This window comes from Hippoglossus hippoglossus, chromosome 18 (genome assembly GCF_009819705.1).
Source record: "Hippoglossus hippoglossus isolate fHipHip1 chromosome 18, fHipHip1.pri, whole genome shotgun sequence".
Classification (NCBI taxonomy): Eukaryota; Metazoa; Chordata; class Actinopteri; order Pleuronectiformes; family Pleuronectidae; genus Hippoglossus; species Hippoglossus hippoglossus.
Genome location: NC_047168.1, coordinates 12,707,047 through 12,829,303, shown reverse-complemented (window position 1 = coordinate 12,829,303; position 122,257 = coordinate 12,707,047). Strand labels below are relative to the sequence as shown.

Here is a 122,257-nt window from a genome sequence, read left to right as displayed (position 1 = left end):
TATTTCTTGCAATATTCAAGACGGTGATGATAAAATTCCTGGATCTGCCAATTTGTCCGGATCCAAAATTTAATGAGTTCTCATTTTTCCCGTGTCACATCCTCCCGGCACGTTTCGTGGAAATCCGTCCTGTGGATTTCGCTCAATCCTGTTGAGGATTAAACAAACGATCAGGGGTGAAAACATAACCTCTTTGACGGAGGTAATTAAACTTACATTGGTTTATTTCCACAACACCTTCAGCTGCAGTTCTGCTCATGCATTAAACAAACAGCAGTTATATCTTTAATTGTCACATTGCAAGTTAAATTCCTTATTTAAACAGTTTATCACCAAAGGTCATTTTGTTTCAGGGTTTAAAGTTGAATTAGCATATTGTAATTATAAGTCTCAGTTTACCTCTGGCCGGAGCTGTGTCATCATATTCATGAGCTGAAAAACAACCGGAAAACACTTTGCTCCTGTTAATGAACGTTAGAGGGAGGGTATTAGTTTAAACTGAGCGATAAGAAAAGTGATTAGAAAGAGAATAAAGTTTAAACTGTGTTGTTAGAGAGGATCAAACCCTGCAGATAAAATCCTAAATGATTTTTGGACTCGGTCTGTTTGTCCCCGTGCTCGTCTTTTCCTCTTTAAATCCCTCGATCAGCAGATCCTCTCTCTCTCTCTCCATCTCTGAGCTACGTCACTGCCTCGCCCAAGCCAAAATCCCACAATCCCCCTGTTCCCTCCCTCCGAACCTCGCCAGCTGTCGATCTCCATCCTGGTTTCAGCCCCTCGCTCTCTTCCCCTATGAACGCACACACCTCAACAAGCCAGAAATGGCGTCTCTCTGAGGACGGACAGGAAATAATAAGAGTTATCTGTTTTGTTTTGGACTGAGTTTAGAGTCACAATGATTCCTCACAAAAAGACAGTTTCATCTTGTCGATGCTTCGAACGTGTGTTTGACTGTGTCCACCTGAATCATTTTCTAGGCATGATTTTCAGATTAAATTTAATAACAAACCATAACGTGCTTTAGTTCAATAACAGCAGCTCAATGTGTTAAAACCTCTGGATTTGAGTTGGAAGATTTTACAATTTTTTACAGCGTCACATTGAGGAAATGGGTCAAACACAAAGCTATCCCACAATGCATTGCATGGATACGTCATTGTGCTCTCTTGTCAACAGACTTGAGGATTGTTATTGTTATTTTTGGCGTACGGGGTTTCGACAGTAAAAGTGCAGGTCGCCGGAGCGATGAGTCAGGAATTAGTCAAAGGTACAAAACTGACCAATTAAAAAATGGAAAGAAAGAAGTTGTCAACATCCAATCAAAACGGTTAATACCAATAATCACCAGTTTTAAACTTGCTCAGTATTTCAATTACAGTTTGAATTATTCCACTTTCACGTAAATGTAAATCCTCTGATGTTTTCAGAAATGGCGGAGCAGCAGTTGATATATTATAATTTTAGTCTTGTAGAGTTTCTGTTCGTGCATATCGACACGTCATAGGCAACATTCGGCTCATTACTGCCCCCTACAGTAATACACTGTTCAATATGGAGGGTATGAACATGCATCATAAGGGTTTGTTGTTGAACGTGCTGCTTTTCCTTCGCTTTAAAAATCACAAGTTTTTAATCGTAGGAAGGAGAGATGAACAGCTGAGCGTGTGCTGGGGATGGTGAGATGGAAACCCTGATAAGTTTTCATTTACCTTTTGGAAAATCAATCCACATCCTCATCATCGATGATGTCTCCTGACGAGGTTTGTGACGGGACATGATGCTGCTCGACCTTTACGAAACATGAATGTAAACTGCTTTGTACCATGACTGTAACGCTGTGTATTGTGTAATTCTGTGTAAATATCAACTGTGAGTGAGTGTAACCAAGCACAAAGTGTTGGCCTTGACCCAACAACTGATCATTCTCAAGCACAAATATATACGCCTGGGCTCTTTCTTACTGTGTGTGTGTGTGTGTGTGTGAGAGCTCTGATTAGTATTTAAATATTGTTTTGTAATCACACTAATGTCTGAGCTGGAAGTTAATTGTCTTATGCTGCAAAACAAACACGTCACAAGTCAATGCTTTGTCGACATAAACTAAATAAAGTTGGAAGACTCGTTTCCACTTATAATAATAATAATAACTTTATAGGTATAACAATTTATAGAGCACCTTTAAACTGAAACCAGAAACATATCAAAGTATCACAGTAGTTCACGTGGGGAGACTGTGACACTGCCACAGCCTTTCAGGTTCGATTTGCTCGGTTGCGTTTCTATTTCTGAATTTAATTGGTTTATTTTCAAAGAATTAGTTGTGATTGAGAGCGCACTGGGCTCCATGGCGACGCAGCTTGAAGACATTTCTGTCGTTGATATGCAGACGGCTCAAGTTCAGATTGTTATGTAGCTGCAGCACGGTTTCTACGCTGACACCAGACTTTATTCTTTAGACTTTTATTATATATTTTCCATGTGCAAATAAGACATCAGCTAAATGACAGAGATTAAACTATGAGACCCACTGTTGATCCTTCCTCTTTTATCGAGGTCTTGGTAATGTGGGTCACTTCAGGCAATGATGCAGCAGAAACTGCTGTATTATGGTAAAAATTTAAAATTATCAATTGATTCCTTTAAGACATAAAAGATGTTTATTAACCGAGACTTAACGCAACTCAATAATGTGACTCAAACAGCATTTGGTCTTAAAATATTCGTACAGCAGTTAAACAAGCAGGAAAACCTGTGAGTGAGCTGATTTCATTCACTCAGCTTTGAATTATATTATCAGCTCTTATTTTGATAGGAGACAATGGTGACAGGAAAGGAAACGAGAGAAAAGAGATGACGGACGACTTGAAGCCAACGACCCTGATTCGACCTGAATCAGGGTCGAAGCTTTTCTTCAATTCGCTCTTCATTCGTTTTAAAATGAAGTTTCTCCGTGACTTTCTGAAATCTAAAAGTCAGTGAGCATGAGACGCCAACAAAACAACGGGTTGAAAAAAGAAACTGCAGATACATAAGAATAATGTTATGTTGTGGTTACAGAATATATAGCAGTCTGTGTACTTTTACTCTGTGGCATTATTAGCCGCGGGTTGTGGTTTGTGCTCAGTTCATAGTTGCTGTTGGACTGTAAATAAAGATGGACGACACGTCTCCACTTCCTCCTGAGATATCTCAGATGCGAATGCTGCTGGAGCTGCTGATCGTTAACGCTGTCAAATCAGCGTGAGGTCGGACGAGTGTGCTCTTGTTCCATCTGCGGGAATTGACTGTTGTTAGAGAGAAGAGGCGTAGTGGAAGAACGGATCAAACGCAGGGAAGAGGAAAGACATCAAACGATAAAGGCTCTTTATTGGAAAACCCTCTGGGATGAAATGAAGGGAGGAGGTGGAAGATGAAGATGGAGAGCGCCAGGGGCCGCTGGAGTGGAGACAGAGTAATAGTTTGTTTCAGTCCATATATTCCCAGGTGACTGGAGTTGATGGGATAATGGTTGGTATTAGAGAACAGAGTCAATGGCTTTGACCTTTAATCTCCAACACTGGATTCCAATTTCACTTTGCAGCGTAATGACTCAGCCCAGCAGCTGGAGAGAGTCGATCACAGGCGGCCGCTGCGCCGCTCGGCCATATCAAGGGTTTATATTAGGATCACGCTGAGCGATTTCCCATGAGGACATATTTAACTTGGGCGAGGGACGGAATGAAAGAGTCACTGTCCTGAGAGAACTGGTCATTACTCAAAGTAATGTACGATTTAAAAAATAAACCTCATCACATTGTTTATTTGGGCCAAGATTGAGTTTGGTTTGACCTGGTTTGACATGATTATCAAATCTGAGGATGCAGAGTCGCTACTTTTTGTTCTTACGGAGAAATTAAAAGCTGCAGATCATGAGAAGGAGAAAGTGTCTGTGTATCGGCTCGAGCTAACTGCAAAACCTTCTCCTCTGAAGGTTCGATTCCCTGAGGTGGGAAGTTCGTGTTCAGTGTGTTCATGAGCTTTGACGTTGGAGTTAAAAACATGGAAGCTGTAAATGTGTTCTAATAGAAATATCTTGCAATTGCTATAATACTCGACTGTCAATTGAGGAAATGTCTGAGAGAAAAAACTAATCAATCGTCTATAGGACAACCTGATTGCTAACACAATGTACAGAAGAACTTTATTAGGTGACACAACATCGTAAAATTGTGGTGTTTGGTTTGCTGCCCCCAAGTGGCCAAAGGGTTAGACCTGCACTTGTTATTGTTTATTTCCTTTAAAATGTTATCTTAGCAAATACTTGACTGATAAAATACATGACTGTCACGTACAGAAACATCTGAGCTGATGCTGGAATGAGTTGAGATACAAACTGACCCGTAACTGTTGCAGTGAAAACTCAAATTGATTCACTTAATGGTGCGTTGAAATGTAGGTCACACAGTCGCTCGACCGCTGCTCGTCTGGCTGCGGCCGCACAAGAGAAATAGATTGTTGGAACTTTAAATAAAACATGAATTCACTTTTGACTTTTCCAAAGTAGAATAAACGGAGGACAGGACGTCCATGACAACTCGGCCCTGCAGCGGCCGGCCTAGTGTTTTTTTTCCCCATAGCTGGGAGTTGTCATCCATCTGTTTCCTGCCATCGAACTCGGACGTGTAACACCCGTCTCCCACGGCTCCGCACGGAAACACACACATGTTGTGATCGTCCTCTGTGACCTCGACATCCACCATGACTGTGCAGTGTACGTGCACCCCCCCAGTCGACATGAAGGAAAACACAAAATATAAAAAACACGTAAATAAACAACAATACAACTGAGAGGGAATAAGTCCGAAAGAAAAAGATTTTTAAAAACACACATCACGTAGAAACTCTTAAACCTTAAAGCGGAGTAAGTCCCGTAAGTAGAGTCCAGCATCAGCCCCTTAAATTTAATCAGGCTGCACCAAATCTCACAAGCATCAGTCCTCATTTTCTTTTTCATGAGATAATCTCTAAGAAAGAAAAAACACGTTCTCTCTAGCAATCTTAAAGAATTAGATCAGTCAAAGAGCTTGTCTCATTGACTGCAGCCATCTTGTCCAGGTTTGGTTTCACAAGCTGAGTCTCAGTTCAGGGGCCTCATCCTTCAGAGGACCCAGTCCAAAACGAGACGGTCTGGTCTTCTTATTGCATCATCGGATTGTCCCGCCCTTACAGCCGTCGCCTAGCAATCATGGGTTTGTTGGGACGGTAAGGATCCACAATAATAACAATAATGGACATCACAGTAAGAGAAATAACAACACTGGATGTTTTCTAACGACCGTGTGTTTGAACAAAGTTTCCGACTGTAAATATTCCTGCTGTGATCGTCACTACAGCCCCCCCCCACCCCCCCTCCGATGCTGCTGCAGTTTGTCCCGTCACGTTCCTCAGGCGAGTGTTTTTCTCCTGCTGTGACTCTGACAGATTTCAGGACCAACAAACATACCCTCAGGCTCAGCTCAGTGTGAAACTTGTCAGTCAGTCCCACAGTCGGTGCTGCAGCCAGGAAAACATCAATAATTTGTCACCACACACACACACACACACACACACACACACACAGAAATATGTGGAAACATACCGATCAGAGCCGTGAGTCACATAAGTTCCTGATGCAGACAAAAATCTGGTCCCAACAACTTAAATGATTTATATCGTTGGGACATATATAATAAATAGATGCTAGAGTGAAGGACACTGTGTGGTTTTTATTGTGCTGTATTGATGCACTGTGTTCATCTGGTACATTGTGTGACCTCATCTGTCACAATTAAACATTAAAAACAGAAACACGAATTATTAAATACAACCATAGCCGCACTGCTGGATAATCAGGACAAATAAATTACAATCAACAGTGTTAATTCTGATCCGGGGAATAAACCTCATTACAACTACAATCACTCAGATTTAATAAGAGCAGCTACAAATCTCCAGAGGAGTCGAGAATAGGTTTTATTTTTGCAGATTTAGTTTTTAACAAGCTGGAAAAACAAACCGACCTTGAGATCGTATATAAAGTCTGGACTGTCGAGGTGATGTGAGATACAGGTCAGGGGTTGATTTGCTTTATAGATATATATAAATAGAAAGATATATGTTATTGTGACAATCAAAATACAAAAACACCAGTTAAACTTCAGAGAACATAAAAAGTGTTGATATAGATTGTTTATCTAGTTTTATATATAATACTTAATGCAAGACATATTAATTATATTGCAGATTGTCTTTATATACAGTTACTGGTTATATTTATATACAGTCATAGATCATCTTTATATACAGTCATAGATCATCTTTATATACAGTCACTGATCATCTTTATATACAGTCACTGATCGTCTTTATATACGGTCACTGTTTATATTTATATACGGTCAGTGGTCGTCTTTATATACAGTCACTGATCATCTTTATATACAGTCACTGATCATCTTTATATACAGTCACTGATCATCTTTATATACAGTCACTGTTTATATTTATATACGGTCAGTGGTCGTCTTTATATACAGTCACTGATCATCTTTATATACAGTCACTGATCATCTTTATATACAGTCATAGATCATCTTTATATACAGTCACTGATTGTCTTTATATACAGTCACTGATTGTCTTTTCTTCCTCTATATAACAGTAAATCACGTGATTTCCATGTGTGAAACATGTGATCACATCCTCCTCTGTTTATTCCAACAGCCTCTTTTCTAATCCGCATGCACTCTGCGGTCGCACGTCCCCTCGGTGCGGCGGCTGTGAACGTGGCCCCGGGACCGAACCTGCGACCCTCCGGCTTCTGTATTTAACAACAAGCAGCAGGTTCCTCAGCCTGTTTTCTAATTGGTCAGTAATCGGTTGGTTTCCAGCTGCTGCGCTAAGCGGCTCCACAGTCGCACCCGCAGCTCCTCATTAGAAATAGAATTGCTTGTGACGCTAAACGTGTGGAAGTCACGGGGGTAATGTGTCGTGTCCCGCGCGTGTCCTCCTCCACATGTTCTGCTCCCACATGAAAGAGACACATTTACATTTATTTTATATTTCCGACTAAAACCCGCGTCTTCATTGTCCTTGAAACACGAAACGCTGTGTTTGTTATTATTATAATTATTCATGAGTCGTTCTTGTGAAGCCTCAGCGTCTCCCCCCCCCCCCCTCCCCGCCTTCATTTATCCATTAAGACTTTTATTACGAAGCGTGTTGTTGAAATCTATCCTCTGATTGTTTTTTCATCACCTTCAATGCACATCACTCGTGCTCACTGCTGATTGGCCAGGGAAGAAGCGACTGTTTATATTTGCGTTCATTTGCGATTCATGTACGTTAAATCCCACCGGGGGCCAACTTGAGGCTCTTGTGTTCCAGTGTTTGTATTTTAAAATGCTAATAAATTGTACGTGCATGAAATGTCATTTCGGTGGATGACACACAAGTGAAGACTGAAGCGGTGTGACAATGTGTGAGGGGTTTTGAGAGTTGTTATTGTCATTTAACTTTTTTCAAAACTATATTAAAACCTGTTGGATTCCCTCCCGGCTCTGAGATACATGTTTAGTGAACATGTGAAGTTGGACTGTGTGTTTGTTAATTATTAGTAACACAAAACTAATTCAGGCCTCCTGTGGTCGGTGTTGCTGTGGTTCACTTGTGGCTCAGATCTGACAAACAGGAGACCTTGTCATGATGCTGCCCTGACCCTTGACCCCTGACCCCGAGCTCTGGAGGTCTTTGGTTTATTGACCTGGGTTTCCTGTTTTATTTTGAAGTTCTGACCTCCCTCATGTGTTTCTGTTGTCTTTACTTCCTGCCTTTGTGTGTTTCCCTCCAGTTTTGATCGTTGCCTTGATTTGTCTCACCTGTTTGTCTCTGTCGAGTCCTCGGTTCTGTCTCTGCCAGCTTCCACTTCCTTATCCTGCCAGTTTGAGTTTATCTTTCTGTTTCCTGCCGGGCCTGCCCCATATTTCATGTTTTAAAACAAATCCAGTTTTTTGTGAATTGGACCTGCCTCCTGCATTTGGGTCCAGCTGCTCTCCCCACCTCACGTGACAGCGCACCATCTTCAAGTGGTACGTCGGCCGATTCTGGGCCAAAACATTTTTTGCTATGTCTCAAACTGTCAAAGTCTGAAGAATATTTTTCCCATAATGCATCATTCAACAGCAAAGTTCAATTCATTGTACCTAGAACCAAACCTGCTGAACCAGACCAACGGTTCAGTGAATAATCCACTTGTCCTGTTTTCATCAGAATCATTTGTATTTGCGTTGATTTGAACTGATTGTTTGATCTCGTCTCGGCGGCGGAGACGGACGATTTTCTACCAATTTATCAAAGTGCTGAAAATTATGCAAATGCCGCTGGTAATGATCACACTCAACGGCTAAATTACCGGTTAGTGTCTGTAATTACTCTCAATCATTTCCCAGGAGAGGAACCAATCAAATCTCTCTCCATGAGCAGCTCGTCACTGTGCTTCCCCCCCCCCAACTCAGGTTCGGTGTGACGTGTTGCTGGACGGTTTATGGTCAGAACTTTGAATCCACCGGTGAATGTGAACACGCTGGTGTTGGTATTTAGTGATGAGTCGTCTGTATTTTGCCTTCAGATGGTTTATCTAATCAAAAACTCTGAGCAGGTTTCATGTCTAAGTTTTGGTGAATCGTTGACCCACTTGTTTTTCGTCTGAACTGCAGAGAAGCAACATTCGACAAAGCACAAAAGTCCATCATCCTCAGTTAAAGCGGCTGGAACCGTTTAGTTTTCCCCTCCAACAAAAGGAGACAGTGTCCCGGCGTTTGAGGACTCGTCTGTGTCCAGGCGCTGCCAAGTCCCGCTCTGTCCCGAGCCAGCGTCCCCTGCTGCTCGGCCCAACGCTTAATGAGAGGATTTTATTGGCCGTCGCTTTGCTTGGGACATTCTGCCTGCGGGGCCCAGACGACGTTTGGCACCGGCGTCACTTGGAAACGCTTTTAGCCTCCATCTCTGCGAGGGGACCACGTCTCCCCTCTGCAGCCTAACTTTCACTCCCGTTTGGTGATTTCAACCTTTTCACCACACTCGGAAAAAGTGTCTTTGTGCTCGAGGACATGACTTCCTCTCAGAAAACTTCGCAGGGTTTTGGATTTGACCATTTCCTCGAAGCTTCTCGTGCTTTTTAGATTTTCAGGCTTCATTTCAGTTTGTTGAGAAAATCCGCATCAGGGTTGGTGTCTGGTTTGTCAGGGATCCAGTGGAGAACAGGATGTTGGCGCCGGACCACAGTTCAGTGGGTGTTTTGGATCAGAGGGAAATGTTCAGTGTTCATTGTGAGGCGACTGTCGGCGCTTTGTTCGTCCGCTGGAGCTGCCAAGAGCTGGATTTAAAAATACACTGCAGACAGAGGTTTAAAAAACGACATCCAAAACTATACTGTGTGTATGACCCCGTTCTGACCTTATGTAATGACAATCAGTGACTGTATGTAAAGACGTTCAGTGACTGTATATGAAGACGATCAGCGACTGTATATAAAGACGATCAGCGACTCTATATAAAGACTTACTTGTTGAGAAAGGTCCCTCAAACATTTCTCTTCAGGTCTTTCTTGATCAAACCAGATGTGTCCGAACGCCTCCTGCATAAGTGGAAAGCTGGAATTTGTCACGTTTTTTAAAATGTAAAAACAGACATTTGCTCTAGTGGATTTGAAGATGTCACTGTAGAGTAGAGAGTGTTTGGCTGTAAAGAGACAGTCTGAGTCAGACCAGCTGAGGAAATCCACATTATTCAGAGGTGAACGACCTTTTCTCCTCCAGCCGAAGAAATAAGCGAGAAATGTCAGGTTCAGGCTGCAAACGTTCTGACTCTTGACAAGTTGGATTATCCCGCAGACGCTCGGAACAAACCAAACACTCACTCTGCTTTAACACACGGAGGCTTAACAAGGTTTTAGTCATCGTCCGCCCTGCTAATGCTGCTGGTGGTGGGATGAGTCTCAGCTCTACTTCACAGTGTTTCTTAGTTAATTGTCAATTCTGCTCAACATTAGATTTGTACTTGATGGATCTTCTGTCCGTATCTCTTTTATGTACGTAAAGAATAAATGAGCCTTCAAGTTTTGTTCAAAGTAACCAAATCTCTCCACACACCGACGGTGAAGTCATTTATTCTGAAGTGGCAGTTACACAGTCTTTGCTTGTTACTTCCTTTAGAGCCTCGTCGTCAGGTTTATGTCCCACCTGATGTTTTTAGTTGATGCTCGGAGGTGAGTCGCTCTCAGAGGTTTCAGTTCCTCCTCATGCAGCCACATATTGAAAACCAGCAGAGTGAAAACAGCCGACACTGATTGATTAGAGTTTAATGTTGTTAGAATTAAATAAAAATAAGAAAAGAGCAGGATGCAGCTGAGGAACCTTAAAGGATTCGTCGACGTGTCCGGGATTTGAATCGTGAGCTGGTGAGAAGTGAAGCCGACAGACGGCTGTCAGTTGATGGCTGGTACATGAGCATCAGGGTCAGTTCATGTCAAACACAAACCATTAGAGCCGTCCTCTGGGTGCGTTTTCATCGACCACGCGCTAAATAAAAAGAAGCCATGACCTCCGCACTCTGAAGGGTCATTTCAGTCTGACGTGAGCGTTTCAAAACCTAAATGGATTTTCAGGCTGCAAATCAATTTCCCGAGCTGAACGTGTCATCGGCGAGCGTTTCAGAGGGATGAGGTTAAAACAGCCGTCGGTCTCATCTGACTGCTGCTGCTGGTTATTGAGCTGCTGTCAGCGACACTGCTGAGTGAGAGCAGAGAGAGCGAGAGCGAAACAACAGTTCTGATGTAAAAAAAAAAAAACAGATCAGAGTTATTGAGTTTCGTGTGTGTGTGTGTGTGTGTGTGTGTGTGTGTGTGTGTGTGTGTGTGTGTGTGTGTGTGTGTGTGTGTGTGTGTGTGTGTGTGTGTGTGTGTGTGTGTGTGTGTGTGTGTGTGTGTGTGTGTGTGTGTGTGTGTGAAATCCATTCTCTATCATTCAGTTCATTGCAAACAATCACAGCATTGAGGAAAAGTCAGAATGTTGCTGTTTTCAAACGTGAACTGAAGCACAGACGTGTTCTGGATGTGAGAACTCAAATGTCAGTTGCTCTGGACATTTTCTGGACTGTTTCCTGCAGCCCCCTCGTAAAATGTCAGAGTGAGTCCATGTGAGAGAACAGCAGGAAAATGTCTGGAACATTCCCAGTGAGCGAGTGGACGTGTTGATGAGGTTTCTAACACGTGACGGACGTGAAATTGGAAGAACACAAATATCTCAGGATGAAGCAGAGGAGACGTACACGTAGAAGACGAAGACGTCAACTTGAAAAGACGAGGAGATTCCAGAGCTTTTGGTGATAAAACAAAAACACTGATCTTTCCACAGCAGAATTTATACGTCATGTCCGGCCTCCTGCTGCTCTACAGGCTCCGCCCCTCACCTGAATGTTCCACACATGTTCCTGTTGTTGTGAACGAGTCGGAACAATCTCCTGCTGCTGCTTCACATGAGAAACAGAAAGTGTCTGAAAACAGCCGGTAAGAGTCAAACCCAAAGAACTCGGATAACAACAGTTCCTGGAAGGATCGATGGACAAATGCACATCAAAAAGAAAACGTCTCTTTGAGTCGTCCTCTCTCTCTCTTCTCCTTTTCACTCAGTTGTTTTCCTCTCTTTGTCTCTGCGGATTTCTTCGTCCTCAGTGGACGAGTTGAAAAGTTCGAACATATTTATTTCAAAGTGAGAAAGTTCAAATAAACCCGGAGCGACGACGAATAATTAATTAATCTTCATTTCACAATGCAGCATCGTCCATGAGGCTTTGCTTTATAGTTTTTACTTTCATATCGTGTCATTATTAAAAACTGGAAAATGATTTGTATTGTTTATAAAATACGAAGATTATACAGAGAAGCAGTTAATCAGATCTCTGTGATTTTTAAGTTTGACCTCTTTCAAAGTAAAGGCCGAGGACTGAGGTCACTCGTAGAATCTGTAACGTGAGAACATTGACGTCTCAGGGCTCAGATTCGGTTTTAGAGTTAAAAATCCAGTTGAGGTTTAAAGACACAAACACAATGAAGATGAACACAACTCAGACAAAAAGACTTTATCACCAACTATCAAATGTGAGGAGATGGAGGGAGATGATAACCGAGGCAGTGCAGATTAAAATAGACACTTCAGACGCTCTCTCTCTTCCTGTTCTTCGTCTTGATCTCTGACTCTTCTTCTCCTCCTCCACCCCCTCTCTCCCTTCTATTCTTCTATTGGACGTCTATCACCCTTCTGTAAACACTAATCATCTTTCCCTCTTGCTGTCGTCGTGTTTCTTTTTTATCGTCTGACATTTATCTCTGTCACAGTCTTTCCTCCCTCTGATGTGACTCATTGTTCCGTTTCAGACGCAGATTTTTTTTTCTGCCCCTGAAATTAATACATTAATTTTCAGTCAAGCTTTGGTTCCCTCGAGCGAGAACTTTCACTGACCTCCTCCCGATGAAACACTGAGATCCGCACTTGTTAGTTTAGGTGAACGCGTTAAGGGCCGATGTAAAATAATTAAACGCAACCAGCAGGAAAACTTATGGAAATCGACCTCTTGCTCACTAACGCTGTCAAATATCGTCATCGGCTGAACACCAGGAGCGGATTCGCATCTATTCGTGTCTTTGCATTGACTTAAACTTTAACTATATGTGAAATTTTGCATTCACTTCAAATACCCTCAGCTCTATCATTATTGTCTCCTTAGTTTGTTTCATTTTTATTCTAATTTTTCCTTTTTCCTGCAGCGCAATCTGAACCAATTATAGACACGTGTGAGACCAGAGAGATAACGACTTTTTTAATCTTTTAATGGCGATAGACACGATCCAGTCGAGACGCAAGGACTCACACTTGGCGTTTAAGCGATTTTCGAGCGCTGAATCTAGAGAACGATAGAAACTCGTGATCAAACATGACTTGAGAATAAAAACAAACATGGAGGCGGACAAACTCTCGTACTGTTAAACAGTTACAATACGAGTTTGTCTTGCTCTACTCTCCACCAGGTTATTTACACGATAGGCAGCCGTGTTTGGTTCTAAACACAAGTGCGTAACATTGATCCTTAATGAGGTTAAACAGCGGTAATTCTACACCACACACACACACACACACACACACACACTCATTATCAGCGTTGCTAGTTAATCTCATTTAATATACATGCTGACCTTCTGGTCCGGTGGCAAAACTAATTACTGCACCCCCCCAGAGGCAGAAACACACCTTCAAAGACTGTTTGAAAAAACAGCAGATATGAGCTCCCCCGGCCAATTAGAACGCTCCCAGTCGACCCTTTGGCCTCCGCGGATCACAACCACTGTAAAAAAGCATGAAAGAGACGTTAGGGAACTTTTCACAGATGAAACGGTGTCACATTGGTTTTCTGAGCTTCTACTGAGACCCTGAAGATTAGAGCACAAACTCATTTACCTCTTAATCTTCTCTAAAGTCTAATTTCAAATTCATCTATAAACAAACATGTAAATATGAATCAACATGTTTCTTAAAAAATCTTCGTCCAGTTCCCTTGTTACCAAGGAGACACTTATTTAAAATCAAGATTTCTACTTTATTTTGTTATCTCCACCATTTTTTGAATATATAGTAACAGTGATTCAGAGGCTCAGTTCTGATGAAACACTTTCTTTTCTCTGACTGACGCTAATGAAGAATATTCAGAACCAATACGATCTGGCAGCCGTGAGGAAAAACAAATATGAAAGTAGAACAACAAGGACAGCACATCTGTTTGAGCAGCTCCTCGTCTGCGGCTCCTCTCCAACACATTTCAGTCCCCGTTCCAGTTTCAGAGTCGCCAAAAACAAGTTAATTTCCTTCATGAGTGGGCAGAGTTGCAGCTACTTCTTAGAAATCCAGTGTTCTGCATGTTGGGATTGATGCCACAGATTCATGTGGTTCAGATCATGAAGATTCGTACAAATGTTTTGGGCTTTTTTTCACTCGATCACGACAAAAACGTTGCTTTTTTTTGTGCTGCAGTGTGAACGGTTTGTCGTCCAGGTGGAGAACGACCAGATATTCAAACACGTGATTTACAGCTCAGTGATGAAACACACCAAAGACACACACACACACACTCACACTCTCCCTCCTTCTATCACCGTATGAATTATTAAACGCACATTTTCACTTTCCTCCTCATTTGTAATATTAGCTACAGACACACAAACTTTCCTGCAGTAGTGAGGTTCATTAATCCAGACAGTGTGTTTCCACCGGGGGTCACACCTGCGCTCTCAGGTGGTTTTCGTGTGTGGCATCCATTAACGGATAAGACTGATTGACACTACATTTGTGTTGTTTTGTCTAATTCCCATGAAAAGACCTAAATCTACCAGTTGTTTGTGTCAGGTTCGTGTCGGTGCGTCTCCTGACACTTTCTAACTTCCCTCTTCACTCTGTCGCTCGCATCTCTGAGCCTCTTAGTTCCAACTGAAGATGTAAATCGTTAAAAAACAACTCACAAATAGATTGTTTTGTTAGAAAAGCGTGGCACTAATTTCCTAACGCAGCTGGTCCTCAGTTTTTTTTACAGGAGGAAGTGGTGCGTTTCTCAGCGGTAGATTAATCCTCAGATGAAATGAAGACGGACACCTTGTCTCCATTTATATTTAAATATATTTATGTGCTAAATCTCACACTGAGCTCCTGTAGAGCGATGTTTCTGTTGCATTGTGAAAAGATAAACACAAGCTTACTCCCCAGCCGTCCCCTATAGAAAACAAATGATACCCAAACTGCATGAATAGATTCTACAAGAGGCCATGTTTTGAAATAAGGGGACCTAACCCATTATTCAGGGTAAAATAATCAGATATGAAAAGAGCAAACTTCCGACTGGACTCCCTGCTGTGCTCCTGTGTTCTTTAACCCATCACATGGAAGAATTCTCCTGCTGCTGTGAAGCTTCGTGCAAACACTTATCATTTATTCAAACACGGTTTAACAGCAGCACGAAGGTTAGTAGGACAAGTCCGGATTTCTCTGTTTCAAAAGCAAAGTGAATTCCACTTAAACATTCAGCTTTGCTTCATTATTAATCACTGAGAGTCATTTTCCATCTGCTTGTTGATTCTGTATCATTATTTGCATTTTGGCTGCTAGGATGAGGATACAGATAAAACTTTATTGAACCCACGTCGGAGAAATTAAAATACAGAGAGTCAGAATGAGGTCGAAGAGAGAATACAAAAGGTGATAGAAACAAAATAAAAACACAGAATATGTACATAATATACAACCTTCACTGTGGGGATATGTTTTTGTTTGTAGAGAAATGTACTTGGGTAAAAAGCAGTGAACCTGGATGACTGTATGAGGATGTGCACTGTATGTGAGCATGACTATAAGAGAGAGCTTTAGGTGGTGTCTATCGTCCGGTAGCGTGAAGACACTTTGTCATTTTGTGACGTCGGTTCATTTCAGTACGATCACGGTGCTTTAATGCTGAGAACAAACATCAACTGTTTTAATTTGACAGTGTGAGAGAGGTGGAGTCTGGTTTTATTTTCCTCCGGAGGTTAATTTGTATTTAATAATGTAAAGTTTAGTTCAGGGGCAGGGGGAATGTGCAGGCGTCCCACAGTGAGTTGATTAACATTCTACTTTCATCGCTGCCTTTATTTCCCTGCAGTGATTTCTTTCTCTAAAGTACTTTGAGAAGTCGGACATCAGTGTGTGTGTGTGTGTGTGTGTGTGTTGTGTTGTTTTGACTCCAGATTAGCGAGCACTTCTTGGAGCTCCTCCAGGTGCTCCAAGCTCTTGTCCCAACATTATCTCGTCTGTCGACTGAAATCATTAAGAGTTTTCTTTGTTTTCACGCCGTCTTTGACTCGAAGGCTCCACCGAAATAAACTGCTCTGATAAAACTGTCTGATCTCGTTGAGACTTCGACCTTCTGAAGTCCTTCAACACTGCAGGTGTAAAGTGCTGAAAATAACCTTTTACCATATTTAGCTCCTAAACATTGTAAACAAGTGGTGTGTATTTGTAATTTTTGGGTAAAAATGTACAAATAAGATAATGTCAAAGTTAAATGTAAGTCACGGCTTGGAGTCGCTGTACAACCAGTCTTCAAACCGTATTTCCTCAAGTCTTCATTTCCAATATATCAAACCTAGGTCAAAACCTGTGTAATGTAAATACAATACAAATATAGAAACCTGTGTCAGTAGCTCGGTAACATGTTTGTGTCTCAGCCCAACACAGATTTATTCTGTCTCTAGTATCAAAACTCCCAGCATGCAGCTGTAAATTCTTGATCTTGGTTTGCATTTACATCTGAGCAATAATTTACTGCATGGTCAAACATTTCCACCGACCACAGATCCGAGGCAGTAGGCAGAACATGAGCCGAGGGAAGCTGCAGACGGAGCTGAGGTCGTGGCCTTGTAGAAACTCAGGGATAATGTAAAGAGACAAGCTGTGTTGTTCTCCATGAGCTCAGGACCCCGCCCTCCTCGGGGAAGCTGCTCTACTTATCAAACACACAGCAGCAGAAACAAATAGTTGCTCAGATAATACCAGATCCAGGGAAATAAAACATTTTCAGTCTTCCTGCATGGAATGATCGGCCTGAAGCTTTGGTTGAAACCAAAATATCTAAACAACTTGTTGGATGGATTGCCACCAAATTTAGTCTCATACAAATCCTGAGGGTCGTCTGGCTTCCCACACAGCAAACTAGCTTTGGTCCAGATTTGGCCCATATCTGCCACATATCCCACTTCCGGGTCAATTACCTTGAGGACAGATGGCACTTGGGCGGCCCGCTCCTGTTTGCCGGATCTTGGACACAAGTAAGCCAGAGCAATACCGCATGTCAGCCAAAGGTGGCCCAATTAGTTTTGTGCTATTTGGGCCATTTTCCCCATTTACCACATGGGCCACTTTAGGCTCACATCCATTTGGTCCGGGCCACAAGAAGAACAGAAGTGTTTAGCTGCCGTGTTCAGCTCCCAGCTTGTCTGTAAACTCCGTCTATTTAAAGTCTTTCTTTCGGTTCCATGCATAGATTTACAACCGGCTGTGATACTCGCTACATTCTGTTTCATTTAGTTGATGAAGTGAAAAAGGTTTTAAAAAGCACATGAAACTTTCTGATCTCTGCCTGAATGGAAAAGAATTATCTCAGTTTTTCAGTGTTTCCAGTTTTTTCGGATCTGATCCTGATCTCTGTTGATTCCCGAAAGTAACGTTACGTCCACATCTAATGTGGTCGAGGCAATAAACCGTGACGTCCTCGTCCTCAGAGGAAAGACGTGATGTTAAAAGTTCATTTTCCATCTGCCGAGTCTTTCCCCTTCAGCTGATTCATTATTGATAATCTCTGCAAGTGTTGTGTCCAAACATCACAATATCCTCTGAAATTCAGAAATCTGCACCAGGCTGGAAACATCGGCCCGTGTGTCATAACAATGTAGAAACAGTGAGATTTTGGTCTGTGCTGAACTTTCGACCTCTGCTCTGCGCCAAGGGAATCGACTCTTCTCACTTTCAGTTTATTATAAGACGGATGATTTCATGTGAAGAGAGAAACAAACACTATTATTATTCAGGAACTAGCTTTGAGCTCGCCTGCTGACTTCCTGTGACATGTTGGTTTTATAGAAACTTATATTTACTTTATTTCTTTTTTCAGCTCTTTTGTATGTGTAAAAAATGTTTCATAACAAATACTGCAATTTGCACGTCTCTCCTGTCGTCTCTTGTATTTACTGTTTTGCTCTTTGTGAAATGCCCTTGACCTGCTGTTGTGATACAATAATTTCCCAAATTGGGATCAATACAGTACATCCATCTATTCAGGATAATTCACAAAGCTCGTATAAGTTGTATAACCTGGACTAATGACGGACAGATGACAATTTGTGTGAACTGATCCTCATATTTGAATGGATGACTGCAAGGTCATTTTAAACCTTACGAGCCGGTTGGGGCAGAAATGTAAAATAGACTTTCGGTTCACGGACTGTAAATTTAACAACCACTGATATGCTTCTGTATATTAAAGCTGTCGCCTCGGGGGTGTTTACTTAAAGCAAGGACAGGTTTGCAAAATGAGGACTTTTTTTAGAAAGTTGAGGACATTTTAGAAAGTCTCAATGTTGTTATAAAGTTCAGGAGAGTGAGGAAAGTGAGGATATCTGCAAAGGTGAGAACAACGTGGAATATGGAAACAGTGTTACCTTCACAAAGGACATTATTTATTTGTGTGTTTGCAGGATTGCGCAAAAAAATGATACAGGAATTTTTGCAAACTTGGCAGAAGGATGTGTTATGTGTGAGGACCATTTTAAAAAAAAAAAAAAAAAAAAAAAGGCCAAATTTTGAAATGGGATGTTTTTTTGGCGTGTGAGGACATTTTGGTAAGTGGGGATGCTTGTGGAAAATGAGGACATATTTAGAGAGTAAAGACATTTTGAAAGGGAGTTTGTTTGCAGGGAGACCACGGAACAGATTTCTGATATAGATTTGTTTCTGACAAGCTGCTGTACGGTAACAAATTAAGCTACACACCTGTGACTACCAGTGATGTGTAGCTGAGATCACGTGGATTCATCAGTTTATATGGATCTTTGTTAGTTTTAGATCAACGTCCAAACAAACGTGACGGAACGGGTGTGGACACAAGCATAATTATATCCACTGTTACCATTGTTTTCCTTGGGATTTTATGATCATCTGACTGGAAGCTGCTTCTATTTATGATTGTGTGTCGAACATATTCGCCTGAGCACGTCTTCATTTCCTTATTTTGCTGTGCCATTACAAAACACATCCGATGATCCTGTGTATAGAAAAATATGCAACAATGACGTTAAACAACTGAACGACGTGAATATAAATACTTTACCCTCATACGCTTTGACAACAATCAAATGGAAGATTAAGGACAACAAACACACACACACACACACACAGTTACGTGTGAAGAAGACGAGATGAAGTTGATATGACGAACGCCTTCTCTGTTATTTATCTTCTTTCTTCTTCACTCTCACATGAAAACCAGCGATGTGTGAGAAATATTCAAAAATAATTTATGGAGATCTCATCTCGCCTCATTCATCTTCTCTCCATCACAAACACACACACACTCACACACTAGCACTCAGCATTAGGCCGACTGTGGTTTGGGTGGCTGCACATTAAAAATGCATCAGGAGCCAATTATCAGAGGGAAGGTGGAAATGGAGGGAGAGGAAAACCAGTGAACAAACATATCCAGAGAGTGACTGTATGTAAAGATGATCGGTGACTGTATGTAAAGTATTTTCTTTACTTGTATAAATATTCAGAAAACACTGAAGGGACGGAACAGATCTGCTCATCACACACCTCATCCTGGTGAGAGGGGGGGCTCAGTGGTGGTGGTGATGAGTCTCTCAAGCGTGTCATTAACATGATCCATCAGAAGAGTGTGTGTGTGTGTGTGTGTGTGTGTGTGTGTGTGTGTGTGTGTGTGTGTGTGTGTGTGTGTGTGTGTGTGTGTGTGTGTGTGTGTGTGTGTGTGTGTGTGTGTGTGTGTGTGTGTGTGTGTGTGTGTGTGTGTGTGTGTGTGTGTTAAATTGCAGAGGATGGAGGAGGATGTAATCTTCCAGGGCACCAGGGGCGAGAAAGCCGTGTGTGTGTGCTAAACGTTCTCAGGGGACTGTGTGGTATTGAGGTCAAAATGTTGAGCCACACCTCGTTGTTTTCCGGCTGAATACTAATACGAGAATTTACTCCTTTTCTTTTAAAAGCAGTTGCTCTTCTCTTTGATGTTTTGTGTGAACGTTTATCAAACCAGAGCTTCTTCTTTTCACGTCTCACATCCTGCATTCTATTTTTAACATCTGCACGATCGACATTAAAACAAGTCGGCATCCAGGGAAACAACCAAACAACATTTAACTGAATTGTGCAAAACAGAGATTGTTGTTTTTGGCTCCAGTAATAAAAACAGTCAAATACTGCCACCTACTGGAGACGTGTTCACCTACATTAAGCCTGTTCTTTGAGCAGCAATTTGTACAAATTGTTTTTATCAACTAAGCAACATTACCAGAATTCATCCTTTTGTTAAATACTGAAGATACATAAACTATTAAATGTTTAAACTGTCAACAGTCTCCTTTTAAAATAAACACATTTAAATAGACAAGATCCAGATTTTTATTTGGAACTTTAACAAATCCTCTGAGGCCGTGTCGACACTACTGCAGATATGCTTCCTACGTTTATCAAAATATCCCTGTTTAGTTAAAAACACATGCTGAGCTAGTAGGTGGCGATGGAGTCAACATCAACGATCCATCAAATACCAAAGAAGCTGTACGTTAGGAAAAACAATTCTATTATGGTGCAGATCTGGAAATAGATTGTTTTTCAATATTGTTGATTTGTCACAGAATAATTCATGATCAACAACATCATTAAAAGTCTTTTTTAAAGAGATCTTGCATACGTCCATCTTCAGTGTGTGTAGAGTGATTGTTGCAGTCTTCATCCGCAGCCAGATGACCCTCAGGGTGTCTTTTCTTTCAGAGGCTCAGATTCTATTTCAGGCGTGTTATTTTTATTTTTTTTTATAATCTCAGACACATGTTTGTGTCACGTGGATTTGTTTCCCTGACGGACAGATGATTTATTTCCGTTTGACCGTTGTGTCCATGATTCACCAGAAGCAGCTGCTGCACATCCATGAGTCCACAGCGATTTTTAATCTGTAACTGTTCACATTTTTGATGTAATGTGTTTTTGATGTAATGTATTTTAATGTAGTCGGTTTATAACTAAAATATTGCTGTAAGATGTTGCGTGGAAATGTAAAGAAACAGGAAATTAGAACAGTCAAGTAAAAGTCGAAATACATTCTTACAGTTCCCAGAAAGGGATTAAATATACACAATACATTTTAAACAGTGTGGGTTATGAAGTATTTTTTAATGTGTATCAAACAAAATAAATCATACTGAGGACCAGTTGATAAAATGAGTTAAAAGGAAATTTAATGATCACAAATAAGTGAAAACAGAACCCGGAGATTTTTTAATTTATAATTTTGTAAAACGTGTATTTCTCGTAATTTTGTCCTACACGAGGTGCCGTCTCCCCGGAACTGAGCGGCAACACGATTGGCCTAAAACATCCCGCCTCCTCTTCACTCTCACGCGTCCCAATTGGTTGACAAACACGTGTTTCCGGCCAACCCGGAAGTAGGACTCAAACACACCGGAGTTGGTTTGTCAGCAGCAGCTCAGCGCGTCTCTCTCTCACGTGAAACGTCCCTAAAACCAAACAACACAACGTTTACAACTCAAACGATGATAATCAAACAAGTGTGTTTTTATTTATTATGCTAAACGAGCCGCAGACTCGCCCCCCGGCAGCAGGTTAGCTTCACGTTAGCCCGGAAACGCACCGCACCTGACTCCGCTGCGTAAGTTACGATCATATCTTACATTTGTTTACAACTCAAAATGCGACAAACTGCAGGAGGTGAATGTGAACGTAAGCTAGCTACAGCTAAAGTTAGCCTCTGTGCTCATTTCAAATAAATCACTTTATTTGTTTATTACCTTCATACAGGTTAGTGCAGTTAAAATCAATCCAACTTTATTAGCATAGTACCTTTTTATACAGGTTAGTTCAGTTCAAATCAAACTATATTTGTATAGAACATTTTATTCAGGTTAGTGCAGTTTATTATTATGTGATGTTAACAGCTGATGTCTTTCAGGTGTGAGTCCAGTGACGGATCATCATGGCCTCTCTTGGTGCTCTGTCGCTGCTGGGCTTCAAGCGGCTGTCTGTTTACCTGGAGGACTGCATGAAGGCTCCGGCTGACCTGAGAGCAGCTGCACAGCAGGAACCAGAGGGTGAGCAGCTCCTGCCACCAACAAGTGGCCCTTACAACACATATTCACTTCCTGCAGCCGCCAGGGAACAATGAAGTTCACTGTTTTATGTCCAAACCCACAGTCATTGACTGTCTTTATATACAGTTGCTGATAATTTTTATATAATATTTCATATATATATTATTAACAGATTATTGTTAAATGTTTATAGATGTTTAGTTTAGATGTCCATGTCTTTATTTCAAAAAATATGTTTTGTCCACTATAACTAGGTCTGCACAATATATCGAAAATTTGAAAGTGCTTCGGTCATTTAATGTTTATGTGAACCGCCTCTTTTCTTCAGGGTCGTCAGACGACGTGTCCGTCCTCATTCTGAAGGATCTCTCCGTCTGCCTGGTCGACTGTACGCAAACCTCTGGGCTGAACGCTCAGATCAAGCATCAGGCCGCAGAGCAGAGTTTCCCCAGCATCGAGGTCGAGTTGGAAGAGGACGACGAGCAGCTGAAGGCCGACGCCAAGATAAACGTAATAAAGTTGGAGCCTAATCAGCAGCTACAGTGGCGCCGGTCAGAGCTTGGTGCAGAGATCAGTTTATACAAAGAAGACGCAGCGTGTGATGACAGAGACTCAAACACAAAGGGAAATAATCCTGGAGAAATCGACCAACTCCAGCTGAGTCACACAGCAGCTGCTGGGACACTGTCAGTGCGTCAGGAAGATGGCGTCTCAGACTTACAGAACCATAAACTATCCGAGTCTCTGAAATCATCTGAGCTGAGCGATTTGGAGGCTCGTCAGGAGGAAGCAGGCTGCTCAGATCAGAGAAATGTCTCATCAGCAAACATCACCACACCAGAGCAACAGGACACTGGAGACGTGGACACTGGCTGTGGAGGTAAACAATATATTCTTGTTTTATTTGGGGTTTTTATTCAACAGAAAATTGTTCAAATCAAAAATACTGTATATGTATCGGGTTTTCAGAACTGTCTAATCCACACTTTTCTATAACCCTCTGACTTCTGCCCAGTACTTTTCATTTATTTGTTTTTTAGTAAACAAAAAACTGCAGACATTTAATCGACTAAACATTCGGCTTTCACTGTAAATCATTTTTATTTTACCTAAAGTTCATGAACGTTTTTGAAAATCGATAAAAAATCCCCCCTTTTTCTTTCTCCTCAAATATGTTTCTCACAGACTGAGACCTGGTCGGCAGGAACATCATCTGAATGTTCCTCATTCTTCTTTTCATCCTGGTTTTGTAATCTGCTTCAATATCGTTCCCATTGCTCAGGTTGTCAGCCACTTTAAAAACTTTTTTACAGGTCGAGAACAGAACATTAACAAACTACATTTCCCATAATGCATTTTGCCTTTCCCACAAAGGGAGAAGCATGCAAATGTTGCACCTGATCTTATACACACAGATGTCACATCAGGTCTAAATGCGATAAATAAGAAATAAGGAGCTTTTTGTTTTCTTGTTTGTTCTTGTTTCTCTCCTTCATCAGCGTTGGACAGGACCTGTGATTTCTAACTTTACTACTTCTTCTCTCTCTCTTTTAAATCTACCACTCCTCCTGTTTCCTCTACAAATTAAAACAAACAGAGAAGAACCTGCAAGAAAGTGCGTCTGAACCACGGTCGCACCGCTGCAAGGATTGTGGGAAATCCTTCGCAGGGAGACGCAACGTCCTCAGACACCAGCGGCATCATTGCAGCGTGTTGGTCCGAACGCCGATTCGCTCAGAAGAGACGCAGCCGGAGACGTTTCCATGCAGCAAATGCAGCCGGACGTTTCGGACTAAGCAACACTTGGGGCTTCATGAGAAAGCTCACAAAGAAAACCAGGAGGGAAAAGATGCTCGGCGAGAAAGATGTCACAGCTGCTCACAGTGCAGCAAGAGCTTCTACTTGCTGCAAACCCTGCGGCAGCACCTGCTCACCCACAGCGGAGAGAAATCCTTCAGCTGCACCATCTGTGGGAAGCAGTTTGGGAGAGAAGGAACTCTGAGGGAGCACCAGCTGATCCACACCCGGGAGAAAACGTTCACATGTGAGCAGTGTGGCAAGACGTTCGCCAGAAGAGGAGATCTCAGAAAACACATGGTCAGTCACTCTGATGAGAGGCCGTTCAGCTGCAGCTTCTGCGCCAAGAGCTTCAAGCTGGTGTCGAAGCTGAAGCAGCACGAGCGTCTCCACACGGGGGAGAAGCCGTACCAGTGCTCGCTGTGCTCGAAGAGGTTCAGAATCCACGTTTCGCTGGCGGTGCACCACCTCACACACACGGGAGAGAAGCCCTTCAAGTGCACCATGTGTCCGAAGGCCTTCAGCGACCGGAACAACCTGAGGAAGCACCAGATGATTCACTCCGGAGAGAAGCCGTACAGCTGCTCGCACTGCGGCAAGAGCTGCCGCCTGCTGCAGCACCTGATCATCCACCAGCGCAGCCACACGGGCGAGAAACCGTTCACGTGCGACCAGTGCGGGAAAGGATACGCCCGTCTGTCCACTCTGAAAACACACCAGTCCGTCCACGCGGACAAACCGCTGCGCTGCTCCCTGTGCGGGCAGGAATTCAAGGGTCTGCCGGAGCTGACTGATCACGAGTGCAAGGAGACGGCTGAGAAGCCGCACCGCTGCTCGCAGTGCGGCAAGTGCTTCACCCAGGCCGTGAACCTGAAGAAGCACCAGCTGATCCACTCCGGACAGAAGCCATACGACTGCAAACAGTGCGGGAAGCAGTTCAACCACAGGAGCAACCTCACGAAACACATGCGCATCCACACGGGAGAGAGGCCGTTCAAGTGTGAGCTCTGTGGGCGGAGCTTCAGGCTCCTGCAGCATCTCACTAACCACCGAGCAACTCACAACAAGAAGCAGACGCACCAACAGACCTCGTGACGGCAGCAGGTTGTCTTTGTTTAACACGTTCACACCTGATGTAACATGTGAGTGGATAAACCTTTAAGACCGGCTGTGACGTTTGAGTGCTTCGCCTGTTTGAGCCGGATGTGATGTTATCGTTTTCAGGGCATGTGACTAAATTGTTTGTGATTCACTGGAATAACTTTAATCAAGCTGCTGGTTGAAGGTCAGAAAAGTTGATTTAACAAAAGAAATCCAACAACTGGCTCATTGGCTCCTTTTAAACTCATGAATCACTGTTTGTTATTTTCATTAGTCACCAGAGCTTTAAAAGGACGAGGTCGTCATGATTTGACACAGAATGATCCAAACCCTCTTCTCTCAGTCCAGCTGGTACATGTGTGAAATTCACATTTGGCCAGTCCGATGTTTATTGATCCATTTTCACAGATTATAAGAATTTTCAGTGTTGGAGAAATTCATCACTATTGTTTCTCTTGTTTTTCAATGAGTAACAATGTCAAACATGTAAAATGATGAAATCCAGTTTTAAATGTAAACGGATCAACAGATTAAACTGTTCATTTAAATTTTACATTAAATTAATTCTTGTATATACAAGAAAAAGAGCATTGACCTCTGTACCATGCTGATGATTCATGTGTAATAAGTGTTTTTACCACTAGGTGCTGCTGCTGCCGTCTGATCAACTGTCTCCAGCTCATCACATCCAAACTGTGGACGTCCCTCAACGTCCCTCCATGGTAAAAATCATCCTTCTAATCCTGACTAACAATGTCCAGGCGTCCTCACAATGCTGGTGAGAATACAGGGATGTTTTTAAAGGTTCAATTTGAAACGAGTCTGAAAAAGATTTATGTAAGATATATATATATATGTATATTTAAAAATAAATAAATGCATTCAGAAACGTCTTGACTTGTAAAGCTCGTTCGTTCTGGACTTGCACCTCAGAACGTTTCAGATCTTTTCCCGTAAACATCCAGCTCATCCTCCCACAGTCCAGAGGTCACCAGGCCTTTTCTGTTAGAGCGCCCCCTCTCTGTGGAACAATCCCCCTGAGGACAAACTCTTTTAAAGACACATTTTATTGGTGTGTTTTCTCCTGGTTGTTATCGTCTATTTGAATAATTTTATGTTTTATCTGATTTGTGAACAGAACGTGATCTTCAAATAGCTTTGAATTGTTTCATACTGTTTTTCACTGTTTAACTTGAAAAGCAGCTTGTAACTGTGTTTTGAAATGTAACATATAAATGACGTTAATGATTATTATTCCAGAAATTGACTAAGTAGGACCGTGGACATTGTGGTTTTGTTAAATCTTAACATTTAGACGTCACCTCTGGTTTCATGTGACACAGATGTGACCTTTGGCAAAAAGGCAATTAAAGACATTAAAGATTAAATAACTTAATACAAAGAAAGCAAAACTTTCCTCCAGATTTATTGCTTAGTCAATTTCGTCTTTATTTTCTCCTGCATGTTCATGACTTTAGTTCCTGTCACTGTTTACTGAGAGAAATCATTTTATCAGATGCCAGTAAATCCTGTAGAAACTGACCTGTGAGTGTTTGTTCTGTGTGTGTGTCTCTGTGTGTGTGTGTAAACAGCCTCCTCATCGATCGAAGTTGCTCAACTTATGGATGTGACCCCGGACGCTGGTGAGTCATTGGTTTTGTGGAAACTGAACCTCGAGGCTTTAAATGAAGCGACGCCGACGCTGGAGAATCATTCAGCGACAGAAGCCAAGATGAAACCGCTCCAAGTTCTCGTCTGCCTGGGTTTGGTCTGTGTCGTGGCGTCCACGCCGGTGAGTCTTCATCACTCTTTTTGTATATACTTCTTTATACACTGGTAGTTTATAGGATCTTGCTTATGTACTTTTAAATGACTATTGCAACACATTATAATGATGAGATTGAATAAGCTACTCTCCATAATAACGATGGGTAGAGGAACGTGTCTCCCTCCATGATTTACAGCTTGAATAAATACTTCAGATTATAAATATATAAAATTTGTTGCTATGACTTCCGTGTAAAAACACAACTGGTACTTTTTAACCTTTTAAAAAAAAGATTGAGATCAAACAAACATGATTAAACAGTCGAATTTTATTTGTATAGCCCATATTTACAAATCACAATTTGTGTCATAGGTTTGAACAAGGTGCGACATCCTCTCTCTGAAGAACTACCAAACAAATCCTATAAACGGGAAAAAACACAAAAACATCAGTGAGAGATCATTTTACCAAGATCTGATTACGAGGATTCATTAAAACAACATTCCCTTTTTTATATATTAGTTTAAACAGCAGCAGAAAATATTTAATTTAATGGAAAACGAGTAGATGAAGATAGCGATGTTACAAATTTCGTCAGGTTTATTTCTTGCCAGATTTATCCAGAATTTGATGGAAGTAATATTTTTCTGTTTGTCTAGCCGTTTGACCCGAGAGGATCTCGTCCGGTGGAGCCCGGCACCAGGTCCGAGACTTGTGCCAGTCAGAAGGAGTGGCCTTTCTGCACAGACGACGACTGGGTAACGGCTCGCTTCATCCTGCGTTTTCTACAAACTGACAAAGGAAACACGTTCATCACATCTAATGTTTTTCTTTAATCCTCCGTCAGGGCCGCAAATGCCCGTCAGGCTGCAGGATCCAGGGTCTGATGGACAAATACGACCACAAACTGGTGAGGAAGGTCGAGAAGATCCGCAGCATCCTGGACGAGAACAGGGTCAGACACCGTTCCACCGACCAGGTGTCCAAACAGACGTACGACTACCTGAAGGATAAACTGACCATTGACTCAGGTTAGTGTGTGTTCGATTTCCACAGCGACGATTTGACAAACGCCGGAGATTAAACTTAAACCACAACCAAATTAATTCTTTATATTTACTTTTTGTGAGCAGTTTATTTTATAGATTTTTACTCACATAGGTAATCATTTATTGCTCTGATTCTCTAATATTGCCACCGTGCCTTCAACATTAACTGATTTCAGTGTTCAAATACAAGACTCCACTGGTTTGCATTAAAATCAAAATTATTTGTCCATTTTTAATTACACACAACTCCAAAGAGCACCTGAATATGAAATGTATATTATTTGTATTAATTAATTACATTTATGTCCAAAACACCAAAATATACGTAAAAACACAGCTCCATGGTTTAAGTAAAAGTGAACATGTTGATAACTCATATATTTTGATCTCTTCTAAGATAATTCACATAATTAATGTATTTATTATAATTTAATGTATTTATTATAATATTTACATTCAATCATTATAATTTAATGTATCTATTGTGATTTAACATATGAATTATAATGTGATATATTTATGATTTGTCCATCCTTCCACCAGGTCACGGCAGCAACTACTATGACTTGGCCCAGAGTCTGCGACAGAGGATCAATGAGATGAAAATCAAGATTGACCGACAGCTGAGGCTCCTCGGCGCCCTGAAGGACCGAGTCAAAGACCAGGTGGTTGAGATGCAGCGGCTGGAGGTACGGAGAAACCACAAAAATAAACCACAGTTACAGGCGTTGATGTTCCACGACAGTAACGAGAGAAGCAGTGGAGTTTAGAAAAAACGGTTTTTGGCGTAACTTAGCAAAAATTAAAACTACAATTCAACACATATGTAAATGAATGAAAGCTTAAACTTCAGTTTTTATTTTACTCTGACCAGTAGTTAGCTTTGGTTATTGAATTTAGTAATAGTCTGATGTGAAGTAAACTGAATGTATTTGTTGTTAGCCCTGGCTGGCTTTCTCCTCATAGTTAAACGTTAAAACACAAATTAGGTATTTGTTACATACTTAAACATTTTTATTAAGTAAAACGGACGTTTAAAAAGTACATTTGGAGCAAATACTGGAATTCTCTGTGTATTGTGTATGTTAACACAATGTCTCCTGCGTGTGTCAGGTGGACATCGACATCAAGCTTCGTTCCTGCAAAGGTTCCTGCAGCAGCTACTCGGAGCACGAGGTGGACAAGGAGGGCTACGTGGAGTTGAATAAACAGGTGAGAACCGACCTCTGGAACGTCACCTGCATTTTCCCGGAAAAGTTCAGATTTAGTTCCTCAGAAAAGATCGAAGGTATTCAAGATATTAACAGGAACAACTCTGGCCTGAATCTGTTGAGTTGAAACATTGTTGATTAGTCAAACGCGAAACTACCAGGTCAAGAAGTTGATCAATGATCATAAAACATCGTATGAATGTGACTTTTATTACGAATGTTTTCCCACAGTTCTTTATAACTTCACAGCTTAACAGTCACGTTTGCTAAGAGAAGTGAAAACATCCAGTTTTTCATAATCACATTAGAACGTCTCATTTTTACTGCAGATTGAAACATAATAGCAATAAACCTTTAAAAACTCTCTTTGGGCGATTCCTTTTTATGAACAAAATTGACAAAAATAAATGGTGAGATAAAGTACGGGGATAAAATAATAGTTTGTTTAGGAACCTTTAAAATGACAGTATCCACTTATTCTCACATGATGTGAAAAATTCATTCAGAAAGTTAAAACAGCAAACACCAGAACAAATCCATCTTTTGAACTAAACTTCATCCGTTCTGTCCACGTCACAGATTAACCAGCTGGACTCCAGGTCGGCTCAGAACATCCAGTCGGCGGGGACACTGTACGTGATGAAGAGCAGGCTGATGAAGGACGTGCTCGTTGACAGTATCTTCAAGTCGGCCAGTGGCCCCACGACGGGAGCACAGCAGACACAAGATATTTTCGCTGATGTGAGTGACCCTCGTTTTATTTTTATTACTTTATTGGGACTGTGAAAGACTCTGCACACGACACAAGTGAAGCTCAGTTGTTGTTTCAGGATTCTCCTGAAGATTTTGATCTTAAGAAAAATACAACCAGAACATCATCTTTACAGAACCTGCACACTCGTTTGTCTTTCTCAGGTGAAGAACATCCAGTTGATCCTCGAGTCAGAAGGCTCCTCCGCATCCCCAGCAACCATCACCAAGGACCCAGGTACTTCCTACTCTAAATCTACTACATCATCCTCCTCCAGCGATTCCTCCTCCTCCTCGAAATCCATCACTGAGCACAGAGGCGACGGAAGTTTGTTTGGTGCAGGGTTTGGAGGCCACAGCCAACCCAGCACGGGCCACACGACCACCAAAACCATCTCCTGCACCAAGAGCATCAAGAGGACAATTGTCCAAACGCGTGACGGACCAGTGGAGAAAGTGGAGGAGGTGATCGAGGGAGGCCCCGAGTGTCGTGCTATGGCCGACTCTACCAAGCCCGGAATGAGCTCTATATTCCCCACCTTTGGCCATAGCTCCTCTGGCCATAGCTCCTCTGGCCATACATCCTCTAGCTCATCTATAACCACGCACCACGCCGGTGGCACTAAGGGAAGCATCACAGAAGACACCAAACCTGGATTCATGAATTTATTTGGTTCTGACATCGGTGGGTTCATGACAGATAATCCGGAACAGGACCTTCCTGACGTCCACGCCCGAAGTGTGAAGAGCGCGCGTGTTCAGCGACAAGCCGATTATGTAGGAAAAGGTACCGAAACCTCCAACCTGGAGTAAAACTTCAAAAGCAGAGAGGGCGATGTTCAGCTAGATGACATGCTTTAGCATCAGCTAGCCCTCTGTACTAGAAATACATTGTGAACACTGTTTTCTTATTGTTTGTTGCTAGAGCTAAAAATAAAAAAACATTTGCATTCACATTCAGTGTTTATAATCAAGTCATTTTGAAATCCAAGAAGCCGTCTGTAAACTCAGCGAGACAGGGTCGCAAGTAATATTTGTTTTTGACAGTTTGCTGTGAAAGTGTCTCTTTGACCGGAGTCTGTTTAATCTGCGAGAGCAACAAAGTCTGTGAAGGTCGCAGATTAAAAAGACTCTGAAATCCTGAAACTGAATGTCACCATTTAAACTTTAACCAAACTACAAAGACTTTAATTTGATGGTAGACTTTTCTTTGCCCAAAGTAAAAATTATGATCTTGCTGATTAATCAAAAATTGGAGAAAGTGCTTCACTGGGTCAGGTCTACAAGAACAAGCCGGTCCAAGCTAACTCGCGGTTACGCTGTGCCCCTCTCTGTTTGCAGATTGTGTTGAAGCCCACCAGAAGCACCTGAACGGGGAAACAAACGGCCTGTTTAAAATCAAACCCGGCGGCACGGACTCCATGGGTTTAGTGGCGGTTTACTGCCAGCAGGAGGGTCCAATGGGTGGATGGTTGTTAGTCCAGCAGAGGGAGAGCGGCGCGCTCAGCTTCAACCGCACCTGGGCCGAATACCGCGACGGGTTTGGTTCAGTTGACGCGCAGGGAAAGGGGGAGTTTTGGTTGGGCAACCAGAACCTCCACCTGTTGACTAATCAGGGCGATACCATGATGCAGGTGGAGCTTGAGGATTGGGACGAGGGAGTAGCAACTGCCGAGTACACAGTCAGGGTTGGTTCTGAGGGAGAGGGGTACGCGCTGCACGTATCTGGGTACACGGGGGACGCCGGGGACGGTCTGGTGATGCTAAAGTCTGACGTGTCACACAACGGGATGAAATTCAGCACCTTCGACACAGATAACGACAGGGGGGAGGAGAATTGCGCGGCGATGTACGGGGGCGGGTGGTGGTACAACAACTGCCAGTCGGTTAACCTAAATGGGATCTATTACAAAGGCACATACGACCCAGAGAAAAACACGCCGTATAAGGTGGAAAACGGAGTTGTGTGGGTGACGTATAAACCTGCTAACTACAGCCTGAAGAGTGTGAAGGTGTTTATCCGATCAACTGGTTTTTAATGGGGCACAGAGCAAGAAAAAAAATAGTTGAACGATATCAAATATACACTTTTCCAGACATTCAGATTAAAAGAGGAAACAAGATGTACGAGGGTCAAAAAAATATTTGAGGACAAAAATCCAAGGTAGTGTCATTGATCTGTTTGACGTGATTGTGAAATCCCACAATAATTTACCACCAGTGTCTGTGTTTCTTCACTTGTATATTTGTCGACCCGCTGTGTAAACATGAGTAACCTGTTTGTTAGTTCACGGAAAAACCTGATGTTCTCCGTGCTGCTGAACTCTGCTCGATCAATAAAGATTCAATGTTCACTTCAGCTCTCCTGGTTCGAGCCGTTTCTTCAGTTCCAATTTTTAAAAAAAAGTGTGTAGTTTTAGTTTATAATGGAAACAAAATACAGATTATTTCATGAGCTTGGCAGACAAATGAAAACGTATTCACCCCCGTGGAGGTTTTCATTTGACAACTTTTTAAAGCTAATCTAAATTAAACTCTCCTGCGTGCAGTAAAGATTATTCAACTGAATGTAACTAACTTGTTTAGTGTGTAAATCTACTATGTGTCCAACACAGTATTTAGAAATGATCCACTTTGGTCCTTCATATAACTTAAGCTTTATGTTGTTAGACAATTTAATAATGTGGTTCAACCTCATACATTCGCAGTGAGCTAAATCTTTTTTCTACAATAAAAATTTACTGAGTTCTTTTAAGACTGTTGCATCAATGACATTTACACAAATGTTCAAAGGCACTTTTTGTTATGTTCTGACAGACATTGCAAAAATATTTAGACTAATTTCTGTTTTTTCTCCGGGTAAGTTTACAGCATGAAAGTGACAATGTTCCTCATTAAGTGAGAAATGGTAGAAAGATGAAACACATTCTGTTGAAATGTGTGAGGTCGTGTCCTTTTCTACTTTCAACTTTAACGAGAACTGAATAACAAAAAATCAATAAAGATCTTTGCCCTTTCCAGATGTCCCAGCGACAAGATAAAAACATGCACACAAATAACATTTTGTGTTTGCATTGTCGTGTTTGAATTGGAGCTCTGTTGAAGGTTAACAGGCCCTGAACTGAACGGGGTAGTCTTAATTTTTGTTTTTCTGTTTGGTTCCACAGTGTGTATGAGGCTGAAGCAGCAGAAACAAGATGGCCGACAGCCCGTCAGTCAAACCCAGAGAAACAGAAAGCCACAGTGTCGAGCAGAGTCAGACGTGCCTCTGTGTTCAGATGACGCCTGGGTAAAAAAACAAGCAAACACACAAAACTGCATTTATCAGAAGTAAAGCAGTAATTACACACGTCACTCTATCCTCTTGTGTTTCAGTTAAAACTAGAAATACTGCACTGGTTGGCGGAGGCAGTTTCCATCTACTTATAAGGTCACTGTGACCTTTACCCACTGAGATCTAATCACTTCTGTACCGAAAGTTGAAGCAAGTCCCTCGAGGCGTTTTCCAGATAATCGCATTCACAAGAATCGGACGGACAACCCAAATGCCAAATGCCTGCGGCCACAGGGTGTCGCCGGCACAGATGACTTGAGTCCTTGTTCACCTTGTGTCCTCGTCCACAGGTCTCTAAGTGCCCGTCTGGCTGCAGACTGCAGGGTTTGATCTCACAGATGGAGAGTGATGTGGACAGAAAACTGTGGAAGGTTTGCAAGACGGGGAAGTTGTACGAGGATGCAGCTGAGACGTCCATGACGGCGATGACTCAAATCTACAACTCAAACCGCAGAGTTATAGTCAACAGATACAGTGAGACTCAGTTTGTTTTCGCTCTGCTGGACGAAGTAAAGTCAGTAAATAAATCAATGCAGGCTGAATAATGCTGTTTTTATTGTGTTCAGTCTCAGAGCTGAAGTTTGTGGAAAGCGCAGAGGAATTGTCTCGAACTCTCACGTCACTACGGAAACGCTCGACCAGTTTGTCGCACCAACTCAAAGAGCTGCACGGCGACGTCTGGAAGCAGATTGAGGACTTGTATCGAACGGAGGTGAGATGAGTTCACGGGCCGAAAAATAGAGACAAGTTTCATCTCAATCAAGTCTTAGGTTTTTATTCTCTGTGAATCAAGAGACAGATCTCATTGTCGACTCATCACATTTCCTCATTATTCCAAGAGAATGAACCAAGTCCTTAATTATTTTATCATAATAAAGTGCCAACATATGTATCATAAGAGGATTTAACCAAGGTACCAACAAAGATCTATTCACTGTGGTCAACACCATGAACAATAATATCCTGATGCAACCTTTAAGGTCGTCATATCACAAGTCCTCCGATTATCACTTTCTCTCATGTGTTTTAGGACCATTGTTTTTTTCCTTGTACGTACATGCTCCCAGAATTGGGTCCGTACTTTCTGTCATGTGGTCCTTTTGCACACAAACAACGCAGCAGCAGATTCTCTGTGCGTGTCTTTTTCATGTGTTGTGGCATTGTATATTTAACACCTCACGTTCTGTCTTATCTAACCAGGTGGACATCGACATGACGCTCCGAGCCTGTCACGGGTCGTGTCGGTCAGCGCTACCGTTCACTGTCGATCACCCCAGTTATCAGACACTTGAAACTGACATGGACCAGATGAACAAGGCCATCAACCAGAGAAACAAAGCCACGACACCTCCTGAAGACACTGCACACGTCTTGATGAAAACTGTTATGAGACCGGCCCCGTCTGCAGAATATAGGAGCATCCCAGCGGTCCAGAGAGAACTGCTGACCCAGTTTGAGGACATTGGACAGAATGAGTTAGGTCTGGAGGAGCTGCTGGACTCTGCAGACGTGGAGGTTCTTGAACTTTCAGATTTGCAGTGAACATTTTTGAAAAGGTGTTTCTCCTCCATTTTAACAGGACAATTCAAATAACTGCAGTTCCTGTTTTGTTTACCACGGATATGGTCAGAGTTTCATATTACCTCATCTCAACAGTTTTATTTATTAGAAAACAGCTGTAATGGATTTCCATTGCTGTGCTGCTTCTGTAAACTTGATAAATGATTTAACTGTTAATCAGTTAGAACAAATGTCAAACACCTCATACACACCCTATTATCCAGTCTTTTTAGTAACTGAAAATTTAATTTTATGCATGTTAGTAAAGACTTTCACATTTGAATATTTGAGTTTCTTGTCTTTCTCCCTGTTAGATTTCAATGTTTCCCTAAATTAGGCTCTTAAAAGATAGACGGGTGACTAATTTATCGGTTCATAATTGATGAATTGGCAAAAAGTTGTTACACCTTTTTTTACCTGTGCATGTTTAGTCAAAAATATTCCTAATCAAGTTAATGACTACAAATTGATTTTTTTTATTTTGCTGCTCATGTCGTTTTGTGCCTTTTAATATACTATGATTTTTTAAATCATATTTCCAAAGACGTGATTATTTATTTTCAAATTTGAACTACATGTTAACCTTTTTTTCAGACGATGTGCTAACCTATGACGTTTTGGGGTATTTCGGATGACATGCGTTATAACCTACGACTATTTCATATAACGACATACCAACCAATCATTTTGCTAACTTTCTAAGAATTTGCTAACCTTTGACTTTTTTAATCATATTTCGGACAACATGCTAACCTGTAACTTTCTAGTCATTTGCCATACCATATGACCTTTTTATTTTTAGAATTTTTCGAAACGATGTGGTAACCTATGACTTTTTTTCATATTTCGGACGACATAATGAAAAAGTCATAGGTTAGCGTGTCGTTTTAAACCACCTAAAAAAGTCATAGGTTAGCGTGTCGTTTCAAACCACCTACAAAAGTCATAGGTTAGCGTGTTGTTTCAAACCACCTACAAAAGTCATAGGTTAGCGTGTCGTTTCAAACCACCTACAAAAGTCATAGGTTAGCGTGTCGTTTCAAACCACCTACAAAAGTCATAGGTTAGCGTGTCGTTTCAAACCACCTAAAAAAGTCATAGGTTAGCGTGTCGTTTCAAACCACCTAAAAAAGTCATAGGTTAGCGTGTCGGTTCAAACCACCTAAAAAAGTCATAGGTTAGCGTGTCGTTTCAAACCACCTAAAAAAGTCATAGGTTAGCGTGTCGGTTCAAACCACCTAAAAAAGTCATAGGTTAGCGTGTCGTTTCAAACCACCTAAAAAAGTCATAGGTTAGCGTGTCGTTTCAAACCACCTAAAAAAGTCATAGGTTAGCGTGTCGTTTCAAACCACCTAAAAAAGTCATAGGTTAGCGTGTCGGTTCAAACCACCTACAAAAGTCATAGGTTAGCGTGTCGTTTCAAACCACCTACAAAAGTCATAGGTTAGCGTGTCGTTTCAAACCACCTACAAAAGTCATAGGTTAGCGTGTCGTTTCAAACCACCTACAAAAGTCAGGTTAGCGTGTCGTTTTAAACCACCTAAAAAAGTCATAGGTTAGCGTGTCGTTTTAAACCCCCTAAATAAGTCATAGGTTAGCGTGTCGTTTCAAACCACCTAAAAAAGTCATAGGTTAGCGTGTCGTTTCAAACCACCTACAAAAGTCATAGGTTAGCGTGTCGTTTCAAACCACCTAAAAAAGTCATAGGTTAGCGTGTCGTTTCAAACCACCTAAAAAAGTCATAGGTTAGCGTGTCGGTTCAAACCACCTAAAAAAGTCATAGGTTAGCGTGTCGGTTCAAACCACCTAAAAAAGTCATAGGTTAGCGTGTCGTTTCAAACCACCTAAAAAAGTCATAGGTTAGCGTGTCGGTTCAAACCACCTAAAAAAGTCATAGGTTAGCGTGTCGGTTCAAACCACCTAAAAAAGTCATAGGTTAGCGTGTCGTTTCAAACCACCTAAAAAAGTCATAGGTTAGCGTGTCGTTTCAAACCACCTAAAAAAGTCATAGGTTAGCGTGTCGGTTCAAACCACCTACAAAAGTCATAGGTTAGCGTGTCATTTCAAACCACCTACAAAAGTCATAGGTTAGCGTGTCGTTTCAAACCACCTACAAAAGTCAGGTTAGCGTGTCGTTTTAAACCACCTAAAAAAGTCATAGGTTAGCGTGTCGTTTTAAACCACCTAAAAAAGTCATAGGTTAGCGTGTCGTTTTAAACCACCTAAAAAAGTCATAGGTTAGCGTGTCGTTTTAAACCACCTAAAAAAGTCAGGTTAGCGTGTCGTTTTAAACCCCCTAAAAAAGTCATAGGTTAGCGTGTCGTTTTAAACCACCTACAAAAGTCAGGTTAGCGTGTCGTTTCAAACCCCCTAAAAAAGTCATAGGTTAGCGTGTCGTTTCAAACCACCTACAAAAGTCATAGGTTAGCATGTCGTTTCAAACCCCCTAAAAAAGTCATAGGTTAGCGTGTCGTTTCAAACCACCTACAAAAGTCATAGGTTAGCGTGTCGTTTCAAACCACCTACAAAAGTCATAGGTTAGCGTGTCGTTTCAAACCACCTAAAAAAGTCATAGGTTAGCGTGTCGTTTCAAACCACCTACAAAAGTCATAGGTTAGCGTGTCGTTTTAAACCACCTAAAAAAGTCATAGGTTAGCATGTCGTTTTAAACCACCTAAAAAAGTCATAGGTTAGCATGTCGTTCAAAAACTGGTGAAAGTCATAGATTAGTATGTTCGAAACATGATAAAAATATGTCGTTTGAAGCCAAGTAAAAAAAAGGTCATAGCTTAGTGTCGTCCAAAAAGTCATAGGTTAGCATGTCGTTGGAAAACTGGTAAAAAAAAATCATAGGTTAGCATGTCGTTGGAAATCTGGTAAAAAAAAGTCATAGGTTAGCATGTCGTTGGAAAACTGGTAAAAAAAAAATCATAGGTTAGCATGTCGTTGGAAATCTGGTAAAAAAAAAAGTCATAGGTTAGCATGTCGTTGGAAATCTGGTAAAAAAAAAAGTCATAGGTTAGCATGTCGTTGGAAATCTGGTAAAAAAAAGTCATAGGTTAGCATGTCGTTGGAAATCTGGTAAAAAAAAGTCATAGGTATGTTGTTGATTAACAGCCAATGAAAAACGTCCATGTCCTGTCACCTCATCATTCATGGCTTTGTGTGATCAACCTGAGTCGTCTCTTTCCGAAGGTTCCACTTCTTCGGCTTCATGATAAAAGGATATTCATACAAACCAAATTCCTTTCAAAATGATCCGATCTTCAGTTCTTTGCTGGCAAAGTTAAAAGTTGTTGCATCTTTGTTAATGAAAAGGCATTAGTTTGTGTAGGTTCGATTGTTTATGCAAGGCACCTGTTGGTTGGACAAAAAACAAACACTATGGATTTTGTTCAAATTTTAAAATTTCAAACAAACAGAAGCTCACATCTGAGAAGCTGTGACTAGCTTCTTAACTAGTAATTATAAAAATTGTCTAACAGTTTGCCCATTGACTCTTCAGCTCTTCTGTAAATGTCAGAATTTTAGATAGTGTTGTCTCAGACATTTCTGATCCTGCTTTGTAATAAAATAACCATGAGTGAAAAAGGCTCATTTATCCTCCAAAAAGCTAAATGAAAAAAAAGGCCAAACTGTGGAAACATTTTTAAACACAGCACTTCCATTTTATTCCACTACAAAAAAAAAGAGATATCTCGAGAGCACCAGTAAAAGAACAGAGTCCAGTTCATCTCTATAATGGACTGGACTTTCAGCCAAGCAAAGAAAAAGAAGTCCTTGTATCTTAGCCCCAGAGAAAGATGTGAAACATCTCCACTGTCCACGTTCACATGCAACTGTACTGTTAAAGCCTCTGCAGAAGCAAGACGATGCGGAGAGCAGGTCAGAAGTCAAATGAAAAATCTCAAACAGCACATGACAGAGGAAAACAATCCGCTCGTCTCTACTGAGGAGAGAGAAGACAAGAAGACTTCTTTAAAAACCACTTAAACTAGCCAAGGAACAAAAATCACACCACAATGGGTAACAGTCTAATACTGTAATCAAAATATTTCAAAGGAAACAGACTCATTATCAGAGGGGTGTGTGACCCGATGCTGAAATACTGTACACTCAAGAGGTTTAGCCTGGCTTACTTGTAACTTATAGAAACACAGTAGGCCGTACAATCATGAAATTGTGACCAAACTTTCAAATCTTGTGTTTCTGTCCAGCATGCATCTATAGGTGAGTGGGACATTTTACAATAACATCGGCTCGGCTGCGAGTTGTTTAACACATGAAGGAAGCTGAACTTTGGAGGGTTTGGAAATAACGTCACGCAGAGCAGCTTGAGGCAGATTTCTGGAGTTAGTCTTAAAATGCCTAGCACTATAAGAAACTAAAAAAATCATTCCCCTCGAGACTGAAGTGTTTAAATAATAATCTGAGCTATGAAAATCTCAACACAGGAAGTATTCCTTTACAATTCTCTGCTTATTACATTAATAGGAACATTGATTCCCCCTCCCGTGTACATTCAAGCATGAAAGGACCAGAGTGAGAAAAACCCATGAGTCTGATAACCTTGTGGTTTATTTTCAGTAGAACAGCCTACAAAGGTTTTCATAGATTGTTCCATTCAGAAAAGATAAATTAAAAATGATTGTTTTTCTCCAAAATGTGAAATTAAAAATGCTTGTGGACCTTTTCTTGTCTTCAAGTGAAAATGCATAGCAGGGTAACTCGTTGCTCCTCCGGGGTTCGTCACACATGGCTCTCGTAAAACACCTGGCAGGGAGCGGTCATATTTGCCGTTGGTTCGGGCAAGGCCTGTTCAGCGCTCTGCTCGCCCTCAGCCTCCGCCTGAGCCTCGGGCTGAGCTTGAGGCTGAGGCTGCTCCTCAGGGTTAAGAGGATCGGGCGGCGTGTCGGAGCAGGGGGGAGGTGAGGAGGGTGTGGCCTCTGGCTGTGGTGGTGCTTCAATGCTGCAGTAACCTTCGGCGGCGAGCTGCGGGTGGACCGACACCTGGATGGCTATGTGCTGCGGCTGCTCCTGGACTGAAGAGTTGTCCGAGTCAGCGGCGGGGGATTCGCTGCGTTCCCCTCGCTCTCTCTCCCTCTCCCTCTCCTGCAGGATGGTGAAGACATCTCTCCCCCCTATGGAGGCGACTATGCCTGTTACCTCCCGTCGCCCCTCCGGTCCTTGTCTGAGAAAAGTGTGCCTCATCTCCTCCACGCCCACCACCTCAAGGATCTCCTCCATGAAGGTGCGGCAATTCATGATGAGCGGGGGCAACGGGATGCTGCGAGCAAGCTCCTCGATGTACCGCGCAAACTCCATGGTCTTGAACTGCGTCACCTTGGCCAGCTCCAGCGTCTTGGTCGAGGTGATGATCGGGATCCTCTTGGCGATCTCAAAGGCTTTCTGCAGCTTCTCGGCACCCTCGGTGCGGAAGAACTCATTGATGGCTTTCTCCGTCTTCTTTAGGTGGCTGCTCATCATGCAGAGGCGAGTGATGTTCAGGGCCATGATGATGGTGAAGGTGACCAGACACACCACCATGTAGTACACACCCATGTCACCATTGGTAATTACCACACGCAGTGTCACCGTGCAGTTGGAGCTGCTGTACACGTTGGACGCCATGCAAGTGTACTTTCCACGGTCTGCAAACTCGATGTTGGTGATGTTGAGGACGCCATTGTCCAACAGCCACCACTTCCCACCTACAGAGACAAACAGACGGAGGCTATGAAACATTTGGAAGAGCAGAATGTTTAGCCTGAAGGACAGATGTTTCATGTTTTGAGATCTCAGCAATAAATGTATAACCAATAAAACCAACAGTCAGAACGAAATACTGAGATTATGAGAAATCTCCTGGCATGCCAGCACATAACCACCACGTTTTGCAATGCACATAACAAATGACTTCAAAAGTGTACAATGTTCTGAGGCAGAGGACAGAGGCCTTAGCTTTGTGGTTATGGTTTTTATTTTTGGATTAATTTAAACAGGATAATTCAGGGATGTTTTCAGAGACTTAAAAGAATACAACCGATAAACCAAGTTTTTTTTGGAAACTTCTCAAAAATCTTTCTTATTGAACAAATTACTTTGTTCTTTTGATTATGGTACCAGAGACATTTATAACTTGCTTCTAAAAACATGAAGTCACTGCCCACTAAGTGACTCACTCGAGAGTCAAAGTTTAAACTCTGAAAGTCCTCTTGATGCATCTGTTTCTGTGCTCAGTGACGCCGCAGTGAATTCTCCTCTGCAGCGTTTCTGCAGCTGCAGGAACTCGCTCTCTCTCAGATTTGCTTACATTTGCACTGTTCTGACTCTTTATGGAGGCTGACAACTCGAGAACACACCGTTTTGGCTCACATCATTATCAATCAATAAAAAATAATAAGTCTTTTGGCCAAGAGGAGTTGTCTGTACAGTACATCTCATATTTAAGCCTCAGTCTGTGATGATCTCAAACTCTGGCTCTGCAACGTAAATGTCTACTTTACATTAAGTATGGGTTCGATTAGTGCATGACGGATATTTGATTTCTGATACATTGGCTCATTTTGTTGGATTGAAGGACTGAACATGGTCTTCATGTGTTTGTGTCCAGAGAGCAGCAGTGTCCTTGTTACACCTGCCATGCTTTGCATATTAAAACAGGTGGTGGCTCAGTTTGACTCGCAAATCAAAACAAGAACAATCCATCTCACAATTTTGTCGAACCTTTTCTAGGATTTGAGCCAAATGTGGGGGGGGGGGGGGGGGGAATATAATTCTATATTTTGAAGATGTTTAAAGAGACATTCTTCTAGTGGAGTCGCCCTCTGCTGGTCATTAGAGAGTACAAGTTCCAGGCACTTCTGCACTTGGGGTCTATGTCTAAACAGACTATGGCTCCAACACACAAGGAAATCATAAAGAGTTGATTTATTCAGAAAACATAAACATGATTACACCGTACACCGTGTCAGAGTCTTATTTATCTGGAACTACGCAATAAACCAGCACATAACTCAAACTGTGGCTGAGGTGAGGAAACGTTAACCAGTAAGATATGTTTTTGAAAAAGGATTTGTCACCAGCACTGCCTGTCAGTCAACACCTACAGTGATGTGTTTTCCAGCTCAAGGCCTACGTTTGTTGCTGGTTTAAATACCCTCACATGTACAGATTAAAGCATGTGTGCAGCCTGGCTATAGTTTGTTGGGTGAAACTCACTAAACCTTCCTGCCCCGATTATTTTGCTTTGGTCATCAAGGGGATAAGATTAACCCAGCGTGATTCAGAAAAACAGGCAGCGAGAATAGAGCGAATGAGACAACAGTGAGAGAAAAGCGAGGAAAAGTTTGTAACGCATTAATGAATAAATAAAAAAACAAGAAATTATTCTAAATAAAACCAGAAGGAAAGTATTGTGCTTTTTGGATTTATTTATTGGCACAAAACCCTCAGTAAAAACACAAAAGGTTGTGATGTAAATCTTTATTACTGAGCTTTAAAAAAGGCCCATGCTAGCTATTTCCCTTGTTTCTAGTCTTGGTGCTAAGCTAAGCTAGCTGGCTGTAGCTTCATTTTTTAAATCATACAGACATGAGACTCCAACTGATATCATCCAACTCCCTGCAAGAAAGTGAATAATCACAATTCCCAAAATATAAAATCTACTTCTTTAAAAAAAAAAATCATTGTCTACAGCTTCAGTTTTATCTGCTGAGGTTTTCCATGGATGAAATGTAATTAAATCATGCTTCAAACAATGAAACTCTTCCTTTTGAAAGATACAAGATTATACAAGTTAATCAACGAACTTCACTGACTTCTAAATAAAAAGTGTTGACTTTCAGAGCTGCATTTATCCACAGAAAGCTACAACTCCGTCTGTACAGTGTGGCAGTACGATGGACAGACATCACGGAAGGCGTCTCTAAATCTTAGGTCTGGACGAGACTGTAAAAACATTTCTGCCGCCCTCTTTACTGCTTTAACACAATCAATTTCCCACTCTGGTTTCCTCTGGAGGAGATGAGTGGGTCGTCAGGAGGAGCAGCAACACTCTACCAGAAAGCCAGAATCTAATTATACCTTCACCACTGACTCATGTGATGCGATTGATGTTCTTTCCAATACTACGAGGAAGTTAGTAAGAAAAAAACACAAGGAGCCGGAGTAATAAACATCTGCAAGTGCAGGTTAGTAAATCTGATCTTTAACAACTGTTTGACAGCAGGTAGTAGTTCACTCAGTGATAAAGTCTTCCACTGCCTAATTACATTCCTGAGTGTAACCCAGGGGGGAAAGCTCGGAACGGTAAAGACGCTGTTTGTGGGTCATAAGAACAATGCAGGTTTCAACAAGTCGGATCAGAACTAAAGCGTCAAAACAACAAACCCTTCTTCCCTCCGCATTCCTTCTGAAGTGAGTCGAAGATTTGAAAACAGACAACGGAACTTCTGAATGAGTTTGTGGATCTAACCGGTAAACGTTCAATATGAGAGGATGTAACTGAGTCGTCCAGAAACCTGTGAGCAAGACTTTGAGCTCAAACGTTGATGCTGCCATTCTACCCCTTGTTCTTCTACGTCTTTCCTGTCGCTCTGTATCCGGGCAGAGGTGAACTATCTCTATTAATCATTCACACTTTTCTGAATAAAACATTAAGCTTCAAAGAAAAGGGGCAAAGTTACAGGTTCATAAATGAAATACCATTTTATTAGGCAATGTTTTACTAAATAAAGGGATCAAGGGGTTTACCACCTCCCCTAAATCACTTCCTTGGGGGTAACACTGTAGTATGCATGTTATTGTAATGACTTGATATCAACTTGATAGTACAGAACAAACCTGACACCTTATCTATACATTCAATTATAATTGAGTGACTGACAGTGCTGGTGACAAAGAGAACAGGAAACCAGATTTAAAGTAACAGTACAATCTGTCTCACCACTCATCTCCGTGTCCAGACGGACGCCATGGGAGTTGAACCACAGAACTCTGGGGAACGGCTCTCCGGTGATGTTACAATCAATCTGCACACAGCTCCCCTCCCGGGCAATTATCTGGCTCACTTTAGTGAACGCCACTGGGACAAATCCGCCATCTGTCCCATTGCTGGTCTCTGTGCCGTTTCCATCCACGTCCACAGATAAGGCCCCGGTGGTGTGAGAGGCGATAAGGGACACCAGGACCACAAACACGTCTGCGCCGCTCCAGTGCATTTTCTCAGAGTGTTAGCGATGGGGAAGAGACTTGTCATTCCTCCTGGGTCTCCATCCTGCACACTGGCTATCTCTTAATAGTAGAAGGCAATTTGGTCTTTGGCTCCGAGGATCTCACTGAAAACAAGAAAGAGATTTATGGCATTTATTAATGAGTCGGCAGAGGACAAAACATGTACCTGTTCGGGACTTGATGCCCAGAGGCTGGAATAAACTGATACGGAGGCCGTTTGTGTAACAGGCTCTTGAATGTCACAGGGCTGCAACTTAAGACCCTTTTCATTAATAATTAATCGTTTGTCAGATAAAAAAAATCTAAAAATAGAACAAAAATGCCCATTGTGACACCTCCAAATTGGTTTAATATGCAAATGAATCAAATTTACAGTTATGTACAACCAAGGAAAGCAGCAAAATGTCACATTTGGAAAAGGCAAATTTAGCATCTATCCTCAGAAGTTGCTTAAATGATTAATCAGAGAGTTGCAGATTAAATTCTACCAATTAACACACGTTACAAACTAATCATTCAAGCTTTAATCATTGTGTGTCTCTTAGTCTTTTAAGTGTCTTTCAGTTCTTCAAACAAATGAAATTAATACAATTTAAAAATCACTTAAACCATTAGGGCAAATTTAATTTTAATATCCAATCAATTATCGCATCATTCCCTATAACACCAGAGGTTACATCTGTACATATGCTTAAATATATATATATATATATATATATATCTAATACTTTTAAGTGATCCTGTTCTCTAATAGAGGATTCATCGATTTGTCAACTAAAATAAGCATTTTATCAGTTTCTTGTCCTGTTTGGTTGTTCAAGACTTTTAACTGGAGCAAAGTGGTTTTATTCCCATTTTGATCACGTTCATTCATAATAAAATAAAATAAAACACCAGTGTCAGGTCTTCAGTGACGGATTCTCGTCCTAACAACACAAATATCTCCAGTTTGCACTAATCCTGAACGGAACCAGCTGTTACGTGACAACAAACAGCAGCTTCCTCCTCCTCCACGTTAACATCTGGATTCTCATGAAAACAAAGCCACGACATAACGGAGCGGTGCAGGGCTTCGTCTAATCTCTGGACCACGTCCTCGCAGTGGGGACGTGGAAACAACGAATTTAGCATCGTGAGCTTCCACGCGTGAGCCACAGAAACACATGCATAATATAAAATAGATGATTAAATGTATATACTCGTTTGTATTGGAGGGTTTTGACGTTACTGCGGCGCCGTTTAACGCGTAGAAAAGGCGCGGGACCCGGCTATGTGCTGGTTGGTTTTAGCATCAAGGGACCCATCCAGATCCGCCTCAGCTGTTTGCTGTGCACTAGCGTCTTTAGCGAATGATGAGCTAACGTCGTTCAATGTGCGGCTCAAGGTTAAAATGGAGATTAAAGCGGGTAATAGTCGGAGTCGTGAGGACACAGACTTGGACTCACACCCGAGCATCGCGGTGACGTTACCCCCCCCGCCTCAGCTGCAGCTACGCGGACAACTCGGCGTCGACGTTAGCGGCTAAACGAGGAGCTAAATCCCGACAAATAACCGGGTGACCGCGGCCGGTTCTCTTACTCACATCGTGGTCCATCGTTGTCTGAACGCGGGCGTCGGTGAGAGGAACCAGAGTCGATGCGTCGTCGCTCATTTCTCCGGCATCTGCATCCTCCTCTGGCCGCTGCTCGACCGCTATGTCACCGCGACGCGTCGCTCTGCGCTGCGGATCAACTGCGGATCAGCTGCGGACGCACGGAGGAAACGTCGCAGGGCTGCGTCGCTGGAACAGCCGAGGCGGCGAGATGAATTTTAAATAATAATAATAATAATACACTTAGAATTAATTTTAGTCATATAACACCTTTCACAACACTAATAAAATCTGATTTACGAGTTAAATATAAAATAAATGAAGGCAAACAGGAAACAGTTATAAAACAATAACGTATGTAAAACACTTCATAGCTGTGTTTTTAGAGTTAAAAATGAAGGCAGAGAATAGGAAACGGTTACAAATCATAACTTTTATATAACAGCTTTTAGCTTTAAAATGTGCTTCACAGAGGGCAAAAAAAATAAATTATATAAAATGTTGAGGAAGAGACTAAACATCAGAAGTTCCGTAAATGTCTTACCCCACTTTAAAGCTGGAGCTATTGTAATAAGTTACTCGCTATGACGAACAACATTTGCCAAAAGTTGCTTATTAACATGTCCTGTTGACATTGTACATTTATTCATTTGGAGTGGTGTTTCTATCGGTCTCCAACAACTCCTGAACTCTGGTTGATGATAATCCCTGTGAGGTTTGTCGCTCCATTTGTGCCTTTTCACATTGCACTTTGTAATTTGATCTAATAGTTGACTAATGCACTTTGGTTAGAGTCATTGGCTTGAAAACCTCACTCGCATTAAGGTGAAGTGTAAATACATTTAATTTTGTGGTGCAGTAAATGGTTCTTTTTGTGCACGTGCATTAAAACATGCACACATGCAAATGGACTGTGGTCACAACCCATCCCCTCCCGTGTTTATTATCCAAATCTAAAAAGGTTGGACTATGTGAGGAGGAGTCACAGCAGGATTCAGGGCAGCACAAAACAAAAAGTTATTTTGGAACAATAAGGAAATATGGATTACACAAGAGATTCCTGGGAGGAAATAACTGAACAAAAGCCCCTTCAAATATCGTCAGGGCTATCCAGGTTGTAGAGGCTGTTTGTTAGACAGTTGACTGACCTTGAAGCCACAGTTCAAGTCTGAAATTGACACTCTGCACCAAGGCCTCATCAAACAGCCAGAGCCAATAATGCTCCATGTATGTTTAGAGGCTATGGCTACTTAAGGGAGTGGCTGTGGTATTGGTCTGTCAGGTTAGAGTCAACAAAACAAGAGTAGCTTTTACGTGTCAGTAAAATCAAGATCACACTATCCTGGAGAAATTACATTCCGTTTAATAAAACGTGATGTAAGGGACGACAAAAGGCCAGACTTCAGCTCCACTACAGCCGTAAAAACAGCAGCATAACTGGAAGATCACATCCTGACAGTGTTACACAGGCTAGATTTGAGGTGCCGCTGATAGTCAGAAGGAGAATCTGTGAAGGAGCCTTGTACTATGGCAAAGGTTTTTATCGTTTGTGCACATAACCCAAAAAAATAAACTACTTTTCTAATCTACAAGAGCAAAAACTGCTACGACATCTGAACGTGCAAAACCTCTTCAGGCATTTGAAGAGATAGAAAAGTAAACGAAACGGATCATATTTGTTGAACAGCACCAGGAGCTGATGTGACCGACAAACATCAACACAGTCATTGAGCTGAAAAGCAGCGCCGAGCTCAGAGCTGAAGTTTGCATCTTCTCCACAACAGACTGCTGTGAGGAAACCCTTGGTTTAGAAGTAGTGGCATTAACATTTGGTTCAGTTTACCAGCTCTAGTAACTAGTTCTTTGCATTGAAGTTGTACATGCAAACAAACAATTGGTTCATAAAATATAAGGTATTGCTATAGTTGTAACTGCTCCAGCATTTACTGGGAAAATTTAAATCCAGGGATCTGGATGTATATTTTTTAATGTGGAATTGTATCCTTAACCTGAGGGTTTAAGTATTACTGCAGCAAGTGGAGCAAACTCCTGATTCCTAAGCTGCTTATCTCCTCACCCTTCACAGATTAATGTTTCATTTGTACACAAACACTCGTGAGAGTTGCACACACTGTTCTGAGTGCTGCATATTCACACAGTGGGGAGGAAGTCTGAACAAAGGAAAAGAAAAGTTTCCAACAACAGACGGCCTCTGTTGTCAGCACGAACTCCAACCATGCAAGTTTCAAAACAGATGAAAATGAGAATTGTTTTTTCTGACTTGAACTGAATTTTCCAGGGTCAACAGGAAACAATGAGGCCCCCTGATGCAGCAGCTCAAAGCTTGTTTCAATCAAAATGAAGGCAGGAAAGATAAAACCATCAATGCATTTTAAATTTCGCACAAACACACATTACTGGAAGAGGGGAAAAAAAACAAACAATAGAACCAGGCCAATGCGTTGGTTTCTCTGTATTCTGCAAATCCATGAACCAGGAAATCACCTCACATTACAATCATAGACTGCATCTAAATATGGACGACATGCCAGCTCCCTAAAAGTGATGCCAATGCATCTCAACCACCTCCATGTTTATTTAATGTCTGTGATCCGAACCATTTCATCAGGAATAATTCTGTTTTGAGTTCTCAGAACAAAAACAGAAACTCAAAAGACCAAATCCAGGATAATTAAAAGCCATTATTTACTTTTTTGTAGATGAAAGATAAGACATCTTTTCTGTACAGAACAAATAGAGGTTTACAAATCCATGATTCAATCGAGTCTTCATTGATCCAAAGACGTTTCAGTAGTGAGCATCATGTTTTTAAAAACAATTCTTAGTGTCTTTTCATTGTTTAAAGTCAGGCAGCAAATATATTAAAATATATTAAAATTAAGTTAGAAAACCTACATCCACGAGGAACAGTCATCACAGAGCTTCTTTGATGAGTAGAGAGAGTCGTCTGAAACCCTGTTGAAGAATTGAGACGTTAGTGGCAGTTATAATAAAATAATCCTGTATTAGTCCCATGAAGGAGACAACAGGGAAGGTAAAAAAAAAAAAAATCAATAAAAGGTAATAAAGAAACAACTTAATGTTAAACAAATTATATAGAATAAATATAATGTGAACAGGATTGCATTATGCAAGATTGACATTTCATGGACAGATATTGAAGTAATGATTGGTGGTTGTACCTCATCGATCTGTTCCGGAGTAGACAGAGAAAAAGCCGCTCTGACATAGGGACAGGGATCATTACTGTTGATCATGAAGACGCCTCCAGGAACCAGCAGAACCTTTAACACAAACACTTGTTACTCAATGACACATATCTCTTTTCACCAGTTTTTACACAGTCAACCTTTTTGTGCATCTAAAGTCACGAGAACAGAAAGAAAGCAAATGAACAACATTTCCCAGAACATCCTTTAACATCTTTCAGGCCCACAAAAGACAGTAATTACAGCTTTGCGTGGAAAAGATAAAGCACAAACAGAATTAATTACAGATTCTAAGTTGTCCCTCCTCATCCTAGCACCAACGATTACTGAGAGTCTCCACTGTGTCATGTGTGGAGGTTTAAATATCCTGGACTCTAGAGAGAAACCAACTGTGCAGGGAAAAGCCTGCTTGTACCCAGTCGTTTAAACATGGCTAATCAGCCATTTGCTCACAGGGATTTACAGACAGTGTGTGTAGGAGGGGAAACACTCAGCAGCTAAACCCACTCATTCAGTGCACAATGGCTTCTATACATGCACCATCTTTCCCTCTATTCACACAGAGAATCTCCCCTCGTATAAAACATCTGCTCACAAACAGTGCGACAGAGAAACAGAGGCAAAAGCACCCAGATGCATTCTGGGTACCTGTTATTTGCACGTTAGAGTGAAGCAGGCGTGTGAACCTGGAGTTTAAAGAGTTCAATCACAGGATTTGTTTGTGAATTCTGACCTCTTTCTCCAGCGCCTTCTCCATAATGAGCCTTTGGGTGTCAGCAACACCCTTGAGTTTGATCCACAGGAACATGCCTGCTGATGGAGTGTGCCACTCTGCAACGTCTACACACAGACACACACACATATTAGGGAAAGCCAGGGTGTGTTTTCTGACTCATTTAAAAAAGGAAAAGAGCCATAAGATTCAACATCCATAAGTCACATTGCTAAAATCCATGAATACCGTCTGTACCAAAGAATAAATAAAAATCTCCCCTCCCATTGTACAAGAATTAAGCTTAATGGGATGGAGCTGTGGTATCAAGCTCCCACCGACACACGCTACCTATCAGGAATCAGTCTCAGTTGTAAATCATGATTTTTCACCTTGTTTTACAACTTAAAATACTAATTACACTAAGAGCACCTTATCAATGTGATAAAAAAAAAAACTACCTAAAATGACAGGTATTTTTTTTTACTTTGACAGGTCTGTCATGCTGTGGTTATAAGTTACCGTTTTGTCAGTTTACAGTAAATCCAACTTAAATCTGAGGTTTTATAGGTAAAGTCCTAATTAGACAACAAACCTTTGAGCCACTTGTCTGCAGAGGTGATCATGGCGTCACGTTGTTTGCTGTAAAACTCAATCACCCTGTGAGAAGAAAGAAATAAAACAGTCTTATTCATCACTGCAGGAGAGGTTGTATCGTTTATTTGACGCTGTAATTCACAGTTTATTTCTTAACGTGTCACGAGATACACACCTGTCTATGTGCTGCAGGAAACCATCTTGACCCCAACTGTGCAACAGCTGAGACACCATGAGCTGAAAGGACACAGGAGACGGGTTTTTAAAAAAAAAACAATATGCAGATTCACTCAAGATCTCTGCATTATTTCTTGAGGAAAAACACCCCATATTGTAACGTTAAAGAAAGTGAGCCCCCTTTATCAAATCTGCTCTAAAAGTGGTGGGAAAAAATGTTTACCAGCATGTGAACATTTCTGAGTCTCTATCTACATTCTAGTCCATATTAGATAGAAAAAGCAGAGGCAGGGATTGAATCAGAGAAGGGCAGCAAGTCTCTGGTTGATCCCAATTAATCCTCCTTTCTTAGCAAAACCTCTGCAGGTGCTTCTAATTCATGAATCCAATAATTTGCCTTCGGCTGTAGCGTGAACACAGTCGCTGCTCGTGTTGGTTTGAATGTGGCGTGCCTGGTGGGTGCGACCGGCATCTGGCACACAAATCAGTGATGACTGTGCTATAACAATATTCCACAAATACAGAGACTCCCCCACCCCTAAGCCTCAGAGGTTTGCCCGGTGCAGTACTTATTTGCTTTTAGCACATTTGCATGCCAACAAGATGGAGGCTGCCACAGGCTGAATATCAAATAACAGAAATCAGGAAGAGGTTTGCAAGGGAAACCAGGAATTCAAAATGTTTATTTGGTGATGGTGAAAAGAGCAGGATGTGGTGGAGTAAAGTTAAAGCTTGATTCACCTGTGTGAAGGTACTAGTGTGCATCGTTGAGGCCTGGATGTGCAGCACAACCCGGTCCACCAGCGGTTTGGGACCAGTCACAAAACCAATCCTCAGCCTGAAACAGATGCAGGAAAACATTAAATATCTCCCACACAGAATCATGTGTAATATTTAACATTACTTTAATTATTAACTCTACAACATGACCCTTGAGAACCACAAACATTTACCTGCACAAGGCTCTTTATTATACACAGACTTCACACATTGCTTGTCTGTTCTTACACTGCACTAAATTTTCATGACTAAATGCATATAAGCAGATTTTAATTCCTAATAAACATGCATCTGCAAAACGTTTATACTTTTAAAAACAAAAACTGAAAATGCACTTTAATGTCTTAAATCTAGAAGTGTATTCAAGTGGTTAAACATTAGGATGTACATTTTGCAAACATGCTATAATGCAACTTAAAATAATGACCAGAATGGCTCAATAGAGCACATACATCCACTGAGGTTCAACAGTGCCCTTTAATTCAATCAGGCAGCACAAGATTACACACAGCTTTCATGAAGATCTTATTTATTGAGAAATACAAGAGAAGCCTTCTTTCCTATAATAAAATCAGCTTTATCCTGCACACACACTCAAGTTTAATTCCCAGCTGAAGTTAAACTGGAAACACACCCAGTTGCAGGAAGCACACAAACACTGCTGTAGCAGAGTCACATGCACATGGCATTTAAGAAAAGCAAATACACACAGACACTCACCCTGAAGACAGGATCTTAGAGAAAGAGTCTGTCCTGATGATTCTCCCATCAACGTCCATAGAGAGAAACGTGGGAGTCCACGGCTGCCAAACAAAGACACGAGTCACACTGTGGCCTCAATTCATAATAATTCAACTTAAATCAGTGAGATCAGACCTTGAAGTAACAATTAAGACACAACTCAACTAATGTTCTTATTTTAATTTGTCATGTAAAAGCACATTCAGACAAACAGCAGGTGAGTGAACTCTTTCTGTACCTTGTCAAACTGCAGGAAATAGTACGGGTCGTCTTCGATGATGAGCATGTCGTACTGCCTGGCCAGCTATTAAAAAGACCAGAGCACGTTAATAGAAAATGACAGACTGAATCTGCAGGGAAATCAGCCTCACAACAAGCTCTAATGAGGAGTCGGTGTTCTACTGACAGCTTTGCATACATTTCAGATTCAGAGTGATTCATAAAATAAGTCAGATGCAGTGTGTGCATGAAGACGTCGTTGACTCTGAGGTTTAAACATTTCTGCGTCTGTTTTCTAACTTTACAGGTGGAGACAAACCTCGTACACGTCTTTCTTCCTCTGAGCCGTCATGGAGGCACCGGTGGGGTTTCCTCCGTTGGGGATAGTGTAGAGGACTCTGGGAGCGGTGCTGCCGGGCTGGTGGACCTCTGACGGGTCCCACCGAGACAAGACCTCCTTCAGGGCTGCAGGTACGATGCCGTGCTGATCACTGGGAACGTTGATTAAGTTGCAACCGAGTGGCTGAAGCTACAGAGTAAAAGCAGCAAGTCACAAGACTGATGCAGCTTCTGTTACTGTAGGTGTGTCGTCATTAAAACAAGTATACACTTTTCAAAATTTAGAGCTCTCACCGCTGCCAGTGTCCCTGAATACGTGGGCGCATCCAGCAGAACGTTGTCTCCAGGGTTGACCAGCATCTCAAACACCTAAAGGCCAAAAAACAGTGAAGACTCAAAGTCAAAATAATCATGAGGACTTCTTTTAAAGCAACATGTAACACAATACGATTTATAAAGCATATTACTAGTTAAAACATTTATGTATTCAAAATATATCTAGCTCAGTGTATGCTAACAGACATCAAGAATTTGTACATTATCCCAGAGGTGCAATTTGTTGAGCAGTCATCAGTATTCAAACAAATCCATTAGGCAAAAAAAGTGTTTGCAACTGGTGGTGTCAGTACCTTACAGAGCCCCTCCTGGCTGCCTGTGGTCACACACACGTCCATCTGGCCGTTCTCCACGGTGTAGTTGGCGGACGGTGGATTGTGGAGGTTTTTCTGCAGGTTCTTCATCCACGTCAGCAGCTCTGGGATCCTAGGCAGAGATGGAAGGTTTTTAAAATCTTACAGCACAATACAGTAATAACAGTTGTAGGATTTGATGTCCAGACTTCTCAGAAGCAGGATCATTTCAAATTGATCGGGACAGTGCTAATTAACCAACAGACAAAATACTGTAAATGAGCTGGAGTTCGCTGAATAAGCTACATTTCATCCATTGTCCCTAGCTATGTCTACAAGACAACCTGAAATACAACAAGCTCATATCAATAATTATATCCATGGATAATTCATGTGCATTATATACACACACACACACACACACAACAAACTGTACAGCAACTGACAACAATTAAAACACGACGGCAGATAAAACAGTACCTCATGAATACATACTACACATAAGCAGATAACCCATATTGAAAACACTGCACACGGTAGAAAAAGGTCAAACAAACATAAAAATCCAACTGTACAATGCGACACAGATAAATACAAAGACACAGGCATATAAACGCAAATATAAACTGGAGTGGTTGCACATGACTTTGAGGGCCCCAGTCAAAAGGGAGCTGGGGGGCCCTGCATCGAACAACCCCCCCCCCACCCCCGGTTCAAATAAAACACAAGACACCAAACCTCATTTTAATCTTCAAATGATTTTTATTATCAGAGTCATAAACAAAGTGCATCTCGATCACATCACACACACAAACACAGGAGAACCAGGCAATTGCCCACTTTGCCTACACTGCTGTGACGCCCCTGGTTCTACTGATATCTGTTATCAGTGATTACTCAGAGTCAACAAATCAGCCTGTGAAACGAGTCATTTGAAGCCACAAAGTTTACAGAGGTGGTCGTAAAAAGATAAGCTCCACACTCGGCTGGAAAAGATTTGATTCTGATGCAGCGAGAAGTAAAAGTGGGATATATATTTTAAACGATTTCATTTTAATTACTAATGTAGAGGGCCACAATTCTCATTAACACCTCTGACACTGATGAGTTCAGCTTTTCCAGCACAGGTCTCTCACTCTGCTGTTCAGAGCTAATTTTATAAGTTTTTTTAATTTCTCAAATCCCCAAGTGTAGCCTCACTTTGGCCGTTCAAATGTATTTTCATTAAAACTCTGACTGATGCTATGAAAGAGTGTGTGGATTTCTGTTTAGTTCTCTTACCCATTCGAAGCGGAGTACTGCAGAGCCCTCTTCATCGTTGTGGCATCGAAGGTGACCGTTTGTCCATTCTTCACCGTGATGAACGCCGACTCGAAGGGGAAGGTGTTGGGGTTCGGCGCTCCTCCGGCCAATGAGATCAGGGTCGGAGGTGACCGCTGCTGCAGCTCAGCTTCATAGAGGGGAAGACACAGAAGATGAGATTTGAGTTGATATACATATATACAGATTTGAGCTGAAGCACTAACATCCTAGTGTGAAAAACAAACTTGCAGGAATCATATAACCTAGACAAACAATTCAGTTCTGTGCCAATTTAACTGAAGATTAGTTTGAGAACATGAAGCCCTGCAGCACAACTTTAATTGACATAATAAGGGGCTTAAGGTGGCTCATGCTGTTATTAACTAATCTGTCTGGAGGAAGGTCCCCGAGTCAAAATCTGGTCTTAAAACATTAATAGTTTCAGCAAATACTGTTGCATTTGCTGTCAAAGCACATTGTAAACTCTGCTTTTAAAAGAGTGCTATAGAAAGAACGATTTATTATTACTAACTCCTCTGATCTCATGAGTATTGAGATGGAACATGTAAAGAAAAGCAGTAGAAACACTCACTCAGCATCCGGATGGCAGAGGGTTTTCTAGCCGCACTAACAGCCGTCAGAAACCGAGCGTAATTCATGATTCCTGCAGAAAGAGGCAGAGAAAATAGTTTAGTGCACGAACCAATCAACGCTGCACCTGTTCCTGAGGCTCACAGTGAAACATCAGGTCTGTCTGGTTTGAGAAAGATGGGGGATAAGTGCACACTGCTGATGTGTCTGCATCTAAACACAATATTTAAAACATCTTAAAGTGTGACAACAGGTGCAGAAACTCCACAGGAGCAGTGAAGCTGCTGTAAACACAGATCCAGGGTAGTTTAGTACCGATGGGCCTCACACTCACCAGGACTCTACTGCGACCACGTGAGCGTGAATCTTTAAGTAGAAAAGTTGTTTTATTTAACGTAAACTACGACACTGACTGGGTCACGCTCAGCTGTTCCACCGACCTTGCGTAATGTGGTTTGATTCTCTTCTTCTGCGTTTTTACTGGCGAGTCGCCAACTAACGTGCTCGAGTGCACACCGCCCCCTGCTGCTCAGGCTATTAGCTCCGACACTAGGCGCCACGGGGCGTCTGGGTAATGTAGTATTTCAAATGTGGATATGCATGATAGCCAGTTAGCACTCCACGTGGAAAGAACTACATGACCCAAGCGTTAAAACACAACTACAGCTAGTTTCCCCCTTCACATGTTGTTATTATAGGAGTTAGCATGTAGCTACTTAGCAATAACCAAAAGAAAGAACATGGCTGTGAACGCTTACCGGTGGAGAGTTAGCTTCGGCCGTCACCGGTTAGTTCTTCCCCGGTAGAGAGCGACCAACCGTCGGCTGTGGAGCGACTGGAAAGAGCGAAAGAAGACGACAACTTCCGTGTTGCTAGCTTAGCTTGTTCGCGCTAACCACGAAACAGCACGCGTTTCATCCTGTGACCGTGCTCGTGGGGTTTCTGTCCCGACCTGAACTTTCTGCGCTGACTTTTCTAACGTTGGCAACAGGCGGTGAACGCATGTTAGCTAATGAGAGCTAGCACCTGGGTGGATAAGGTAACGCTGAGCGCCTCCTCCTTCGAGTTAGCATCTTGCATTTGACTGAATCTGTGCAGAACAAAGTGAAACGAGAACTGAACCAACACGTGAACCTGAGGGACACGCGTCTCATTGATTCAATTAACAACAGCTGCGGTGTCCCTGAACGTCACATTGATATTAGTTTATTGGCCGCAGGTGTGTTTGCGTGTTGGCTGCAGCTCGGACATTTGTGTTCTGTCATGTAGAGCCGCTGCTGCTCCCTGCACCTCCTGCTCAGGCCTCCGGGTTGATAACTCGTCGACTCGATGGGGAAGAGGAAAGACATGATTCACCCCAGGTTCCTCGGTGAGTTTTCCCACATTATTCACATTTGTTGCAGCCAAGGTGAAGCCTCCCATCATGAGACACTTTACCTGAGACGCAGTGTAATGGTTCCTCTACAGTTACAGTTATAAAACAACAGAACCTCTCACAAACATCATAACCTGCACTCAGCATTAGTTTCAATCAGGTATGCATCATTTCTTTAAACAGTTAAAAATGGTAAATACCTCAAATATCCGATGATGTATACAGACACCTCTGTTTTAGGCTAAACTTACTTTTAAAGTATTTTAATTATAGTGCATAGTGTGATCACCTTGTTACTATCAACAGTGTCTAGTCCTTATGTTTAGGTTAAACTGCAGAAGCTGATAATTTGTTATTTTTGGCTCAAATGCCTGGTTTTGAAATTGTGAAGGAGCCTGTTTAAGATAAATAAACAGAATTGTTGTATTTTTTTATTTTGCTTCAAATTTTACACTACGCACTATACGGAGGAAAAAACATGACAATAAATAACATGTTTAGCAGACAATCCAGCTGTAAAATAAATCAGTTCATATTTCAGTTTCTCCGTCTCGTCCCCTGCAGGCGAAGGCAGCTCCAGTCTTCACAGCGTTCACAGCGTTCACAAGCGTAAACACAAAAAGCACAAGAAGCACAAGAGGAAGCACCACAGCTTCCCCGAGGCCCCGGAGCCCGAGCCTGTCGTCGTCCCTCGGCCTCCTCCACAGCTGCGACTCAAGATCAAACTGGGAGGACAGACGCTGGGGACCAAGAGGTGAGCGGCGACGTGGCCTGATGTCAACATCATCACTGTTAAGCCGTTGTGTTGTTGCTCATTTATCACAACCATTGGTCTATTTTCCCGTTGTCAGTGTTCCCACCTTCACTGTGCATCCCGGTGTCGCACGTCCCCCCTCGCCACTGATGATCATTGATAACAATGTTGATGATTCTGATGATGACGACGACGACGATGACGACGACGAGCCGCCCTCTGTGCCTCTGGAGCAATATCGAGCCTGGCTGGGTGAGTTCCTAGAAGAGCTCATAGATATTCACTGGACGTTTCCCAGAGTTCATGTGTGAAAACAGCTACTGAATATGAAGTGGAAACTTTAAACCCTGAAGTTGTACAATAAATCCATCTTGTTTATCTTGTTCATCCGTCCTCAGATGAAGACAGCAACCTGGCCACATCTCCTATGCCAGACATGGATTCAGACTCCATGCTGGGTGCGCCTGTGGACGAGGAGGAGAGGTGGCTGGACGCTCTGGAGAAGGGAGAGCTGGACGACAACGGGGAGCTGAAGAAGGAGATCGATGAGTCTCTGCTCACAGCCCGACAGGTGGGGAACAGACACAGACGCAGGAAACATGAGTATGTCATTTTGCAATTGATGGAAAAAAATTACTTAAGCATTTATTCCCGTTTTTCTTTTGTTCTATAGAAAGCCCTGTTGCACAAGCAGCAGAGCCAGCCTCTCCTGGAGCTGCCTATGGGCTACAAGGAGAAGGAGATGACCGTGGAGATGATGCAGAAACGGGAGGAGCGAGCTCGAAAGAGGCGCCTGCAGGCCGCCAAAAAAGCAGAGGACAGCAAGAACCAGACGATAGAGAGACTGACAAAAACCAGCAAGGCCAAGATCAAAAGCATGAAGGACAGGAAGTCCAAGCTGAACCAGAGCCCCATGGTTCGCTACAGCGACACCGCCCTGGGCTTGGCTATCTCCTACCCCACAGGGGTCCATGCTCCGGCGCCGGCACCTCCCCTTCCTTCACCTCCGGCCCCGTCGAGCTGCGGAGTTAGCGGCTGCATTAACCTGAAGAAATACTCGTGCTCTAAAACTGGGGTTCCTCTCTGCAGCCTCGAGTGCTACAAGAGGAACCTGCTGCTCGTTCAGAGCGCCGCTTGAACGCTAACGGGACGAGACTCTTCTGAAATGACCTCCACTGGGATGTGATGGAGACGAACACTCATACTCCTGGAAAAGTAGATGGAAAATATATAATTTGAACTTTACACTCTGAATCTGTATGCAATGTGGATTTACTTTTTTTGTTTGCAGATGTGCTGTATAAATATCTTTCAGTCACACATTGTTTATGATTTCCATATTTTTATACAAGACTTGAAACAGAAGTGTTGTTTTCTTTGACAAAGATTAGTATAAAAGAATGAAACAGAAACTCTTTTAAACTTAATGTTCATTTTGGTAACAAATGAGTACATTTCCATACAAAACTATACAATCAGTTAAATTAACAAATGAAATTCCCTCCCAACAATTCAATCTGTGAAAATATCAATACAACCTTTGTTAATTTGTGGAGATGAGCGCAGCAGCGTCTTTTTTATTGCTCCAGCTTTGTAAGGATCTGTCTGTTCTCATCAGATTTACACCCACATGTCTGAGGTATTCACTGATGGAGTCGCTGTGACAAACACACACTGTGTTCAGCACACAACTGTTTTGTTGTGGAACAGGACACCTGGTTTAACAACAAGGCACAAAGACGTCATGGGGTGAACCTGAGCCGTTGGCCTGGTGTTTGCTTATCAAAAGGCCACAGTCACACTCTGCTGTTATCTGCAGAGAGTCATCCGTACAAATAGAGTCAGATTCCACTTGTCCCCATTTTAAACGTTCACCCTGAAACTGGCATAAAAATCCCTCAAGCGCCGCAGTTTGAGCGCTTTTCCTGAGAATGCAACCGATGAATGTGTCACAAGGCCAAACCGAACGAGAGTCTGAAGGCCAACTCCACAGGAACCTCTGCCACCGAGTCGTGAAAACACACGTAGAATTCCTGAGGGACGGGCTCCAGCAACATCCGTCTGAAAGTGAAGGAAAAAGACGAGAGGAAAATTGTGATTGAGACGTTCAGCCTGTTTCATTTGAAAGACTGATACTCATTTGCATTCCCCATTTCTGGAGCCATTGGTGTAAAATAACAAAACTCTGATGTACCCGATGACCCAGTACGTCATGGTGGGAGCAGGTTTCCTCTGGTCGGTCCAGTTCTCTGGTTTACACTGGAACAGGACCCCGTGTTCCTTCAGAGGACCCAGGCCCCAACCAGCGCCCTGAGGTCTGTCTGCTGCCCGACGACCCTGCAGAAAGAATCCCACTGAGGTTCACACAGAGACAGATGTGGAAGGAGACTGATGCCCACATTCTGTTCTGAGAAACCACACAAGTCTGGATGAGGTGGTGATGGACACAACGAAGGAAATCGATGATTAGATCATTCACTCCGAGGATGTAGCCGTCAGTAGCTTTTCTAAATTTACTTTTTTATTCCTGTCATTTCAACTTTATTTCTAAAAATTTTGACCTAGTTTTAGAAATGTTAAAAGAAATCTTCCTCTATAATTTATTTCGTATACCTTTTTACACCATCAAAATAAAATTGCCAGCGCTCTCTGGTGGACAAACTATGTAACAGTCACTTCTTCTGAACAGCATCAAACAGACAAATCTTTTTCGATTTCATACTTATCAGGTGACATAGACATTCATACATAAAATACATTTGTGATCAGCTGATAAAGATTAAAAAACCAGGCCAGGTTCTCAATCTAGCTATAATTCTGATATATGTTGTCTTTCTGGACAGATAAGATCAGATGTACCTTAATGGATCCTTTAAAAATATTATTTTTAAACTCAGTCATCTAAACATTTGGTCTGGACCTGATCTGTCTTGAAATGAACAGAATCGTGTTTTGAGCTGCGTAGTTAGCTGAGTCATCGACGGAGGCTTTTATTCATTTATAACTGGGTAACGTGAGTCACCCTGGCTGGCAGACTCTGCTGGAACGCAGCCCGGATGGAGAGGCAGCAGTGGTGGAAGTTGCGGATGAGCTGTGGGTGGATGGAGCCGCTGAGCTGAGCCACTTCTCTGTGAGTGGGAGCGATGAAGATCCCCTGAACCGTTTCCATCAGGACGTAGTGAAACAAGGTGTTTTCAGCACCTGACGTCAGTCTGTCACCAACACAGGACGATACAGTTACACAGAGTGACGATGATAATAATAATAATACATTTTATTATATGTTGTGCTTCACAGACATAAAAACAGTAACAATTACACATTTAAACAAGTTAATGCAAGACAACAGGATTCTTCTCCATCACTTACTTCATGGTGTTGTACATCTCCTCGGTCTCTCTCTCAGTCAGAGTCTTCTTTAAGGTCCCCAGGTAAAATGGGTTCGGATGTTTCATCCTGGAAATCTGTTGTCAAGCAGAACATAAGAACAGAACATGACAATAAATAATAATATAATAAACACAAGCTACAATGAAATCTGATTTTCTTAGTGATTTGAGTTTGATATTTAATTTAATAATAGAAATGTGAGACAAAACCAGAATGTACAATGTTGCCTTATATATCAATCATCTACATTTACATAGTATTAAATGTTATGTATTATTAATATTCATCTGCTTCACAGAGTGCATCTAAATGCATTTTTAAATACGAGTAGTAGGGTCATGATGTAATCTGACGAGAACTGCACCTTAAAGAGACCTCCGCTGCCTCCGCTTCCATCGGACCCTCCAGACCCCAGAGAGTCCCGTCGCCCCCCCAGCTTCCTCGCTGAGTCCGGGGTGGAATGAGGACTGAAGCCCGGAGGCACTGACGAACTGGACCCTGAGCCGGCATCCATCTGCCCCTCGCTGCCGCTGTCCGATAAACTCCTCTGGGGGCTGGACCTCCGGGACCTCTCCCCAAACAGGCTGCGGCCCCTGGAGCCCGACGAGGAGCCTTTGACCGCTCCGGCTAGTTTACTGAAGACGGGGGAGGAAGAGGCCAGGCTGTCCAGACGGTCACGGGCTGTGGTGGCGGGCAGGAACCAGTCGGCACAGGACAGGCAGGGAGCAGGCGGAGCATTCAGTCTCTCTTCAATACCGGCCTCCAACACCTCCAGCTGCAGCAGTGTGGCCTTCACCTGGGGTCAGAGCGTAAAGGAGGTTTAGTTTACACAGCTTTAAATCTCTTTGGTTGCAAAGTACAGGACAAATGAAGCAGGAGTGTTCGTTCACCTGATCCACGTAAACACAGTCAGGGCCCGGAGAGCCCAGAGCCTGGGAAGCACAGCCCCCAGCCTCCAACAGCACACACTGCATGAAGTGCCTCTGAGGTGGAGAGGAGCAGAAACACAGAGAAACATGTGATGTGCACAATGAAGCTGAACAGACGCCGGGTGATGACACATTTACAGTAGATAATACTTGTCTTTAAGGGAACAGCTCATGTTCGCAGATATATACGTCTGTGTTATACTTAACACAGACAAACAACAAAAGCCCGGCTCCTCACCAGCCCCACTATGAGGAGGAAGTGTCGTCCTTGTGGTTGGCTGAAGCCCGGTGCCGTGCCGCCACCGCTGGCTCTCTGCTGGGGAAACACCTCCCTCCAGATGACCAGCTGCCCCACGCGCTGCTCAGACGCCAGCGGCAGCAGGCAGTAGTGCTGACAGTACAGGCACACGTCCAGCAGGTCCTCTTTGGGCAGATGGTTGGCGATCAGGTAAGACTGAGAGGGGGTGGAGGTGTGGACAAATTAAAATCTGTTAAGTGAGTCATAGAAGCGTCTTTTCAGGGTTTTTGCAGTTTTCAACAACTTCAATTCAAGACTTTTTAGGACCATTCAGAGTGAATATCTACACTTCCTGTTAATTGAGGATAAGGGGAAGGAGTGAATAACCCTTGAAATGCCACATTATCTCAGTTCCAACACAGTCTGCTGCTCTCTGTCCTCCTCCTCTTCCACTCGATCAATATTTAAACAGATTAATCAGGTTGATGATTTGTCACAGGGCTCGTTGTGTTATCGTGTCTGAAAGGTCATCTTCTGCACACAGTTACTTCAGCTGCAGGGTTGACATTCAAACCCGTCTAGACGGTGGTGAAACACCAGGGGAGGATATAGATATTCTAAGACCTGCCGCCGGCACTGGAGTGTGTGTGAGCCTGTGTTTCGACTGTGTCACCCACCTTGTAAAACAGACAGGATCCCAGAATAACATACAGACGCCTCAGGCCGAAAAAGTCCTCTGACTGCAGGAAATACACACAAAAATAAAAAAGATAAGAGGAACACAAAGCACAATAACATGATCTTAACTTAACTTCCAGCAACAATAACAAGTGTGTAACTGACAACGTGTTTTTTACAGTCTTACCATTTCACCAAAATCAGAAGACTCAAAATCTGAAAGCACAGTGTCCACCTCCATCTGTGAAAAGAAGAGTATCAAATATAAAGATAAATAAAACTGCCTTTAATTGTTAACATGGGTAAAAACATTAGAAAGGTGCTATATGAAAGTTTCTTATTAGTAGTAGTAATATTTTCACTGTCATTGTTTTTATGTAAAATTCCTTGCAGTGTTATCTACAGTCTTGGCTCCTGCAGTGATCGAATATTTTTATGAGGATCAGACATTTTTTTTATACTACATTGTGGGTCATTTTTAGCAGTGGACACAAGAGGGCACCAACGCTACATTCGAAGTAACAACTTCAAATACTTGGAACTACTACCATTAATACTTTTTCTGTATTTACTGCAGCTTCTCGTCAATATTAGAAATGCACCTTGATTTCTGGGGGCAGCGTGAGCCATCGGACCGCTGGCAGTCCGTCGAGGAAGAGGGTCCCTGAGACGTCGGGGGACGGGGCCGAGGAGACGTCCGTCAGACGAGACGGCTGAATAAGCTGCTGGAAGAACAGGCAGAAGAAATGGTCCAACCTGGGAGCGTGGTCCGCTTTACAGAAGGCACTGTGGAGGACACAATGACAAATGATCATGATCACACACTCAAAGAGGGGAAGAGAGACAATGTTTGTGTAGAATCCAGCTGGAAATCCACGTTTGATTTGTTGTGGTAGAACACACACTGTTTTTAGTCCTGTAAGTTTTGCAATAAGCATAAAAAATGACAAATATTGCACTTCAGCCGTGTCTCTCGGCAGGAATGGGAGGAAACGACAAACCTGTCCAAAGAGCCGTACATCACTTTTAGTGTCCGGACTACGTCTCCCACCACCGTCTGCAGATACAGCAGCGGAACCCTGGAGGGACACGGAAAAATGTCAAAAACACAAACCTGGAAACAGTTTTCAGCCTGAGAAGAACCACAACTCATCAAACGTCTGGACAAACAGCCAGTAGCCATCATGGAAAATAGCTTTTTTTTAATAAATGATTGTTTTTATTCAATGTGGTTTGTGTTTCTCAAGAATTGATCCATAAAGATTCAAGCACCGAATGAGATTATTTCACAACAGAGACGATGATTGATCTGAGAGAGAGTAGCTTATAGGACTCGTCTCAGGAGCCTCTCACAGTGTAATAGTGCGTGCAGTGTATTCGTGTGCTTGACGCCGCCTCCCTCTACCTCTCAGCAGGCAGGCCAATGACCAGCAGGTTGTTGCTTTCCTTCCAGTAGCCCACATGAACCAGATGTTTCCCGAGCTGGAGCGACGAACTGAGGAGAAGAACGAGAAAACAGTCAAATAGATCAATAATACAAAGTGACTTATTGAATATAAAGAGGGGACGTTTCAGACATGATGTTAGTTTTGTCCTTGCTGCTTCCCATACCTGATGATCCTCCCTCCAGTCACATTCTCCAGCATGTCACACAGAGTGAGGAAGATCCCCCTGACTCCTTTCAGCTGAGTGGATGCCTCAGACACCGGGTACTGGTACAAGATCTCCTCCTGCAGACACACACACACACACACACACACACACACACACACACACACACACACACACACACACACACACACACACACACACACACACACACACACACACACACACACACACACACACACACACACACACACACACACACACACACGGAATATCTGGTTTAAGTCATTAAAATGATACGTGCAGCTGAGAGAGAAAGCTCTGGATGAATGATGAGCAGAGTCATATTCAAATAAAATGTGAAATATCTGCTGTTGGATGCTGAAGTCTTTCACGTCTCTTCTGAAATACTGACAGTGAAGAAGAATGAATGGATGGATGAGCTGCTGAATGTCTGTTCTCAATGTGGTTTATATTCTGTCTGCGGTCAAACACATCTTGTCTTTGCCATAAAGAAAAAAACTGAGTCACTTAAAGGATGAACGTCCAGAGAAAAGAAAAGTAGATTCAGCAAACACTATGGGAAACTCTTTCTGGGAAACTGCTGAGCAAGGAACCATGTTTTCACTGCTGTTTGTGTTCTGCTGAATAGATTTTATTGAAACTTAGTGGAAGGATGTGGCCATGGAATAACTCATTAACTTCTGGAGCAGATTCCATTAAGAAAGTGGATCCAGGATTTTTTTTTCTCCACTGTCTTTAACATTGGGTGTTTTTCCACAGTTTTGCAGTTTAAGTTTAATACTTTGTTGTTTAATATTAAGATAAATAAACTTTGGTTTGTTCCTCTCAGATCTCAGTGAAATATCAATGTAATATGGTGATAAAGTTGATTTGGTGGAGGTTTACATTCTCTGAGTGCCCTTCTCGTTTTTAAAAAATAGATTTCCCAAAAAATTATAATCAGGATTATATTGGTATTCATCCCTTGGTTTATTATGAACAATTATTTATCTTGTGTCTTCAGTCTCTACAGGACAAACTGTTTCAGAAAAAACACTTTGAGCGTATTGTTGTGATATTAGTATTCCTCCCTGCACACCGGCAGCCTTGAAGGACACAGGGCGGGTAAGAGCTGAGCTGCTGAGAGGGTCAGAGGACAGAGCGGTGGGTGAGGGGATAAAAACCTTGAATGAGCCCACTCTCACAGCCTTGGCAACCACAACAAATACACAAAGCAGCTGCCTAGGGAAGAAATCCACCTCGGGGTCAAACCCGCGCAGGGAGTCTGCTAAAAGTATGTGAGCGCCGCTGAGGAACAACCAACACAGTAAAAATTCTTCAGCTACATTTTCTCAGTACATGCAGACAAAAAAAAAAATATTCCTGCATCGCCAAATCCTCACACCGTTAAAACCTTTAAAATACCACCACACAACAACCCCTCCGATTTCTGCTACCCTACAATCAAAGGACAAAAAAATCAAAGTAAAAGTTTCGCGGGTTCTCGCACGACACTGTCATTTAGAAAATCAACCGCCGGCTGATGTGGCTCCAGACAACCCGTACTTCTGATGGCCACCGCCGTTAAGGTCAAGAAAAAGTCTGGCTTGCAAATACATGAAAAGCAACGTCAGAGCCATGAAGTACAACCATAAAAAAACATAAATGTGCCAAAAGCCATCCACGGGGAAAATGTGATTATAGTGTAAAGGGTGTCGGTCAGCAAATGAGTGTCGTTTGCTTCTAAGAGCAGGAAAACACACATTGTGGCATTAAAACTTTACTACAAGTCCCATCATGGGATATAAAACACTGCCCCTTTACAATGATCCAATTAAAACACAGGAAATGTGTTATTTTGTTTATAGACGTCAGTCAAAGGAGCATGAGTGGATTCACCACATAGAGAATAAAAGTTTGCAGCATTAAGATGACGGGTCATTTATTGAGCAGGGCTCCTCGACTTCTCGCGTTTCTCTCCCCTCTCTCTCTCTGCTTCCTGTCAGCAGCAGCCACAGGCGTTGGATGTCGTCCAGAGCAGTAGTTTTCGGAAGAGTCTGAAATTCTGAGAAAGCTTCTCGCTCCTGGACGCGGGATTTCCGACACAGCTGCGGCCATTTTTAACACTCAATCATCAGGATACACTTGGTGGGAGTATAGATGATAAAAGTGGTGGTTAAGGTGGGATTCAGTGTTTGAAGGGCAGAGTCATGGTTTCCTTTTGAACAGGTTTCACCAAACCAATCTACTTTCCAAAGGGATGGAACACAATTTGTGGACCCAGGGTTTCGACAACAGCCTTTATGTCTTCATTCACCACTTTCTGTTTCAAAATACAGACACTGTACGTTTTATACCCACTGACCTCGTCCTGTGGTGAGGCTGAGTCCAGTTTAAGCGACAGGTACATGACGACGTGCGGGATGTGTCCTATCGACATCTGGAGTTCTGCCGTGTCCTCGCCCCACAGCAGACGCACCAGCTGGCTGACCGGTGGGGAGGACTTCGTCTTACGGGTGGACAAAGCGTCGCCAGTGTTGCCGCCGTCCACCGGAGCCACCGTCTCCATGGTCAACCTCACCTGGGGGAGACAACAGGCAGAAGAGGCGTTTTTTGAAAATGCAGTTGTGGAAAAATGGCTCGAAAAGAAGCAGAAAATTAGATCAGGAAATGGGGAACATAAAAAAGGAGAGTAAACATTTTATGGCTCCACATGATGATACTTGGCGAGAGATTCTAACAGTGCATGTGTGTCTGTTCTGAAAATAGAGTAGTGTGCATCCTGAAGGAGAAAAAGGGTTCAGTCATTAAAGTGGAAGGCAGGATGGAGATTGTCAGAGAGAAAGTGACACCGACATCCAGGGCTAACCACAACATAACAAAAAACAGGGATCTGTCTGTGTGTGTGTGTCTGACTAAAATTAAAACCAGACCACTGCAAACCCAGGAAACAGTGGCAAGACAACAGACGGCCATCTTCTCTGGTTTGTGCAGGATTCTTCTTTTCTATTTTTGTTTTTTTTAAACTTTCCATTCCCCAGTGCTTTATTTTACATTGTCATTCAGAGCGAGTCGCAGTGGAAACAGAAACCGAGCGGCATGGAAATGAGATGAGCACGCACGTCCCCACACGTGCAGTCAAGATGACAGAGGGAGGAGAAAGTGCAGCTCTGTGGCGTCTACGTTTGAATAATAACATGATCATTCATTCATGGATATCGATGCATATTTCATCCCAAAATAATGACTCACTGTGTCATAATTTCTACTTCTAATGTCACAAGTTTGACCTTTAAATCAGATAATTGAACTTTAGTATTCATATATTTTTCTGTCTGGGCTTCATTAACGATGAATCAGCCGCCAGCAAAACAAACACAACCACAAAAACTATTTTCTTAGCTTCTCCTGGTTAAAGTTAATGTGAGCTGGTGGTTAATTACTGGACACTTTGACTGTAAACCAATGTTGATGCCGTGCAGCTGTGATGCAAAGGAATTATTCTCTAAAAGGCAACACAGTTGGTTTAAAGACTTTTCCCCCTCTGGAGGTATTTGGAAGAAAAGCTGAAAGACGGGAAGAACGGTGGAGGTTCTGGTGGGATTCAAACCTCAAACCACCGGGGATCCAGTTGTGAGTTTTAACCACTCCGTCTCTGCTGGACACGCCCCGACAATATTTTGGTGTTTGACTGAAACACAGCGTGGCTGCTTACATCGTTTTACACAAGAAAACCACTTTGTGTGCTCAAAGAGATAAATGAGGTGCTCATAACTTACAAAAAGGTAAAGTGTGGAGTCTCAATCCTGGACCATGTGGTGTCTGCCCAATAAGTGAAAGAAAGAAAAAAGATCCTGTTCCCTGGTCGGAAAGGTTCAAACTGTATGTTTCACTCCCAGAAGTCTCCGAGGCCTGACCACAGGCCACCCGCCTCTCCAGAAGGCGCCTCCATCTGGGCTCCGGGCCGTTTTAGACAATCTGAGGGATGTTATTAAAGAAGAGCCGAGCGGTGGTGGAACGCCATGTGATGCACCTTTCAACTCGCAGTCTGAGAGCAAGGTGAGAGCACAGGCAACAGTTTTAAAGATACTGCATCATCCTTTCTGTAGGATCTAATGAAGGAGGCAGCAAATAGCTTTGATTGAACCGAGCAGAGGTCATCAATGTCAGAGAGGAAAACTTTCTAATAGGCAAACTCAAAATTTGGGGGAAATAATTGGATAAAGAGGCTGAGTGAGACTAACTGCAGCACAGACTCTCTCTCATCATAAATAATAAGGATGTGGTCAGACTGGAGTGAGCGCTCACTGAAATTCCAGTCTGCTGATGTCAGTCATTTAGCCGTCACTCATGGATGGACACACACAAGTAGTGTAGTTAGCAAAGGGCACGGTGGACTGCATTTAATACTAATATTTGCTCCCCCATAATAAGTACTGTCTATGTTGGATGGCACACACCCTCCCACCCACACACACACACAGAAAACACAATCATTCTGTCAGCAATACAACTCTATTTCAAGTTTTCCTCAAAGTCATCGTGGTGCCTCAGGAAACTCATATTTTTTCCGCAGAAATCTCCCTCGCTCGTTCCCCACGATATAATTTAGTTTCCGACTACATCTTCTAATCAGCTTAGCTCTCCATCCCGCAACAGCTTCCTGTGGCACCGAAAAAAAAAGGAGTCACGCCACAGTCGCGTCTATCCGCTGTGCTCCCCATCAACCCTGCACACACTCTGTTATTTGCAAATTCCTACTTTTTTGATGGTCTGCTTTTTGGTGCAAACGCATGATTTGAGGCACAGATTTTTTTTGTTTTGTGTGCAACCGATCAAAGCGTCATTTCTCAGTAATTGTGGGTTTTTGTAATGTTGAATGGCATCGGGTTCTGCTTTCTGTACACATTTCAGCATCTCAGAGTAACCAGAGTGATTTAGAGTAGTTTTACGTCTATATTTACTGTCTGAGTTTGTTGTTTGTGTCTGGTCAGGATTTTAAAGACCTAAATTCCACCTTAAAGATTGAACAGGCTAATCCTTCGCTCTCCACACTGGAGACTGTTTACCTGTGGGCAACCAAAGCCTGCTCCAATGTGATTGGTTTCCAGCCCCAAATATCTTGTCCCTCGCCTACAGATTCTGTATAATCACATGTAGAGACTGTTTATAGAGGTTTAAGGTCGACTCTAACCTGTGTTGGTCCCGGGATGCAGGACAGAACCCGCTCAATGTTTTCAGACGTCACGTCCACATCGTCCACTGCTACAAGCACGTCACCTGAAAATAGACATTTATCAGTCGCAGACCTGGATCGAATACCAAATAAATAATGAAGTAAGAGACAATGTTGTTAGTGTGCGCGTTTAACCAGCTTGTGATGTGAGAACAGGAAAACAACGGAGAAAGAAGCTACATCGAGCTGACAGGAGCTGAGGGAGGTTTTCCAAGGTAACAGCAGTTTGTCTCATTCTTATGTAAAAATCAGTAACTTCTCCAAAACCCCAAACTTTGCCTGCATGTTATTATTTAAAAAGCTAATGCACATGATATCGACTGATCTGCAGTCAAGCAGTATATATTGTATTATATGTATAGTATTTATATGACAGTCAGTAATTGGCTCAAATAATAATAAGCTTTTTGTACAGTGCTTTAGAAATGTTTTGTTAGGGTTAGTTACAAAGATAACTACAAAATAAAGTAAATTTAAATTCAGAGTTTGGAGGATGAGAAGCAGAAAATGCTTCATAAAGAGCTTCACCTGCTTGTGTGCAGGGAGGCACATCTCAGTAACGGCGCTATTCCAGGTATTTAACGACTCTAATTGTTTGAGTGTGGAGCTGCGCTGGATAAAGCTTCTCTAAACAGTAACTCATGTGCGTAATCATACGTGGTGAAGCACGACTGGCATTCCTGTGTCTGCTGGTTTAAAAACTGGCCGATGATTAGACCAGATAGAAGACAATCCCTTCACAGCTGCCCAGCTTTGTTTCAAACACACAGATTAACATGTGTGAAGAGCCAGACCTGCACTGTGGCTGTCTCCTCCGAACAGTCTCACAAATACTGAACACAGATGCTGCTCAGAGTCGGCCAAGAAGAGAAGTAGCTATTAAACGTCCCACACACATATTTAACTAGAACTGAGTGTGGTTTTAAAAACACAAATGAAATCTGAAACTATTATACGATCTATGATTTGTATTACTTTTATGGGTTGAACACAGTGAAATTATACGCACACATGACGCAGAATCAAAAATTATTCAGCCTCAGTCCAAACCCCTCAGAGAGTTCTTGTAATATATTCCTTGAGAATAATAACTAATCTAACACGTTAACCTACTTCCCTAACCCTTATCTTAATTTCAACCTAAACTTAAAACATGTCTTCACCTTAAAAAATGTTTTATTTACAATATGGGGACTTGATTTTTCCCCATAAGGAAGAAAAGTCCAACATATTTTGATTTAGGTCCCCACAAAATAAGTTGTACTTGGTCCACACACACACAGATGTTGGCATGCAGGGTAATAACTGCAGCTCGTGCTTTGGCAGTGCATGTGTGTGGTGTGGAGATGAATGAGTTCAGTGCTGGTTCACGACAGCAAATTTAACTGCTGCCTTTTCCTGCTCTTAATAACTTGTAACTTCTTTCTAAGAATGGAGAATTTCTACTATTATCTATTTTTAATTCTAATAAAACTTTCTCAGACACATTCCCTCCTCTACTTGGGAATGCATCTCATCACACAAGCTGGAACTTTTTCATATGTTAGAAAAGCTCTGAAACTCTCCTGAACTCTAGTTCTCTCTAGTTTTCTATCAGCTAACTGTTTGAATAACGGTCTTACCGATTAGGATCTGACCACATTTGATGGCTGGGCTGTTTGGTATTAATCCGTGAACAGTCAGTCTTTCTTCCCCTCTGGAAACAGCAGAGTCTCCATGACCTCTGCTCCACGAGGGACGATGCACCACCCCCAGCAGAGCCTCCAACAGGCCTCCGCTGACGGAGAGAGGCGTGGATACACCTCCCAGACGTTTGGGGTTGAGGTAGACACATACTTCCTTCAGCTGCTGCTGCTGAACGGTCACGCCATGCCTTTGGCCCGGCTGGTTCTTCAGGATGGATGCTGGCTGGGACAAAGCCGAACTGTCTTTGCCGGCATCCTTCCCTCCTCTGCGCTGGGAAGGCCGGCGTTTTCTCCTCAGGATCCTGGCCAGCCTCTTGAGAGCGGGCTCGCCTTTTGGCCGAGAACCGCCCCGCTGCTTCTTGTTCTGCTCTGTGATGACCTCTGCTTCCTTCTCGCTGAAGCGGACGTGATTAGTGGACACACCTTGGCTGGCATCGGCCCGGGCCAGTGCGGCCTCCTCCTCGCCCTCGCTCAGCTCCAGGTAGAAGAGCTCGCCGTTCTTCTGAATGTCGTCCAGCCACTCGGGTTCCAAGTCACTGACAGGAAACAGACAGGAAGCATTAAGACATGAAAAGAAGCCACTTTGAGTAGAAGACATGAGAGATGGACTAATGTGAATCCAAAAGATGCAGGACGAGGTATTATTTAAAACTGTATATATACAGTATATATTCTCTTTATTGGTCTGTTATTTTTGTGTGAATTTCCCAATAAACGGCTCCACTTCCCTGCCATTACATTCACAGTATTAATTTCTGTCCTCAAGGGGGAAAAACACCCCCCCACATGTGTGGTTTCATGCCAACAACAGGTTTCCAGATTGATGGAGGGAGATATTCCAGTTGTTTTCTTACTGTAATGGCTCAACACTAAAAGCTCCCATACGCACAGACTGTAATCATGCGTTCGACCGAGCAGGGTGGCAGATATGTTTCTCTTTCTGGTTTCTCTTCTTTTAACCCTGTGGTGGGCAGCAGCTCTCACACGCCATCTGTAAACCTCCTGGAGGATGGAAGGAAAACCTGCAATTATTTACTGTATGAGCCTCGACCTCCCGATTTAAGCCATGAGAGATGAGAGCTGGTGGATGGAGAGATGATCCAAGTAGTGATTTATATTTAGACGCATTTAATTTGTGCTGAATCTCCTCACACGTCGTATTTAACCGGTGTTGTTTTGATTGAAGGTAAAAAGATGGAGGTTTACTCTGAGTGGTCGCAGCTGCTGTAACTCGACGCTGAGGAATCATGGTCGCTGTAGTTCTCCGCGCCGTCTACTTCCGGGTTCGGGCCACAGAGAACCGGGCTGTGCCGAACATTCTCCATTTGTGTTTCTTTTAAAAAGAGCGACGTTTTATTTCCATGACAAACTTTTATCCGGACGGACGCTGACTCTCCGTCGCCATGTTGAGAGCGGGAGGGACTCGTTGTGTCACGTGACGCAGCGGCGCCTGGTCTGATTGGCGGACGCCGCGGTTGCCCCTGACAACGTAGAAGCTCTCGAGCGAACAACTTTTGCAGCGTGAAGTGACACCACGTTAAATAATGCAGCAAATACAGAAAACACCACGGAAATACTACTAATACTGCTACTGCAAATAATAATCAGTAAAGTAGTGATATGCATCGTTTTATTTACCTCATTTATTCATATCCGTCGCTGTAAAAGTATTACAAACACACATAAACATAAATAAAAGTTTCTGATGATTTTCTTGACAGTTAAGGCAATTACATACAAAATGTGTGCATGCAAAAATAATCTGTTATCTTGTTTTAAATTTGCACTATTATTATTCTTTCATTTATCGGCCCCTCTCCCCTCCTCCACCTCCCATGCACGAGGGTTTTATTTTGTAATCCCCTCCGGTATTCGGTTAAACTTCTTATTCAAACATAAGCTCACAACTTTATTAGTTTGTTTAAAAGAAGAAAAGAAGTTTCCAACATGTGGACGACATCTTCATCAGTGATTTTAATTTGTTCCCAGTCTTCCGATGTAAATGTTTGTATTAAGAAAATAAATTGATTAATTAATTAAACATTGCTATTTGTATACATATATAATAAAATGTGACGTACTGACTGACCTGTAAAGGAGCACACTGCGTATAGAGTCGAAGTCCTCCAAGTTGTTAGAGAATGAGCCTCCATCTATAGAAATGTTGAACATCATTTGTGTTTCATGTTGTCGAGGCACAAAAACAACATTACTCTGTTAAACTAACTCATGGAGCCGCGATTTAAAAGTCCAATGGTAGAAAAACCTCTCCAACAAGATCCCAGTTTGAATTCCTCTCCTGGAACCATGAGCTGCTGCAGCATGCAGGCTGATCTGAGTCTGCACCTCACAGAGAAATAAACAATATATTCCAATTGAGAATAAACCCTCTGGAGTTCCCTTCTTCTTCTTCTTCTTCTTCTCTCTGAAGCTCTGAGTGTTTCTCCAGGACCAGCAGAGAGGAATTTGTCCCAGTGGTTCTCTTGGCAGGTGGAAGAACCCGCCCACTGGGCAACCAACAAAAAGCTCAGAGGACAAGCCCACATTACAAAAAACACATCACAGAAAAAACAGTGTAGTACTCAAGTGTTTGTGTGTGTGTGTGTGGTGGGGGTGGTGGGGGGGGGTACTGGTGCTACACCATGTGTGTCCCTGGCAATAATCCTTTCAAATAAAAGCCCACACTAATATTCCCACTCATGGAAAATACTTCCCACTGCTGAAAAAAAAACCTGTCTGGTTATCTAAATACTGTCATAAAAACCAGGTTTCAGATAAACGTGATAGCGAAAAATATTTTTTATATATTTTGAAGCAGGTAACCGATGGTAAAAAATTATATTTAAAAAAAAAGGAGATAAATCAAGAGTGTAAGTTCCTCTATAACATGAAGTGTACAATTACATTTCTCAGGACAGTAATGACATGAATAGTTACATCTGTTTATTGAAATCATAATAAGTCCTATTATATTAAAATCATTGAATATTATTAACTCTCTTAACAATATTCATTCTATCTGTGTAACGTGTAATACATTCACTGTACATACTCACACTTCACATATTTTCTTTCCTTCAGACTGTATAGCTTATAATCCATATATATTTTCCTCTTTTTAAATGTCCTTATATTGAACTACAGTACTTCTACTCTCCGGTTGGCCTGATTTACTCCAAGACTAATACTGTAGTAATGTTACTAATCTCCTTAATGAGATAATCACTGAAGAAATATTACCTCTGAACTTCTCTTATTGTATCGAATTGATATTTTTATTGTTCACATAGTAGCACTATCACTCGGATCATACTCCCCCCCTCAAAGTCTCCAGAGGAAACAATGAACGGTCATCAAAAGCGAAGTACGTTGATTAAAACCAAGTACTTCGCCCGCTTCGCGCTCAAGAAGGAGTATCACCATCTCTTCATCGTGATTAGCGAGACCAAACTTCGAAAGAACACATTTCTCATAGCAAATACTATAGAAATGATCCCTGAAAGTATAGTCTTAACTTTACAACAGCAAAGTCTGAGTACTAGAGGGAGGAGCAACACCTTCTCTGTCACGGTGCAAACGGATCCACGTGTGCAAAGAGTATTTACTGACATATACTTCATCAGTACTCACACATGTCGGATTAAACTGATTATGTACGATTATAATATATATTTATTAGAAAAAAGAAGTTTGTAAAACTGTGTCTTTCTTCTTTAATATATCTATTTATATATTGAACAAATATCAACACGTGTTATGGAGCAAATACAAAACACGTCCTGGATTTAACATTAATCTATTGAATCAGTTTACAATATAAAGATGTATAAAGTGTAAAATCATATAGAATTGCGTTTAAATCGGTTTACCCACAATGCTGTCCGGCGCCACAGCCCCGCCCACGTTAACTCTAATTGGCTGCTGTGAACCCAGGAGGCGGCGTGTTAGCTTCCTTTGCTAACACCAGCTGAGGGCTAACACGTGTTTTTAAACATAACACGTTACACAATCTGTACGATATGAGTTCTCACAGAATGAATCTGTCACGAAGTGTGTGATGAGCTTTGATTTAGATGTTGTCACGAAAGAGAAATCGAGAAATTTACAGGTTAACGTTAAGTAAAGCTAGCACGTGACGAGCAGCGGATGCCCCACTTTTTAAACGTCCGGCTAGAAATGGCGTTATGCAACAGTTCCACTGCAAACTAAATACCGCTACATGATTTGAGATAAATGTTTTAGTTTTAATCCCAATAGTTGTTTGGTTGTAAGAAAACTAAGATTGTATCTAAAAGCTTATGAAGAAGTACTTAAAATACTTACTCGTTTGAAGTTATCTTATAAAACACAGTTGTGTGTGTTTCCAGGGGGAAACCTTCGCTCCTGTTTAATTCCAAACTTTGATAAAGTTTATTTGAAAAGCAAAAACACGCTGGTTCCTCCAATGTCACCACCACAAAGAGAAATCAGACCTGAAACACTTTAAAGACAAAGAACAGGGGTTGCATTTTTTTAAATTAATATAACATTTTTATACCATGCATTAAATTGGACCTTTTATTTTTTATATATTATATATATATCATTATACATACATACATACATACTACAACACTGCTGTTTATTTTAATATTAATACATCAAATAAATAACAACAATTAAAACTTGTTAATTTAATAAATAATAATTCACCTCCTTGGCCCCGCCCTCATCATCTCTGTTTACCTTGACGTCACAAACATGCGCCGCTCACACGCGACTCCTGCCTCTGCTGCTCAGGTTTGTTTACCTTTCTTCTTCTGCTCTTCTTCTGCTTCTGTTGTGCTCTCGGTGACTCCCGGGATGACACCACGGAAGAAGACGATGTGCTCTGTTGGTTCTCCAGGGTGATGTGAGCGACAGGGGACAGAGGAGGGAGAGCAGGGGACAGGAATGGCTGCTGTCCCCTCAGAAGTGTCTCACATGCAGCTGAACGGAGCCTCAGAGCTGATGGACCTGCTTCACATCGACGTGGAGGCGGACGCGATGGAGGACAGACCTGGGAGAGAAGATGCTCTGTGTTCGGTGAGATGCTCCATCAAGCTGTCATCGGAAATAAGGATTGTTTAAAAACCTATTTACCTCTCATGGCTTTACACTGAATGAATAACTAGAATGGCAGTAGAGCAGAAAACAACAGTAGCTGTGAAAAGTCTTTCTGCGCTTCTCATCGTTCTTTGTGTAATAAACAGAGGAACGTGTTGAGGAAGCAGAGAAACTGGGAGAGGCAGCTCACTGTGAAGAGGAGCCGGAGGAGGGAAGAGAAGCAGAGGAAGAAGCTCAACCGTGAGCAGGAGTCAGGTACAGAACCGGAGGGAAGGATCGAACAGTGGTTTTGATTTTACTCTATTTCCCTTCTTCCACAATCAGAGCGCCTGTGTTTCCTGTGGTGTCTGTCGCGCAGGTGCCGGCGCCGACAGCCCTCAGTTCACCAAACGGGTCATGAAGGCGATCGCCAAAGAGCGTTTAGCTGAGGCTCAGTGCACCGGGCTCAGACTGTGTGTGGATCTGAGTATGGCCGACTGCATGTCTGACAAGGTCGGTGTCGGAAGAGGAAGCGTCGCTGGTTCCCAGACATCCCGCCGTGTTCACTGACCCGTTTCTGTGTGTACGTTTGTGTGGGTCAGGAGATCAGCCGACTGGCCGCGCAGCTGAGACGACTGTACGGCTCCAACAAGAAGGCGGCTCGACCGTTTCACGTGTTCCTGACCGAGCTCAGGGAGGACAGTCATCTCTACAGAGAGTGCATACGAATGAACGAAGGCTTCCTCAACTACATGGTGAGTACTGTAACTCACATCCATCCATTCATCCACAATCGATACAGATTATTCTTTGAGGCTTGATCCCGGCTGACATTGAGCGAGAGGTGGGTTAGACCCTGGACAGGTCACCAGCGTGCTGCAGGTCACATTAAATGTAAAAAAGTCGTAACATCCAGCTGAAACACTAAACAAGATAAAAGGCCTAAGGACAATGTGGCTTTACTATGAAATACATATAAAAAACGTTCTTATGTTGTAGATTCATTATATTGTTCACAGTGTAATATGCGATGACATTTTAATAATCTTTCCACAGCATCATCCATCATCCATCACTTACAAGATGCTCTGAAGTTCATCGGAACAGCTACGATTAAGTTTCATCTGGACCTGGAGTAGATTTTATATTTAGCAGCGGACTCGACCTACTGTCGGTTTCCGTCTCTTGTTTCAGATCGACATGACGGAGGAAAGCTGCCTCGACCTTTTCCCCACGGAAACGGTCGTCTACCTCTCTCCAGACGCTGAAGAAGGTTTGAAGGTTTCGAGGTTGATTTTACTCAGTGTTTTTAGTTCAAAACATTTCAGTACAGGAGGGGGGGGGGATTTCTTTTGGGGGAAAATGTCCGTTGTAATGCATCTTTTGGCCAGCAGAGTGAGCCATTTGTAGAAAGATAAAATTACAGCTGCTAATACTCATATCAAGGTTAAGTTGCCAATATGATCCTATACTAAAGTATATTTTAGAATTTCTAACACATAATAAAACAAACATACTCGCACTATTATAAGAAAATAAAATATGGATATATACATATATACATTAACATCTTCTTAAGGTTTTTGGAGATTCACGAGTCTCCCTCTGGTCTAAAGCATCAAACCACGATCAGACAAACAGTGGCCGTGAGAATAAAGACAAACTCCCTGACTCTGTTTTCTTTAATCTTCTGATATTTCAGTTTTGGAGACAGTTGATTCTGACAAGGTCTACGTCCTCGGGGGCCTCGTGGATGAAAGCATCAAGAAGGTATCATACACAAAAATATATTATACCTTATTATACACGTTATTTATGTAATAATATCACTGCAGCTAGTTGAGATTATTGTCTTATACATTATAAATGCTCGGTGTACTGATGGTTGTGTTGATTATTGTTTGTCTCATCGGCAGAAGTTGAGCTTCTGTCGGGCCCGAGACCTGAGCGTGTGCACGGCGAGGCTGCCGATCGACGAGCACATGGTGAAGAAAAACAACGCCAAGAATTTCCACTCCAAGATCCTGGCGGTGAATCAAGGTGAGCGACGGTCTCTGAGCTGTTTGGACTTTCTAGTTAGATCCAGATCAAGGGACACTTCCAGGAATTTAATTTCACTTTCTTTATGAGTTTGTATAATCATGTGATTTTTAAAGGTGGTTTCCTTAGGAGGCTGTGGGAGGTTTATTTGTTAACTTGGTCTCTCTCTCCGTCCACAGTGTTCGACATCCTGTTGACTTTCTGTGACACGGGCAGCTGGACGGAGGCACTGCGGGCATGGTTCCCCCGGGGGAAGGGTTATGTCGTTGCACCAGATGACTCCTGACACAAGAATGGCCAGTGAAAGAGAATAAGACTCAATGTGTTGATGAGCTGACGGAAGCAAACACTGGTTGAGGAAAGATTTTCTTTACACTGAAACCAAATAGTTTACAAGCTGGGCTGCTGGTATATTTACTGGAACACCTCAGCCGCACTCCAGTTATTTTCCAGTCAGTCATTTTAAGTCCGTCATCTTTCTGCTGCTGAGTCACTGTTGCCATAGAAACCAGAAATGATCATATCTACAGTAACGTGATCAGATTTAGTTTTTGTTGTATTTTCTGATCGAACCAGCTTGATCTGGTCTTCCTGTGGTTTTATGCACTGACGTATTGTTTTAAAAAATATCACATATTCTTAGAATGTGAACGTGTTTTTTCTACTGATTTACTTCCTGTAAATAAACAAAGACTTTAACTTGCAGACTATTTAATATGCCACCACTAGTTACTTTACAACATTTATTACCAGTTCCTTGACGTGAGATTGAACACATGACATGACTCACATTTTACTTTTTAAACATTTAATTTTTTATTAAGCCTTGAACGAGAGGTTTCAGTAAACTGGTTCTTTCTAATGAAAGATCGAAGGCAACTTGTTATTTGGAAAGTTTCAAAATTAGAGTTATACTTGTATCCACGCTCAGATTCTTTATACACTCAAACATTACATATTGTTTCCATAACAGTTTATTTCTTGTGTCAATATAAATCCAGAATCAGTGTTATATAGAAAATATGTATAAAAAGTAGAAATTCAATACAAATTCCAAAATGGAAAACACAAAGAAATAAAAACAAAAACAAAAGACACCAGAGCAGAGATATAAAACAAAGAGGTTATGTATTATTCTTTAAAGTAAAAGGAGCCTGGCTCATTGCTGCAGGAGGTAGGAAGAGAAGCAACAGTTGGGTTGTTAAACTCGTTTCTTGGCGAACGCTCCTCCCTGCTGATGCAGCTGTTTCTGAAGAACGTACTGGATCAGCTTCTTCACCCACGAGGACCGAGGGTTCAGACAGACCTTCTCGCCGCTCATCAGTCCGGCTCTGAGCACAGACATTCATCAAAATGAGAGAGGAGACATTTTGAACACCACCACACCGGTGTTTTAGATTTTATGTTGTTATCCCAGCACACAATCGTCTAAATGCTCAGTGTGCACATTATAATTCAATAAGATGCATCATATTTCACAGTTATTTAAGCTGTGGATTGCTGCCTGTGTGATTGTGAGGAGTTCTGATATTCATAACAACACAATCCGAATCAACAACAATTTATTATAAAGAAACCGGATTATTTTATGATGGTTTTTCTTTTTTTGGGACGTTTTTTTATTGTATTTTTTATTTTATTCGTGAAATTAGCAGCACATCTGATAATAAATGAATTAGTCAGCGCCTCAAACGTGAGGAAACTGATAGTATTTCAAATTTTTCTAGTTTTTACACCAATTCTAAATGATCAATCCAGTGTTTCCACTCACATGACTTCAGTGTCGGGGCAGTGAGGTCCTTCAGGGACGAGCTTGATGCTCCGCAGGTTGTCTGGAGGGATGATCCTCGACTCCACCTCCACGCAGCGACAGTGGGAGTTGTAGTCCCGGCTGAGGGGCGGCATCCCTGTCGTCAACACACAGACAGAATACACACAGGTCAGTTTAAGCATCTCTTTCTTTTTGTGAGTGAAAATAAAGTTAAGACATTGCATTGGAAGGTCGGAACATGCGGATGTAATAATATCTGTGCCAGGCGAAAAGATTTGTCTCGTGTTTTTATTTCCTCTGTCAGTCAGTTGAACAGAAGCCCTGCAAAGGTTTCTCAATATTTGTCTGAAATCCCGAGTTTGTTTTCTGACAGTAAACGCAGCCTCCCTGGTTTTGTGCAGTTTTACCAGGACCTTGGTTCGGCCTCCTCCTCATGATGTTGCACGGCTGCTGATTCAGGAATCCGACAATGACGAGGCCACTTTCATCTCTGTGCGATTTCATAACAGTCACCATCCTCATGTTGTGACATCTTTATAAATCGGTACTTCCTCATTTAATAATCACAGTCATTGTGACTAGTAACACGTTCTCTGTTCTTACTGCAGGCTGGAAAATCTGTCTGAGAGACGGGAAAACACAACACTACCAACATATCGGCTCGTATATACAGTGAAGAACAATTAGCAATAGTTCCTAAGATGTCGTTATCAAACTCTTGTGAAAAAAGAAATCTAATTGAGGCTGGATATTTTATAATTTAACCATAAACTTTACTTTAAAAAACTATGAATAAAAAAACAAAACACAAATACAACCAAATATATATAACTTATACTACTTTTTCATAGATTTCAAATTATTCTGCACCAAATGTCATGCAACAGTAACTTAATTTCGATGATGTTCTTCAGGTGATGGAACAGATGACAAGTTTGAGACTCTGCAAACTGATTTTCATTTTGCAGTCAAATCAATAGAAATTTAAGATAACATTTAAAAATCTTGCAATTCAAATCTGAAACGAATGAATTCTCTCATAGTGCACTTTTCTCTAAAGTTGCAAAAAACCCACAATGGGAGATCAGATCTGTGCACCTCTTACCGTCACTGAGAGCAAAGAGCGTCACAACTGTGAACAGGATGCAGAGCTTCATCTTCTCAAACCTGATGCTTTAGTCCTCAACTACAGACAGATGTTGTGCAGATGTTGTGCAGCTGTTGTGACCGTTCCCACATCTGCACTGTGATATTTATACACACTGCGATCATGTGCTGCTGTGGAAGATTTCAGGGGCCGTCTGTGTCTTTTCTGTTTCACTTTGTTGTGTTCACGTGTGCAGCAGCAGGTTGTCATGGGATTGGTGGGTTCAGGGACCGACCACAGGCCAGACTGAGGTGCACAGATATTAGTCATAACAGAGGATCAGAGAGTTTCTGTCTGAATCTCCGACAGCTTAATTCTCTGCACAAGAACTCATCACTGTATTTCCCCCGCTGCGTAAAAGAGGAAACTGATCAAATGATCATCAGACCCAGTAAACAAGTAGAGTTTAACCTGTGGCTACAGTGAATATGAGGCTGTGAGGTCGTGTTGACGATTATCCCTGGGGCCTCGTTCTGACCTTTTACATACAGTACAATACAGTTACTATGTTAAATACTTCACTAGTGTTCTATCACACAGTTTTCTTTATTTTCTCATTCCTGGTTGATGTTAGTTTGTGGCGTGAATAATGTTTTTTAACCGTCTGTTGGTCTTGGTCACTATTTATTGATTCTGGAATTTTAAAGCAACTATAATTTCTTTAGCCTCACGCCAGGGATTCTCAACCTGGGGGTCATGACATCATTTGTGGGGGTTGACAGACGGTTGTTGAGAAGAGATAAATTAATTTGATATGTTCAAAGCAATTGTCTTCCAGTGAGAATTGTATTTTAACCTGTGAATCAGGAGCTCCAGGGGAAGAGACAGAAACATGACAGAACACATCAAGTTCCTATGACTCATTTGCTCTCAAAGTCAAAACAGTCGAAGTTGCAATCGGGTGCACCAGTAAATCATACTGGTGGGTTACATTCAGCCTTTTAGCATCTTTCAGCTCCCTGTTTCGGTTTTCGGGCCGTCGACTGTAATGTCTGGGTTCACTCTCGCTGCTCGGTACGCGGCCGTTCAGCCAAACTGAATTCATTCAACCAGCAGACACTTAAAGGTAGCGACCGGCCGGTGAAAAACTCTGAGGGGTTGAGACCAAAACAGAGCTAAAAAGTAAGTGAAAGTACTTTTACTAACATGATTACCAATGAAAGAGTCGTGTGTAGTTGTTATCAGACCGACTGTGAGGCAGGTTGATGGTGGGTTTAATCAACAAGAAGCAGGCTTACGGTTCAGTTGGCAGGAGGCAAACCAACGAAAAGATCCAAATTCAATTAACTCCAGAAAGCAAAAGAAACAAGCAGAACTGAAACACTGTGAAATGCAACACGTGAACAAACTAACTAAGGAAGTAGAGAAACAGTTTCTCTTCATGTATCATTTTCATCTACAATGTTAAAACTATCATCTTATATTAGATTTGATGTTGACATTGTTTAGTCTTTTATTTTCTCTCTGGAAAATATTTGTATTCGAAATCATCTTCCTTCAGTTCAGTAACAGCTTTAACAAAAAAAGAGAGAAATTCCCTGTGTCGTCATCTCAGGTTGAGAATAATCAGGCCTAAGATTTACTTGTGTTTACTTGTATTAATGCACCAGGAGACATCATCTGACTTTTGAGACAAAGAGACAAGCAACAGCATGAAGAAGCAGACGGAAAGAAACCACAGTCAAACTGCGGTGAAGACTCGATCACAAATTCAGGCTTGAGACACACGGCTCTCCCATGACTGATGTGTGTCCATCAGACGTTAGGTCATCATGACTCCACATGACGGTGAGAAGTGAGGTGAAGTTTTACAGTATGACTCCGCAAAATCCTAATTCTTTTTGAAAAGCTGAGGGGAATTTTATCGGGATTGAATAAAATAATTAAATAAATGAAACATATGACTAAATGAACCTGTACGTCTTTCTCCAGACTGCACCTGGAGGAGGGAGCGAGGGAGCAGCAACACAACGATACCTTCAATGTCTCTCTTTCAATGGTTAAATACAACATTTATTGATTTATTGCAGTTTTTAATTTAGTAGATTTAGATTTCGGAGAGTTTGCATTTTATTTTTCCACCTCAAAGATTCTAAATAAATCTTTTTATGTACATTTGTCTGTCCTCATTAGTTTATATCTATACAAATCTATCCACATCCATTATCTCCTGCACATGACAAAAACATTCTCCGTGCTCTGGGATTCTTAATTTATTTAAAACATCAACAGTCATGATCAGGGACTTGAGGTTTTCATTGGAACCAGCTCTTCAGCTCACGATGTTTCTAATCTGATCCTAAAACGTGAAGCCACTCGTAACATTCGGTAGCATAGTGCTCAAAATCCCTTGTTATACACAAGTTGTACCTTCAGGCACGTGGCTCAGAATAAAAGGGAAATCACAGCATCGTCTCTGAGAACTTCTCGAACGGAGGCATCTCGTGATTGAGCAGTTTCTCAGCTCCTGTAATGGCCCTGTGGTCATCTGACGGGCCCCCAGTAAGTGCCCCTCGCTTGCTCCCACTGTTTACTGCATGTTCCCTCGGGTCAACCCAAGTTCCCCTTGGCACATCCTCCTCAAACAGAATGACCCCCCCTGGCCCGTTCAGCCCTATAAGTGCGTTCCGGTTCGTCCAAGACTTTTATCCTCATGAGAAATATCTATAGATAATACATTTAACATTCATTATGTTTGAAAATGTCAATAATAAATGAATAAAACCGTTCTATCACAATCGTTATCCTAAACGCTGAAGCTCTACCGGCAAATTTACAGAAAACAGACACAATAACACCACATGAGTAAGAGAAATATAAATGAAGCGACTATTAACTCCACCGAATTGTTCAACATGACAACATGAGGTTATATAATATTTATATATATCTGCAACAGCACTAGTAGGACATCTAGTGGCCTGGTGTGGTAATGCTGCAGGACGTCAGGTTCACACTACAACTATGTGATGGTATATCTTTGTTTTTGATTTGTATATATTTTTTCAATGTGAGATCACATAGGAAATTGATTAAATTTACAAATTAACATCATCATCATCATCATCATCGTCACTGGTGGAAAAAAATGATCATTATACCACTAATCAACATCATCATCTATGCAATGATCAATAATCATTATTATTACGTCTGCTCAACAGGACAAACAGGGGAAAGTTCGACCGGAAGCTAAACTGGAACTAGTTTAGTCAGTGGGGTGTGTTCTCCTAAGAAGTGGAAAGGAAAGTGAAGGCAGAAAAGAAAAGCACTCAGGTGTGACTGAAAGAGAACAGCGATAGAGTACTCACCAAAAAGTTTCCTGTGTTCAGAGTTGTGGTTTAAAATGGACGAATATCAATATCCATTGTTCTTTGAAGCCAAAGGTCTGACAGACACAGAGATGAAGAAGGTCAGTACATACTTTCAGATAAGACGAGTTTCTGGGGGAGGTGACTGTGCCGCAATTCAAGCCGTCGGAGGTGATGTCTACAAAATCTGCTTCAAGGACAAAGAAGGTGAGGAGCCATTTTGTCTTTCAATTTGCTATTTGTCGGACAAACTTTGCAGTTTGAGCTGAAACGCAGGTGTTTCTTTGTGATGTTGGACTTTACAGACCAGGAAAGAGTTTTGCAGAAGAAGCTTCACATGGTCTCTTTACCTTCCGGAGAACGACATCTGACCATGAGCCAAACCGATTCATCACAGAAACCTGATCAGCCGTCGACACCGGTGAGCTGATGTTGTGCAACAATGCATTAAACGTGATACCATAAAATGGTGTGCCTTTCGGCATTCAATAAATTTGGTTATCAAAAGAAAAACATTTATTATGAATATAATAAAGTATAAAAACACAAATTACTAACGGTGTACTTACTAAACAAAGATAGGTATGTGAGTATGCATGTGTGTGTGTCTGTGTGAGTCAGCGTGCTTCCAAAATGGCGGCTGGCCAAAGAGATAACACCCTTCCCCCCCCTATTGGGATGTTTTACAACATGTAGCGGGGGTCAGACTTAATTAGGTGAAGATTTATGCGTGTGTCTGTGTGTGTGTTTGTGCCAAGTTAGAGAAAGAGTGTAATGCACAGAAAGTCTGTGAAGAGCATTAAACATTAACAAACAAACAAACATTAACTTTACTTTCGAATAACTTATAACCAAAATATCACAACACAAATCAAACTTATAAACATCACACTGAATCGAATAAACAGTCTTGCTTAGCCTAGTATAATTATTAAGCCCAGTTGTGTTATCCGTCCGTGGAAAGGGGAAAAAGAGTTGCTGTGCAGTTCGCAGTTTTGTGAAGTCATCTTGCTGGTTTGTGGCTCCTGCCTTTGTGGTTCTGTTGAGCTGGGCAGCTCAGTTGCTGGTTGAAGTTTTCCTGCAGGACATCGCTGTCGCTGCTAGGAGGTTGGTAGAGCTTGGGTTGCGAGGAGGTTTCCTTGGTGAGATGAGCTGGAAGCTGCACCTTTGAGCCCCTCTCGAAGAGTTGGATGGGAAGAGGCTGGACAGCCTTCCCCTCTCGGAAGGGATTGTAGAAAGAGGTAGAAGATGGGGGGAACAGACCTTATATTGGCCCGGTGACCTCACAGGTCATGGGGTCCAGAGTGACCAATGGGAGTTGAAACCTGTGTCCCTGGGGGGGTTTTCACACCTCTGTGAGACGTTGGCGCACCCTGGGAGGCCTTGCTCTGGTTTTTTCCAGGACAAAGAACATGTGCTCAAGGCTTTTGACTGCACATGTAGGCCGAAGGGTATCCATAAATTCCATGTCCCAACACTGAATATAAACCTTTTGAAACCTCATCTGCTGCTGTCATGATCAGAGTAAACACCCTCTTGTGTGGCCCGGCCAGTTTCATGGACCTTATAATCCACATCCAAGATTGTGCTGACTGTTGTAACATAATTGTCACATTATCTCGAAAAACATTGCTTTTAAACTCATGGGTTTCTTTCCTTTCTTTAGATGTTTACAAAACCAAACACAAAAGAAAGACAAATGTGCAGGTTTGACCCAGAACTTCAAATCCACAGTCTCATGATCGCCATGGAGGGACTTCAGAAGGTGATGAGGTCTGAAAATACACAAATGTCTAATCTGAAGAAGCAGGTATTGGAAAAGCGAGTTAATCTCCCGTCGGATTTGATAGCCTTCATAAAATCTAGGGACGCAATCTCCAAGTACGAGACTCGCTTCCAGGACATCCTGATCAATCCTGATCCCTTCAAGGTGGAGTCGGATCTGGTTTTGTCCAGCTTGTCCTCCAAAGCCATGGTCGAAGCTGAAGAAGCAGTGAAGAGAAACCTGAGTGTGAAGACTGTGAAGCTGCAGGGCGCCGCAGCTGTACCTCCAGATCTGGACCAGGTAAAGGAAATGCTCATCAAAGCCAAGAACGTGGCAAACTCTGGAGAAATCAGAGTGGATATCAGCTTCATCCCAGTGGGAACCACAATGATGGAAGTTCGACTGGTGGGCTTCAGTGAAAATGTGAACCAGCTGGAGAAGGTTCTGTGTGACTACCAGATGAACCAGATCCCCACACAAGAAAGTCTGAACTTACCATTTCCTGAACTGGTTGACTGTTTGGATGAAGTCTTACACCTGATTGGCTTGAAACACACGAAAGTGATGCTAAAAACCTCAACTACCCCAAATCCTTGTGTGCTCCTGTCTGGTCCCCGTTGTCACGTAAATGGGGTGAAGCAGGTCCTGATCTCCGCTCTGTCCCGCCTGACATCAGACACACTAGTTCTAGACGGACCAGGGGCTCAGCAGTACTTCCAGGCAGAGGGAAAAATAAGCAAAGATCATATACAGAGTTCCTGTAAGGTCCTTATCAGGGAACATCAGGGTGTGAAATCAGGTGAAAGATCTTGCCTCACCCCTGTCAAGAACATTGCAGCCAACCAAACAAACCTGCAGATTAAGTTTGGCATGTTGGAGGATCAACAGGTTTGTCTATTTTATTCCATTCTACTTTACCTCAGCTTTTAACGCAGCAATGCAACACTGCACAGTCATGATATTTCCCCTTATTTCCACAGGTGAACGTGTTGGTGGTTCCCATGCTCCACAAAAAGCTGACTTCAACTAAAGTGGGAAAGAATCTGTTGACCAAAGCAGGGAACACACTGCAGTCAAACTTTGACGCTGCTGCAAATTGTACCGTCAGCCCTGGAGATGTTCTGCAGGTCGCTGCGCCTGCATCTCTTGGCTGCAACAAGCTCTTCTTCATTGAGTGTTTGCCCTGGGATGGAGTCGGAGGGCAGAGTGTGCAGGTAACGTCAAAGAACTTACAAAATAACTTTATCGGTGAGGGCTAAAGATGGAAGCAAATTCAACATCCATGACTCAAGGGCAATGAAGTGGATGGAGGGGAAAAAGTTAAACTTACAGCCAGCGAAAAAAGAGGTTACGAAAGTAGACGGGAGAAAAATGGCTAAATAAGCAAGACAGAGATGTGGACAGAGAAATGGTTCTTATCCTGATCTACAAAAACTAATCAACTTTTTTTGTCCCAGGCTCTGAGATATGGTCTGAAGAGATGTTTGGACCTCTGTGTGCAGCAGGAATTGAGTTCAGTTGCCTTTCCAATGATTGGACCTGGAATTGCGTTAGGTTACCCGCTCTGTGCCGCCATTGAAGCTCTGATCGAGAGCATTTACCATTTTGGATCATCGGGATTCATCGGTTCACTCCCCAACATCTATGTGGTCATTAAACCTGGTTATCCGGACTCTAAGGTACTGACTATTGACACTTCAAGTAGTTAGACACATGCATGTTTTACTGCTAAGGAAGTGTTTGATATCAGCATTTTTATCTACAGTGCTACCATGATGTCTACAGATCACTCAGCTTAAATATGAAGCACGGAGGCCAAGGTAAACTCGACAGCTAATATAAATATATGGAGGACGAAACATGACTTAAGTACAAATAAATAAATGTATAAATAAATACATAAATAAATAAATATGGAAATAAATACAGAAATGAATAAATGTTTTAAATTCATTTATTTATTTCTGTATTTCTGTGTCCATATGTAAATGAGGTAGGAGGTCGTGTCCTCAGTCTCGAGCAGGATTTGTGAACTGAGCGATCCAGACAGCTGCAATCTATTCCTAGGGAATCCCCCCCCCCCCACTCACTCGCTCAGAGAGACACAGGCAGTGAGATCAGAGCTCGTTACCGTGAAGCAGCCGGTCAGTGACTTTGTAGAAGAAAAGTGAAACACAGAGTTTCTCTGGTCACAGCTGCTCAGTGATCAGCTGCTCAGTGATCAGAGCAGAAGCTGCAGCTGGTTTGTACCGAGCTGGAGTTTCTGTTTCCTCCTCCTCTCTGCTCTCACTGGAACTAATAAACACTCATCACTAGTTATCAGGACCTGATCAGCACATGAGGTAACTTAGTGTTTGTTTGATTCGCTCCAGAGTTTATGAGGCTGCATTTAAACATCATGAAAAATGACTCGTCAACATGTTGTGCTCAGTACAACACGAGACGCTCACAGTCAGGACTTCTCCCCTAAATCATCCCAATAAAAAATAAAAAAAGAACTCTGAACGTGAACTAGTTCCTTTTAAGTGTGAACTGGCTCAACACTGCAAACAGCTACTAGACAACATTCACCATTGAAAAGCAGTAGTAGTAGAACTGGATCATCACACTCCTGTGACCAATCCTGCACGAGACTGAGGTTAGGACCGCCTTTCTCTGTATTTATTTCCTTATATTTTTATGCATTTATTCATTTATTTATACTTAATTCATGTTTCTTCCTCCATACTAATACAGCAAGGAAAACCATTTACTTAAATTAGCATCAACTATTAGATAAAATTCCAAACAAATATGAATTGTGTTGTTTTATTTCCTGTCAGTAATCTTCAGGTCCCCGACCAATGTCCTCACTCTGATGGTCGTAGCTGGGGTCAGACTACACGTGGTGTTCGGTGACATCACTCATGAGACTACTGACGCAATTGTGAACTCGACCGACTTCGAACATTTTCCTGACTGTAAGTGAGAGCTGCTGATGCACAGACGCAGGAGGGACCAGGAAGGAGCTGTTGTAAAGATATTTTTATTTTTAGCCTTGTGACGTAACGTGTCTTTTCGTAGGTCCACTGCTTTCGCACTGACAGAAATATTTTAATGATTTATCAGATTGGATTGTCATGAGATTTTGTGCAGTTATTCTTGTCCTGAAAACTAATCTTAATTACTTACTTTTCTTAGTGTCACCCATCGGTCAAGGTTTTCATTTACAACAAAACATCTCAACATTAAGTACAATTTCACAAATGCATCTACAGAACCAAGTTATTTTGTTGAGGCATATGTACTAACATCAAGATTTAGAAATATTCTTCTACCCGTGAATTTATTTTTAGATTTTTTTAATTTTGACTTTATTCCAAAGATGCAAAATAAAAACAAATCACCTGATTAAATTAAAAAAATTGGACTAAAGTCAAAAAGCGAAATTAGAAAAATACATGTTCCTCCGCTTGTGACTTTTCCTGTGTCTCTGAGATTTGCTGCAATGATCATCTGGTCTTCTACTCATATTCATGTTCCCAAGAGGATGAATAAAAAAAAAAAAATGGTGCCAACATCACTTTTAAATTAAAATTAAAAATCCGTCCACTGCCTTGGTTTATGACCAGAAACTTGCACAACCAATGACTAGCCTGGTTTGTATTTGGTTAACAACATCTTGTCCTTGGCATAGTGAGCACATGAGCATGGTTCCATTGGCATTTGGCTAATCAGCTGTACATGTTCACAGAGACGGTAGCATGGCTATAGACACTTAAGCTTGTTCTATTATGATTATTTATTCCTCAGATGGTGTTTGCAAAGACATTCTAGCTGTAGCTGGACCAGCGGTGACGGCCCAAGTGAAAGCGGGTGAATAAAGATCCAGAAGTAATTTCCATGAAACATATTTAATAGCTTCTAAGTCATTTTGTCTCTTTTTTTGTTATGTGCAGCAAAAGTGATCAGAGGATCAATTTTCCAGACCGAGGGAGGATCATTCCCTTGCAAAGCCATTTTACATGTGTGTGGACTAAAAGACGCAGGCCTCATTGAGAGTCTGGTGTGTGACCTGATTCTACATTGTGAGTCCTCTGGATACAGGTCCATAGCCATTCCTGCCATCTGTGCCGGTAAATATTGTGCCAGACAATGCAACAGTCTCATCGTCGGTTTAATTTAAATGTTTTTAAATGTCAGTTAACACCACATCTTTGTGCAGGACAAGGTGGGATGGGCGCTGGTGTCGTAGCGCAGGCCATTCTCCGAGGGGTTAAAACTGCTGCATCGTCCACTCCCTTACGCTGCGTCACTGACATCCGACTCGTCCTGATTGACGACGAAGTCTTCTTGCTCTTCAAAGAGGAGGCATTGCAGGTGTTTTCCACTGATGTGGTCGACAGAGGTGAACTTTCAGAAACAGCCTTCTTCTTTTCGCGGTTGTTTTGTATTGTGTTATCAGGTTGTCGGTCAGTCCTTCCTTCCCTTTCTTGCAAAAAATGCACGTTGACAGAAACCGCACTGGTTGGTGGAGGGACGCGAGCACAGGAAGGTGATTCTAGTTTCATCATTGATTGATTTGATGTTGATTTTTGATCCCACAGTGTCACTGCCTCATGAACAACAGAATCCACAAAGGTCTGTGACCACCAAACCCAGTATCCTCAGTACCAGCTTCAAGACTCAGCAGTCTGTCTTCCTGTTCCTGGGTCTTTTTAGTCAGGACGTCTCAGATGCCAAGATGAAGCTGAAGCAACTGTATCAGGATCAGTGCTTGACTCATACCTTCACGGCCGAGGAGGTGGGAAGCCTCTCAGAGGACGACATCATGCGTCTGCAGCAGCTGGTGTATAAGGAGGGTCTGCAGATTCAGTCTGGCCAGGGCAACATGACTGTGAGCGGGTTAAAAGATGGGGTGAACAGTGTGATGCAGATGATTAAAGAATCTCAGTTAAGCAGCCTCAGGAGACAGGTAATAGTCAGGGAGGAGGAGGATTTGCACAATCGTGTGGCCTGGTGCATCCTGGGAAGTAGCGGCAACTGGGAGAGATTTCCAAAAACAGCCAATCACAGACTGGAACATAACAACCTAGCGGGAGGCATAATGGATGAACAGAGCAACCAGTGGACCGTGGATCTACAGAAGATGGAGGCCACAAGACAAGTAACTGGAGAGACAAGAAAAATAAAACGACTTGAGAATCTACCGGGTGAGAGGATACAAATTGTATTCAGCTAACCCTAATTCATGAAAGGGTTCTTTTGATTGAAAATCAAATATATAACATGTTTCTCTTTTTTTTTCATTTTCCAGACTTCACTCTCCCTCTGTACTGGGACAACATGGCTGCCAGGGAGGATATGAAGGTGGTTACCCTGCAGGAGTCCTCCGCAGAGTACCGATCAGTGGAGGAGGCCTTCAGACAAACTGGTCCCAAGGGCAGGATACTGGTAGGTGGTGTCCACTCAGACAGAGGCAGCAGCTACATTACTTTTTACATCATGTGCATTTCTGTACATTTTCTTCACAATTTGGGTATTTATTTGTTTGTTTTTTAAGATCGAGCGTTTGCAGAATGTCCACCTGCGTCGGGCCTATGAAGCGCAGAGGAAACACATTTCTGATAAGAATGCACACGTGGGCGCCGAAGTGGAAAAGGTTCTCTACCACGGGACGACCCAGGACAACTGTGACTCCATCATGAAAACGGGGTTCAACCGGAGATTTGCTGGACAAAACGGTGCTGATCTTTTTGTAATCATTACAGGTCACACTTAAAGAAACGTTTAGAGAGAAAGTGACCTATTTATAGAGTTTTATACAGCATTACATAACTAATCGAAACCAAACGTACTAGACAAATAAAGAGAGGTGTGGCCAGCCTCTAGAGGGCTTTTAAGAAGCTGTCATTTCGTCCATTGTGTCCATGCTATTGTTACAGTTTGAGGTGTTTGTTGTAAAGTCCATGTTCTCTCTTATTCTCAGCAACTCACTATGGTGAAGGAACCTACTTTTCCGTAAATGCCAGCTACTCAGCCCACCCCACCTACGCCATGCCAACCGACGACGGCTCACAGCTAATTTTTGTGGCTCAAGTTCTGACCGGCATCTACACTGAGGGCAAAAGTGACATGAAGGTGCCTCCTCCTCGCGACATCCTGCTGCCACATGACCGCTACGACAGCGTGGTGGATAGAATGGACAACCCCAGCATGTACGTTGTGTTCCATGACAACCAAGCGTACCCAGACTACCGCATCACCATCCTGGGCAGGTAAATGCCCCCTTTCACTTTTGCATCCGGGGCTAATAAAAGCCTGGGGTTAAGGTCAAAAAGGATTGTGAAGCTGCCGAGTCAGTCACAGTGAGCCAGTTCCAAACACCGTCAGCAGTGTTTGCATCTCGTCGCGGTCACATAACCTGTTAATCAGCTGATATCTCTCCTCTGTTCCTTTTAATGTCTAGAGTCTCAGATCAATGCAGCCCTCTGACAGCAGCAACCCCCTCAACAGCAAATTGTAGCTTTGAGTTATGTCGGCATATGAGCCTTTTTCCATGTGCCCCTTTTGAAATTTGAGCAGCTGCCCCTCTAAAGGTCTCTGCACGGCCCTGTTCAGCTGACTGTGAGGGAAAGCTTATGTATTTTGCACTTTAACTGTAGAATAATGGTTTTGGGGTTTTTCATTTCTTCAGTGAGGAATTATGAGTGATTTGGAGTTTGTTTTTAAAGCCACAGTTTTTATATGTGAATCTAAGCCTCAATAAAAGATGTTAAATCACTGATGGTGCCACTGTGAAGTTTCAGATGTTGTAAAAAAAAGCAACACGACAACTTGCATTCATGCGCAGTCATTGGGAATGAAATGGAAAACTCCACTGACCATTGCTGTGACCTTGTGGCCTTATTCGGTAATGTTTTCTTCCAACTGCTACAGCGGACGGACACAGCAGATAGACACAGATGATGATTTCCTGTCTTTTTTTTGATTTTATGTTTCCTGAAACGCTTCTATGTATAAGTACTGGCTTTTTTCGACTTTGGGGCAGTTCCACTTTGGGCACCCGTGCTTGTTGTGTAACCTCTGCAGAGCTTACTATTAAAAAAGACTCAAAGGCAACTCCAGTCTGAGAATCTCATTATTTCAACTCTCAAGATGAATTTCCATCACAGGAACAAAACCATGCAGGTTTGGATGTTTTATTGTTTTTGATGGTTGCATTTGTTCTTGTACACGTTTATATAAAGAGTTGTCAGAACACTAACTAAAATACAACAGTTTAAATGTAATTGTTGTTGCATAGCAGGGCTACATTTTCCAGTGGAAAAGTTAAAGTTGCATTAATCAGTATTTTGTAAATGAAATTTGAACATTAGCATCAATTTAGTTGCTAATATTCACAGACAAATATCATCCCACTGAGCTTTTCAGCCTTTTTTAGCTCATTATTTTTAATGGAACATTTCCTATCTGATAAATCCAGGTCCTATCGAATTATCAAGACAATAACATATTTCTGTTTAGATATTTTTGGAGTAATTCTACTCCCCAGTAGAAATAAACCTGATTACTGCAGCTTTAAATTTAAGAAATAATCCTCATATGAAAACATTTGAGCTATCAAATGGTCAAAAAGACAAAATTCACTACGATAGAACATTTTATGTGGATCCACTAGTTTGTAATCATACAAAAAAAAAATCCCATAGCTGTCTTTTTCCTAACACGACAAAACTATTTCAATTACCCCTTTGTGTTATAAATGCTAGCTGTTGTAAACCTACAGTCTATATTATAGGTTTATATTCTGGCTAAAGTGTAGGTGAGTTAAATGATGTGGGACATCGGTGATTCTGTGGCGTCCCTCAGGGCTGGATGGTGATGGACGCCTGGCCGGAGACCTGCCTGAGAGCGGCACAGTCCAGGGTGACGATCACTCTGGTGGAGCCGCTTCTCTGCGGGTTGAAGTACTCGGTCCAGGTCAGAGAGGAGCCTCCTGGGATCAGACTGAAACCAGGAAACATTCCAGTGTTACCAATAAAGCATAAGCCCCAGAAAATCTAAACAAGGAACCAAACATAGCTGTAAACAAGTCTTTACTACAACATGACCCATCACTTTACGGTTATTGCATACATTCATTATGTGTCGCTAAAGAAAAGGACATTTTATACGCACGCAACATTTACACCCACATAACAGAACATTTTAAATAATGAATTTCACACTTAGTCTTAGTATTTCATGTTTTTACTCTTTGGGGGTTCTGCAGGAAATGAAATTGTGAATAAAAAGCATCTGTTCCGTAACTTACATAAAAAAATGCTGTTTAAGTTTTGTTGTGTTTGAATATGAAATCAGGAATGCAAGTTATATGAAATATCTGAAGCTATGTGTTTTCTTTCCTATCTTCATTCATTATCCATCTTTTAGTTTGAGAGCAGGACTTGTTGATTTCACGTTCAGATTTTAAAATGCTCTCAAAAACCCCGCTCTCGCACTCAGCCAGCCCCTGCTCCTGCTGAGAACGGTTCCGCTTCTGCTCAAATTGTATACGCTTGCACTCAGATATGTTGTGGCTTGGCCTGAGAGCTCACCTGTAATATTTGGACTTGGTCGCCATGACCCCGGGTCCTTCCATGCGAATGTAGACGTCGTCCAGGCTGAAGGTGAAGGGGTTTGTAAACTCGACCCTCGCCATCATCTCATCACTGACTTTGCCTCCACCGGATACCTGAAGTACACACAGGAACAAAAATAACACAAACAACCGCTTAAAGTGAAATTCGGTCATGCAGGACGTGTACCCCCAAATTGATTTGTGGGGAAACGGATTATTTCAGACCTCAACGCTGATTTTGGGGTTGTGCAGGGTGACCACTTTCATGGTGGTGATGATCTGGCCGGTCTCCTCGACCTTCCCAGTAAAGATGAAGTGAAGGTTTGCCTGTTCCACCAGATGCTTCATGTACTTCTTTGACTTGACGTCCACCAACTCCTTCACAGCTGCAGGAGGTAAAAACACAACGCTGCTCTCTTTTTTCTTATTAAGTGCATGCATCTTTTTCTTTTATAACCACAATATATAAAACCCAAAGCATCTGCAAAACAATTCCCAGATTTCTGAGGGAGAGGACTCACTACTGTTGGGTTGAATGATCACTGAGGGAGTCTGGAACAGGAACTCAGAGCTGGTGACTCCGGTGTAATACACCATGTTGCCGCTGATGTAGGCGTCCACGGTTCGCTGCTGGTCACTGCGGTTGACGAACTCCAGGCTCAGCTCAAAGTCGTCGCCCATGCTGATCTCCATGGTGGGCAGGACCAGGTCCACGTCGGCCTGGGGAGGGTCCGACTTCTCTTGTTTGCAGCCGTACTCCTCTGCTTTCTCCAGCACGGTCCGCTCCTGTGCACTGCCTGTATTGGATGATTGAAATAAATGTAGAGGGATGAATGAATTCTCTGATCACCATCTGGAAGTTTTAATACTTTCTCCTGACTTGAGAGGAAACTATTCTCATTCCCCCAGTAACGAAAGGATTTGGGCTTTAAGCAGTCAGAATTTGTCGTAAAATGAAGCCAACCAGCATTGGCCTGAGTATTTTGTCTCTTTTCCGAGTGAAAGCTCAGGGTGAAATCGAACCAGAATGAAGCCAACTGGAGCTGATTCCCACACTAAAAACCTGGACTCAGACGGCAGCCTCTTGGGGGCACATGTCGCGTGTGGCTGCAGAGGGCGCTGTTGCTCAGTTAAAGCTACATGGTGTTGCTTTGAGTGTGACTTAGTATATTCATGTCGGTGCCTGTTTTGAAGTTAGATAAAGAGAAAAGGATGGGGTCACCGACCTTCAGGGAACTTGTACTGGTCGGTGATATCGCGACTGGTCATGTCTCCAAGAGCTTTGGTCAACACCATGCGGCCGACGTGAGTCCGGTTCACTTTGACTGGCTCCATGGTCCCGTCTTTCCTCCGGGAGTAAAACACCACGTCGCTGTTGACCTGTAGGGAGAAAAGCACCACAAAACCTCAGGCTGACCCCCCCGGCAAAGGGAATTTTACGGTTACAGCGTGAACCTACAGTGTGAAATAACAACTTTCCTAGGTGCTGCAGGCGGGAGCACCAGACTCACCTCGGCAAAGACGAAGGCAGCGTCGAAGGGGAAGCAAATCTGCCCATGTTTGATGGCGTGGACTGAGGCAGGACCACATCTGTACATGCCTGAATGAATCATGGAAGAGGAGTTTAAATACTGATCATCAGTGCACTGTATTTAAAGCAAGCAGATATTTCACATCATCATCATCATCATCATGTACCATCACTGGTCTCCTGTGGTGTCGCATCCACAACTTGCCAACCTCCAAAGCCAGTAGGGAGATCTGGCCTGGACATGTAGCACTCATTCCAGCAGTGGTAGTTCCTGACAATCACAAACATTAGTTTACATATTATCAGGAAGTTATATGAATCATTATCTAAACTTGTCATCCTCATAGTTTTACTAGTTCTGGCTAAATGAGGTCATTAAAATCATACAGTTTTCTCTACGGAAGCCTGAAGGTGTCCAGCAAATCTGATTGATTATGTTTTCAATATGGTTCATCCTCTGAGAAGCATGAATGTGCCAGATTAATGTCATTGCCAAATGAAAAGGTCAGGGAGTCACCAAAAACATTCAGAATCATCCTCTGGAGACAAGGAATAAGGTTTCATTAAAATCTCATCATTTATTTTTAAGATACCTGAACACAGACCAGAGTCTGAAATGGGGGTTTGGTGCTAAAATGGTAAAGACCACTAAATTAATAAAAGCGTTTCACAGATAATTTGACAATTGTAGCCTCACCATCACCAGGAGAACAAAAATGTCTTAAAAAGTTAAAATGTCAAGGACAACGTGGTACCAGATCGAGTCCCTGGTGCGGTTGCGGTCAATCCTGCCGGTCTCATCCAGGATGATGTCGGTCCTCAGGTTTCCGTCGTTGTCGTGGGCCGAGAAGAAGTTTGTGACGACTCGGGATGGGATGCCCAGACAGCGCAGAACTGGGACACGGGGGCAAAACATTTAACGAAAAGCAAAAGCGGAAAATCAAGAGGTGGTTGATAATTGATTACATTGCCTGGTGTAAGTTTAGTCAGAACAACGTGGCTCCTTTGAACCAACTCATGAAGACGTCTCTGTCTTGAACGTGAGGTCATTTAACTCAGAGGAAGTGGAAAATGTAAAATATCCGTTCAGGGTCTCACAGGTGTTGAAGACGGCGGCGTAGACCCAGCACTGAGCGTAGCAGACGGGCATCTTGCTTCTGGCGTAGCTGATCAGGATTTCTGTGCTGCCGGTCCAGGAGGTGGGCGCCACGCCGTAGGTGTAGTCGCCGTTCCAGTTCCCCACCAACACGCCATCGTCATCACGAGAGTTCAGCTGAGAACGACAAATCAAATAAAACACAGTGGAATGAAGCTATTACAAGTTCCTGCAATTTAGCATAACTTTTTTCCTTTTGACTGAATTATCAAGTCATAAATATAAATTGATTATTACATCATCTCTATCAGTGAGTGGGATAACTGAATTAATCACCCCTTGTGTCTGCAGAGGGCGCTGTTGCTCAGTAAAAGTTACATAGTGTTGCTTCAAACAATGACCATGAATATTCTCTCACCATAGCAGAGGCCTTTCTGGTCACCTTGATGGGGTCTCCCCTGTTGGTGATGGGCATCTCACACCTGTCCATGATGTACAGGCAGGCATCCAGGACTCCATGGTTAAACTAAAGGGAAAGGTTTGAAAATTTAGTGGGTAAAAAAAGTCTTAAAGTCGTTGATCAGTTTGTGTCCAACCTGTCCATAGTTCCAGTTTCTCTCCGAGACATCGTCGTAGGCACCGTGGTAGATGATCCCCATCTCAGTCATCACAGACTCCTCCCTCTCCCTCTCATCATCCAGGAACACAGCGTCATCTGACAGAAGGTCATGAGGATGTTTGTGAACATCAAGGTGAGATACAAGCAACGGGAAACAAAGTGTTGATGAGGTGAGGCCTAAACCGACCTGCCACCCAGGGGTTGAAGAGGATGTAGAGGTCTCGGCTGTCGTCCCGCGTCGTCCTGCGGATGCCGAAGGGTGTCGCCACGGCGACGTACATTTGGTACTTCCCCACAATGCAGTTGGCCGTAGGAGTGACGCCCATGGTGACCGAGTTGCCTGACTTGTCTGTGACGCGGCCTTTCCAGGAGCTCTGACGATCCTTAGTGGGGAAGACGGGGATGTAGGTGCCCTTGCTGAACTGAGGGCTGGAGCCTGGGTGTCAGAGCAAAGTTACTGCATGAAGGTAAACGTGAAAAAGCTTTGATCAACACTATATTTCAAGTACATAACAAGTTGCTGCACAAAAAATATATAGGGAAATACAGGATCAAATTAAATTAAATATAACAAGATGCTAAAAAGTGATGAAAAAATAATATTTTAAAAAGTTTTGTTGTGGCAATTCTTAAGAAAACGACTCTCCTCAATAATAAACTGTACACTAGTTAAAAGTTGTTTAATAGCTATGGAATGAAACTAAACTTTTGAAAACTGGTTAAAAAATATTCTATAAATTCGATTTCAAATTTCAGATTAAAACTTCCATGAGGTTAAAAGTTGAATTTATGAGCTACTAAGAAATAATTTGATTGATTGATTAAGAAGGAGAGCACGTCACGTCACTCTTTACAGTCCACTGGCCTCACCGATGACAAACTCCACAGCGAACTTGTCGCTCGCGGCGTCGTAGGGACGGTTGAAGGTGACCTTGACCTGGAACTCTTGTCCCCGGCGGACGATGAGATTGTTGGTGTTGAAATACGCGGTGTGGTGTTGAATTGTGTTGCCTTTATCTGGCTCCTTCATCATGTCCACCTCGGTGATGTCGAGAAACTCTGAACACACACAGGCGAGGAGTGAGGGCAGCTTCAAACCATTTTCAAGACTCATTTTTCTCAAGTCTCCCCATTTTCACCCCAGACTTCATGTTGTCCACTTAAAAAAAAATATGCCGAAAAATTTTACTTTGAAGGAAAAAACGGAATTTAATGATTCATTTTCACAGGTGATGAGGATGAGTTTAAACTTTTTTAAAATAGGTTATTTCTATACAGCTATACAGATATTTGCCCTGATATCACATCACAGAGGCCAAAACACACCTCTCAGTATCTCTCTTTATCGATATCAATCATTTAAGTTAATAAAATATGTACTTTGGTGGAAAAATGTAAGTTTCTGAAAACTGGAAACTTGTTAACTAACAAAAAAACCTCATCGTTTATTCATTTGTTATTTTCTTTCAATTAGATTTTCTGCTATAATTTAATTTACCACATGTGCAATAGACATTGCATAATAATAAATTCCTGTAACATCTGGTTATCTCCCGGTCGCTCTGTCACAATAAAACAGGCGTCGGCATGGCGACGAGCTGCAGGAAGTCAGCGGGATTTATCCTGTTTGGACGTCAATCATGTGTCAGTCATGTGTAAGAGTTACTTTAAACTGTGTCACTGCTGGGAAAAGGACTTTATCTCCTCCAGCCAAGATGCACTGTGACATCTGTTCTTCTCTTTTTAAACTTTCTTATGTAGGAAATTTCATCCATTAACACTTGATCTTTTTTCTGAGGGTAAATATACTACAAAGAAAAATGCTATAAGATGTATGAGTACTGCCCCCTTACCGGTCAGAGGTGGAAGTCCTCTCGGGGTTCCGAAGAACTCAAACTCAGGGATGTCTGTGGAGTCAGAGTTGGCGCTGGCCATGGGAACTGAGGTGCGGCCACGGCTCGTCCCCTTGGGACGGGGCCCAGAGGGTGGAGGGGGGGCTTCGGACGGAACTGCGGTGGCACCTTGATCAGACATGGTGGCGATAGTTCAGGGCGGATGATCCCTCTCAGGACTGGAAGAGGAGAAAGGACAACGTTTCCTTATTGTTTCTCACATATTTATTAGAAAAACGTAGATTCCGTGGGGTTACACACACCCCTTGCCTTTGATGTCATGTCTGAAATGTGCTTGTACACTAGTTTGCGTCTTTGTAGTTTATATGTGCAGTTTCTAAAGAATTCCAATCATGCTCCACTCATCTCTGCAGGAGGTGTTTTCATGCTCATCTGCTTCACATCTGTGGAACAAGTGGAAACGTGTGTGTGTGTCTGTGTCTGTGTGTCTGAGACCACTTTTATTCATGAAAGAAGGGTTTTCAAAATGGGAAAGCCATTAAAGTAAAGTGAATAAAAATGTAACAGTCTATGAATGATGAAATTTCCAATATGCTTTGAGAAGTACAAAGAGCCGTTTCAAAGACGTTTATGTAACATGTGTTTCCATGTGTGTTAACATGTGTGTTTGTGTGTTGGGCTGCACATGAGTTCTACAGTCACTGCTCCTCCTGTGAGACGCTGGTAAAGAAAGTGTTCATGCTTTATTTTCACTTCACAAATATTGTCTCGTGACTTCGTGGTCGCGGAGAGAGGAAGATCAGTTTCAACACAGACCATTAATCACGTCTATTAAAAGACAAAGCTCAGCATCACAGGGTTTTGTTTAGTGGGATGTCATCTTATTAGGAAGTTACGTCATGTTACATCTTCCTATTTATCACATTTTACGTGTAAAGTTTTCAAATGAGCACAAAATTGAACTCAAGCGTTTTGAAAGTGAACTGGGACACCAATAACATACACTGTAAAAAATCACATTGTAGGAGTACTGATGGTAGCAATAACTTGAGCTGTACTACTGTTAACCACAGTCCCAGTGGTAGTACAAACTGTATTGTGGTTGTTGAATTTTCACACTACTCACGTGTGTCACAGAAATGTCGAAGTGTTGGATGTAACTAAAATAAATTGCTACTTTTCTTGAGTATTTCTGTTTTCTTGCTACTTCAATTCCCCTTTATTTCAGAGGCAAATATTATACTTGCACTCAACTGCATTTATATGAAAGTTTTAGTTCCTACAAAAGTAGTTTCAGATTTTTTATTTTACATATAAAAGTATAATAATGTCAAAGAATATGAGACATTGTTATTGATCAAACCCAGCAACATAAAATTGTGACATTTTTTAAACGGGCTACAACAAAGTAGTGTTGCATCAGTTAAAATAATCATCCACTATAACATTTGAATATAATTGTGACTTTACTTATTTCATAGGACCTAATGTTACTATGGAAACATTTGCATTTATTTAAACTAACAAAGTCCGTCTCTCTTCGTCTGCTCAGTTGTCGCTGTGCTGAGCCGCAGAGAAAACACACGTCAGCAAATCTCTGCTGGTGTTGAAGGTGAAAACAGAGCGTTCACTGTGTTGAATGACTCATGGAGCCAAACGTCGGCCCAAACTTCCCTCCTCGTCCAGCACTCGCCCACATTACGTAACACGGAGCCTTTCCACTCCTCGGGCAGGTGTTTGTAGCATCTCGTGAAAACAGATGTTTGTGTGTTTAATGGTTAAATCAGTCTTACCACATGCTTACATCATTGTAACGACGGCCCGTTTTAGACGGACCCCGTGTGGGCTGAAGGGGGTTGATGTCATTTTTAGCTAAATGAGTCAGAGTGAGAACACTGAGGGTCTTTGTTTGTGTTGATTTTGATGTGTTCTCACCCAGAACTGAGTCCGACTCGAACAGTTTGTTTTATAACCACAGTGGCCAGGTAGTTTTTATTCATTCATGTTTGTTGTTTTTCACCTTATAGACTCTGTTAATGATTTTGGTGGAAATAAATCGTTTCTCTCATACGACTCCCACCGACATTCTGCTATTTGCACTTCCCTTACTGTTGTGGTGGATTAACATGGCTATAACCAATTGTTATTTTTATTAACTGCTTTTCTATTCTATTCCATTAAATAACCTCAAACACCAAAGTTCTTGTTTGATCCAACAATATCTATAGTCAGTTTGCTATAAAACGGTCAAAGTAAAAAAAAAAAAAAGGCTGTCAATCTCACATTTGAGTAGCAGGGAACTTCTGCATTTTAACTTAGAAAACCACTAATCGTTGTTTGATTGATTATCAAAAATGTTGAAATTGTTGGTTTGTGATTTTCTGTCTGTAATTGTCTCATCTCAATATATTCAAATAACTTAGAAGTACAAGTACAGATAAATAAGGAATGAAACTTCTATCCCATTGAACACAACAGAGCATTAAATAATCTACAGTGTGGATTATTGTTACTGATGCATTAGCAGGACAGCAGCAGTTTCATGTTGTAGCTGTGAACCCTGATCTTTTTTTAATGTCATATTATATAAAAGTAACTTGTACATGGGAAGCTCACGTGTACAAAGTTTCCAAGAAAAGAAAAAATACAAGTATATGTTCAAGTAACATAAAATGGAAATACTTAAGTACAAGTACAACCAAGTTCTTTTCTATTCGTTAGACACTTCCGTGACATATATGCACGGATGTGTTTTCTAACACAACTCTGGCAAATGCTGACACAGAAGAAACGGGTTTAGCAGCAGAACGGAGCTTTTCAGTGCAGCAAAAAATTAAATCTGTTTGTTTCAAGCGTTGCACAAGAGCTGCAAAATATTTTAAACGACTCTCAGATGTATCAGCTAATTAATTTGCAATCGTCACATCTGGAAGATATAAAGAAGATGAAGTTACTGAACTTGTGAGGAATTTTGCTGCAATAAAAGCCGATGCATTAAAGCAGAAGTTTTACTTACGTGAGAGATGTTTGCGTCTGTTTCAACGCAGCGTTGGACTCAGAGGAAGCTGGAGAGAGGAGCTGCTGCTGGCTGGAGTCAGTCTGCTGCTGCTTCTCCGACCGGGAGTCCTCTGCTTCTGCTTATATACCCTGCAGTGTGTGTGTGTGTGTGTGTGTGTGTGTGTGTGTGTGTTTGTGTTTAAGACCTCTGCAGGGAAATAGTGTTGTCGTGGTCAGTCCAACTTGGGAGCAGGATGTGGAATCTACCATCTTGGCACAAACCACAGCTGGATGAGGCTCGGACAGAAAGTCATGGACCACAGCTGTCACATGGGACACACACACTTAATATGATTAAATGATTGCTTTCAACTTATGAAATCAATTTTTCAGATTTGTTTTAGTCACAACCACTGGATGAATTGCAATTAAAGTTCACAGATGTTCATGTTCTCCTCGAAATGAATCACAGGGACATCCAGAACATTGTGGGGTCAATCCCAGCTGACATTAAGGTGCAAGTACATCCTGGTGAACCCTGTGTTGTTAACCGAGTCCATCACAGGGTCAACAACCAGGTTTACACCTACAGGCAATTTACACACGAGAAGAGCACCAGGAGCATTGCTATAGGTTGGCAAAGCAATTGCCAAGTTGAGAGGCGTCGCCCCCCCCCAAGAATGGCTCCAAACCCCCTTAAATTCTATGGTTGGCAACAACAGCATCGACCAAAACTCCTGACACCGCCATGTGCCACTGACACTTTCAGTTGAAGATGAAAGTGTCACCCTTGCTTTTCGACTTTTCAAGTTAAAATCCTCATTATTTAAAACGGAGTCTGACATTGAGTTTGGTTTCGACTGAAGAAAGAACAGTTGTCTGTAAACTTGTGTAACATGTGAAATGTGTTAATTTAGTTTTGCTGATTCTTCATATTTATCTTGCACCCAATTCTGCAGCTGCATTGTTTGTTCACAGCCGGAGCTCCGACTGATTCCATTTCTAGATGTTTGTTTATTCTTTAGTTCTGCTCATTTTTTAGTGTTTTAATTCCGTCTCTTTGGTCACAGGTGTGTTTGGCGTCCGATCACCTCTGACGGTGATGTGGTTTGTCGGGACTCGTGTGGTTTATTAGAAGTGTTGCTTTTGGTTTGTGTTATCGTCAGGACACACCCAGTGTGTGTCGGGCTCCGATCAGTGAACCACTGTTTGTCCTCTCTTCTTCTCCTCTGTGTGTATTTATGGTTTTGGACTTAATTCTAGATCAAAAGCCAATTATGCAACAAATTAAACTTTCACTCCAGAACTAAAATGAATTGATTGGGGGAAAGATCATTATTTGAGTTGTAGTGACCCAATACTTCTTTTACTTTTACTGTTAGTAGTTTAGTTTAGCTCACACAACATAGAGTAGATACATAGTATAAGTATGTGTGGTATGTGGTATAGAAACCAGTAATACCATAAAAAAACTACACCCAAAAATATATAGGTTATATATTAGTATCAAAGAGAAAATATGTTATTAGTATAAAATGTATATATTTGTACAGAAAAAATACAGAGAGGGAAGAATAAATGCAATTTTTACATTATGAACTAGACATAGTCGTGTTAATCCATCCAGTCATTTCTGTGTAATCCTACTAACTAGCAGCACACAGACAAACAAATGGATAGAGGTGAAACATAACCTCCTTGGTGGAGGATATGAAGCAGGAAAGATCACGGTTTGAGTTAGAGTATCTTTTACTTTGAGTGTTAGTTGTACTTTTTACCACAACCACTGATACGCCTCTTACTTACTGAAACCACTTTCTACAGTCACTCTAGCTTGTACACTTATTTTCCATATTGGCACTGACACTGTGTTGAAGCATATTAAAGAGCAACCACACCGGGCAGAAGATTTCCTTTCTTACTCATTTCATTTCAGGCCGCCAAGATTTTCCATCAAACATAAATACAGTTTAATTCCCCTTTAAAGGCCGAGAGGATGTGCACTCCACGAGCACTTATCGTCCTGATTGACCAGCTCACATCAGGAGCAACGAATCAGCCAATGCAAATGTGTATGTTGTATAAAGTATATGGATTCAGAGCAGTTGTGGTTCAGATGTCACACAGCCTCATGTTTGGAGAGCGGAGGTGCTGCCACTGCTGCTGCAGGGAGTCCAAAGTGAAAAGTGCCTCATTTGACATTTACAAAAAGCAGCACATATGAGCAAAGGCAATCGTCGTGGTAAAACTCAAACACTTAACAGACCTCAATAACGGCACCAGATCAATACGGCTGATTCACTCCTTTCCATAAACAGGGTTTGTTTTTGATCAACCCTGAAGGAAAGGGTGAATCATGAATGATGTGATCCAATGCGTGTTCATGGTCCTGGGCTGGACATGAGAACGGGTTGTACCGTGTAACGCAGCCAGGGACGCCACTCGGCCAAGGTGCGGCGACAGCAGGCGGCTCCGACCACATGTTGACGGGTTCTGGCTCCTCACACAATGCGACGACTGTTGGAAAACAAATGCATCTCTATTACAGCCGCAGAGCTCATCAATCACCGGCTGCTCCGCTTTGGTGTCGTTTTAGCATTTACCCATTTACACGTACACCCAAAAAAATACCACAAAACCAAAACTGAACCAACAACAATTACAGACGTCAACTTTTCACAGAAATAACGTAAAGTGAATGGTTACGAAACCACACTTAAATCTGTACAAAGGGGAGGATCCAGGAACATTTGAATCCCTTTCCTTAACATTGTGAAATGGGACATTTCTTTAATTAATTTTATTTTGGTTGGCTGATTGCACCATTTGAGTTTTGAAGTGAAACACTAAATAACTTAAGCAACGTACAGTTTGGATTCGGATGCTCAGATAAACATTGAACCTCATTTGACGCCACTTAGTTTCAGTTTATATGAAGAGTTTTCCACTTTGTTAAGAGCTGTATTTAAAATGTACACTCACACACACAAAATGGACCTCAGTCTGCTGTTTCTTCACATTGTGCTTCTAACCACAAGTTTAAATTAGCTTGCATCACTTGGCCTGTGGGGAAAGGAAACAGAAGTGCCACACATTCACCACAGGACAGCGTAGTGAGCTCTGCAGCGCTCATCATGAAGCCTGCACGTGTTCCAGAATGCAAACACTTGTTCTATATGTAAAACATGCGCATACGTGAATAAATACCTGCAACCGTGTGCAGCATGCGAGTGTGCGTGTAGGCACCAGTGTGTGGTCAGTGTGTGTTTTGCAAACATGTTCCAACTGTGTCACAAAAGCTCACTGTGCCACCTCTACACTTCCTGTCATCTCACAGACGTTGGGAAACCACAGCTGGGTCACATGATGTGGCGAGTCTTCCACTTTCCGTCTCCGGTTTGTGCAGCACGAATCTTCGCTTTGAATGAAAGTAGCATCGGGGTGTTTCTCTTCTCTGTTGCAATGACGCCGAAGAAGTTCTTTCTGTGAAAAGACACACAGGAACCAAAAAGAGGAAGAGGAAGAGCAAGAGGAAGAGAGGGGACGGCGAGGTGATGGATACCGCAGATGAGAACTGCAGTCTAATCGCTGTGCCGAATGGTGGTGAGTCTATTTGTTGAGCTCTTCTTTATCTATTTAGTTCTGACATAAATTTGTTACGAAGGCTACAGCAAGGATCTAATCGTATGTTGAGGTATTTACAAGACATGTATCTGCTTCTTGAGGTAAAACAATTAAGAAAAATAAGTATGAATTCAGGTTCAATGACTGATTATGTTCCATTTGTCTCTTCTGTGTCTTCCAGCTTATCCGGTGCACTGCACTGAGGAAGTCCTTCTCCCCTTCTTCTCAGATGAGAGTCTGCCGGCTGCCATGGCCTCACACCTGCCTCCAGCTCTCCCAGAACTTAGACTGGTCCTGCTGGGCAGGAAAGGAGCGGGGAAGAGCGCGGCGGGCAACACCGTCCTGGGAGGAGTGGGAGGCTTTGAGAGCGGGAGGCCCACGGAGGAGTGTGTGAAAAGTCGAGCAGATGTGGCGGGGAGGAGAGTCACGGTGGTGGACACCCCTGGGTGGGAGTGGTACTACCCTCTCAACAGTACCCCCAACTGGGTGAGGAGGGAAACCCTGCGGAGCGTGTCGCTGTGTCCTCCTGGACCCCACGCTGTGCTCCTGGTGGTTCGGTCCTGTGCCTCAGTGACTGACGCCTACATCCAGGAGATGGAGGAGCACCTGGAGCCTCTGGGAAGTGGAGTTTGGGATCACACCATGCTGCTGTTCACCAGGGGAGACGAACTGGGCCTGACCACCATGGAGCAACGGATCGTGACGAGCGGACCGGCGCTTCAGAGGCTCCTCCAGAAGTGTGGGAACAGATATCATGTCGTGAACAATCTGAGGAAAGCTGATGGGACACAGCAGGTTCAAGAGCTGATAAGGAAGCTGGAGCAGATGGTGGAGGAGAAGAAAGACGGGAACAGTCATCTGGAGATGGATAGTTCGGTTCTGTTGGGTTTGGAAGCAGACGGGAAGAGGAGAGCCAGAGAGAGGAGGAAGAAGCAGAGGCAGATGGAGGCACAGATGCAGAGAGGAACCATCAAAGCTGCTCTGATGAGTGAGTTCTTCAGTCTGATTCATTCATAAAACAGCATTTTATTTCATGATTAGGCTCAGAAAGTATTCGGTGCCACGTGGTTTGATACAGATTGTCAAAAACATGTATATGCAAAAATGTAATCAACATTTTAACAGTAATCAAATGGATGATTTGAAAGAACATTTTTTTAAAGCCTCATTTAGCCTCATAACTTTACATTTCCTGTGTGGTTGAATTTCATTTATTTCATCAAACATGTGCAACTATTTTAAAAAGCCCAGCTAGATATATTTTATCAGGAGGTGGTGGTGACCAAAATGGGGATAAAAAGAGGACGACTATTGCACATGAGCTGAAACAATTTTGTGAACTGATATATTAGTATAGTAGGCTATAGTAGATGTATATTGGCAGAGTATAGTTTCACTGGAAATCTTTTGTTTCCTTCACTTTGCTCCTGGCAGGTGATGGTCCTCAGGGTTCCGAGCTTGATGCTCATCACTCTTTCTCCAAAGCTCCCAGACGTTTACAAGAGGTCAGGCTGGTTCTCCTGGGGGAGCGTGAAACCGGAAAGAGTTCCGCTGGGAATACTATCCTCGGCCAAACAGGCTTCTTCCAAGCAGGGGGGGTAACAGAGGAGTGTGTCCGTCGACAAGCAGAGGTGGCCAAGCGGCTGGTGACGGTGGTGGACACACCGGGCTGGGAGGCCGGTGTGGCGGGGGCGACGCCGGAGAGGATGAGGAGGGAAATCATCAATGGCGTGGCGTTGTGTCCGCCAGGGCCCCACGCACTCCTGCTGACGCTGAGAGTGGACACACTGGTGAGTGCGGGACATGTGAGGGAACACCTGGAGCTGCTGGGCGAGGGCGTATGGAGACACACAATCCTGCTGTTCACCCACGGCGATCAGCTCCGACAGGGGGTGGATTTTGAGCAGCACATCCAGGGTGGGGGCAGGGACCTGCAGTGGCTGATGGAGAAATGCAGGGGCAGGTACCATGTCATCAGCAGTGCAGATGGAGGAAGTGGAGGCTCCACTACAGTGACAGAACTCCTGGAGAAAGTGGAAAAGATGGCAACAATGAACAGGTGCGAGGCTTTCTCAAGTCTGGTTCAGGACGTCAGAGACCTGAGTCGTCAAAGGAACGAAAAGTTCAACCAGCGCCTGAAGGAGATGGGAGATAAGATGCTTCGTCAGGAGCTGGAGCTGAAGAACGTGAGGGAGAGGGAGATGAAGAGCATCAGGTGGTTCTTTGATTGGAAGAGGAAGGTGAAATCGCCCGGGAAGGCCAACGTTCAAAGGGAAGAGGAGGAGGAGGAGGAGGAGGAGGACAGGAGGATGGGTGAAAGGAAGCAGGACTTCGGAGAGCTGGAGGAGAGGATGCGATGGCTGACGGAGGATAAAGAGAGAGAAGTACAGGATCTGAGCGTAGAAAATGAGAGAAACCGCGTCGCGCTGAACCAAAGTGGACGAGAGAGGGACGAGGCGACGCTTAACCTGGAGCGGAAAGAGATAGAGGTAGAGGAGCTGAGAGAAAGAATCGACGAGCAGCAAGCGAAGTTGCTTGACCTTGAACGTGCCGGTGTGGATAATGAACAAGAGAGAAAGAGGAGGGAGGACACCATTAGAGCGAAGGAGCAAGAGTGGAGAAAGAAACTGGAGGAAACTGTGGAGCGGCACAAGAGAGAAGAAGCAGAGTGGACGGAACAAGTCAAATCTTTCAAAGCAGAAATGGACGAGACAAAACACCACTGTGACAATGTTCTCGAGAGAAAAGAGAGGGAGGTGACAAAGCTGGAAGAGAAACTAAAAAGAGAGATGGAAGTAAAACTGTTTGAAAGAGATAAAGAGGAGGAGGAACTGAGGAAGAAAGCTGCAGAGGAAAAACGGTTCACCCTCGATACAGCAACACTGCAGCATCAGGAGATGACGAGGAAAATCAGTGAAATAGAAGTTAAACACCAAGAACAAATTCATCAGAGTGTGAAAGAAAAGGCAGATGATATGGAAAAGGTCAGACAAGAGCATGCAAATGAAATAAGAGACATGAATGAAGAAACCCGCAGAGAAATCGAAAATCTGAAAAAGCATTTTGCAAAAGAAAATGAGGAACATGTGAAAGCAAAAAAGCAGGAGATAGAAGAGCTGGAACAGAAGTATCACAAACAAATAAGAGAAAAACTGCGAGAAAATGAAAAAGAGAGAGAAACGATTACTTTAAATCACAAGAAAGACGTGACGCAAAAGATTCAAGAGAAAGACAAAGAAATGGAAGCTTTAAAACGGCAGCATCAGGAAGAAATTAACGACATGAGAAAACTAATGGAGGCGACGAGGGCAGAACAACAGAGAGAGATAGATAGAAAAGTGAAAGAAAAAGAGGAGGATGTAGAAAGAGTGCAACAGCAGTGCGAGGAAAAACTAAGAGACATGGAGGAAGAAAGAAAAAGAGAAAATGAAGAGCAGAGAGAAAAGTTTGCAAAAGAAAGTGAGAAACAAAAGCAGGAGAGAGAAAGGCAGATCAGAGAGTTACAACTAAAGTTTTCTGCCCAAATAGAAGAGAGGGAAATAATGAATCAAGAAAATGAAAAGTGCCTTTTGGAAAAATTGCAAGAGAGAGACGAGTTAAAACGACAACACTTGAACCAAGTCGAAGAAAAAGTGCGAGAGAGTGAAAAGGAAAAAGAGAGATTCGAAAAAGAGATGGAGAAAAGGGTGGAAGAAAAAGAAAAGGAGATTGAAGAGACGAAACTGAATGTAGGGGAACTCAAGACTAAGCTGCAACAAGAGAAAGAGAAAGAAATAGATTATTTAAATTACAAGAAAGAGATAGAACAAAGAATGAGAGAAAAAGAGAAAGAAATTGAGGCGATGGAACTGAACGTTAATGAAATGAAGGAGAAACTGCAACAAAGGCAGGAGAAAGAAACAAGTTACAAGAAAGAAATGGAGGAAAGACTGGAAGAAAAAGACAGAGAAATAGAAGAGATGAGAGAACATTCAAAACGAAAAGAAGAAAAGAGAGAGAGGGTTCAGTTGAATCAAAAGACACTGATGATGCAAAAGCTGGAAGAAAATGAACGAGTGATGGAAAAGTTGAACGAGCACATAAAGGACATCGAAGAAATCGTGCAAAGAAAAGACGAAGAGAGTGTGAAGATGATTCTAAACCAACAGGAAGAGACAGAGCAGCGACTGCAGGACAGAGGAAGACGGACGGAGGAGATGAAACTACAGCTTTTAAATGAAATGGAGAGAAAGTTAAAAGAGAAGGAGACAGAGATCGAAAGCATGAGACAGGAGGCAGACTCCAGGGAGACGAGATGGAGGGAGGAGCAGGAGACGAGGGACAACGAGATGAAGAAGCTGATGGAGATCCTCGAGAAGAAGACAGAGGAAATAACAGAAACACAGAGTCTTCTTGCACAGAGACACAGGGAGGTGGACGAGGTGTTGGAGAAGCTGCAGGAGAAAGAGGAGGCGCTCGAGCGGTTGAGGCAAAAGGATGGAGGCAACGAGAAGGAGATCGTCCAGCTGAAGCTCACGATCGAGCAAACGAAGTCAGAGCTGAAGAATCTCACAAACAAGATGGAGAAGGAGATGATGAGCTTGATTCAGGAATATGAAAAGGAGATCGCAAGAAGAGATGAGAACGTAGAATCGATATCCAAGGACAAGGACGAGGCTGTGGCTCGTCTGGAGGAAGAAAGCCAGCGAAGCGTTGTGGCCGTAACAGAGAAATACGAGGAGCTGCAGGAGCAAAGCGAGAAGATGAGAAAGGAGGCGGACAATTTCAAATTTAAGTATGAGGAGCTGAGGAGGGAGAAGGAAGAAGAGGTTAGGAAACATCAGAGGGGATACGAGGAAATCCAAAGCATTCTTAAAGAGAGAGATCTGGAGGTCAGGGCGTTAACAGACGCAAGTGAGAAGCTGGAGACGGAGATGGAGCTGAGAGAGCATTTTGAGAGACAGATGATGGAGAGAGAAAGTGAGTGGAGAAAGAAGGAAGAGGAGATGGAAGAGAAATTGCTGAAAAGGGAAAGGGAGGTCGAGGAAAGGGAAGAGGACACGAGGAGAAATGAGGAAGAGTTGAGCAAGAGACGACTTGGATTGGGTGCGAAAGAGGGAGAGCTTGAGCAAGGGCTTCGAAAACTGGAAGTGAATCTTGTGATGCAACGAAAAGAGCGTAATCAATACGAGCAAGGACTGAAACTGAGAACTGAGACTATCGAGAGAAAGGAACGGGAGATAGAAAGTTTGCTACGAGCTCTGGAAGTCAAACAGCAAGAGCTGAGCAGCCACGGTCAAGATCTTCAGAAGAACATAAAGCGTCTTAAAGACCAAGGGAAGGAGCTGAAAGACAGAGAGCACTATCTAAACAATGAGGAGCGGGAGTTGCTCAATTGGAAGTCTGAGCTGCAGAAGCAAAACGAGCACGTCAACTCTACAACTCAGCAGCTGTCCGAGATGGGCAGAGATTTGGCTTTGCTGAAAGACGAGCTGCACAAAAAAGAGAAGAATCTAAAGACGGCGCTTAAAAAATGGAGCAAGTGGGAAGCAGACCTTGAAGCGCGAGAGGCGGAGTTGCACGAAAGAAACTTAGAGGGCGGTCAAGGTCCGGATGCTGCGGTCGAGAGTTCGGAGACCAACGTCTTTGTGATGTGCCGAGAGGTCAGTGAGCGAAGGGCAAAGGGCAGAGCGGCGGTTCAAGGAGAGAGCACAAAGGAAAGGGAGGATCAGACGACGAAAACAGCACAGTCAGCTGCAGAGAGCGATAACTGTCACCATGAAACACTAGAAGAGATAGAGATGGGAGAGGAAAAGGAAGGGATGAGAGGAAGGGGAGGAGAGATGGAAGAGGAAAAAGGCCTGGAAAGGAAACAGGTCGTTCAGGATCAGAGGTTATCTAGTCACAACAGCACAGCCTCTCCTGGGTTGCATCTGAGGGTGCTGGTGCTGGGGGAGTCCTGGTCGTCACGCTGCCCAGCTGGAGTCACCATCCTGGGTGGAGAAGTGCCCAAACCAGACGGCTCCACATTCAGGTCTTGGAGAGGTCAGACAGCCGGGAGACGCCTTGCGGTGGCAGAGCCGCTGGGTTTGAGGTGGCGGGACGGATCGGACCCAACAGACCTAAAGAAAAGCCTCCTGGACGGCGTTTCCTGGTGTCACCCGGGACCTCACGTCGTCCTCCTGCTCATGCCCGTCTTCTTGGCCTGCACGAGGAAGTACAGGAGAGCTGTGGAGGAGGACATGGGTTTGCTCGGGGAAGGGATCTGGCAGCGCACCCTGGTGGTGTTCACGTGGGGGGAAACTTTAGGGGTGAGCGCAGAGCAGCACATCCTGAGGAGCGGGGAGCTGACGGGGCTCGTGGAGAAATGTGGCGGCAGGTTTCACGTGCTGACCAGCAAGAGAACAAACCCTGAGACTGAGGGACTGTTTGAGAAGATGGAGGATATCGTGGCTTCGAACAGCAGGGGGCAGTGTTTGGTGTAGAACTGTAACAAAACTTAATTAATTTATCACGTAAACACAAATTCAAGTTGATATGTCTTCTAAGAAATAAAAAATATAAAAATACTTTTACTGGTTTTATTTTAATTTGGGGAAGACACACAATAAAGGTTTGGGTGGGAATCGAACCTGCGGCCGCTACAGGCCTCCATCTAAAGTGTAAACCCCACAGTGTAAGAACTTCACATTGCAAATAAAATGTATGTAAAGTAAAAGTACACAGTTATCTCTTAAAAGGACACAATCTCTTGCTAGGTTTGTTGAAGTATTGGACACTTCTACCTGTTTTGCCATCAAACATAAATAAAACTAGAATCTATAGAGTGCAGACGTGTGCTGAGGCCCAACTGTCCCCACATTTAAATTCACTAGATCCAGATTTTTATTTGTATCTGCACCAAATTCCACAAACTCATAAAATTCTGTCCCCTAAATATGCCTGATTATTTTCATCAAGATCCATGAATTATTCTATAAGAAACCAATGAAAATGTTGGAAAATATCACAATATTAAAGAAAGAAATCTGGATCTGTTCCCTGATCTGGATCCACAGCAAAATACGCCTGACTTTCTCACTTCCTCCACAAGATGGAGACCTTGTGTCAGAGTAGAGACGACGGTGCGCCGCAGTGTTGAAAGTTACTGATGATAGGGAGTTGATGGTGAAAGTATAGTGAAGCAAGTCAAATTCATATTCCTTCTAAAAACCACCATTTTCCGTGTAAATGGCTACTTTCAAAAGGAAGAGCACACAAAGCCAGACGAGCGGGGCCGTCTTGACTGGAGGCATTTCAGGAGAGGCAAACCATCTCGCAATTATAACCCCAGGGGGCCTCCCGCCCGCTGAGAGGACTCCTGCTTTGACAAGTAAATTATGACTCTTGATGAGGAGTACAGCTTTTCTCAGAATGCCATTTTTGACAGCCGGGGGAAAATGCGGCTGGATACATACAACAACTTCCATCATCAGCGGAGCCAGATGCAACATCCAAAAACACTCGTGTGCAATCATCAGGCTAATAATTATGGAGTGTGAGTGCTGGTCTGTACCTAACATGGCAGCAATGTTTTTTAATCTGTCCATTCAGTGTGAGCCGCCTTTAGAGGCGAGATGAGAGGCTGTTGTGTCAAGATGGATCCCTGCTCCTTTGATCATCTCTGCAGGGTGGGACTGTTTTCAAAAGAGTCTGGCCAGACAAATTGCAGCTGATGCAGACATAATTTTCATACGTTTCGGCGTAATGTTTTAAACATATCAGGTATCCCACACAAACTCAGACCTGTCATACGAATCGGTCTTTTTAAATCCATAGATTTAACATCAAAAAGCTAATTTATTGCATCACAACGCTACATTTATTTACTATAAGCTTGGATTGCTTCATACAGTGATTACAAATACTTGGCTTTTGATGGTTTGGATTAACATTTTTTTAAATGCAAGATAAAAACTGTTAACTGCAGAAATGAAGCCGCAATATTCAGGATACGAACGCTGCCATCTTGTGCAATCGGAGCCCGAGTCTGCACTGCAGCAGTTGTGGGATGAAGCTGTGGTAGCGAGGTCCACATGCTCGACCAATCATGAGTCAGTCTGGGATGTCAATCATGACGCTTTAACCCATTTTTATGGCCTCAAATCACAAATTAAAACCACACTTTCCAGAAAAGTTAGCACTTGAACAAACGTCAGTGTGATAAGAACTGACGTAAATGACAGAAACCATCTTTAACGTGTTCTGACTTTTTTAGTTTGGTCCATGTCCCATCCTCTAACACACAGGAGGCAGGATTTATGACCTATACTGCATCCAGCCACTAGGCGGTGATTGAGATGCTTTGGCTTGACTTTTTGGAGCGGTTGTGTAGATATCCGAGATATTTTGGCTTCATTTCTGGATCACTATATAGAGCTATACACTGTATAGCTAACCTAAGCTAGTCATATCTATCTATCTATCTATCTATAACGATCCCGAGACAGACACACCACTAGCTTAGTTAGCTATCTTCGTAGTGACTGAGGCACAAAACTTTGTAATACCACTGTTTGTTAGTTTCATGCTTTGGCTTGGGTACATAATAAATAATGTTGGAACATTTGCTTGGAGAAAGATTAGCTAATGCACAGGTGCATCGGAATCAAAGTTCATGTCAACATCTTCGCAAAATCTCAAACTACTGCTTTCAAATGATAAATGCATTAAAAATATGGCCCTTTCATTGGAGGTGGCCGTGGAGCAGTTTATGGCTCGAATTAAGTATTGAAACAAGAAAGTACAGAATAGATGTTTTCTTTTAAAAATCACAATAACAATTTTTTAATAAGTTTGGTTTCAGACTTCCCTTTCAAAAGAAAAACACATTTCTTAAACCCGGCGAGGTGAACTGATGATCTGAACGTTTTTTAAAACCAAGGTCGGAGAGGTTTCGGGATGTGGAATTAAAAAGTAGAAGAATGTAAAAATGTTTTTTAACTGACCTGTGAGCCCAAAAAGCGATTACACGCTTTTTTCTTTTCCATTCAAGGACATTCAGAAAAACAAAACAAATAAAAAACTGAAAATCACCACTATCGTTGGGTTTAAAGGTGAATCCTTGCTCCACATCAGCCTCGTGACACTGAATGGTGCAAACAGGGAACGATGAAACCACTCTGGGCCACTCATTTGGGTTTTTGCCGGCATTAGTTCAGATTAAGGCAACACGGTAACCCTAATTTATCTTTATTTGGAGCCTTTTAAGGTCCTGAATCAGGCTTTTTGGGAAATACGGATGGGGCCTCATTTACATGCACCACAATGGACAGGAACAGCTCAGTCAATCATGTCCACAAATGTTCGAAACCAAATTACTGGGCTGCGTTAAAACAGAAGTTAATGGTAGGGCTGATTTTTATTAAGGTCTGTGCACTCTCATTTGAATAATGGTCTTTCCAACAATGTTTTTTCTTTTCAGTACTTGACCCAGGAAGGAAATAAATGTGATTCTGCTTTAACACCTCCATTAATATTCAAGTGGCTTTAATACTCCAGGTTTATTTCTGACACATCATAATTAGCATGGCAGTCCGGTGCTAGTTTACGATAAATCATGTTCCGATTGTGCATTTGCGTGCACGGTGGGAAAAGAGTGAGTTTAATTACCTATAATTCGAGGCCATTGTGAGGAAACACTGGCTGGTGGTCGCCATCCTGAAAAACAAAAATACAACATGATTATGTTTTATGTTTGACACTGATTCACTGTAACATGAAATCAGCTTTTCTTACATGTAAGTTGACAATGAATCGAACTTTAATAGAACCAGTTAAATCTTTTAAATCACTGATTAAAATGTATTATTCGTCTTCTTTTGGGGCTTTTGACAAAAGAAAACAACATCGACCTATATGAACATATGCTTTCTATCAGGGGCCATAAAGGGGCCACACTTTACAAAGAGGGGCCAAATTATGTCCAACATTCATACAGAATTCCTGATTCAAGAATCGCTTCCTTCAGGAGCCAATCAGATTTTAGCCGCCACCTCTGAATCCACCCCAGATTTAATAGTTGATGATACTAACTTGTTGTATAAATGGATTTTGGTTCAGATGACATGTCCAGGGTGAATCCCGCCTCTCGCCCCAATGTGAGTCCAATGGGATTGGCTCAAAGGATAAGTGGCATAGATAAAGGATGGATGGAAGGATGGATGTCCTGCAGCCCCCCAGAAAGCCACCTATTTTTTTATTTGCTCTTATTAACTGATCCTAAAATAAAAGATCCATTACCTTTTCAAAACCCCAGTGATGTGAAACCTCTTTCTTTTCTTGCTGCACATTATTCCGACTTCCAAAGACATTTTGGGCGAATCACGTTTAGCCAATCGTTGGCCTGGAGACGTCATCGCTCAGGGAGTCGCTCGCCGAGGTGGCGTCCGGTGACGAGGACAGGTAGGCATTTGCATGATCTCGGCTGCAAAAGGTCAGCGCCGGTCCCTCCAGGGCGAGGATTTATATTGAACCTGATGGACCATGAGAAGTTCACGAACTGGCCCCCCCCCACCTTTTCCAACTCGGCCACCTCCCAGGGGGTACACTTAGATAACATTAGACCTTTCGGTATTAGATCGCCCCCCGTTACGTAAACCACCCACGGCCCCGCAAAAAGCCACCTGGAGTCGATTCTGAGGACGGACGTATATCAGGGGTATATTTTGAAAGTATAGAAACGCAGATTATCTGCTCTGTGCCCAAAATAGCTGTAGCGCAAGGGAGGGCCACGAAAGAACAAAGTGTTCCTGACTGGGTGGAGAGGCGGCCAGGAACTAGATCGGACCAAACTTGATTCTGAAGCAAGCATTGACTTGTCATTTAAGAAATTATGATTAAGGATATTTTCTTTAAAATAAAATATGCTTCTGGTAATGCTTTAAAAGATTTATAAACCTTGTACTGGCAGTTTTATGCTCTCATGTGTTTTACTTCCTCGCCTCCTCTGTTCCTGAAGAGGTAGAGGAGAGAGAGCGAGAGCGAGCGGAGGAAGAGGAGACGACGCTGCAGATGATGAATCCCCCTCTGGACTGCATCCTTTCTGGCTGAGTGCGTCCGGTGGGCCAGAGCCAGGTCCTGGAATCTAGCTAATGAGACACACCCCCCCGAGGGGCCCGCGCCGTCCCATTGGCCGAGAGGCTGGCGGCGGCCGAGACGATTGGCTGATCGCGTCCTGTGCGAGCAGCTGTCAGAGCGTGTTGCAAATCAAAGTCACAGCATTCGTATCCAGCGTGGCACACAGTAAAGAAGCTAAATGAGTGGAGGGGAAAGTACAGCGGCTACACTCAAACATAAAGCTGACAAGATGCTCTTCGTTTTACGTTACGTCTTTTTCTCAGGGACATGATTCATTTGAACACATTTTAAATCTGTTTTTATTCATAAACATCAGTTTTAACTCTGCAGCAGTCGTTCTGGGTTTGATCTTTCACGTGTTTATCTTTCCTCTTATGGCCGAATGAGTTATGATGCCTCCACAGAGAATCATCACTCCACGCTGCTATTTTTTTAAAACAGAGACATCACAAGACATCATCCACATGTGACTGCTAACTTCCAACGACTGTAAAAAAAAAAGAATATATATATACACATATAGATTTTATTTATTCAGTGCGATATCTGAGGAGGGCTATTTGACATGGGTCTTTGAGAGCAACATGCTTTGTAACTCGCAGCATGAATAAAATATTGTATTTTTAACAATGTGCAAAAGACAGAGCCTCTCATCCGGAACGTCCGACAAATATATTTCGTTCCTCAACATGATGTGGACACAAGCAACATCCTCAGCCTTGACCCACGTTGAACATCTTATGAATTATGAGGAAAGAATCACAAATAATCCGACCTGTTTTCAGCGTTTCGCAAGACCGAGAGGTGCGAGACGAGTTCGAGAGATTCGAAAAGTACTGACGTCCGACGAGGGACGTGAAGAAGTGAAATCTGCCGCTTTTTCACCCGACATCTTGCTTCTCGGTCTCTGTGGCCCAGGAGCTGTGAGGCGAGTTCAGCTGAAGGTCGGGATGCAAGAAGAGGGGATGACGAACATTTGTGGTCTCTGATCAGCTCATGGTGGCAAGACGCCTGAAGGCTGAGAACCGGCAGGAAGTAAAAAGGGAGTGAGGGCAGGACGAGGAGGGGAAACAGAGGGAAAATCAAAGCCTAGTGGCAGATTTGTGTTCATTTTGTGTCTTTTTGTGGTCATTTTGTATCTTTTTGTGGTCATTTTGTGTCTCCTTGTGAACTTTGTGCTTCTATCATCATTTTGCATCTTTGTTTTTATCTCTATAAGATGGTTTGTTTGTCTCTTTTTAGCCCTTTGATCGACATTCCTACAAGAAATGCTTTCAGTCACCCACAGAATGTGTTTGGGCCCAAGGGCTTCCTGACCCTCTGGACCCTCTGGACCTTTAGACCTGTTCACCATCGATGGTAAACAGATATAAAAAGAGGGTTGATGCAGCAGAAGATATATATTCACACATCTGGAGTCAGCGCTGACGGACAGAAAGCTGCTGTGCGTTTAAATCCACACAGTCAGAGCAACATGTCGAGCTGCATCGAGCGAACACATTCACATCTATTACAGCTCCTGTCAGCTCCTCTCCCCCGTCTCCTCCCACGTTCCCATCTCTCTCCTTCTCCTCTGTTTCATACTTTGTCAATTTGGATCACGTCTCGCTCTCTCCGTTTGCTCCCCCCCCCCGCCCCCCTTGAGTCCGGCGGTGGCTCTGTCCTCGTGTGGACGCTCATGGAGTCAGTTTGTGGAGTTGCATTCGGCTAATTAATCAAAGCCGGAACACGTAATAACAGATGTGATGTCGTCTGATTGGCCGGCAGCGGGGGTCAAACGTTCACAGGAGAGGAGCGCTCTCTAGTGGCCGACTCGCTGTCTGTACAGTACGTACTGTCGGTACTCTGTGTTTTGCTCTTTTATAGAATCACGCATGCATGAACATACACCCCTGGGCCAGTCATATTATATTTGCATTATGCTGTTTAGTTTTTTTAAATATATTTTTTAATCCTTCTCCGCTCTACACGCCGTCCACACACACACACACACACACACACACACACACACACACACACACACACACACACACACACACACACACACACACACACACACACACACACAGCCTAATCCAGAAAATCCTTAAATGACCCCCCCCATTGGCCTTATGTGAGCTACATTATATAAGACGGAGAAGAAAAAAAGCTTCATATGACGAACTAGCAGGGAATTACATGGCAGTACAAGCTTATTACCGACATACACAAACACACACACACATTCATGTCAGCTGCTGCGAAAGAACAAAAGAATATTTTAACCTTGTCTGAACTTTCCCACTTTCTTAATCTGGCAATGTAAAAAAAGAACAAGGTCCACAGTGTTTTAGTACACCGTGTCCAGGTTTGTACAGGACAGACTTAACTCCTGACATCCTGGACACACACACACACACGCTCTCTCTCTCTCTCCTGTAGAATATTCTATTGGAAAACACTTCCATGTCCGTTTGCAGTACATTTGGGTAGAAACGCTCGTTCGCCATCAGCCACCTTGCCACTTTTCCTCCGGGATTAAAATGGAAGACGCAGTTATTCCATTCCGGTTTTATCTCGATTACCCCGATGAAACTTTGATGGGCCTGACAGAGGAGGCAGGAGCCACAGCTCTGGAGGGAGGTGATGAGCAGATTAAAGATTGATCGTGTATGTATAATGAAGTCAGTGTTGGAGGGACAATTTGTCTCCTGCTTAGGTCAAGCAGTCTGCAGAGAACTCCACAAGATGATGGACCCTTTTAGATTTAAAACAAGGCCTTTTACAGTGTGCGCGAGTTCCTGAAATAAAACGAGGACACCAACAAAGACAGGAGACAAAGAGTATTGTCATTGGTAAAAACCTGTTTCAAGCATCTTAACATTTTATCCACATGATTAAATTTGTGTAAACTAAAAACACATTTAACTTTGTGTCTTTACATGATGCATAAGTCAAATATGAGCCTCACATGGATCTGATGCATTATGCCTGTAGAAGGCAGATTTAAGAAAAACCCCTTTAGACCCCAGCAGGATCTGATGTATTCAGTGGACTGTGGTTACAAGATTAACTGCGGCAGCTTTGAGACATTTGGAAACAACTTGAATCCACAGAGATTCACAACCTGAAACAAAACCTTTGCTCTGGAGCAAAACCTGGAAACATCGAGCAGCGAAAACAAAGAAACATGATCCGATTATCTGTTTGTTTTCCATCAAGAATGATTTACATCTGCAGAGAACTGAGGGAAGCCTCTCAGGTCAGAGGATTTCTGTCTGCATGAAGCCACTTCACAGGACATTGACACTTTACTGTACGTTGCTTCTGATACAAGAGCAGATGGTTTATATGCAGGAAATATTTCTATAATTTCTACAATAATGCTTTTTCTAGCAGAAGAAAAGTCCAAGGTCCGAATCTCCACACGGTTCATGACTGGTATTAAAACGTTCTGAGTAGGATTGAACCTTTTCTGTAGGAAAAACATTGACCTCAATACTTCGTATTCATATATTGTTGCTGTGTTTCAATGGCTCTTCATCCTCTGTATGTGATGGCAATTATATTCAAAGCAACATTGTAGAATTCAATATGAAACCTTGACTCGGCCAGAACAAATTTACTAAGAATTTGAGTCGCCTTCTGCTTTTAAAATGACATCTAATTTTTATGGCACGAATAAATGATTTGATTTTGACATGATTTTAACAAACCATCCTTTTAAGATGATAAAATATATATATATAAAAGTATTAGGTCATTATAGTTCCGCCTGAGGCCACATTAACAACACGTTTTGCTCGTTGCATGAAGGAATACAGCGTTGGTCTTCTGCAGAACACCGTGACATCAATGCTCCACAGTGAGAGACGGCCATGTGAGAACAGCTGGTCAACTACATGTCTGTGTATGTAGAGCATCAAGCCTGCAGCCTGTGAAGAGCGTGCAGAATTAGGCCCCGGTGGTTACTGTAGCATCGCTGTGACTCACTCTTATGCTCCGAGCCATTAATGCATATATGCATCCTGGTCTGTCAAATCAGCTCCACGGTCGGTTCAGCTGCGTAAGCCAGGAACGGCGCTTCCCACTATTTAACGTACACAACATTACCGCTATTAATTCCTGCTGCGGTGACATTTGTCGCGGTTGTGGGACCTGTTGCTTATAAAAGATGCACGGCTGCTGATATATCATCCCAGTTGTGTACAGAGGAGGTAGAGACACAGTTTATCCTGCATAGTTTCAACATACATCGTGTGTGTGCTGCTGCAAAAGCCCCAGAGCCCGAGAGTGAAGTCAATTGTTCAGCCCCGGCAACCGAGTCAGCGCTCATCATAAAAAATGCATACAGTGGCATATGGTGTGCCAAGCTGCGTTAGAGGCAATACAGCTTCAGCCCATACACTCATAAATCCATATCCATTACTGCCATTTCTCTGTTTTTTTCTAAAAGGCAGAGGTCAAGAGTTCACATCCCATCACACAGGAGAATCCCCTAAACATCTGCTTCTGTTGCCATGGCAACTGCCCGTCACTGCTGCTGCTGCCGAACAACTGGAGGGGGAGGATGAGGAGGATGAGGGAAAAGGAGACCGATTATTATTTATTTTTTTATAGCTGCAGGTGCATTTTAAAACGTGAGGACACAAACTGTAGAGCAGCGACGGTCTCGACCGTTACAAAGGTTTCTCCAGCACATAGAAACACATGGAATTCACCTGAGTGTCCAGAGGTGAACCACGGCAGTGACGACCAACAGATTCAGAGCGCTCATATAAACTAAAGCTCAGGTTATGTATTCAACAGACTTGTGCTCTGCCTCTCATACAGACTCAGCTGGGATTGGCTCCAGCCCCCATGCGACCCTCAAAGGACGGTAAAGATAATGGATGGATGGATTATACTGCTCTCTGTGATGTGAATACTCAGAATTTCACTCAACTCTATCATGGAATACTCAGAAGAATGAGTAAAATATTTAACCAGCCTAGAATAATCTGGAGCAGAGTTGGACTCTTTCAGAATAACCTCTAGAATTGAACTGAGCAATACTCTCGTTCAATGAGCTTTATTGGCACAACATTCACACGTCAATTATATTGAAGACAAATACGGAATCAAATGAACAATAATAATGAAACCAATAAGATAAAATAATGAACGGAATAAAT

At 42.5% G+C, this 122,257-nt stretch overlaps 12 protein-coding genes, 1 long non-coding RNA gene and 1 other non-coding gene across 22 annotated transcripts; 7 read left to right on the top strand and 7 right to left on the bottom strand.

Moving 5' to 3' along the window:
* The first annotated feature begins 21,241 nt into the window (after positions 1-21,241).
* LOC117751856 (zinc finger protein 883-like) lies at positions 21,242-24,945 on the top strand. Its single transcript, XM_034568851.1, has 4 exons — positions 21,242-21,540; positions 21,841-21,979; positions 22,308-22,859; positions 23,568-24,945. The coding sequence occupies exons 2-4, from the start codon at positions 21,865-21,867 to the stop codon at positions 24,869-24,871; spliced, it is 1,971 nt and encodes a 656-aa protein (XP_034424742.1). The 5' UTR covers positions 21,242-21,540; positions 21,841-21,864; the 3' UTR covers positions 24,872-24,945.
* Positions 24,946-26,520: 1,575 nt separating this feature from the next.
* On the top strand, positions 26,521-32,014 carry fga (fibrinogen alpha chain). Its single transcript, XM_034568838.1, has 8 exons — positions 26,521-26,670; positions 27,309-27,403; positions 27,493-27,676; positions 28,238-28,383; positions 28,808-28,906; positions 29,485-29,646; positions 29,821-30,442; positions 30,997-32,014. Exons 1-8 carry the CDS (start codon positions 26,610-26,612, stop codon positions 31,692-31,694), a joined length of 2,067 nt encoding a protein of 688 aa, XP_034424729.1. The 5' UTR covers positions 26,521-26,609; the 3' UTR covers positions 31,695-32,014.
* Positions 30,314-46,303, bottom strand: LOC117751932. The gene is made up of 3 exons (XR_004611932.1): positions 46,287-46,303; positions 34,333-34,337; positions 30,314-30,459 (listed from the first exon to the last, which is right to left on the bottom strand). It is a non-coding gene; the product is annotated as an uncharacterized LOC117751932 (long non-coding RNA).
* Positions 32,632-34,702, top strand: LOC117751912 (fibrinogen alpha chain). 2 transcript variants are annotated; one of them, XM_034568961.1, is made up of 5 exons: positions 32,632-32,944; positions 33,280-33,463; positions 33,556-33,701; positions 34,190-34,572; positions 34,612-34,693. In XM_034568961.1, exons 1-4 carry the CDS (start codon positions 32,828-32,830, stop codon positions 34,529-34,531), a joined length of 789 nt encoding a protein of 262 aa, XP_034424852.1. In that variant the 5' UTR covers positions 32,632-32,827; the 3' UTR covers positions 34,532-34,572; positions 34,612-34,693. The 2 variants fall into 2 exon arrangements, with proteins under 2 accessions (XP_034424852.1, XP_034424853.1); XM_034568962.1 differs by having other exon boundaries at positions 32,633-32,944; positions 33,031-33,463; positions 34,190-34,702.
* On the bottom strand, positions 38,192-45,546 carry mfap3l (microfibril associated protein 3 like). Of its 2 annotated transcripts, XM_034568901.1 has the most exons (4): positions 45,366-45,546; positions 43,497-43,887; positions 39,427-40,260; positions 38,192-39,396 (listed from the first exon to the last, which is right to left on the bottom strand). In XM_034568901.1, the coding sequence occupies exons 2-4, from the start codon at positions 43,768-43,770 to the stop codon at positions 39,299-39,301; spliced, it is 1,206 nt and encodes a 401-aa protein (XP_034424792.1). In that variant the 5' UTR covers positions 43,771-43,887; positions 45,366-45,546; the 3' UTR covers positions 38,192-39,298. The 2 variants fall into 2 exon arrangements, with proteins under 2 accessions (XP_034424792.1, XP_034424791.1); XM_034568900.1 differs by having other exon boundaries at positions 38,192-40,260; positions 45,366-45,544.
* Positions 46,304-47,835: 1,532 nt separating the features above from the next.
* Positions 47,836-56,282, bottom strand: aadat (aminoadipate aminotransferase). 3 transcript variants are annotated; one of them, XM_034568898.1, is made up of 14 exons: positions 56,267-56,282; positions 54,693-54,764; positions 54,080-54,248; positions 52,799-52,931; positions 52,464-52,538; positions 52,150-52,359; positions 51,850-51,915; positions 51,591-51,673; positions 50,832-50,928; positions 50,089-50,150; positions 49,912-49,976; positions 49,338-49,444; positions 48,578-48,679; positions 47,836-48,350 (listed from the first exon to the last, which is right to left on the bottom strand). In XM_034568898.1, exons 2-14 carry the CDS (start codon positions 54,757-54,759, stop codon positions 48,309-48,311), a joined length of 1,278 nt encoding a protein of 425 aa, XP_034424789.1. In that variant the 5' UTR covers positions 54,760-54,764; positions 56,267-56,282; the 3' UTR covers positions 47,836-48,308. The 3 variants fall into 3 exon arrangements, with proteins under 3 accessions (XP_034424789.1, XP_034424787.1, XP_034424788.1); XM_034568896.1 differs by lacking the exon at positions 56,267-56,282 and adding an exon at positions 55,450-55,951; XM_034568897.1 differs by lacking the exon at positions 56,267-56,282 and adding an exon at positions 55,026-55,222.
* ino80b (INO80 complex subunit B) lies at positions 55,595-58,361 on the top strand. Its single transcript, XM_034568920.1, has 6 exons — positions 55,595-55,730; positions 55,911-56,060; positions 56,631-56,820; positions 56,918-57,072; positions 57,219-57,391; positions 57,494-58,361. The coding sequence occupies exons 2-6, from the start codon at positions 56,021-56,023 to the stop codon at positions 57,956-57,958; spliced, it is 1,023 nt and encodes a 340-aa protein (XP_034424811.1). The 5' UTR covers positions 55,595-55,730; positions 55,911-56,020; the 3' UTR covers positions 57,959-58,361.
* A 301-nt stretch (positions 58,362-58,662) lies between these two features.
* On the bottom strand, positions 58,663-72,954 carry intu (inturned planar cell polarity protein). 2 transcript variants are annotated; one of them, XM_034568815.1, is made up of 17 exons: positions 71,794-72,014; positions 70,525-71,123; positions 68,861-68,946; positions 66,032-66,247; positions 63,667-63,785; positions 63,461-63,550; positions 63,057-63,134; positions 62,658-62,841; positions 62,243-62,296; positions 62,055-62,117; positions 61,378-61,593; positions 61,101-61,193; positions 60,575-61,006; positions 60,190-60,284; positions 59,843-60,032; positions 59,015-59,157; positions 58,663-58,881 (listed from the first exon to the last, which is right to left on the bottom strand). In XM_034568815.1, the coding sequence occupies exons 1-17, from the start codon at positions 71,910-71,912 to the stop codon at positions 58,770-58,772; spliced, it is 2,889 nt and encodes a 962-aa protein (XP_034424706.1). In that variant the 5' UTR covers positions 71,913-72,014; the 3' UTR covers positions 58,663-58,769. The 2 variants fall into 2 exon arrangements, with proteins under 2 accessions (XP_034424706.1, XP_034424707.1); XM_034568816.1 differs by lacking the exon at positions 71,794-72,014 and adding an exon at positions 72,677-72,954 and having other exon boundaries at positions 58,669-58,881.
* Positions 72,955-73,884: 930 nt separating this feature from the next.
* LOC117752296 lies at positions 73,885-74,099 on the bottom strand. The gene has a single exon (XR_004612036.1). It is a non-coding gene; the product is annotated as a small nucleolar RNA U3 (small nucleolar RNA).
* Positions 74,100-75,384: 1,285 nt separating this feature from the next.
* Positions 75,385-78,323, top strand: trmt10b (tRNA methyltransferase 10B). The gene is made up of 8 exons (XM_034568982.1): positions 75,385-75,651; positions 75,819-75,927; positions 76,031-76,164; positions 76,254-76,406; positions 76,846-76,924; positions 77,354-77,421; positions 77,568-77,691; positions 77,871-78,323. The coding sequence occupies exons 1-8, from the start codon at positions 75,520-75,522 to the stop codon at positions 77,975-77,977; spliced, it is 906 nt and encodes a 301-aa protein (XP_034424873.1). The 5' UTR covers positions 75,385-75,519; the 3' UTR covers positions 77,978-78,323.
* Positions 78,324-78,814: 491 nt separating this feature from the next.
* LOC117751925 (interleukin-8-like) lies at positions 78,815-80,736 on the bottom strand. The gene is made up of 3 exons (XM_034568979.1): positions 80,568-80,736; positions 79,463-79,598; positions 78,815-79,022 (listed from the first exon to the last, which is right to left on the bottom strand). The coding sequence occupies exons 1-3, from the start codon at positions 80,617-80,619 to the stop codon at positions 78,893-78,895; spliced, it is 318 nt and encodes a 105-aa protein (XP_034424870.1). The 5' UTR covers positions 80,620-80,736; the 3' UTR covers positions 78,815-78,892.
* A 2,914-nt stretch (positions 80,737-83,650) lies between these two features.
* On the top strand, positions 83,651-93,262 carry LOC117751828 (protein mono-ADP-ribosyltransferase PARP14-like). The gene is made up of 15 exons (XM_034568785.1): positions 83,651-84,127; positions 84,226-84,341; positions 85,587-86,573; positions 86,666-86,899; positions 87,143-87,364; positions 87,451-87,505; positions 88,508-88,645; positions 89,478-89,540; positions 89,624-89,800; positions 89,890-90,072; positions 90,272-90,877; positions 90,982-91,115; positions 91,225-91,408; positions 91,654-91,948; positions 92,198-93,262. The coding sequence occupies exons 1-14, from the start codon at positions 83,956-83,958 to the stop codon at positions 91,944-91,946; spliced, it is 3,564 nt and encodes a 1,187-aa protein (XP_034424676.1). The 5' UTR covers positions 83,651-83,955; the 3' UTR covers positions 91,947-91,948; positions 92,198-93,262.
* f13a1b (coagulation factor XIII, A1 polypeptide b) lies at positions 92,851-102,573 on the bottom strand. 4 transcript variants are annotated; one of them, XR_004611923.1, is made up of 16 exons: positions 102,403-102,501; positions 99,387-99,604; positions 98,404-98,592; positions 97,721-97,969; positions 97,511-97,629; positions 97,333-97,440; positions 96,917-97,091; positions 96,574-96,712; positions 95,986-96,089; positions 95,799-95,887; positions 95,514-95,667; positions 94,809-95,084; positions 94,513-94,673; positions 94,265-94,401; positions 93,398-93,674; positions 92,851-93,264 (listed from the first exon to the last, which is right to left on the bottom strand). XR_004611923.1 is itself a non-coding variant. In XM_034568833.1 (15 exons), the coding sequence occupies exons 2-15, from the start codon at positions 99,565-99,567 to the stop codon at positions 93,533-93,535; spliced, it is 2,223 nt and encodes a 740-aa protein (XP_034424724.1). In that variant the 5' UTR covers positions 99,568-99,604; positions 102,403-102,573; the 3' UTR covers positions 93,398-93,532. The 4 variants fall into 4 exon arrangements, 2 of the variants coding, with proteins under 2 accessions (XP_034424724.1, XP_034424725.1); XR_004611924.1 differs by lacking the exon at positions 102,403-102,501 and having other exon boundaries at positions 93,193-93,348; positions 93,447-93,674; positions 99,387-99,567; XM_034568833.1 differs by lacking the exon at positions 92,851-93,264 and having other exon boundaries at positions 102,403-102,573.
* Positions 102,574-105,706: 3,133 nt separating this feature from the next.
* On the top strand, positions 105,707-112,633 carry si:dkey-185m8.2 (trichohyalin). The gene is made up of 6 exons (XM_034568984.1): positions 105,707-105,986; positions 106,189-106,995; positions 107,442-108,871; positions 108,959-109,583; positions 109,614-110,121; positions 110,155-112,633. Exons 1-6 carry the CDS (start codon positions 105,938-105,940, stop codon positions 112,469-112,471), a joined length of 5,736 nt encoding a protein of 1,911 aa, XP_034424875.1. The 5' UTR covers positions 105,707-105,937; the 3' UTR covers positions 112,472-112,633.
* Positions 112,634-122,257: the final 9,624 nt, after the last annotated feature.

Bases quoted from the DNA above. Each gene is read 5' to 3' on its own strand.
- si:dkey-185m8.2 (XM_034568984.1), top strand. From the start codon at position 105,938: ATGGATACCGCAGATGAGAACTGCAGTCTAATCGCTGTGCCGAATGGT. The intron at 108,872-108,958 runs ACCCTCGATACA...CAAATTCATCAG, and splicing joins CTGCAGAGGAAAAACGGTTC to AGTGTGAAAGAAAAGGCAGA. The intron at 110,122-110,154 runs CGAAGAGAGTGT...TCTAAACCAACA, and splicing joins GAAATCGTGCAAAGAAAAGA to GGAAGAGACAGAGCAGCGAC.
- trmt10b (XM_034568982.1), top strand. From the start codon at position 75,520: ATGGCTGCTGTCCCCTCAGAAGTGTCTCACATGCAGCTGAACGGAGCC. The intron at 76,407-76,845 runs GTGAGTACTGTA...CTCTTGTTTCAG, and splicing joins AAGGCTTCCTCAACTACATG to ATCGACATGACGGAGGAAAG. The intron at 76,925-77,353 runs GTTTGAAGGTTT...CTGATATTTCAG, and splicing joins CTCTCCAGACGCTGAAGAAG to TTTTGGAGACAGTTGATTCT.
- LOC117751912 (XM_034568961.1), top strand. From the start codon at position 32,828: ATGAGGCTGAAGCAGCAGAAACAAGATGGCCGACAGCCCGTCAGTCAA. The intron at 32,945-33,279 runs GTAAAAAAACAA...CCTCGTCCACAG, and splicing joins TGTGTTCAGATGACGCCTGG to GTCTCTAAGTGCCCGTCTGG. The intron at 33,464-33,555 runs GTGAGACTCAGT...TATTGTGTTCAG, and splicing joins AGTTATAGTCAACAGATACA to TCTCAGAGCTGAAGTTTGTG.
- LOC117751925 (XM_034568979.1), bottom strand. From the start codon at position 80,619: ATGAAGCTCTGCATCCTGTTCACAGTTGTGACGCTCTTTGCTCTCAGT. The intron at 79,599-80,567 runs GTAAGAGGTGCA...TGTTGACGACAG, and splicing joins GCTCTTTGCTCTCAGTGACG to GGATGCCGCCCCTCAGCCGG. The intron at 79,023-79,462 runs GTGAGTGGAAAC...GTCTGTGCTCAG, and splicing joins TGCCCCGACACTGAAGTCAT to AGCCGGACTGATGAGCGGCG.
- LOC117751828 (XM_034568785.1), top strand. From the start codon at position 83,956: ATGGACGAATATCAATATCCATTGTTCTTTGAAGCCAAAGGTCTGACA. The intron at 87,506-88,507 runs GTAAACTCGACA...ATTTCCTGTCAG, and splicing joins TATGAAGCACGGAGGCCAAG to TAATCTTCAGGTCCCCGACC. The intron at 89,801-89,889 runs GTAAATATTGTG...ATCTTTGTGCAG, and splicing joins CATTCCTGCCATCTGTGCCG to GACAAGGTGGGATGGGCGCT.
- LOC117751856 (XM_034568851.1), top strand. From the start codon at position 21,865: ATGGCCTCTCTTGGTGCTCTGTCGCTGCTGGGCTTCAAGCGGCTGTCT. The intron at 21,980-22,307 runs GTGAGCAGCTCC...TCTTTTCTTCAG, and splicing joins TGCACAGCAGGAACCAGAGG to GGTCGTCAGACGACGTGTCC. The intron at 22,860-23,567 runs GTAAACAATATA...TCTACAAATTAA, and splicing joins CGTGGACACTGGCTGTGGAG to AACAAACAGAGAAGAACCTG.
- fga (XM_034568838.1), top strand. From the start codon at position 26,610: ATGAAACCGCTCCAAGTTCTCGTCTGCCTGGGTTTGGTCTGTGTCGTG. The intron at 27,404-27,492 runs GTAACGGCTCGC...ATCCTCCGTCAG, and splicing joins TCTGCACAGACGACGACTGG to GGCCGCAAATGCCCGTCAGG. The intron at 27,677-28,237 runs GTTAGTGTGTGT...TCCTTCCACCAG, and splicing joins TAAACTGACCATTGACTCAG to GTCACGGCAGCAACTACTAT.
- mfap3l (XM_034568900.1), bottom strand. From the start codon at position 43,770: ATGCACTGGAGCGGCGCAGACGTGTTTGTGGTCCTGGTGTCCCTTATC. The intron at 40,261-43,496 runs GTGAGACAGATT...TTGTCTCTGTAG, and splicing joins TCTGGACACGGAGATGAGTG to GTGGGAAGTGGTGGCTGTTG.
- ino80b (XM_034568920.1), top strand. From the start codon at position 56,021: ATGGGGAAGAGGAAAGACATGATTCACCCCAGGTTCCTCG. The intron at 56,821-56,917 runs GTGAGCGGCGAC...TCCCGTTGTCAG, and splicing joins CAGACGCTGGGGACCAAGAG to TGTTCCCACCTTCACTGTGC. The intron at 57,392-57,493 runs GTGGGGAACAGA...TTTGTTCTATAG, and splicing joins CTCTGCTCACAGCCCGACAG to AAAGCCCTGTTGCACAAGCA.
- intu (XM_034568815.1), bottom strand. From the start codon at position 71,912: ATGGAGAATGTTCGGCACAGCCCGGTTCTCTGTGGCCCGAACCCGGAA. The intron at 61,594-62,054 runs GTGGGTGACACA...ACCCCCTCTCAG, and splicing joins GATCCTGTCTGTTTTACAAG to TCTTACCTGATCGCCAACCA. The intron at 61,007-61,100 runs GTGAACGAACAC...CTCTGACCCCAG, and splicing joins ACTGTGTTTACGTGGATCAG to GTGAAGGCCACACTGCTGCA.
- aadat (XM_034568898.1), bottom strand. From the start codon at position 54,759: ATGAATTACGCTCGGTTTCTGACGGCTGTTAGTGCGGCTAGAAAACCC. The intron at 52,539-52,798 runs GTACTGACACCA...TTTGGCCTTTAG, and splicing joins GCCAGGAGGGGCTCTGTAAG to GTGTTTGAGATGCTGGTCAA. The intron at 49,445-49,911 runs GTTTGTTGTCTA...GTCTGTGTGTAG, and splicing joins TGCAGACAAGTGGCTCAAAG to ACGTTGCAGAGTGGCACACT.
- f13a1b (XM_034568833.1), bottom strand. From the start codon at position 99,567: ATGTCTGATCAAGGTGCCACCGCAGTTCCGTCCGAAGCCCCCCCTCCA. The intron at 95,888-95,985 runs GTACATGATGAT...TGATTCATTCAG, and splicing joins ACCACAGGAGACCAGTGATG to GCATGTACAGATGTGGTCCT. The intron at 95,668-95,798 runs GTGAGTCTGGTG...TTCTCCCTACAG, and splicing joins CTGCCTTCGTCTTTGCCGAG to GTCAACAGCGACGTGGTGTT.